General features: G+C 40.7%; 8 protein-coding genes and 1 non-coding gene across 17 annotated transcripts; 6 read left to right on the forward strand and 3 right to left on the reverse strand.

The window, feature by feature from the left end:
- Positions 1–323: 323 nt before the first annotated feature.
- Positions 324–5,567, forward strand: LOC108898709 (prostaglandin E2 receptor EP1 subtype). Its single transcript, XM_018698708.2, has 3 exons — positions 324–556; positions 1,804–2,708; positions 4,065–5,567. Exons 2-3 carry the CDS (start codon positions 1,851–1,853, stop codon positions 4,338–4,340), a joined length of 1,134 nt encoding a protein of 377 aa, XP_018554224.1. The 5' UTR covers positions 324–556; positions 1,804–1,850; the 3' UTR covers positions 4,341–5,567.
- Positions 5,568–6,515: 948 nt separating this feature from the next.
- Positions 6,516–20,581, forward strand: LOC108898675 (interleukin enhancer-binding factor 3 homolog). Its single transcript, XM_018698644.2, is given in 19 exon segments — positions 6,516–6,609; positions 8,043–8,125; positions 8,903–9,126; positions 9,257–9,431; positions 10,621–10,765; positions 12,182–12,273; positions 13,440–13,535; positions 13,879–13,990; positions 14,117–14,214; positions 14,293–14,404; positions 14,539–14,652; positions 15,398–15,603; positions 15,753–15,929; positions 16,024–16,287; positions 16,289–16,306; positions 16,888–17,014; positions 17,139–17,186; positions 18,719–19,138; positions 19,719–20,581. Coding segments are annotated over 18 exon segments (2,571 nt in total). The 5' UTR covers positions 6,516–6,609; positions 8,043–8,122; the 3' UTR covers positions 19,859–20,581.
- An 873-nt stretch (positions 20,582–21,454) lies between these two features.
- Positions 21,455–21,526, forward strand: trnap-ugg (transfer RNA proline (anticodon UGG)). Its single transcript has one exon. It is a non-coding gene; the product is annotated as a tRNA-Pro (tRNA).
- A 2,006-nt stretch (positions 21,527–23,532) lies between these two features.
- Positions 23,533–31,710, forward strand: farsa (phenylalanyl-tRNA synthetase subunit alpha). Its single transcript, XM_018698688.2, is given in 14 exon segments — positions 23,533–23,724; positions 23,955–24,092; positions 25,106–25,204; positions 25,300–25,418; positions 27,425–27,517; positions 28,313–28,441; positions 28,519–28,634; positions 28,733–28,817; positions 28,925–29,024; positions 29,425–29,593; positions 29,880–29,957; positions 30,366–30,480; positions 31,234–31,306; positions 31,308–31,710. Coding segments are annotated over 14 exon segments (1,494 nt in total). The 5' UTR covers positions 23,533–23,577; the 3' UTR covers positions 31,341–31,710.
- An 8,414-nt stretch (positions 31,711–40,124) lies between these two features.
- gcdhb (glutaryl-CoA dehydrogenase b) lies at positions 40,125–46,342 on the reverse strand. The gene is made up of 12 exons (XM_018698689.2): positions 46,248–46,342; positions 45,514–45,629; positions 44,517–44,549; positions 44,255–44,395; positions 44,040–44,102; positions 43,665–43,835; positions 43,338–43,467; positions 42,487–42,703; positions 42,149–42,252; positions 41,827–41,952; positions 41,252–41,412; positions 40,125–40,918 (listed from the first exon to the last, which is right to left on the reverse strand). Exons 2-12 carry the CDS (start codon positions 45,614–45,616, stop codon positions 40,845–40,847), a joined length of 1,323 nt encoding a protein of 440 aa, XP_018554205.1. The 5' UTR covers positions 45,617–45,629; positions 46,248–46,342; the 3' UTR covers positions 40,125–40,844.
- Positions 46,343–48,135: 1,793 nt separating this feature from the next.
- On the forward strand, positions 48,136–66,440 carry LOC108898681 (choline transporter-like protein 2). Of its 4 annotated transcripts, none has more exons than XM_018698657.2 (22): positions 48,136–48,324; positions 55,431–55,479; positions 55,578–55,651; positions 55,748–55,832; positions 56,287–56,371; positions 56,756–56,869; positions 57,005–57,065; positions 57,175–57,298; positions 57,457–57,540; positions 57,672–57,784; positions 58,584–58,715; positions 58,818–58,917; positions 59,157–59,249; positions 60,240–60,324; positions 60,486–60,748; positions 60,909–61,003; positions 61,366–61,469; positions 61,588–61,661; positions 61,764–61,834; positions 62,367–62,455; positions 62,596–62,680; positions 63,200–65,504. In XM_018698657.2, the coding sequence occupies exons 1-22, from the start codon at positions 48,297–48,299 to the stop codon at positions 63,376–63,378; spliced, it is 2,187 nt and encodes a 728-aa protein (XP_018554173.1). In that variant the 5' UTR covers positions 48,136–48,296; the 3' UTR covers positions 63,379–65,504. The 4 variants fall into 4 exon arrangements, with proteins under 4 accessions (XP_018554173.1, XP_018554175.1, XP_018554172.1 ...); XM_018698659.2 differs by lacking the exon at positions 63,200–65,504 and adding an exon at positions 65,532–66,440 and having other exon boundaries at positions 48,137–48,324; XM_018698656.2 differs by lacking the exon at positions 48,136–48,324 and adding an exon at positions 53,470–53,859.
- Positions 66,441–72,342: 5,902 nt separating this feature from the next.
- LOC108898698 (ral guanine nucleotide dissociation stimulator-like 1) lies at positions 72,343–85,789 on the forward strand. Of its 2 annotated transcripts, XM_018698692.2 has the most exons (18): positions 72,348–72,509; positions 72,624–72,746; positions 75,392–75,681; positions 76,140–76,184; positions 76,318–76,517; positions 76,658–76,815; positions 76,912–77,160; positions 77,336–77,439; positions 77,811–77,895; positions 79,480–79,551; positions 80,185–80,271; positions 80,815–80,847; positions 81,252–81,373; positions 82,014–82,103; positions 82,411–82,540; positions 83,104–83,418; positions 83,750–83,864; positions 83,975–85,789. In XM_018698692.2, the coding sequence occupies exons 2-18, from the start codon at positions 72,723–72,725 to the stop codon at positions 84,112–84,114; spliced, it is 2,259 nt and encodes a 752-aa protein (XP_018554208.1). In that variant the 5' UTR covers positions 72,348–72,509; positions 72,624–72,722; the 3' UTR covers positions 84,115–85,789. The 2 variants fall into 2 exon arrangements, with proteins under 2 accessions (XP_018554207.1, XP_018554208.1); XM_018698691.2 differs by having other exon boundaries at positions 72,343–72,746.
- Positions 85,790–108,339: 22,550 nt separating this feature from the next.
- nfil3-2 (nuclear factor, interleukin 3 regulated, member 2) lies at positions 108,340–120,043 on the reverse strand. 5 transcript variants are annotated; one of them, XM_018698668.2, is made up of 3 exons: positions 119,634–120,043; positions 112,861–112,952; positions 108,340–112,403 (listed from the first exon to the last, which is right to left on the reverse strand). In XM_018698668.2, the coding sequence occupies exon 3, from the start codon at positions 112,372–112,374 to the stop codon at positions 110,485–110,487; it is 1,890 nt and encodes a 629-aa protein (XP_018554184.1). In that variant the 5' UTR covers positions 112,375–112,403; positions 112,861–112,952; positions 119,634–120,043; the 3' UTR covers positions 108,340–110,484. The 5 variants fall into 5 exon arrangements, with proteins under 5 accessions (XP_018554184.1, XP_050929855.1, XP_050929856.1 ...); XM_051073898.1 differs by adding an exon at positions 119,387–119,547 and having other exon boundaries at positions 108,340–112,952; XM_051073899.1 differs by lacking the exon at positions 119,634–120,043 and adding an exon at positions 118,532–119,015.
- Positions 120,044–124,531: 4,488 nt separating this feature from the next.
- nfil3-6 (nuclear factor, interleukin 3 regulated, member 6) lies at positions 124,532–127,997 on the reverse strand. The gene is made up of 2 exons (XM_018698690.2): positions 127,712–127,997; positions 124,532–126,814 (listed from the first exon to the last, which is right to left on the reverse strand). The coding sequence occupies exon 2, from the start codon at positions 126,686–126,688 to the stop codon at positions 125,462–125,464; it is 1,227 nt and encodes a 408-aa protein (XP_018554206.1). The 5' UTR covers positions 126,689–126,814; positions 127,712–127,997; the 3' UTR covers positions 124,532–125,461.
- Between the last annotated feature and the right edge of the window lie 16,182 nt (positions 127,998–144,179).

Consider the following 144,179-nt stretch of genomic DNA (forward strand, 5'->3'; position numbering starts at 1 on the left):
ATCACTGCTCATAAAAGTGCATCTTGAAAGGAGGGTTTCCCTGCAGCCTCAGACCAGTCTACACGTTGATTTTAAACTCTGCAGGTTGTTGTTGTTACAGGCTTAATACTTAATCCCTACATCCCATAACTGTTTTGTAAGGTGGAGCTAGGCAGGAAGATTTTAAATATTCATATCCATCTTTAAGTGGCTCTTTCACTTTGCTCCAAGGGATTCTCAGCTGCCAGGAAGTCACTGGTTCTCACTGACTGAGACACCCAGAGGGAATGTGAGCACGGTGCAGCCCCAACGTATAAAAGCAGCGAGCTGCAGTCAGCGTAACAGAGGACATGCTTGTGCAATGTAACTGGGAGGCTGCTTGTTCTAAGAGAAGAGTTTCTGTACAGTCTGCGTTACCTAATGAGGAAGCAGTTCAGGTGAAGAAACCCGCTCACTTCGGAACAACAAATGAAGATATCAAGAACAACTTGGATTTATTTACTTTAAAGCTTCAGTTATGAGTAATTGTCATAATCAAAGCGATCCTGATCAGCTCCATGGATTTCTTATTCCAAAGGTAGGTTAAATATATTTTATCCAAAGGTAAATTTAAAGGACAAAAGGTGTGCCCTCAGGGTACTAATTTCAAATTCTAATCTTTTTCTTAATTTTATTTTTGGTCAGAACTGATCAGAAACATGTAACATTTTGGAGACTGTCCACTTTAAAGCATTAAAACACTGAACAGAAAAGGAAATGCTCCTTTAAACCGTACGTAGTCACAGATGTTTGGCTGACATCATTACACGTCTCATTATGTTTTATCATCATTATTTATTTATTGAGTTCTTATCAGGCTTTTAACCATATTGCGATACCAGGCAGGCATGCAGAATAACACTTACATGGCATGCAGCAAATAATAAACATCACTAACTATGCATGCAAGTTAAAATAGAGCTTAGAATATAACAAAAACAGTTAATAAAAATGTTGGGTTAAAGAAGACATACAAGGAACAGAAAAATGTTAAAAAGAGTTGCAATATATCACCACTTTTGAATATAATTCTGTACTCAGTTAGGTAATATATTAAGTAATATTTTTCACCCAAAATTATGCATACTCATGTTTAATCAGTCATTCTTGGCTCTCTGGTGTGTTTTGTGTGTCTCTCCAGTGATGATGATCAACAAGTCATGGTCAGACTCTTCTGATGAAACACATGTAGACTTACTGACCTTCTCTATGTACATAAATGCTCAATATATCCCCTGGCATGTATGACTTGTAGATCTACATCTACATCTGCAGTGATGGTGTCTTTACTGCTGCTGCTGCGGTAACATTTTTTAAAGGAATGCATGCAGCAGTGTTCAGTGTCAACAAAAACTGTCAGAACTTGTTCAGACTTCTCCTGTTGCCTTGTATGAAGAGAAAAACAAGGCTATTAAACTTCCGAGGGGAATGAGAACTAATTTGTTAATTTTTAAAGACAAGTCACTTTGTCTTGATGAGATTTGCTTGCCCATAGAGACAACAATAATAAAACACATTTTTTGATGATATCCCTCAGTGTAATATCAAATTAATATTTGAAAACCTGCTAAGGACTGTATGTTCATTATGGGGGGGTGTTACAGAAAGGGGTGGTATTAAAAAGTCTTTTGTGGCTGAAAAGTCACCTTGTACATTAGTTACAATGTCATCTAATCTTATTGGTATTTATTTTTAATTTGAATGTGGGATGGTGTGAAAATATTAAAGCTCGAATCCCTCAGTGCACATAGAGCTGCCACTCATCCAGTCTCTTTTCGCTCTCAGTATTTTCTCAGCCAGAGGAACCACATCAGACCCAGAGCTCAGCAGTGATGCTGGCGATGCAGCACTACAACTCCTCAGGTATTGTTGCCTCCTCTCCCCTGTCTAACCAGACCACCATGGGGCAGGAGCTGGAGGGCGTAGCACGTACTGACACCCCTATGCAGAACAACCCCACAGCTGCTGGCCTTACCATGACTCTGGGCATCCTGTTCAACGTAGTGGCCCTCATCATTCTGGCCAAGGCTTACAACCGCTTCCGTCGGCGGTCAAAGGCCACTTTTCTGCTCTTTGCGAGCTCCCTGGTGGCTACAGATCTGGTTGGACATGTTATCCCTGGAGCCCTTGTGCTGAGAAGATATTCTGCAGGCAATGGGTCCACATCCAGCTTTAAAGGTGATCCTGCGGATCCAGATGCCCCTTGTCTGTTTTTGGGAGGTTGCATGGTGTTCTTTGGACTTTGCCCACTTTTTCTGGGCTGTGCCATGGCTGCTGAGCGCTGTCTGGGCGTCACAAGGCCTTTGCTGCATGCACGTCTAGTGACCACAGCACGGACAAAGATGGCACTGACACTCATCTGGCTCCTGGCTTTATGTGTGGCCCTCCTGCCCTTCTTCAGCCTTGGTGCCTACACCTATCAGTACCCATGGACATGGTGTTTTATCAGGGTGATGGAGGACATTAAAGGGACAGATCTGGCCTTTGTGATGCTGTTCTCTGGACTGGCTTTGAGCTCTCTGGCCTCAGCCTTTGTATGTAACACCATCAGCGGGATCACACTAGTTAGAGCCCGGCTAAAGAAGAGGTCCTGCTCCCAGCGCCGCTCAGCCAGGTCTCATGATACGGAGATGGTGGTCCAGCTGGTCGGCATCATGGTCACTTCCTGTATCTGCTGGAGCCCTCTGCTGGTGAGTTTAGGAAAATAATTTAACAGACCGTTAACCACATTTAAAAGGGGCATATTTTAATCTCATTAAATGATTGATTTGGTAATCAATGTAAACCAGCGTCTCAATACACCATCATAAATATCATATTTATCATTAGGGACAAAATGGATTTATTACATTAAAATGCATGTCAGTGTAATTCCTAAAACTCTCTGTATGGCCCTTGAATGCAGCACTATGTTCTTCAAACAGGATACATTAGATTCATATTCTGGATTTATTTCTGTGAAATGTATTCTAACTCAAAACAGATGAAGTGATTTTCTGACTAGAGAGCTAAAGTATAACCATCATTTGACTGGCCAATACTATGGATTATTAGCGGCTGATTGACCGTTAAGAACAGCACTTTGCTAACATTTTACAGACATCATTTTACTTAAACATGAACCATAAACCAGTAAGGAATCTCACGCTCTGTTTCTGTAAACTAAGAAGTGGCTTTGCATTACATCAAGCTAAGAACCACAGGAAACAGGAAGTTTAAAATTTCACAATAACTAACTAACTAAATGCAGTGTCCATTACAATATTAACACTAACAAGATTTTATTGCCTTAATAGAAGTTTATTAACAGCAGCTGCCTAAAATGTACAACATTACAATAAACAATATTAAGGCTTAAAATACTTTTTTCCAGTTTCCGCTTGCCCTAAAGTGTCATTAATGTCGGAAAAAACAAATTATTCCACCCTGTCTGACAGTATCATGTTGTGTAACAGTATCCTGTAGCATGTGTTGGCTCTGTTTTGAAGCTATACACTGTTTATACGGGGTGAAATATTCAAACCCATGGGTACATCATTTTTATTCATGCACCATTCTGTCAAACTGAAATATTCTAATTGTTTTGTGCATCATTTTATACACATTTCCACAATTTTCTTGCTGACAGATTTAGCATTTCTGGAGACTTTAGGATCACCAACAGGATTTAAAAGAAAGTTCTGAGAGTTTGAGCAATATTTGGCTGCAGAGCATGAGTTTGTAATGACACATCTCAGATCAGTGAGGTTAAACAGTGGCTCTTAAAGTGTTCTGAAATAATGTAATAAATCTTTTTGCACACAAAGGAAACAAATAACATGTTAGTTGAAAAAAGAATAAATACAACACAATTTGTGTCCATTATCTGGTCACAATGTTGATCATGTTACACAGTATACCAGATTCTTCAGGGTGTGCGCTCTGAAAATATGTAATGCAATGAAGTATTAGCACAACCAAAACTCTGTTTGTTACAGAAAAAAATATTTTATATAAGATGAGACTAAAGTTGTGTGTGTATGTGTTTTTTTTCCCTCTTTTCTTAGGTCTTTGGACTGATGTCAGCCACACGGTCCTACAGTGGCTCCCTGGGCGATGACCTAAACACATACAGGGGACTGATGGTGACAGGTGTCAGGATGGCAACCTGTAACCAAATCCTGGATCCTTGGGTCTACATCCTGTTGCGTCGTGCCATCCTCAGGAAGATCTACCGCATCACTAAAAAGCAGGCCAGTTTCAAGGGAAGCACATTTCGCTCCGTCCGCTGGGATGTCAGCTCCTTTCAGAACTCAGAGAAAAACAGTGTTAATAAGATCTGAGGGACAATGAAAGGGCAAATGGCAGCCATCTCTTTTTAAGGGGTGCTCTGTCACTTGCCATCAGGATCAGTACTGAACCTGGCAGCTTTTCATCCTGATCTGAATTCAGTGTTAATAGGTTGAAAAGAGATTTCTTTCTTGGCAGGTGCTGGAGTGACCTCTGTATGTATGAAGTATTATGTGTTGGGATCCCAAGTGGTTAACATGTTGTTAAAAACAATATGTTCCAAATCTGAAATATTACTGACCAGCTGATGATAACCTGTTAGGTTGTTGTATTTATGAGCCAGTGTTATTCTACAAAGGGAAAAGCCCCAACTTATTATAAACTGCTAATAGTGTACATTAGAATGCAACATGGCCCATATACTGGACATGTTTGCATGGCTGTCTGCCCTCTATGAGAGCAGATGTAAACGTAAAGGTTTTTGTGCAGGAGTATGATGTATTACTTTTTGCTAAACTGAAGACTGCTCCTAGTCGTAAAGCAAACATCTCAACTCAGAAGCGTTTGTCTGTAAATGTACCATTTGTTTTGTTGTCTGTCACAATGTAAAAATCAGTGACTTGTGTAAATGCTCACATAAGAGAGCAAAAGAAAAGGCTGTGCTTTTACCTCAGCTTGAAGATGTGAAAAACACATGTAATGCTGTGACATGGATGTGAATGTGTATCTTTATTGTGTGTTTGTGATTGTGTCTATAGTATTTTCCCCAGAGTGCCTGGGGACTGAAGTTAAGCTATATGTTGCAAAAAGCTAATTGAATGTGACATTGTCAAGAGAGGGGGATGTAAGATTACATAATAAATGGTTATCTGTTTCTGCTTTATAATTGATGTCATATTTTTACAATTTTACAAGTAGTAAAATCAAAGTGGGGTTCAATTTTAGCAGTGAACAGATAGTCTAGGCTAAGCTAAACCAAGCTAACTGACCTCTGGCTGTAGCCTCCTATTTACCGTACAGATGTGAGAGTGGTATCAATCTTCATTGACCCCTAGGCAAGAAAGCAAATATAGATATTTCCCAAAATGTACAACCTTTACTTTGAAGGTTTCAACTCAGAAACTCTGTACAGTTCCTATCATCACATAAGCCCCTTAACCATCAGCTGACTGTGGAACGGAATAATTATGGCTGTGAAAATTTAGACCTGAGTCTAGGACAATGCCCAGATGTCTGGTCTGACTTTCCAGTTGTCACAGATAAAGACTTAAGAAATTTAATGATTTTGTGTCTTTTATTATGGACAGTCATCTCAGTTTTGAACAGATTTAGCAAGAGGTAAATCTCTTGCTCAGTTGGGTTATTACTATGTTCAGTGCTCTGTGTGTCAGTGTCATTCAGTGAAAGAGGAAAGAGGATTTGAGCATCATTTAATAAGTATGGTGATAAATCTTGCTTTGAGAATTAATGACAGCATGTATAAATTAAATAAAAATGGACTACTGACCTTTGTGGAGGTATGTTTTCCCATAGAAATAATTCTTGTTATGCAAGACCTGAACCAGTGGATGGAAATGATGACTGGGATTTACACACAGACATCAAACCATATAATTTATATGATTTGCTTATCATCAAGGAAATTGCCTAAGTATGCATGAACTGTGCTTTTTGTTCCAGCTGCTTTTATTGCTCAAGTGAAATACCACAATTTATGGAAACAAATCTCTCACAAGATTATTCTCATATGTAAATATAAGTTGAACTTCATCATGTAGATTGCAGCTAACACAAAACAAAGGACGTGACATGCTGTTATTTTCATGTTAACACATTATTATGCCATTATTTTCTGAATCACCATAAGATTGTGAGTCTTTCCTCTCTGTCAAGAACATGTACACAAGACACAATGTTCTCTGTTAGTGATTCTCTATGCAAGATTTCCAAAGCACCCAGAGCAAATGGTCACTCCACTGTGGTTAAAATGCTCAGTTGAAAATAATCTTGGGGATCCAAATGAATAACTAACACCGTAATATTCAACGCGTATTGGGAACACAATGCGATAGTTAAGAGTAATGATGGTGTGATTACTTGATAAGATCAGCATGCCGGCCAACTGTTGTGGATAGGCAATTCAATTCAACTAGCCACGCCCCTGGTTCAGTATCATATGCAATTGTAGCCAATAGGAAAACTGTCACGTGAAACTTGTGTCCAATGAGCATCATAGTTTTCAGGTCGTGGGCGTTACCTCTGCTGCTGCCGACAGCCGGGAGCTAGCGTGCAGCACCGTCTATTAATACCGAAAACACCACGGTGAGTAAGAAAAAAAATGTATATTGACAGTCCTCGGCATAAACGGAGTTAGGTATTGGGGGGTCACTGAACACCAAGAGTGCTAACGAAGCTTGATAGTGTCTTCTAGCATGTTTATGTATATGCGCTTCTTAAACGGATCCATTTGGCTTTGTTTGGCTAAGCTAACCTGCTAACTGTGGCTGAACATTCATTGGTGTCGGTCTCGTCTCGACCATTTTGGTGTCCGATATGCAACATACCAAATTCCAAATTTAAACTCGATTTTTTCCTGTCATGTATGCACTTATATGTGGCTCTACGGTTGTCAGAAATGATGAGCAGGTGGTGCTTTTTTCGTTTCGCAGTTTGGTAAGCATGTCGGCACGGCGCAGCTTTTGACGATGGGTGATCCGTTTTTGTGGGGGTTGTCAGCTAGCTGCCGTCGCCAGTCGGGTTCTGCACTGAATTAAAATGGCGTCTGTTTTTAAATTCCCCTGGTAGGGCTTTGGGTTCTGGGTCTCGAAGTTGTTAGGCTACTTCATAACTCACCCGCCCTCCGTAAATAAAAGTTGTGTGTCAGTTTAGGTTTAACAGGTGAACCATTAGCTTGTAGGTCTTTGATCTCAATAATAGGCCAAGCTGGCTTGGCCCAACTCTTCAGTAACTTGTTGACCTGGAACATAAACACAGGGATGTTGCTCATGTTTATCATCTTTAAAGTTAAACCTTATTTGCCTTGGCTGCAGCTGAGTCATCTTAGTTTGCAGCAGAACATCTGAGTTATGTGGGTGTGTCACGACAGATGAATGAGATGTCCTGCCTTTCGCCCTGATCACATCATTTCGTTTTAGTTGCATTGCAGCAGTCACACGTATATTTTTTTGCAACACAAATAAACACTCATTTATGAAGGTAATTGTACTGATCTCTATTTGGAAATCGTTCAGATTGTAGTGGCACTGCACTTGCTTGTCTCTTTAGCTAAATGTAGTTAAAAATAATATTTTAAGATCATTATTTTGCCTGCTAGCAATATGTCTGCACACATGAATTAGTTTGTGTGCTTAAAGCCTGATTTTTTTACAATAGACCACATTTCTGCCTGTTAAAGTAAGGCTGAGTTGTGTCCCCGAGGAATGTGTTTCTGTGCCAACAACCTTCTTCTGTTGCTACAGCTGGTCACCACTTTATTTCACTGAGAGATAAACAGACTGTCTTCATTGACTGAGAGGGAAGTGTTTTACCCTGCTCAGTGTTCATGGCTTCAGGAATGCTTATTGAACAGATTACACATCTACAGAAATTGTTTTAAATCAAATGTGTGTCATCAACCCATCCTGTGTGGAGATATCTTAATTTTCAGTTGGCTGCAGATTTCCCCAGAGTGACATTTCAATTTGACCTTACTATTCAGCTTTTTGAAAATGTATGTATGTTTATTCCTCATGTAGAGACGGACTGCAACATTGTCATCTGTTGCAGGGAAGACCTTTACACCGTCATTCACTGAATATAGAAGTCACCAGCAACAATGGTAATGATTACATTTGTCTCACTTTTATTCAAAGTTACACATTTCCATGTTATGTTTATTTGTGTGACAACAGGCAGACAGCCAAAGCACAGGGCACACTGGCCTTGTTGTGAAATATCACCTGTTAACAGGACAAATAAATGTGTCACATCTAATTTAAGACACAGAACCAGTGCCAGTGTTTTGTCATTCCAGTCTGCCCGAGGCTTTAGGAACACATGCTGTAGCTTCCACATCATTGCTCACCTCTAAATTGGCTTTGGCTGCCTGTACATACACTCGGCTTGTGTAATCACTGGCGTTAGAAGCTTGCCCTAGACATGAGGCCTAGTTATTCAGTGTTTTAATTAATCAAAGACAAAGAAGTGACATAGAAAATAGGTCTTTCAGTATTACAAAGTGGAACCTCTTTCATCTTGATAAATGCCTCATAAAGAAGTATTAATGAAGTCAGATGAATAGCTGTTTGGAATAAAAGCTGGACTACTATTCAAATCTAAAAAAATGGACTGAAGTTGAAAGTGCTGGCTTTGGGTTTAATTCTGTTCAGTTAAAGCAGTAATCCTGCTCTGTGAGGCAGACCTCTGTTGTATAATTAGCAATGATATGTTGCTTAATCTGCCAGGACAAGCACAGCACAGTGAGGGATTGATGCATCATCAAATATAGATGTCAGATTTTGCTTTGCACATCCCTTTATCATGCACTGCACATGCACAGCGGGAACCTCCCTCCCATTTCTCCTTTATTCATAATCTTGTTTCTTTTCCCCACCAGCCTCCCCCAATGCGCCACCGCTCCATGCGTGTTTTCATGAATGATGACCGCCATGTCATGGCCAAACACTCTGCCATCTACCCAACTCAGGAGGAACTGGAAAGTGTACAGAACATGGTGTCTTACACAGAGCGGGCCCTCAAGGCTGTCTCTGACTGGCTGGATAAGCAGGAGAAGGGAACTTCTAAGTCAGACTCTGAGAGCACAGACACTGATAAGGAAAGGTGAGGAGGGAGATGTCACTTCTCATGTTCAATTAGTAAAAAAATGGTCGGTCAGTAAAAAATAGTTGTCTCTTCTCTAACTATGTTTCCACTTTTTCGTACTTTCCCCTTCTACTTTTTTTTTTTAAAGTGAGCACAAAGATCAGGCCACCCGCTCTCTGCGTGGTGTAATGAGGGTGGGCCTGGTTGCCAAAGGGTTGTTACTGAAGGGGGACCTGGACCTGGAACTGGTGCTCCTATGTAAGGACAAGCCTACCATCAGTCTGCTGAAGAAAGTGTCTGAAAACCTTGTTACACAGCTCAAGGTGAGAATATAGCTCAGCTAAGTGTGCAAAATAATGTAATCACATTTTCATCTGAACCTGTCCAGTGCTGGATTCTCTAGGCTGATACCAGTTGGTATTTCAGAGTATAACAATATATTTGACGTTATCGATTTTGTTACATGGCCGCATTAGCTTTTTTCAAAGAAGATCCCTTATGATTAATTATTTAAGAACCATGATACTGATATGTGCTGAGCGAGACATTTTACAGATTAAATATAAATTAGTCCCTGTTCTCTAGGAAAATTATGTAATGGAAATATTCTCCCTAGTGTTTTGGAATTTGCTCTGTTCTATGAGCATACAAAACTTAGGAAGAAGGTAGAAGAGTGGCTCCTGCATGATTGTGTCCATTTACAAGACTCCATCAGGAAAAACAGGAAAATGTCCCGTGCGATTTTCTGTTCTGTATACCTTGGATTTTTGGCCTGGAATATGTAAAAAGGACCTTCACCATTCAAACCCTTTTGCTGTGTCACTTAAGCTCACCAACAGTGCAATGGATTCTTCTGTGACAAATGTATCTGTTCCCACTAGTCAAACTTTCTTAACCTTCTCATCCTGTCTTTTCCTAGAAAATTTGCCTACACATCTGTAGTGTTTTTTGCTGAGCAGTGTATCATGCTGTGTGATATTACTAGTAATTTTTGTGACAGTTCAGTCTCCCATCCATACAAATAGGAGGCCTTTATCAGATGATCTACGAGGATAACTGCTAGAATATGGATTCATCATATCTGCTATAAAAATGGGCCAGGCCATGCTGAGTCTTGTATGCAATTAATAACATTTTGAAGTCAGTTCTATATTTTACTGGAAGCCATACCTGTTTTCATACCTATCATAGCAGACTGCTTTCACAGTTAATCACTGGCTGCATGTATTGACATGAAAGAGGAATCTGCTGTTATAGTTCTGTACATAACCTTGCTAAACCACAGAATACTTTAATAATGGAACTAATGTAAATACATTTGTTAGACAAGAGATTTCTACTTGTACTGCACTGAAGATGGTTGCAGATTGTGATCATAACCATGCAGGATCATAAAGACTCATTAGAAAACACAGGTTTTTGCTAACAGTCTGAAACTCAACACAATACTGTGTACAACAGGTCAGCTGTAACTTGTCACTGTGTCTTGACAAACACTTTGCTCTTTCACAGCCAATAGAAGACAAGTATGTGGTGACCCAGCACATCCGTGAAGCCAGTATTGTCATCAAGAACACCAAGGAGCCCCCTCTCACCCTCACCATTCACTTGACATCCCCTTTGGTTCGTGAGGAGATGGAGAGGGCTGCCGCTGGAGGTAAGCTCTCATACCAGGGCCTCAGTGTTTTTTTTAGTGGCGCCCTGCCTCCAGTAGGGAGGCCAGGCAGGCAACCAGGCTAGACAGATATTGTTTATTGGGCCTTCAATGGAGCTAGGGGACAAGAAATGCACCGTCACATAATGAAACTGTGCTATGCTTATAGCTCTCTAGCCACTCTCGTAGTTCCATGTAATGTAATTGTACATTTTTGATGGCCCAATATACAGTATAGGGCAGGTAGTTTACTGACTGCTGAAGACATGGCTTTCTCTTCCCCTTAATGAACAAGGTCACCAACGAAATGAAGGCTTACTGAGAATTTAACCAAATACAAAAAAAGAGAGACCACTGTGTTTGCATGTGTTTTATCATTGATGATGAACGGTTTGCATTGCAGCAAAAATGAGTAGCAAAACATGTGGTGAAACTGTCCTTGGTTGTAAGACCCAGCAGTGGGCTATTGACTGTCTCTGATGTTCCTTAGCAGGGAAGGCCCAGGATTACAGATAACGACAAGGGACACTTGGATTCTGCATTTATGTCCAACTGCTCTCAAAACTGGGATCGGCCCCAGTTGTTAGGTAGTAAGAGACAGAGGCATTACGATATTATGTATGTAATTATTAAACTTAATTGTAGCTATACAAGAACACAGTATCTGATGTTCTGTTTGAGAGATCTCAGCAGTAGTGAGAATCTCAGTTTTAGCAGGTGTTGAACCTTGACCTTATCTGTAGTCCTGTGCTAACAGTGATGCCCAGTTTGGGTCTTTTTTTAAAGCCATCAGTTTTGCTGCAGTGTGGACCTGTTTTGATACCCACTTTTTGTGCATCTGATAACTTCTGCCTGTGGTTCCAATTCTGATTCTCTCTGTCAAGCCTTCTAGTTTGTCAATTTTTAGGGACGCTGGACCTTTGACCAACTGGCCGCTCTCTGTCTCGGAAGGGGCAAAGTGCAGTGTACCCAGTATAGGGGCAAAGGGGAGGGGCTCTACCTCCTGTTAGCGCCACAAAAGAAAAGCAGACCTTTTTAAGCACTGAAGCGTCCATTTGAGTTGAAGCAACCATGGAGAGACAACCTCCCATTTGATACAACAAATTATTTTTGAATAAATGCACAGTTTTTAATATTAGGGATTTTAAAAATGATTTTTATTTTTACTACGCCAAGTTATAACCCACTTCACAATACTGTCGTTCTTGTGGGTTTTAAGTTTAATAATTGTGTGCAGGCCGAGCAAAACCATATTAACTGGGAGGTTGAGAGCGTTTAATGGTTCTCCAGTGGAGGGGTCCCCCTCCCCTTCCCCCTCCTGCCTGTGGTTTGGGAAAGCTGCCTGTGTTCCCCCTGGCCGGCTGACAGAACTCCCCTTGGTCAAACTGTACCTTGTCTTCTTATTCCACCTGCCAATAGAAACGCTTTCAGTCAACGATCCCCCGGATGTTCTGGACAGGCAGAAATGCCTAACTGCCTTGGCATCTCTCCGCCACGCTAAGTGGTTCCAGGTTTGGATCTTGTCTTTATTTGTCTCTAAAACAGAAGTAGTTTTGAGTTTGGTTCTATGCTGTATGTTCTTTTGTCATTTATTTGGGCGTTCCATGTGTTTTTTCTTTATTTACTCTTTTGAAGTGTACTTCCTGTAGTAATACTTGATGATCTGGATGTTTGTTTCTTAGGAAACCTTTGTCATTACACTGTAGAGTTGCTTTGCTCACTTAACAGGTTCTACTGCAGTGCCATTTTAAAAGATGTTCATTGCTGCTTTTTAGTCCCTGAGTTCACTAGTCTCCCTCACAGTTGCTTAGCTCAATCAGTACAAAAATCTGGGACTAATATGCCATGTATCCAGGTGCAATATTTCTATAATGTCACCGTTGATGTGAGTGAGTTGTTGTTATTTTCACATTTATGCAAGCTACTTGTAGAGCACTTTTTGCTGCTCCATTTTGTAGTTTTGAAGAGAAAATGTTTTTGTAGTGAACCATGTCGATAATAACGCATCATAGTATCGTGGCCTGTGTCATCTTTGGCTTTCACACTATAACAATCAGTGCTCCATCTCTGCAGCTTGTTTTTGTAGAGTATGTGGCCTCAACCTTTCCTGCTCTCTGGCTGTTTCTGTCACTCTGTGTGCCACAAAGTCAACAGGAATATTGCACCTTGAGTCATAGTTTTTTTTTTTTATTTTTTTTTAACTGCCACTGACTTAACCATTACCCCTTCCAATGACAGCACACATCAGCACATCCTTTTTTGAATAGTTCACTTGGTTCTCACATTAAAGCTGGTGATAAGTGTGAGGCAGTTTTATTCACTCTTTTCCTCTTGATCTTAAGTGATATGCATGTTTTTCTCCCCACAAACAGAAATGTTTTATGTCTGATAACTACACCATCAATCGTGTTGGCAATTGACTTACAGCTATAAATGTACATGGTCATAAGTAGGGTCTTCCAACAAAGTGATCAAACATTATCCTAACATCCAATATCTCTGGGCATTTCCATAATGACAAAGCTAAGCTGTTATAGTCTGTGTGGCTTCATTTTTATTTATTTCCATTTACTTGGATGTTTATCTTGCTTTATGCCCTACATGATCTTCCTCCTTGACTAAGGATGCTTGTCCTCCTCGTGCCCCTCCCTCCCCCCTCCCCTGCTTGTGTCCCCAGGCCAGAGCCAATGGACTCCGCTCCTGTGTCATTGTCATCCGGATCCTTAGGGACCTGTGCTCTCGTGTCCCCACATGGGCACCACTTCGTGGTTGGGTGAGTGAAAGCCTCACTTGTACAGCCTCAACATAGCCACAGCCTCAAGTCAAGTCAAGTCTTCTTTAAGCTCTGCTAATTGTTGCTTCTGAGCACTGTTTTGTAGGTAGGAGGTAGTTTTCTTAAGATTGATTGGGGTGGCTAAAACTACAGTGCCCTCTTTACGCATTTCTTTGATAAACCTTTGTTTGCCTGGATACAAAAAAGCAGAGCACCACCATCACAGTTGTTAAATTGCAGAGATACTATCTAACGCAGTGACCTAGAATCTCTATGTGTTAGTAGCCGAGCTTAAAAATAGCATCCTTGAACAAAGAGTCTCCCTCTCTCCCCTGCTGTGCAGCCACTGGAGCTGATCTGTGAGAAAGCCATTGGTACAGGGAACCGGCCCATGGGGGCAGGAGAAGCTCTGCGGAGAGTTTTAGAGTGTCTGGCTTCAGGAATCCTTATGGCAGGTATGTCTGTGAAGTCTCTTCTTCAAAGTATATTTCATGTTCTTTTTTGTATTATTGCATTTTACACGCTCAGCTGTTTTCTGTGTTTTAAAGGAAATCCAAAACTGTCTTTTCCTTGTGTTGTAGATGGTCCTGGAATTTCCGATCCATGCGAGAAGGAGGCCACGGATGCTATTGGTCACTTGGACCACCAGCAGAGAGAAGACATTACAGCAAGTGCACAAGTGAGAAAGCTAAAATTGTGTGTGTGTGTTTACTATTTAAGTAAATGTGAAATTCATACTGTCTGTCTGTATCTTAAGCATGCCTTAAGGCTGTCAGCTTTTGGACAGCTTCACAAAGTGCTTGGAATGGATCCCCTTCCCTCTAAGATGCCTAAGAAACCACGGAGTGAGACTCCTATTGATTACACAGGTAAACAGGACTACCTCATCTGTGATATTTAAATAATCCACAACAGCCACACTAGAGCCTGATTATATTTTGCTATTTTTGGAGTAGGTGATTTATATATTCTTATGCTACAGTTTTGTGTGTCTGTGATTCAGTGCAAATCCCACCCAGTACGACATATGCCCCACCAATGAAAAGGCCCATTGAAGAAGAGGAGGGAACTGATGACAAGAGTCCCAATAAGAAGAAGAAAAAGCTACAGAAGAAATGTAAGTGCTCTTTGAGTTCTTGTTTGTTGTTACTTACTTAAAACACAACTGCAGTTATCAACCATTCACACGTCAAAATAAACTTTACAGTGGCCTTGTTAGTTCATCACCATTTCAATCAGTGGACAATTCAGCTAAAGTCAGTGGACAAAAACTAATCAACAACAAAAGTCACATCTCCCCTTTTTAGGACTTAGGTTTGTGCTATACGAATAAGGATTGTAAGTGGGCTCTAAAAACAGTAGTTTATTGTCTGTCTCTAGGATATCTGTGAAAACATGGCAGCCAAGGTCATCATGCCATTATGAACTGAGACTCTGGTCTAGGGAGGGCCCTTCAGCTCTGGAAGAGACATAGTCTTGAGATTACTTATACAGTGTGACTCATGTAAATGTGATGCATTGTTTAGGATTTGGTACCAAATAGGTGTTGTGTCCCATAAAGAATATCCTTAAATACGCCCTTCAAGGAGGACAGCCATCAGAATTGGGTGGCATTACACAATTGTACTGCTCATCACTCTAAGTTTCAATAAATGCTTCTGCTTGAAAAATGTGGGTCTACTGAAGCTTCTTCCATCAGCTCACTAGACTTCCATCACAAATTGATTAATGAATTGATTGAAAAAATAATTAATAGATGAATGATAATATGTAGCCCTTCAAAAATGTAATGTTGATTTCTTACTCTATGCCATGCTGTTGTTATGGGTCGTGTAATGCCTTCATTCTGTCCTTTCCTTCAGCTCCAGAGGAGAAGGCTGAGCCTCCTCAGGCAATGAATGCTCTGATGCGGCTCAATCAGCTGAAGCCAGGTCTGCAGTACAAACTGATATCCCAGACTGGTCCGGTTCATGTTCCGGTCTTCACAATGGCTGTAGAAGTGGATGGCAAGACCTTTGAGGCTTCTGGTCCATCCAAACGCACTGCCAAGCTGCATGTAGCTGTAAAGGTGAGCACAGTATTTGCTGGGGGACATTGATGATTAAATTAATATTAAGATTTAACATAGTCCGACACCTCTGTTCCCCCAATTATTTTGTTTTTTTAAAACATGTCCTTGTTATTTAAACAGCACTGAATCTGTGTGGACAATTTCAGGTCCTGCAGGATATGGGGCTGCCCACAGGCGTGGAACTAAAGACCGCTGAGCCGGTAAAATCAGAGGAGGCGGCAGTAGCTACCACTGTGGAAGAATTGAGGCCAGTAGTAACACCCATTGAAACGACCACAACTGCCACAGGAGCAGCCAGTGCAGAGACCACTGATGCTGTAGAGGTATAAAGCTGCTCACTTTGTGTCAGCAAGCAACTGTCTGGGTTTTTCCTGCACTGCTTAATGCCCTTATTTTACTGACCCCCTGTCCTCTCAGACTGCTCGCCAACAGGGACCAATCCTCACTAAACATGGCAAGAACCCTGTAATGGAGCTGAATGAGAAGCGCCGTGGCCTCAAATATGAGCTCATCTCAGAGACTGGTGGCAGCCATGACAAACGCTTTGTCATGGAGGTGGAGATTGACGGTCAGAAGTTCCAGGGGACTGGATCCAATAAGAAAGTGGCTAAGGCTTATGCTGCCCTGGCTGCTTTGGAGCGACTCTTCCCTGAAGGCTCTGTGGCTGAGGCTGCTAAAAAGAAAAAAGGGACCACCCATGGTAAGCACACAGTACAACACAGTAACGTCTCCTGTATAATGTGGGACAAATGCAACACTTAAGTGTGTGAAAGTTGCCATTGACTCAGCAGATGTTGAGGTAAAACAAATAAAATGTAATGTTTGGTTGGAATCAGTGCTAACATTAGCAAGCTAGGCAAACGTTTCATTTTTGTGTACAAACTTTCACAGTATATTTGGACAATACATTATTACAATACAAACTTAATGGCATATTGGGTCCTCCCAGGAAAAAAAACAGATGGCTTAAATTGCTTAAGTTACATAACCAGATCTGTGTGGGGAAAAAAACACCCTGTACCAACATTTATAGGCCGTACAGGTTAACCGTGTTAAGCTATGTTGGCCCTCACATGTCAACCACTGCTGTGGAAACACCTACGTAGAAACTTGAATCTTAGATCACTGTTTTCATCCTCTTGAAAGACAGAAAAATTACACAGCAGCTGCAGTTAGATTTCATTTACATTACTTTAACAAAAAGTGAGGAGGATTCAAATTTTGGTATTTGGTATTCAGTGTTGATACAAAACACAAATAAAATGTTTCTTTGCTCTTTAGCACAATCCAGGTTTTGGAATGATGGGAGCCGGAGGAGGAGATGCATCTACTCCCAGAGGCAGAGGCAGAGGAGGAAGAGGTCGTGGAAGGGGCAGGGGCTTCAATAATGGAGGAGGTTATGGCCAAGGTATAAACACACTTTGTTGCAGCAGACATATTGTATTGTATGTACTGGTAAAGAGTTAGTAAACAAGATTAAGATGATTGATATAGTGTCAGATCAGCTTATTAAATTTGCGTCCTCCTTCCAGGCGGCTTTGGAACATATGGTTATGGAAACAGTGCTAACTCCGGATATAGTGAGTATTCATTTCACCTTTTATAATCCTGGTTTGACTGGTTATATGCTCTCACTCTTGTGTCTGAGCCACTATGTCAGCATAGATGTTCTTGTGTCCTGTGGCAGGATGGTACATCTGCCCAGGACTCTGGGAAAAATGCTTTTACCATTTCTTATCTGTATTCAACAACGTAAACAGAGAATGTACAGCACACAAGACCATATAGTACTACTAAAAAATGTTGGGACCTTCCCAGTTCAATGATTTTACATTTCTCTGCTTTAAGCCACAGGATTGAATCTGTTTTTGACAAGCCCCCTCTTATGAAAACCCCTTTTCTTCCCTCTGGCAGCCTGTTCTTGAGGACTGACCTACCTGAGCGTGACAGGAGCAGAGAAATCTAAAAAACCCAACTACTCAGTTTTAATGCAATCTGACCAAATGAGTCATTCAACTGCCACTTTTATGGCAGAAAAAAATATACAAATCTAATTTTGATATTTTTTTCCCTTCTCTGCCCTGTCTCACTCTTTAGGTGACTTTGTCTCAGACTGCTATGGCTACCACGAGTTTGCGACATAGATCTTCCCCAGTCTTAGAAAATCAAAAACAGTCCTGTAGAGAGGATAAAAAAAAGGACAAAATACACACTAGTGTTCCAGCAACATCATGAACTCCCTTCACCACCAAGTCCGCAACCCTGGGAATAAAGTGACAACAACCTCTCCGCCCCATCTTGCCAATCCACTTGTCAATGTCCTGACACCTTGGGGAGACGATCTGCCACTGCATGCATGTAGCCATAAGTCACCTCCTGTTCTCTCAACCGTGGATGTACCCAAACACCTGGACCTCCCTAAACCGCAGGGCTGATTTATTGTAGATTGTCTCCATGTGTCAGACCTGAGACAGAGCTTTGTTTCTGGATCATGATTAAGTGAAAGCCTGTGGGAGCAGGACAGCATACTGCCTTTTGGATTATTGTCAAGACCGCAACAGCCTGGTCTCTAGCTCTGTCTCCATACTGTTTACTCAGATGAGAATACAGAAAAAATCTTAACATGAATTGTTTTTTATCTCATTCTAATGCCTTTCTGTCACTTCCCATTCATTAAGCTGATTTTGTATTTTCTGTCTTGCTTGTTTATGTAAAATCTGCTGTTTCTGTGTCATTTCAGCAACACTGTTTAGTCATAGCTACACTGAATGCATGATGGTCTTACTTTGGCAGTGTGCGGTAGTTGCAGTATCCCATCTGTAACAGCATTAGGCATTGATGAACTGAGGCTGTTGGCACTAGGTTTACACACAGACCAGATGAAATGGAAAATCTGATGTATGTTTGGGAAGGGAAGACTCGTTGCTTTAGATGATTTTATATGTTTTGTTTTTTTTAAATAAATGTCCATCCATTACTGTCTTACTCCAGGGTCTCAATTACTTAAATAAGTGTATGACAAGAATGTATTGTACAGCCAATATACAAGCAGTAGCTGACAAAATACATCATGTTATGACTATTCTAAGACTGTAATGCCGTTATTTCCCAGATTACTACAACAATGGTGGCACAAATGGAGGAGCGGGGGCATCAAGCAGCCCGCCAGGTGGCCCTCCTGCCAGCACAGCACCAGGATCAGCACAGGGCTCCTACGGTTCATACTACCAGAATGACGGAGCCTACACTGCCACTTCTGCCGCCAAAGCCCCCAAAAAGAAACCCCCCATGCACAAGGGAGGGAAGTCACCCTTTCCAGGTCCCCCAGGAGCAAACAGTGGATCTGCAGGGGGCTACCAGTCCAGCAGCCCCACGGGGCAGGGCTCTTATAACCAGTACGGACAGGGTTACGGGCAGGGAAAGAAGAGTTTCAACCAGACCCAGGGGGGAACAGGTGGATATTCGTACAGCACTGCCTACCCGAGCCAGGTGACTGGGGGTGCTGGAGGTAGCCAAGACTACAGTTATGAGGGTGAGTCAAAGGGATTTTTTTCCCCCCCAGATCAAAAAACATATTTGGTCTCTTTTTGACAAGAACTTACACCAGGCAACTTCTAATTGCTGCTACAATGTAATCCAACTGTCCGTGAATGTCCATGTCAAAGTACATCCACTAAAGTGCTTGTTTTTGCCATTGACAGGCTCAGGTTGTTATTGTATGCATCTGACAATGTTATGGATAGCCTTTGTACAGACATAGACCTTTTTTTATTTAAGAATAAGATCATTTTTGTTTAACTAGAACACCACTATATATCGCTGCCGACTTCATCAACAAACAGCAATATTACCTCGAAGAACATGTAGCTGCAGGCTACCACCTCAGTCTGTTGTCTAGTTTGTTAGTGTTATTGTGTCACTTTCAGTAGTGGAGAAGTATTCAGATCCGTTCATAAATAAAATTACCACACAGTAACACAGATACTCAATGGTAAAGGCACATACCACATAAACGTGCACCGAGTAGCTTTATGTGTTATTTTTATTCTAAGCTTATATTTTTTCCTTTTGGGAATTTCCTTCACTGTTGTTCTTTCATTCTTTCCTTGTAGGTTTCAACAACCAGTCCAATTACAACTCACAAGGAGGAGGAGGAGGAGGCAACCAGGGCTTTGGCAATAACCACTCTCAGTACCACAACCCAGTGGGCTATGGCAGAGGAGACGGCAGCATGAATTACCAGTACAGATAGACTGTATCACTCCGTCTGTGAATCATGGGCACCAAGCACCCTGCTGAAGCCTTCTCCAAAGAAAGTGATTGACAGCTTGCCTGTGCTCTCTGCCTTTTCCATGTTTGCTTCTTATGTGCTTTTCAGTTTTTGTGTAGCACATGTGGGCACAAAATGACATGTCTGGACTTAAAAGTGTCAGAGCTGAGTTGTGGCTGAATTTAGTGGTCTGTTTCAGTGGTCTGGTCAGTGCTTAGTCTTGTGTTTTTAGGTTATTTTTTTCATTTTATTTTATTTTTTTAAATCTGTGCTACCAGTCCTCATCCTCATCACTCAATATGAAGGCTGATGTTAAAAGTTACTCACTCACTAGCTCTGACTTGGTTTCATTTCTTATAAAGAGACGTGTGGACAGCTTTTTTTTCTCATGTGAAACTAGTAAAATCTTGTAGTTTGAAACTACAAAGGTTGTTGTATTTTTTGTAACAATTCAGAGACCCAAATAGCTTGGTCTTTTCTTCATGCGTGTAATTTTGGCTCTTTTTTTTTTTTTTTTTTTTTTGTAATTTACCTAACGTGATGTAGTTATTTTAATAAATTGTTTTTGAGATTACTGGAATATACAGTTACATTCAGATGTTAAATCCACATTTCTGCTCAATGTAGCTTTTTGATTGGGTGGGATTTGTTCTTGTTGGTGTATAACAAAGTGTGTTTGTATTAATAAATGATTTTTATTTTGAATAGAGGTCCTAATTAGAGTTTTGACTTAAAGTATCAAGTATTTGTACCACTGATTCCATTAATAAAAAGTGGGAAATCCATGGCCTCTCAATGAAAAATGTGACCTATAATGTGACCTATAATGGAGATAGATCTCCATTATAGGCTACATTGGCTATTAATAAGCCTAGTTATGCATGTAAAAGCACTGTCCTCCACTATACCATACACATCATAATACATTAACAAAATGGTTTTAGTTTTAATCTTTGTTCTGCTGCATAATTATTCTTCACTGGAAAATTTTCATTTAGTATATGTACCCCTAGTATTCAATTTCAGTATTATTTTCCTTAAATCCTTATGTTTCAAAATCTAGTCATTATTGTTTTAATTAATGTACGCCAATGCCTATCATTATCAAACAGATTTTAAAGGTGATGTGCTGGTCTGTGGGGCATGCCTGTCGTGCACAGTAAGACAAACATAAGACCACCAGAGGGTGCTGTTGAATTAGATGAAATTATGTAGAGCCCCAAGCTGCCATATCACCAGTCTCGAGTTCAATTGCAGGTCTCAGCAGCCAAGAAACACAGATGTGAGTAACCATATGTGCTGGCTCGGTCTGGGGGTCACACACAAGCTGAGAAATAGCTGTACAGTTAATTTCTATGGCAAGAGGAAAAAACAAAGCTTCAGCCTGTGAAATTCAACTTGTTCAAATCCTGCACCTGAATGTACATACAGGTGGAATATATGCAGGTGAAAGAAGTCGACGAACAGGAGAAAAAATATTAGCACTGGCACTGGCACTATGTTAAATCCAAATCTTTACATTGAGTTAAGTATTCAGTCATGATCAGAGAGATACGGATGTGAATAAGATCAACAACTGGCTCGTTGGTCTAGGGGTATGATTCTCGCTTTGGGTGCGAGAGGTCCCGGGTTCAAATCCCGGACGAGCCCATTTGCTCTTCAAAGACAAATGAAAAATATAAAGCTACAATTTATAAGTTTAAACTTATGTGTTTGCTCTGATGGTGTAAATAAACAGAAGGGAAATATGAGGAGGATAAAAACAAACCCAGGAAGTAGAGAAAAGAATATGATTAATCTGAAGATACGAAAGGATGCAAATGAAGCACTGAGAGTTTGTCCTATTGTACTTACCAGACTTCATGTAAATTTTTTTTAAAGCACATTTTCAAATTAGCTGCATGTAAGCAAAAAATGCAGACAGTAAATAACTGAAAAACAACAACAACTGTAATTATCAAGTGAATTTAACTGATGTGTTGCACAAAATCACAGGCTGCATATGTGGATGTCTCATCTGGATCATTAGAGGCCTGAACTCACACTTGCACCTTCCTGTCATCTACAGAAACATCTTACTGTACTGATATTTCCTATAAGTGCTCTAAGTAGCAGGTACTACTTTGACAGTCTCTGGACTGCCGAGCTGTCCAACTGTATAGATAGTATATAATATTAATAGAGCACATGAGTCACAGTAAACAAGCACAAAGTGTGTTGCATAAATGCATGTAGAACATGTGTGTTTGCAAGTGAAGTCTGAAGTGTGGTGTACAGCAGTGGATCCTTCTGTACTTTTTGTCAGACAGCAGCAGGGTCAACAGGCTGTGGATGGGGTGGGTATATCTTATATCTTAGTATCCTTCGGGCTAAGCGCAGGCACCTCACCTCACCTCTCTGCTACCTTTTCAAAATGATGCATTCTCTCTAGTCTACTGCATTACCATATATCATATCAGGAACTCTTTTACTGACTCAGTCCATGACACACCACAACCTACCCAGGTGGTATATGATTCTCTGGTAAGAGAGGATAAAGACAAGGCTTTTCATTCACCCAGTACTTTCTAGACTGTACAGTTCAGGAACCTGCAGTGGGACTGGGATCCTAGGGGCCTGCAAGACATGGTACTAGTGCTGTGGGAAGTGTAACATTTACTCCAACACAGCAGGAGTGGGCACAACTGAAAATACTCCCATTACAGAATGTGACAATAAAGTCCTGAATAAAATACCTTAAAGTCCTGAATAAAATACCTCAATATATTTATGATGCAACACAGCTGAAGGAGGAGCTTATTACATTTCATACATTGATCAACTACATCAAAACCACTGACAGGTGAAGTGAATAACACTGATTACCTTGTTACCATAGCGCCTGCCAGGGGGTGGAATATATTAGACAGCAAGTGAACAGTCACTTCTTGAGGCTGGTGTGTCGTAAGCAGGAAACATTGGCAAGTCTAAGGTAGTGAGTTCGACAAGGGCCATATTCAATGGCAAAAAGACTGGGTCAGAGCATCTCCAAAACGGCAGGTCTGTTGTGGTGTTCCGGGTGTTCAGTGGTCAGCACCAGCCAAAAGTGGTGTATGGAAGGACAACGGGTGAACCTTCTACAGGGTCCTGGGCGCCCAAGGCCTGATATGCATGGAGAGTGTGGTCCAATCTCACAGAAGAGCTACCGTAGCACAAATCCCTGGAAAATCTTACTACTGCCGGTCCACGGACACCCCACCTCACAACTCACAGGATTTAAAGGATCTGCTACAAACGCCTTGGTACCAGATACTACAGGACATCTTCAGAGGTCTTGTAAAGTGAGTAACAGGCAGGTGGTCTTATTTTTTATAATTTTCCCAGCATTTGAACTCCAAGAGAAATGAATAAAATTAATATCCTGTTTGACCTTTTCTGTGAATATTGTTTAAGTTTTCGCCCCTTGATTTGCGTTTATGAATATAAATTTAGCTAGGAGCAATTCAAAATATACACGTGAGAACCTTTTTTTTTAATGTCCTGTGATGCTAAAATAGTCTACTTATTTCCAAAACACCTGGGGCAGTACAGAAATAAATTGACAACTCTTACGATACTTACGGTAATCAATCCCAGCTTTTACGTTTCGCCACTTGAATAAATTCGGTATCTGGGAAAGCGACGTCACATCCGCTCTTTTCTTGGTTTCGCAGGGCTCCAGCATGGCGGACGCCGGTGTGGTGGAGACGCTTCTCCGGCGGATTGAGAAAGTGGACGATGGCGTGGACAGCCTGGAAGTGGCCAACAGCCTTGGGGTGGACCACCAGGTCATCGTCGGAGCCGTGAAGAGTCTGCAGTCCGTCGGCGACGTGAGTTTCCCGGGCTGAGTGGCAAACGGAAGTCCGACCGTCACCGTCAACATGTTTAATTTAGTGTGACTGATGCAATAAGGACGTCAAGTTTTAAAGAGTCGAGGGCTGTCAGTCAGACCGCCGATTTAATAAGCTCAGCATTGTGAGACCTACATTAAAATGCAGTATTGCCACATATGGAAGTGACACTCGGGTGAGGTGACAGTTGTTTGTTCCGTGCTGTGCAGGTAATCTCCGCTGAGCTGCGCTCCTCCAAACACTGGGAGCTGACGGAGGAGGGCATGGAGATAGCCGAGAACGGCAGCCATGAAGCCCGGGTCTTCAGCTCCATCCCGCTGGAGGGTCTGGCACAGAGTGAGCTCATGGTGAGTGCTACAGGTGGACGGGTCAGGTCGACCACAGTGGGAGTGACCTGTCACCTAGAGGACGAGAAACTGGTGTTAACATTGAGTCTAATATGGGTGCAGTGTGTAGGTTCAGGGAAAGGATAACAGCACTGAAAACAACACCCAAATATTCAACAGGCATCCACTGAAGCTTGAACACTTAAAACAAAAAAAATACTGAGGTAAAATGAGCCAAACAGTTTGAGGATGTGCTGGTGTGGCTGTGGTGACAGGAGGGCAAAGCTCCATGTCCAGAGAGGAGCCTGTCCAACATGTACATGATGGCAGTATGATCTAATCATTGCTGAGTCTGCTATTCATTGTAGCCCATTACTTGCAACAGAGCGATTAAGTCGTGATTGTTTCTGTGGCTTTCACTGTGCTTTAATAAGTGTTTAGCTGACAACTGTTTTCAGTTACTCCACTACAAGCTACTGATTCAGTCAGTGACAGTGGTGATTCAATAAAGTCAGTGCAGTCTGAAGATTCTGTTAAGATTTGTTTGTACTTGTACTGAACATCACTGCTGTGAGAGATTATGTTCAAGATAATCACTGTATTATACTTTTTTTTTTTTTTTTTTTTAAACTCACTTTGGTGTTTAGTATTTGGTGCTGATATAGAATTGGTGTTCCTAGTGTTGACAGTATACTTGAAATGGAAGCTGAGAACTCTAAGGAACAAGGCAAGAAGCTGCACAATCTTTTGGGGTTTCCTCAACTTTAAGGGACAGCTACTAACTGTCAGTTCAGTTGAATAAGCTGTTTTTACTGCAATCAGATTTCTGTATCAGGTTTATCAAACTTCAAAACTCAAGTTACTTAAATTTATGTTTAAGTAACAGAAGAGAATACAGTGGTCAATGTCCAGCTGCCCTTGATTCAACCCTTCTTGGATAACCATGACCTGGATGACTGTGAATCTCCACAGGCATTACTTGTAAGGTGTGTTTTCAGTTACATTGCTGAGCTTCTTCATTTGTTCTTTTATAGAAACTGTCCTTTGGGAAGATCGGTTTCAGCAAGGCCATGTCCAGCAAGTGGATCAGAGTGGACAAGACACATGAGGGCGGTCCGAGGATATTCAGAACAGTATGCATCTCTTTATAACAACCTACTATTGTGTCTGTTTGTGATCAGCAGTCTCTAAGTAAGTTGTGTATGTCGTGTTATGTTTTGGTCCTCAGGTGGAGAGCATAGAAGACCAGGTCAGAGAGAAGCTGCTTCTGGTACAGAAAGGCAACACCTCTCAGCTTGAAGAGAAAGAAAAGAATGAGCTTAAGAAGAGAAAACTGCTCTCTGAAGTGTAAGTCCACAGACCTATAGACATAAATGGTGAATGTGTACTGCCAGTAGGTGGCAGTAGAAGACTGGTGTGTGTGTGTGTGTGTGTGTTTGCCTTCCATAAATCAGCAGGAGGTTGGGATTATATTTGAAAGTGAGAGATTCAGTTCTTAACAGTTTCATTGATTTGTTTGGTTGGAACTGAGAGCTGATTATAACTGGTAACGAGCTTGCCACAAATATGGGATTGTGTCTTGGCTGCTGTGAATGCAATGACCGACCAACATTTCATCAAATGGTGGCAGATGGTTTAGATTGGAATCCTTCCATTTTGTAACACAGCCGTATATTCTACTCAGTTAATTGTTCAAATAGAGTAAGTAGAGCTCTAACTCGAGACCCTGTCAGGATGCAAAGTTAGTTTTGTGCAAGAATAATGGCTTTGTGAGGTACAGGGAAGATCTTTGGTACAGTTGGAGGTTCTCTTATGCGTTTCTGTCCCTGTTAAATACCTAGAGTGATCAGGGTGATATTAGTATCAGGGCATAGTGCAGAGCTGTTGTGACATAACACTAGGTCCATGACAACTAAAGCCTCTGTTTTTAGAAAAGATCAAAACATCAGATTTTCTTTAGATGTGAAACAGAACAAATCTGGATGCAGGTTTAAGTGTAAATGCACAGCCTATCACTGTGATAGGAAGATAGTTTTATTCTAAAAGCTGAGATGAGTTGATCAACAGAAAAATCACAGAAACTGTTCTGATAATCTATTGTCACTTTTCAAGCAAAAAATGATACATATCCTGTGATGATGCTTGTCTTTGTCATGATTATAACATTGATTAATCGCTAAATCAATAATTCTAATGAATTGATCATCTGTTAAAGTACACCTGTGTCAATATATTTATTATTATTATTATTATTATTAGTAGTAGTAGTATTTATTTATTAATTCTCAGCTCAACATCAAGCTAGTCAGGCTGGTCATCTTCATAGGCCAGGGTATGTTTAGTGTTGCATCTTACACTACCTGTATCTTCAAGGGACTAGTGCCCATGACTGTACACTACTGTAGAAGTCTGTTTCAAAATTTGTTTTGGGTCTGAGTGGTTGTGGATATCAGAGTCAGTGTACCCCTAGAAGCTAACAGCTCATGTTTAGATATTGTTCAGGCAGCAAACACAGAACTGATTGACAGGGTGGATAAATGGGAGAAATATTACCAGGCTAGTTCCCTCTGTATGTGATGTAGTGCTGTAAAACATTACACAGGAGGTCTGACTTGCTCAACCCAAGCTGTATAGTACAAGAAGTGGCTTTCAAGGTACAGAGTGGGAATGAAAGAGGTGCTGTTTTCCATGTTACAAGTCAGTGCACCATTAACATGATTTTGAAGCTGTTATTTTAAGATAAAGTTGTTACATAGTTTGCAGATTTATCAAATGATAGATAAAATGTAGGCAGAAGACTTTACTGTGTAGTTTTAAATCTGTCGTATTTATTATGGTGATATCGAGGTACTCAAAATAAATATTCTCTGGATTGATACCAATGTGCATATTCTTATAAAATCCTCTTAGTCAGAAAGTAATCTCTCATACAGATGTACCAAGCTGATAGAACTAAGCACTCATCTCCTTAGAGAGGATCTTATCAAATATTGACCACTGAGCATAAACATGCCTGTAGTGAGGTTTACTTAGTAACAAATGCATCACATGTTTTCTCAGTGTTTAAATCCTCTTCATGGATATACATTAAACAAATAGTGCAGACACATAATGCCTTCATTCACAGGTGGAGTTACATAAAGTGTTTGGAGCTCTAACACCGCTGCACCAACTATAATGCCATGCCTGATTAAGACAAATAGGGAGGCTGCAGCGAATGATGCTTTGCATCATCAGTTTAGACCTCTTTGTGTCACCAGAAAGACATGACCAATGAATAAAGCCTTACTCAAAGTGATCAGGTTTCAGTTTCTGCTGTGGTAGTTTGGATTAATTTTTATTTCTCTGTTCAGGACGGTGAAGACTTACTGGATCACTAAGGGAAACTCCTTCAGCACCACGATCACCAAACAGGAGACGGAGCTCACGCCTGAGATGATTGCTACGTGAGTCTACTTCACTTATTTAAATTAGTTTAAAATGGTTTTGGTCATCTCTGCTTACTATACACTGTCCTGTTTGCCCTCCTCTGTCAGTCAGTGATGGTGTGCAGGGTCTCAAACAGAGGACACAAGAGAAATCTCTGCCCATAAAAGGGGACAAGTCCAAAGATGAGGACTTTGTCCTAAAGGCAGGGCAGGACAAAATGATGGTGACCAAAAAGGCAATTAAAATCTAACAGAGGCAAACGCTGTGATTAGATTCATTTAGACCAGCATGTTGACAGATAGAAAGTTTAGTTGTGCAGGTTGTAAGTAAGTCCTGGAAAATGTTTTCAGAAATGATCATTTCAAGCTTCTTAATGGTCTTTTGGGGTCTCTGTGGGAGGCACTTTATCTGTGACTTATAAATAAGGATACATGAACAAATACTGGATGTGCTCATAACACAGCTTATACTGTTTTCCTGCTGAGGATGAGGCTTTAAAATGTGAGCAGAATGAAATAAGCTCTCCTCTCAGGTTTGCATGAAATCATATCATAGAGGGGATTTGGTTAATAGCAGTATCCAGATGTTGCCCAAAATTTCAAATTGATGGTGCTTTTACTTCTCTGTACTGATTGTGGACACCATAGATTTGATGGCTGTAGATTATATAAAACATTTCAGTGATGGTGTTTGGTGTTTTTTGTTTAAGAGAATTCTGTATTGTTACCTGAGTGTGGAAAAGAACAGTCCTTTCCTTCAGACTCTTCTCTCTGTAACAGCTCCTCTTTATTCTTCCTTGTGTTGCGTTGCAGTGGCAACTGGAAAGAAAAGAAATTTAAGCCCTACAACTTTGAGGCCATGGGTGTAGCTCCAGACTCTGGCCATCTGCACCCACTGATGAAGGTTCGAACACAGTTCAGGCAGATCTTCCTTGAGATGGGGTGAGTGGCTGTAAATAATGGCAAAGAAGCACACACATCCTTTTTTAAAAACACACTAATTTTCTGTATTTCTGTAGCTTCACTGAGATGCCGACCAACAACTTCATCGAAAGCTCTTTCTGGAACTTCGACTCCCTGTTCCAGCCTCAGCAGCACCCGGCCAGAGACCAGCACGACACCTTCTTCCTGTCTGGTAGGACTGAGGCTGTGTGTGTGTGTTGTCATGTTTCTCTCTGCAAGTCCAGTCTGGGTGATTTATGTTGATCATTTGCCATTAACATTATTTTTCAGACCCAGCTCTCGCCCATGAGTTCCCACAGGACTATCTGGAGAGAGTGAAGAAGGTTCACTCAGAGGGAGGCTTTGGTTCACAAGGGTGACACATCATCTTACGCTCACATAACAAATAACATTATAGTTGTCGATCACTGCATTTTACAACACATTCTGATGACAACCTGATCCAGTATCCTGTGGTTTCAGGTACAAATACGACTGGAAGATAGAAGAGGCTCAGAAGAACATCCTCCGTACTCACACTACGGCAGTCAGTGCACGCATGTTGTATAAACTTGCACAACAGGTGAGTGATACATACTTATCTAAATGTTGTTTAAAAGTTCTGGTGGTCTGTTAATTAAGGGCTCTTGCACTTGTGATATAAAAACTGGCAAATAAATCCACCACTGTCTTTTTGGACTCGACTATGGGATGAATTGGAGCATTGACTGTGAGCCAGGTCTCAGCGCTGTCTCACTAATGCTCTTTTGGCTGAAGGGGGACAAATCTCTGCAGCCAGGTTCCAAACTCTTGCAGAAAGCCTTCCTACAAGAGCCTGTGACTGTTAGAAAGAGTTTTGGATTGAGATGTTCAATAATCACACTGGTATAAAGTTGATGTTGGTGTATGCGGTCATTCACCATGAAACTCTTGTCCCTCTCTGTCTCATTACCCACATGACAAACCATTCACCCATCCACCAGGAAAAGTTCACCCCTGTGAAGTATTTCTCCATCGACCGGGTGTTCAGGAACGAGACCTTAGATGCCACCCATCTGGCAGAGTTCCACCAGATAGAGGGTGTGGTGGCTGACTATGGACTCACACTGGGAGACCTCATGGGCATCCTTCATCAGTTCTTCACCAAACTAGGTCAGGATATGTATTAGAACTAAAAACTTCAAGGTTCTTTTAGGGGTAGCTGTGCTTATGTATGGATACATAAAACATGCAAATACACAGAATGAATGAGCAGTCTTTTAACATTGCATTTATTTTGAATGGGCCGCTATGTATCCCTGCAGACTACTACCAAAAACATGAGCTGCAGACAGGGATAATCAAATTTTCTGAGCAGCAATTTGTCCATGTGACACATTTTGCTGATGGTCTTGTTTGTGGTGTTTTAAATTTATTTATTTTTTTTTCTCTCCATTAGGCATTACCAAACTCCGCTTCAAGCCTGCCTACAACCCATACACAGAGCCCAGCATGGAGGTGTTCAGCTATCATGAAGGTATAATACAACTCCTGTGTACTACCTTTGTCAATGTTGGTTTACTTGGCATCTCTTTCTGTCCACATATGCTAGTGTTTTTAATCACACTTAAGACCTGGATCTTACTTTTTGACATCATTATCAAGTCAAAGCTAGTGTTAGCCTTGAGTCATGGCTAGCTGTCGCTAAAGCGTTAGCTAAAACTAAAGTCACAGACTGGTTTTTCTAGAGGCTGTTGTCTATAACTGAGAAATATCCTTTCTGATTAACTGAATGATGACAATGTATGTTGGTTATTGCACATGATTAGACAGTAGCTGTATCCAGTTGTGATTGAAAAAAGCCTGTACTCTCTGCCTTTTTGTATGGCAGTTCTGTTTTGTGGTTTTGGTTGTTCCACTAACTCATTTCATCCCATACATACAGGACTAAAAAAGTGGGTGGAAGTGGGAAACTCAGGAGTCTTCAGACCAGAGATGCTGTTGCCCATGGGTCTTCCTGAGGATGTGTCCGTAATTGCCTGGGGACTGTCTCTGGAAAGGTGAACACACACTAAACTGAATGTGAATTTGTTGTGTACACAGGGAACACAAACTGTTCTCTGCAGCTTTATCAATGACCTGTATTTTATTTTCTGCCATGTCTTAAAGATAACATGGGCTTTGAAAATGGGAGCATGTCTGTATGTCTGAAAAAACTATACTAGATTTTCCGTTCCAGGATTAAAGATGTGTGATCCTGTCTGTGTATAGATGTCATCAGTTCCCTAGCTCACATCTGACCTACATTTCAGTTACAGTATTTAGGTTCATTGTCTGGAGAGGATTATTCTTGTGTATACATGATACATTTTAATGTATTTATTGCTTAATCATTAACTGCTCATTATTGCTGTCATTTGTAGTTAATGAAAACTAAAACCTATTAATTTGCCACAGTACACAACATTTACATTTCTTTTAAATATATATTCACCAGGCATCTTAGTTTTACTTGAATTTTAAAACTCCCATGTTCTGCTCAAAGGCATATTTCATCATGAGTCATTTGGTGGTTACAATACTTTGAGTTTTACTGAGGACAACTGTCACAGCTAATGACTATGGAGTGAGTGAGCTGGGAAAGGCTCTGTAATCCATGCTGAGTAATCCCCCGCCCCAGCTCTTCCACCTGACCCTCTGTTGTTTGTGCTCTGACCTGTCAGACCTGGAGTAGACAACACAAACACTTTGTTGTGGCTGCATTTTGTGCAACAAGAACTGTCGCTCACTTAGTCATTTCCTCTGTCCTGCAGGCCCACCATGATTAAATACGGCATCAACAACATCAGAGAACTGGTGGGACACAAAGTGAACCTACAGATGGTACTACGACAGCCCCATATGTCGACTGGACTCCTGAGCTTCACCTGACCTTTATTATTAATATTCATATTTTGGATGGACATACTTTATCTTTAAAATATAACACCATGTGTGTGACTTGAGAAAGCTCTCCACCAGTCTTTCTTAATCTAAGCTCAGACAGTAAAACCTGGTTTGAGCTATAGCAGACAGAAGACCTCAGTTTTCAACACTTAAAACAGCTCTCAAACAGTTCTTCAAAGGGCTCTAACATATAGGATCATCCTTTGTATGAACTTGATACTCTACTGCTATGCAAAACATCAGTGTGAGTCCACAGCTGGTTGCCACAGCTACAACCTAACTGTACAGGAAAAATACAACTTTTGGAATGTGACAAAATAAACAGATTTTTTTCCAAATACTAATACAGCCTGACTTGTGTTTCTTGTCATAAACACTATGTAGCATAATTTTAGGAGCCAATCACAACTGACATTGGTCGAGAAGTGGAGTACACCTTCAACAACTTGCCAGTGTAATGCGGGGCTAAAACTGACTTTTACTGTTTGTTTTGTTGTGAAAACTTTGAACCTGAACCTTGAACACTGCAAATCCCTCAGATCCTGTTCTGTCAATACAGATTATTTGACTTGACTTTTATATCCACTTGTGATGGAGGTGCGTTGCATCTGTGATGGAAAAAGAGGCCAAAGAAGTGTTTAGATGTGATTTAACAGTTTGGCTTTGTTGGTAATTCCAAAGATGTGGGATTACATTTGACTTTCAGTCTTAAACAACCTCATGTTGTGTGTGTGTGTGTGTGTGTGTGTGTAGACACTGCTTCATTGGTTGGTCAGACAGTGGATGTGGTATTTTGTGAAACTGCTTAATAATTTATGTATCCCAATATTTGGCACTGTATTAATATGTGAAAGCTGCTTTTAAAGAAAGTTCTGTGAATGTATGGATGCAAAAAGTTGCATTTTTATCCATCATGTAATCCTTTGTCTTCTATAACTACAACTTTTATTTACAGCAACCAAATATCTGCATGTCCTCAGATCACATGCTGAATACAGTTCATTTAGTACCAAATACAAGCACAGTGAGATTTCCTTCATTTCACTGTTCCAGACTGAAGTTCAAGGATAGGTCAGAGCTTGAATTAACTTACTAAGCTCTTGCTGCAAGAACTGATCATGTGACACTGGCTAGACAGGGGATGTAAATACAAATAATTGTTTCGTGATTAAGTCCAGCAGCAAAGGATCGACATTGTCCTTACAAACGTCTGAAAAGTGGCGAAGCAAGTGGACTACCAGTGTTCTGGATTTTGTAGCTCTGTATTTCAGATGTGTTCGAGGCCTATCAGGAGATTAAAAAATTGCATTCAAATTTCTTCTGAATTGATTAAAGGGATTTTGAAAGCGGCCACACCACTGCTGCAGAATGAGTCATTTTAAGTATTCTCCACCTTATTAAGTATAAGTTGACATCTAAGAATAGAAGCTGCCTGTGAACTGGTATTAAATGTGAAATTAGCTCATACTCTCAGCATGTCACATATACTTTTGTGCTATTTGCTGTGCTGATAGGCTTTGCATACCCAACAGGAGAATCCCTGAGTGTGTGTGACACCTGCGATAAAAGCTCCAGGATTAGGTTGTGTTGTGTACTTGTTGAATTGCTGGAACTCTGTTAAGTCTTCCTCTTAAGCTAATCCCTCAGTGTCTTGAAATAACATTTTACTAATGTATGTGAGACAGCCAGCTGGTTGGTTTACGGGCTGGAAGCAGCTTCGATGGTGTGACGCTTACAGATACTGCTCTCCTGTACCTATTTTTCAGAACTTAGAGTACATACTAAGAGCATGAACAGAGGTGTAACACAAGTACCGTCAGCTAAAAGAGATGTAAAGCTGATCTCTTGTCACTGGCTGGCTTTGCATCTAATCTCTTGTTGCACAGGTGGATTATATTGGTACAGATCGACAATCTTTCAGTCTGTACAACTGTCACTCACACTGAACATACAGTAGCTCCTCCAGCTCCACTCGTGCATTGCATTATAACCACTTGCTATGCTTTGTTTAGAAAAACCTTTATTTCATCCACAAAGAAACGAAACATTAGGTATGCTGTACTGTACACATGACACATGCAGTGTCCACTAAACTTCATGTCTAACAGCTTCTCGTTGAAGCTCAGGCACACAGAGACAATGCCCAGTGATCTCCTTCAGTAATCCTTTTTGTCCTTGGGATGCCCTTCTGAGGGTGTTTCCTGTGACTTTTCTATTCATATGACATGTGTGAGAGAGACAACAGTCTTGAGACACGTTGCATAATTCTGATAAATCATTTACAGTGTACGACAGAATACGGTGTAGTTATTGCAGCTGATTTCCCAGTGTTACTATATGTCTGCTAGCAAAGGACGGGAACATGAGATGAGGGTTTCTACACAATGCAAATATGACAGCGATCTCTTCACGGCCACATATCCCAAGTATTTATTCTCGTTGGCTGTATTTGTTTGATAACAAAGTCATCTCAGTATGTGCACTGGGACCAGAACACTTTGTTACCAGGCGTCAAGGCTGTTCATGATCATAGATCCTTGCTGAAATCAGACCTCCCTCGGGATGTTGGTCTCCCTGGTTGGCCCTGGGCTGCCGGAGAAAGCCAAAGAGCTGTGACTGGTCGGGCTGTGTGAGTGTGGGAAGAAAGAGGGGATGTAGGGAATGGCAGCCAGCAGCAGCGGGCTGGTCTGGGGGCTCTCTTCGGGGGGCAGGGAGATGACCACGTCATCCTGGTCCCACACGTGGAAGGCATTGTGGGCAAACGGATGTGGGGGAGGATGGCTAGCCATGCGGTGTGGGTCGTTGTCTTTGTCTATATCTTCATCACCAGGCGGACCCAACATGCAATCTAAAAAAAAGAGGCATAGGGTGATAGATTTAATACCACCAGTAACAAAAATATATGATGTGAGTGGCTGCTGAAGTGAACTACGCCTGCTACTACAAAGACAAAGCCCTAGATCAGTGATTCCCAAGCAGGAATACCCCAACAAGTACCTCTGCTAGTGCAGGAGAGTAGCCTGTGTGTAAGAATTGTGGAGAAGCTCAACCAATGAAAAAGATATGATAGATATCATTAGCTAAAAGTAAAGACTGAACTGTTCAAATAGTCAAATGTACTGGATAAATGGCAAAACAATAAAATGAATGGATGAACACATTTAAATAGCCAAAAGATATAGACGTTGTAAAAGTAATGGATCAATGGGACCATTAACAACCATAACATTTAATTTAAAATGAGTTCAAATGAGCACAGTTGGAACATGACTGAGGTGCTTGATGTGGTCTGACAGAGCTGTGGTGGTACATCAAAAAACAAAGACTGGTAATCATTTAAAAATGTAGTAACTGCATGCGATTAGACTTAATCTTGAACAGTGTATGACTATCCCTTGCCTTTGCATTATTATTATTAGACACCCAGATGTTCTATGTGTCTGTCTCATCCCTTCATGAGAAATTAGAATGATAATCCATACTGTACACTCCAAATGTGTATGTTAAATAATGGATTGACTCAAATAAAGATGTAACTGTATCATAAATGTAACATTTTCATAAAGTAATACCTGCTATGTCAATGGCCAGGTCCTTGATGAGATGTCCAACAATAGCATAGGCAACTCCAACCACTACCAGGGCAGCCATAAGCAGGTACAGCACTGCCTTTGGCAAAGGGATGAGATCCTTCACTGGGGGCTTGTATTGCTTGTACAGAGGGTCGTCTATTGACGTTGAATACGGGTAAGCTTGTACTTCATCAGTGGAGTTCAAACCGGTGAAATTATAGCCATTCATGTTGAGAGATTTATTATTCCAAATGAGAATGAATCCTTTGGGTTTTTTTCCTCTTCACTCAAAACCGGACCATTCTCCAAACAGCGAGTGATATTCCTTACGTGAAGCAGTCAGGCAAGAAAATCCGAGTTACCGTTATGGGAGAGCAGACAAATTCTGCAAAGAAAACAAGAAAAACATGTCAGAATAAAATAAAACGAATAGAAATAAGAACATTTTAATAACTTTGCTAATAACTTTCGACCTTATTCAGCAGCTCCAAATCCATCCAAATGTTAGGCTGAATGATTCCTGCTGGTGAAGTGAATCCCCCTGGTCTAGCAGCCGCAGGGTTGACGATCAGGTGCTTATATAAGGTGTTCACGAGCTGCTTCCTCCTGCTCTGTCCTTGGTGCTGAAGTGAGGCGCGCGCTCTGCCAGCAAGTTGTCAGCTGTCAAGTCTCAGGTCTCAGGACTCAGGTCCGCCCAGTGTGACCACTCGTCCCTCTGACTCTGCTGCTCTGCTCTCCTCCACATGCCTCCAACACGCTCCTGATCTACACAGGCTTACATGCCGCTGCCGCTGTGCCCTTAATTCCTTCAAGTTACCGAGAAGTCTCCTCGTAGGAAACCTAGCAACGCTTTTCCAATGCGTAAAGAGCTATTAGCACTGAGCCAAGTTCTTCAGAGTTTCCCTGATGTAAGGTGTGCGGAGGTGTGGGCGAGGGCAGACCTGGAACAAGAACATGCCAGGTTACATTATAATACAGCCTGTTACACCCACACCACAAACTACAGCTTGGCATCACCGCCTCGGGTGTAACACAATGAACTGAAATATTAAACTAATGGAATAACTCCCACATAGACCACTTTACCTGAGAATGAAGGTGAACCTGTAAGCAACACATACAGTGAACATCCACTCGTATACACATATTGTCTTAAAAGTGTGGGGTTTTGACCCTTAAGGTCTAACTCAATAGCAGCTGAAAATCTTGTGTTTGCTGTCCTCCAGTTGCTTAAAGGTGCTATGAAAGTTTTTGCTATTGCTACATAGCCAGCTTTAGCATCAACAGCTGTTCACCTACTTACTAAAAGCTTCAGCCATTGAGCCATTCAGATTGGACACTACAGTGACTCACTATCACTCACAAGTGGTATTATCAGATGGGACATAACTAGCTGGTTAGCATGCTAACCTCAGTAGAAGGCAACAATCAAGAATTAACATTTCTGTTGCTGTCCACTGGTGGAGACAGCTCTTGGTGAGTAAAGAAATGAAGTTTGATGTTAAACTCACAGTGTTTCTCCCAGAGTGGCAGGTAAACAGCTGTTAATGCTAATGTTGGCTACGTGGCGATAGCAAAAACTTACATACAGCACCTTTAAAGGTGCACTATGGTGCTTTATTGTTAACAAAAAGAAGTTATGTTTAGATTCCATGTTACTGACCAAAACACAATGTGTGTAACCCCAAATCTAGGCCCAAATCTAGGTTATATAGATATATCTATAACTCATTTAAAACCCTAAATTTGTTTATATGTAGCAGTCTAGCAGTTTTCTTCTTCCTTGCCTTTGTTAGTGTAATGTTACATTTGTTGTACATTATTGTCACCAGCTTACAGCTATCAGTAGAACAGTATGAAACCAACGGCAGGATGTGAATTGTGCGGTGACTCACTTTTAAAAACAACCTCCATAGTGTTACCAGTAGTCAGAAACTCCACAGGGTACCTTTAACCTTCCAGCTTGACGCAGTGATGTAGCAGTGTACTCCAGGGTGTGCCGAGTTCACCATGACATTACCACACCCAGCTGCCATGCAATAGACTTGAAATCTTCAACAAAAACTTTCTCCCACACCCCGACTAGTGGTCAGGGACCCATTGTTATAGGCAGTTCCTGCTGGTACAGCAGGGGCAGGGCAGGCATCACTGGACGCTGGAAAACATTTGTCAGGCCTGGGACCACCACTAAGGGCAGACCCACCAATTGTTTCATCACTAAAGCAGTGGTTAGATTCACTGGCTCACAGCCATCCCATTTAGTATATTCCACTTGACATGATCCAACTGGGATTCTACCTCCAAGTCCCCAAGCTGATTTAACCAAAATCTTTTGCATTGTGGAGGTGGTGAGCAAACATGCAGGTCTACAGTATCTGTTCATCTGAACTAAAAAGTCAGTTAGAATTGTCAGGAAATGACACCATTCTAGTTGAAAATGGTCTTGTAGCCTCTCTAACCTGCACATTTTGGGCCTGTAGCATCATTTGAGCTCTCATTTAAAATTGAAGATGCGCCTTTAACCTATCCCACAAAGGTTGCACCACAAATCCCAAATAAATCATAATCTTGTATTTTGGTGTAGTCAGAGGATCAGCATGTATGTCCCTGTTAAACACTTAAGAGTCCCATCATTTTGACAGCAATTCTAACTCACTGAGGTCATAATCCAGATGATTATTGTCACTGAAAAGCATCCTAATTATCTGAGTATTAGACTGCCTAATGTCTGGATGAGAGGACATGAGAGAGTGAGAGCAAATCCAGGAGACAGCAGCCCTCTTTCTTTCAACAGTTCATTTCATCTCATATCACAAGGGAACCATCACGCCAGCCTCCATCATCCCTGACAGAAAGGACACAGAACACACAGTCCATTTGGGTTGCAATTTGTCACAGTGAGTCACATCTACACATGCCCAAAAGATGAAACGCCATTGGTCAAAAAAATAAAAAATAATAAATGGAAAAGCAATTTTCTTATGTAAGCACCATGTAGAACACGCCTGGGCATCATGTAAGGCCAGGGATTTGCCGGTTCTTTAATTCCCTCCACTTCAAAGTGGCAGTGGCAGACATGCAATGAAGCTGGAGAGGATGGAGGTCTTTATCTGTCCAGCGGCACTGCCCACACCCACATCCCTCATGCCCTGATGGATTTAAAGAAAAAAAAAACAAAAAACCCAGAGATTATCTGTTCAGCCCCGAGAACATTTTGTGGGGTTCACTGCTCCTTAACTGTCCTGGACATGAAATGAGAGATGAAAGGGCAGAGTGTGTGTGGATACCTTCATAAGCACTCGTGTGTTTGTGTGTTAGTGCAAATGTGTCATACTTTTTAACTCCACCACATTCATTTGACAGATATGGTTACTGGTCTCTTTATAGATTTTACATTATAAACACATAGTGAGCTTATAAAATACAGCACCCAGTTAAATATTACCAGTGGTTTCCAGCCTTCTGAGGTTGTGACCTATTGCATAAAAGCAGCGTTGGGGTCTCTTGTCATGACGTCTGTGAGTTCCACTAAGGAACGGACTTTCCCTCGAAACGTCTTAGATGGCTACATCTGAATAACTGTCTAAGATTCATTATTTCACAGAAAAGCAAAGATTAATATGACGTGTAAAAAATGAAAACTTTTATGTAGCAGAAGTTTGTTTTTTCCTTGTTCATATCCCACTGAAATCACTATACCTAACTGTCTTAACTATATATTAACTAGCATCACAAGCTATACATTGATCAATATCAATCTAATATTAGAATATGTATGTAGTAATTTATCAGTTAAGACATTTAACTGCAGAACTTTCTTTACTTTTCCTTTTGATGCTATAAGTATGTTTTGCTGATAATACTTCTGTATTTTTACTTAAGTAAAATAAAAAAATAAATAAAAAAGAGTACCTACTCCATCACTGTTTGTTTAATATTTCCCACACTCTAAGTTACAATTGAGCTCTGGGGCACTTCAGTTTCCTTCTGAATATCTAAAGTCAATGGATTTCTTCACAGCACTGCCCACAGTATATTAAGATATTCAGGCTTCACTTGTATACTGTAGTAAGAGAGAATAAGATGCTGAGATCCCTCATAGTATCTGAGCTTCTGCTTAACTCAGTGCTTTTGCAGATGACCCTGTCACCACTGTTTCTGATTGACTCATTGTAATACAACATCAGTCTCACACAGGTTTGACTCTGCGACAGTCACTAAAAATGACATAGGATAATGCACTTCTTCTGACAAACCACAGTGAAAGATGCTGATTGAAACTAACTTTAAACTTACAAAATTCCCTTTAGTTTAGAGTTTATTTTGCTATTTAGCACTGAAGCTGTGGTGCTTCCCTGTGTTGTACTGCTGCTCTCTGGATCCCCCTAAAAGGCAGGACGTTATGAACCTGAGTTTTTCAAGGGAGGACAATTTGACATTTGTGACCTCTGATGGCAGCCCTGAGCATCACAGTGCAAATAGTAACATCAAGTAAGTCAGCATCCTCATACATTCCAGATTAGCATGTGTTGTAGTAGGATGATTTCAACAGTCTCCCCATGTATCTACAGTGTATTCCACAGGTTTCTTCCAGATCCTTTTTCTAATTTGTATCTGCATAAAAATGACTCAACTGGGAGAGGCAGCTCACAATTTTTCTTCTCAACAAGAATTATCGTGTCAAATATTCCACATAATGTGCTTCTTGGACTTAACAGAGTGACAATGTAAATAGTCTAATTACTATGCACTAAAATCTCATCTTTTCACTCCTGGTTTGACTGTTGGTCTGCAAAATATCTAAAATCTCGTTCACAATGTGCATATTTCTGCCACGTAATTGTTGTTGTCTCATACAACAAAATGCCTCACCAACAATATGCTGCTATTTTTAGCAACTAAAGCTCAACTCTCATCTTCTCAGTTGAACTTGTGATAATGGAATGAGTTAATATAAATATCAGAGGTCAAACTGCAGTAGAAGGATTTACAGTGAAATCCTCACCCAACCACAACACAGCAGCTCACAAAGAGACGCATTTTGATGAGAGAGAAGAAATGTTGACTGAGGTTACAGGGGTGGTGTTTAGCAGGAATCAGGAATCAGGATTTTTTTTCACTGAGGATGAAATAACAGCTGGCAAGAAAGGTGTGGACTTGCACTTCACTCGCCTGCGGACTCTTGAAACATTTAAATAACTTTTATTTATTCAAAGCTCTAATCAACATCTTCGACCTCTGGCAAACCATGCAAAGTTACAACATCTTAGTGTTAGTAGTAAAGTAGTAGTAGTAAAGTGCTACGAGTAATCACCATGGTGTACCTAATGATAAAAGCTGTAAGATGCATGAATTATACAGTGACAACATTTGTATAATTGGGTCAGATTTAAAACAGAAAAGCTTCACAAGCAATTCCAAATCAGTGGTGGGAATTTATGCTTTGTTGCTGTAGAATTACAGTATTAACTTTGCATACATCAGTAACCATCAGCAAACCTGGATCTTGACCTCATTCAAATTACTCATACTTTGCTACAGTGAATGGTAATGACAGTCTATACAATTTTTTAAAACTTTTTCTGTACAACTGTGAACAGGGAGCTGAAAAAGAAACCACACTGTTGTGACTGCGAGTAGAAAAATAGCCCTCTTTAAGTTCGAAAATCGACTTGAATTAATTACACTTCACAACAGTTCACAAGTTTGGTGACAAGCTTGACTTGTTCTTTCTCTCAAAATAATCACTCAATATATATTCTACAAACCTGAAAGAACACAAACATTGCCTTTATACAGATGACACTTCATCCAAACTATCTGGAAACTGCTTGTGCCTTATTACAGAGTTGACATGTGAGTTGCATTTCTGACAGAGTCTGGCTGTGTCTGCTGAGACGTCCCATCTATTTGTCCACAGTGAAGGACTGCAGTCCTGTGATGGCTCTGCCCAGGATCAGAGCGTGAATATCATGAGTACCTGGCAGAGGAGACAACAGGTATCAAACAGGGTGAACAGTGAAATACAGGGCTATTGGTAGGGATTAATATATTCCCCCATAAAACTATTCAGAAACTAAGTAATTACTAAAAGTAATTTAGCTAAAATAAGTTACATAATCTGCTGAACCTGAATCGAACTTCACAATGCACTCACACTGGTATCATTCCACCTAATATGCACTGTATTCATGCAAGTCTCATCTGCAACTAAGCCAATTTTAAACCCAGTTCTCTGTTCTCAAACATGCAGGACAGGACAGGTTTACTGCTCCTGCTCCCTCCCCCTCCCCCTCCTCCCCCTCCTCCTTACCTTCGTATGTGTTGACAGCCTCCAGGTTCATGACATGGCGGATGATGTGGTATTCGTCTGAGATGCCATTTCCTCCCAGCATGTCTCTGGCCTGCCTGGCAATGTCCAGGGCTTTACCACAGCTGTTCCTCTTGAGCATGGATATCATCTCAGGGGCCGCTCTGTTAAGGAAACATATAAATGGTTCTGAACTGGAAGAGTACAGGGCTTTCTGTATATGTGATGTGGTAGACTAAAGGCTGATGGACTTCATACTTTACAGTAGAGGTGACCATACGGATAAGTTCTCAAGATAAACCCACTAACATGTCAGATTGTTCGGATCTCTAATGTCACATCCCAGTCACAAATTATGACACTACTTCTGTCAGGCTCAGCCCAATCATGTGACTACAAATCGATTTTTTAAGTTTCACATTGTACAGTTTGAGGACACTGCTGAGAACCATCTAAGGGAAACCTTTTCCCTTCTCAACATGACAGAAAGAGGTCAGAGAGACCATGTGATTTGATGGATGGGCCCCAATACCATGTCACATCCCATCTAATACGCTTCAGTTAGAAGGTAAAGTTACTTTTTCTCATTGATGAGTCTTCCTAGCTGCACACACGACTGCAGGCCAATGGTTATCTCTGTCAGCATGTCGGCCATTTTCTTCTGCATCAGCTGATTCCTCGCCAGTGGCACGCCAAACTGGATTCTGGTTCAGAGAACAACAACAACGCTGGGTTATCCTCATGTTTAAAACAAAAAAGGATTCTGCATTTTGTTGAACAAATATAATTCAGTAAATTGAACTGTGGTATACTGCAACAAGTAAATATCTTAACTTATTGAGTTGTTCGAACTTAATTAGTGGAGCTCAGGACGTTTGTGCAAAAAGTGTGAAATCTGACCTGTCGAGTGTGTACTGACGAGCTGCGTGGAAACAGAATTCTGCAGCACCCAAAGCACCCCACGCAATGCCATAACGGGCATTGTTCAAGCAGCCAAAAGGACCCTGAAAGCAACAAAAGGAGTGTGATGAGCAGTTACTCCTGTGTGTAGTATACAATTTTAAGTATACCATTTTATTCCACATTATGCTACAAACACATCTGAAACTATTATATACTATAAGTTGGTGACTCACCAACTTCAGTATATTATAAACAGAACAAAGATATACAGTGACTGAGTATCGACCATAAACACATTACTACATCAATAACATATATTGCTTCACTCCGCTCACCCCGAGGCCGGAGACTTTAGGCAGCAGATTCTCCTCGGGAACCTCAACCTCGTCCATGAGGATCATACCAGTGGCAGAGGCTCTCAGGGAGAACTTTCCCTCGATCTTAGGTGTAGAGAGGCCCTTCATGCCACGCTCCAAGATGAAGCCACGGACCTTCCCGTCATCACATTTGGCCCATACCACAGCAATGTCCGCCACTGGGGAGTTGGTGATCCTAAAGGTGGAAGTAAAGGAAATGTCAGGGAGACAGTAATTTTTTCTACAAGTGTGGAACATTGACACTGTGATGTGTCAATGTGTTGGATTTACATTTGTCAGTGGAACATTGAACAGACCAGTTTTTACCAGCTACAGAAAACATACTCTAACCTGTTTGAATATTTCTTGCGATACAAAAGGTTAAAAAGTAATTAAGATTTAAAATTGATCAAAAATAGAATGAGTCGGTCCTGAAATCATCAAGCGAGACGCTTGTAAACCTTGATATGTGTTTTACCCAGTACTTTAACTGTGAAGAGCGCCACCATGTGGACAACTAATGACACATCAAGACCTGGGATTGTCCAACAGAAATATTACACAAAATTCTTAAAAAATATATCAGCTCTAAAATACAATTGTTGGTTGGTTGTTGTGCACCATGTAGTTTTCAGATCATTTATTCTTTGTGACCAGATACAGTCAGAACAATTGGGTTGTAAATAAATCTGACTAAAGTGTTTCTGTTATGTCTCTTATGTCAGTGAAATTTGAATTCCTCATCAGTTCCCCCTCTAATGAGATGCTATTTACTGAGAGATTTTCCCAAAAAGCTTCTCTATTTTTCACATATACAGCACACTACTCACCAGGTCTTTGAGCCGGTGAGACTATAGGTGCGACTGGACGGATTGTATTTGGCTCTGGTCTCCATGCTGCTGGGGTCACTGCCATGGTTAGGCTCCGTCAAGCCAAAGCAGCCCAGGATCTCTCCGCGAGCTGGGAGTGACGGATAGACAGAGGAGGTGATTACAAGGCATCAACAACTCAACCAAGAGCTCAGTCACTTTGCAGAACAGAATTTAAAAACTCATTACTATAAATCATTTCAGTTTTTACTCATCTGTCATTGACTGATAAACTGACTGACAATAAACTGTTGACAGATAAATGTTGTTGCTGTTTTCTCATCTTACCCAGCTTGGGGAGGTACTTCTCTTTCTGCTCCTCTGTGCCATAGGCGTAAATGGGATGCATGACCAGTGACGACTGCACACTCATGACTGAGCGATAGCCGCTGTCCACTCTCTCCACTTCTCTCGCAATCAAACCATAGGCCACATAGCTTGTCCCAGCACAGCCATAACCTTTATATCAAATGCAGGGAGAGGAGTTACAAGTCTCTCAAAAACAAACAACTAATACAGGTACAGTGTGCAGATGACTAAAGTCCACAAGGCATTTATGTGAGAGAAATTTGGCAGTTGTAAAATAAAAGTATGGTGAAACTTTATAACGTTACAACAAAATGACACAATAAGCACACTGTGTTTCATCAGAATGATATGTACCTTTGATGGTTGGGCCCAGGACACCCATCTCTCCCATCTCTGACACAATTTCCCTGTGGAATACTGAAAGACTATGACAATGATTGTTGCGCTCATTACGGATCAGACCTCATTAAGAGACATTGTCATTTGGATAAATACTCATAGACATGTAAATTGTACATTATGTGTGAATAAATAAATGAATTAATTTGAACTAATGCAAAGTTTTTTACCTTCATCTCTGTTTGCCATCAGGATGCGAGGCATAAGTTTCTCTTGGCAGTAGGTCCGAAAGGAGTCCCTGATCATGATCTCCTCCTCCGTCAGCTGGCCCTCCAGGTCCAGAGCATCACGCCAGTTGAACTGAACCTTAGCTGTCAGACATTTAGAAGAGGAACAATTCAAAAATCTTAAAACCATAGTTTGAAATATGCTCTGGAAAGAGTTTCAATTTCAAAAATGTTATCTAGGATTAACAATTTTATCAACACCTACGTGCTTTGGACTTCTGCTCAGTCTTCTCTGCATCTGTGAAAATACAAACCAGAAAAATGATAAATATCATGCAGCAAGTGTAAGGATTTAATTTGTGACTGAGGGAAATACAAATAATATTTTACAGAGTTACAGCATTTTTTTCATCTAAGGTACATTTAGGTGAAAAGGTCAGAGAGCAAACCAAAAGCAATTAATCCACCTGGTTCATTTCATCATCACTATTTATATTTGTAGACATCAGTTCCCAGTCCCTACACAATTTGGTTTTATGTTTGGTTTGTGGAATACAGTGGTCTGATATGTATTCAATACAGCATAATGGTACATTTAATAGTACAAGGTGTTCCCAGGGAGGTGGAGAAGAGGAAAGATCACCCTGACCTGCAGATTCTTAAAGGTCTGAGGAAAGAAAATGTGTTATCTTTCTAGGTTGGCTAGGGAGAGAGCAGAGACAGGCACACCATTGTACTACTGTGCAGATGGGAACTTTGTTGACAAGGATGAGCAGCTCAGATAATTAAGTGTTTTCCTAGAAACTGCTGTAGTTATGTTTCAGCAATATTTTGGAGTTAGACCAATCAGACAACCCTGTGTGTAACTGCTGACCAATCAGTAATTCTGTTTCCACTTAGGAGGAACATGGATTGAGAGGATTAAAAGAACATATCAGAGAAGAGTTTTGTTCCACAGACCCTTTGCATGGCAGATTTGTACACTCTGTTACTGAATGAATAAATATGTTGAGTAATGCTGTATTAAATTTCTTGTGCTCTTTTGTCCTTGGCTGTTTCCTGCTGACATACTTCAACAGAAAACAGCTGTTACATCTGTGCATTACTATGAGTCATTATATCGAAGACTCACCAAAACTAATGCTACTAACTGCAGCTCAATGCTCCAGAGATGAAACGGATGGAAAGATTGCACTGTGGGTGGTGGGCCATCCCTTTATACCATGTTACCTCTCTGGCTGACATGGTGTCCTTGTACTTACCCCATCTGGCAGGTGCTGCAGTTCCCTGTGTTCTGGAGGCTGAGATGATGGCACATCTCCGTGGGTTGACCAGGAGACGGCACACAGCGCTTCTCAATGCCATGATGGATATTAGTCTATAAAATAAAGAAACTATAATTGACTAAACTGGTGACTTACAATTCATAACACAGTTAGTCGTGTAGTAGCTTGCAGTGGAAGTCGTGGCAATAACGTTCACACCTCTCTCTCTAAACTGGAAAGAAGATCAAGAGTTGATCTGATCCTCTGCATTAATCTTGAATCAGTGTCTGGATGCATGATTAACATACGTTATTACACATACTACTGAACTTTGTGTGAATGTAGAGCTTAAGAATAAGAAAATGTTAGCTGTCAGAAATACCGGCATAGTGCTGTTAACTGCTATTAAGTCGGTGTCATTCTCACCAGCCTTTGCTATACTCTTCACTGGAATATATAATGAACAACCTGTCACAATAAACGGATCTTAGTCCACACAGCCAACCGGGTTTGGTATGTTGCCAAGCTCAGCAACCTCAGCTAACCAGTGTGGCGTTAAGTAACTTTACTGTAGCTGCAAGCTAACAACGCTAGCTCACGATAGTTAGCTAGTAATTTGGATGTTAGCGACATAATTTCCGAATGACTATAATAGCAATGTGCTCTGTGAACTCTCTGTGGTGACCGTATGAATTGAAAACCATAGCGGCAGTTGTATAAGGAGCTCTTACCTGTGTAATGTGGGACAACAACCCTTGTCCTTATTTCCTTTTTATGCCTCTCAGGTTGCAGCGACACTCCACGTCAAAACACAACCTGACGTCATCACGTAAAGCACTCCAAGCTGAAGGTGCCATATTGAGTGTGGCATCATCATTGAACCCATTTCCCAAGATGAAATGATCGTCAACTCCTCTTGTTCAAAATGAATGATTTTTTCTATATGTAGACAGTGCATATCAAATCTGAGACTAAGACATAAATATATGAATTAACTCGTTGTTTGTGGCCATTCGTCATCACTAAAGATGGCTGCCATTTGAGGATACTTCAGCCACTGCACAGGGCCCTGATTGGCTCACTGGCAGGGGAGTGAATATTGGAGGAGTTTGAGTTCCCAGAATAAAAATACTACAGTTCCAAGGAAGGGTCTGAATAGCTGCTAACTTCCCATAAGGTCATCACCTTCAACCCAGATAGTAAACATAATGATTTCATATCTTAGCAGTCTATTGAACCAGACCAGACCAATTCAGATACAGCTACAGTACAAATTTCACACTTTAGGTCAGAGTCAAATATTCTCTATGACAACAAAATACATTTTATTTTACTACATTTAGTACAAGTTATCAGTTACATTGCAGATATGATTCAGCATATGGCCAGCTCAAACAACATAATACATTCCTCTACAGCAGTATGCTAAATAGCTCAAATTGGCTCCAGCTATACCAGCTGCTGACATGTCCAAAAGGCACTCCAGTGATTAGTGATATAGTATTGCACTTCTATAAGGTTTATGGATGTGGTAGACTTTAAAATGTATCAAAAAAAAAAAAAAAAAAAAAATCAAAGCTGAGGAGGCTGCAATACCTGACTTTGAGTCTGGGTCAAGATTTAAAAACATTAGATCCAACATTTCCAATAATGTAGCTAAATAGCATTTTTTCTTTCATTAGATCCTCTTTGTTTGTAAAGTGCCCACATCTTTCAGACTCTCAGCCCCAAGTCTGTAACACAGGCTTTCTGCTAAAAAAACAACAAACAAAAAACAAAAACATACAGTGTGCATGCTGATACAAGCCCTATGACATCATCAGGGTTATTTATTTTTCAGAGTTTAGAAAACTTCCTCCAGAGCTGTAGAAAACATTCTACAGCTGGATTTACAGACTGAATATCACTCTTTGTGAGTAACCTGAACTACAAGTATAATTTTGGAGCAATGCCCCTTAATGCATTCACCCAGTTCATGCACTACAATGCTATAAAATTATGTGAAAAGCACAATTCTGTAGAGTGAATGGTCATTTTAAAACATTGTGTACATCTATCTTATAATACTTGTATTTTTAGCTGATATAGTTATGAAGGCAGGGATTTTACTGGTAATGCAGCATTTTTAAATAGTGGTATTTCTACTTTTATTTGAGTAAAAGTAGATATTATACCTCCTCTGCAGCCTACTTGCAGCTGTCGTGACTCTCAGAGTGCAGAGTCAGACCAGGCAATGTTTGGCCTGTAAGTTGAATTATGAATGAAGAGATTGCTTTTATAATTAATGTTGTCTTGCATTTCATCAGGCCAATAAAAGATATGCTATATCATTGCATGGCTGCACTCTTGGCTGTTGAAGCCTGCGAATGAGTAATGATGGACAAACACAAGTGATCTAGATTTTTATGTTTAATTTATTATCGAGATTATCTGGATTTGCTTCACTGTCGTTGTGGACAGTTATAAAGCCCCCATAGCGCATTGTATCAGTTAACGGTACTAAAATGAACCCAGCCTCCAGGAATATACAAACTCCCGCCTTCACTCAATGATTGGTTTAGCACCCTGTCACTCACGGCATCCTGCGTTTTAAGTGGCCCACTTTCTCCTCTAAGGAATCCCCCTTTAAATGTTAGCTGGACAGTCAAGATTTTGGAGGGGACTTTTACGAAGTGTTCAAATAGACAGAAGCTGAATACGATAACCCCTGTCAAAGCTGAAAATATGCTGTAGGTCGTCGTCTGTGAGCAGCTTTGGTCCAGAAGAAACACTCGGTAATCATGGAACTGGAGGAGAAACCGAAATATGGTAATTATTTAAAGCCCAAAACGGGCATGCTTCACTTTATTTGTCCCGGGATATAGCCAGTTACTACTCAGCGGCGATAAGTTAACGTCAAGACGATGTCGTTACTGTCACTGATAGCACAAACAGTTCCGATATGTGTCGTTAATGACTTCCCTTTTTTTGTTTGTAGCTTTTCATTATATTGTGTTAGCTGGCAATAGTGAAGCACTTCCCCTCTTACCTGTACTTATACTATAAATACTGAGTTTACTTCTTCGCCCTCAGCTACAGTGAATGAATATGAAGTTAATTTTTTGGTCATGTTTGGAAAATTCAGGGTGTATGTAAGTTACAGTAAGCTGGAGGTACACACTGCCTCGTATATTGTCAGGGTGTACAATGTCCCAATTTGTCTGCTGCTTGTCCAGTTGCTGCCACATTCCTCAGAGTGGTATGGAAGGCAGCGGGAGCTTAGCTGACGCCCAGCTATGTATAGATCTTAGCTTATTAGAAAATACCTCAAACATGTGAAGAGGGTCTTCACTTGTTAACCAGGTGCCATTAATCTCTCTTGTTAGTGTCATATTAGAAATAGTATGGTTAGTTTCACACATAGTCTACATTTTGTTTAGTCTCACTATACTGTATTGTTCAAAACAGTATCTCCTTAGTTGCTTTGATTCTCTGTAGTTGTAATTATATGCCCTCCTCACTCCCAAGACCTCTTATAAATGTGTTTTTATGGTGACACACCCTGCTGTATCCTGGCTGAGATATGCTGCTCTTTCCCAGGCAGGTTTTTTTTTTTTTTTTTTTACATAGAAAGCACATTTCATCAAGGCAAATTAAGCAATAAATGATTCATAGACACGACAAAGCATGGTCACTCCTTAAAGGCCTTGTTTTGGGTCAGTGACCTCATCTTATGCATGCAATTGTAAATTAAATGGATATTTTCATATAACTCTGCACCAGGATGTTGAGCAGATTTAGCTTTTGCAGGATGAAATGCGAAACAATACCACTCCACCACAGTGTTTTCCTCCTCTTCCCTGCACACACCCTTTTTCACTTTGCCTGTCACATGATGGCTAATTGACTAACATTACCAACCCTTCCGGAAAGGCAGTACCAAACTGTGTGTTTGCTTGTTTGCAACAACCAGAATACTCACAGTTTTTCCAAGGATTCAGACAGTTTGACACAGAGAAAGATGGCAAACAGTGAGAAACAGAGGAGCGAGATAATTGCATTTAGACCCATGGGACAGGATGGTGGTGACTTGGCTGCAAATGCACTTAAGAAATCACAGTGGTGTGAGGTAAGAGACTCTGGAAACATCTAATATTTCCCAGTGCATCTCGAGACTCGAGGCAAGCCAGCTCTAAAAGGGAGACAAGGACAGAAATCCTTAACATGCCACAGGGAGAGCGTTTCAGAGTAAAGTGTAGGATCGGCCACAGTCTCGCATGTTGGAGTAATTTCAGGCTGAGATATATGAAGAAACCTCAATGACAGGATCTGAAGCAGCCATGCAGCCATGCCCTGGTGGAGATTAGGTGTAATTATGAGCCATATTTAGGAGACAGGGTGGTTTGAAACCTGATCCTGAGCCTCTCTGACTGTTCTTTCATGTTTGTTAAAGCTTATTTAAGCTACATTTGCAGATTGACTTTTGGCCTGTGCTGTCTGTTTTCAGTTCAGTTACTGCACTGTACAGTTTTTCCTCCCTCTTACTAACAAACAGTCAAAAACATCTCTGTCATTACAGCCACCCGTTTCCACTTAGATGTGTTTGATCATACAACTCAAGCAAGGTCATGTGACTGCTAACTGTCTAGCAGTTCTGCCAACTTGCCAACAGTCTGAAATACAAAGGCATGTTCAGAGCTGTGTGAGACTGATTGGTTATTAAGGTCAGGGAAAATGAGTTTGGGCAGGGCAAGAGATAGAAATGCAGAGTAATTTGGATGTGGAAGGAGGACCACCACTGAGATCTATCCTCTGTATTTATCAGCTGTGTTTAGTTTTGCTTTCCAGTCAGGAGCTAGGTTTGTTGATCTTGTCTGAACTCACTGAGTTTCTCTCTGTTAACTTGAAAACAGCACATTATTTTGGAATTTAACTGATACTATTATTTTCCTCAAATGTTCCTTGAAATATCTCCTGGAACATTTTTGTTATCATTGATTTATATCTGTGGTCAGAGATCATATACAGAATATTTAATCTAGAAAATTTCATTGAGTTTGCTTCCTGTTTGCTACCCATCTTGCTAATTCTGTCTAAATTATGTAGCTGACGTTTTAAATTAGATCTTGGTTTCACTTTGTTTTATCTGTGTCTGAGGTACAGAAATAAACCGGCTGTAAGAGCAGAGATAAGGATGATGTTATGAGTCTGTCAGAAGTGGAAGCAGAAGTTTCACTATTGTGATATATATTCCTGCTGTTGTGTGAAAAATTGTGTGTCTAAAATGTAAAGAGGAAAATAAAAGCTGTGCTTGACTGCCAAATATTATGAAATTTTAGATTTTGCACACAAATTTCCCAGCTGATCCAGAGTTTAACTGTGGATGTTGACTGTAACTCTGGTCTGTTTTTCATAGATTTGATTTAAGCACTGTTTCTTTTGAAACACTCTAAATAGATCTGAACTTGGCCTTTAACACTCCCCAGCCTCTTACTGTAATGAAAGACATGAGGCAGACAGGCAGGGAGGCAGCAGCGGTAACCTTTAGATCATTTTAAAGTGGCTATGATATCACAGTCCCTCTAGATATATTTTATTTTTCAGGAACTGCAAGAAAAACATTTCAGTCATGCTTTTTCATAACATGATGCATTTCTGAGTTTACCAGTGACCTTTGAAAGGATGTCAGAAACCCAAATAGCCAGAAAAAAATCTCCTCCCACAAAAAGCTATCAATCCCTCTGTGGGAAAAAATGATGTGAAAGGTTTTTATAGTACATAACAGTAACAGCTGGTTAGCAGAAACAACCAAGCCAGTCAAAGTGCTTCGCACTCTGGCCAGTTTATGAAGACAGAAATGTGGTGTGAAACTTTGAATACCCAGTTCTATTGCCATCATGTGTCTAACAGGGGCATGACAGAAAAAGTGGCCTGGGAGCTACTGGGCTAGAAGCTAAACATTTGTGCTATTAGATCTTACAATAGTCCTTTTTCACAACAGACATTTTGACTTGTCACCAGATGGAAAACAAATAGTCTCTAGAGTGTTCTGTGAAAGACCACATTTCTTTTTATTTTTAGATTACAGATGGGAAGGGCGGTGATAAGAAAATAAAGCAAGGAAACTCAGGAATGTCAGGACACTAGAGACAATGTCTATAGTAAATAAAATATTATAAATACTGTACCTGTGAGTAATGCAGGACATGAAGTTGGGTTTCTGTTTCACTTTTGACTTTGTTTCTCTGCAAACAGAAAGTTTCAACACAACATTAAATATGATAATACTTACTGTCAATGTTCCCTCTAAGCTGCACACCTGTGCAATCGCGCACTGCTCCTGCTTTCTCTGCGCACAGCAAAACTATGTAGCGCATAAAATCACAGTGTGTGACAGTGTGCATGTCTGAATGTTGCCCACAGTGGTCCAAGGAATTCTCAGGGAGTTTGTGTGTATGCTCAGACACATGAAACATTAGGGGGAACATTGCTTACTGGTATCATTTGGCTGTTTACATGTTTCCATTTCTCCCTCTAACAGTTTTTTTAATTACATTTTAAATAACACAATAAATAAATGCTTTAATACTGGACTTACAATCAAAACACACAAAAGCACTATATGAATGCAGATTGTTTGTAATGGGTTCCCACATAAACTCTCATTAGAAAAATAGTGCGGCATTTCATAATGAAATCAAAGCTCTTACACATGTAGCAAATGTCATTTGTTTTCTTATTGATTTAAGTGACTGCTCAGTGGTTGTCTGGTGGCACAGTAGTGGTTTACTTGAATTATATTAGATCCCATGGAGAGCTTTCAACAGATTAAAACTGTTGCTCACTGACACCAAAGGAAAGAAATGACTAATGACTCATTTAGCCTGCTTAAAAACCAGAGCTGTGGGTTTTACTTCACCTTTAGTCACTCACCTCAACTGTCCCCCATGTCAGACGAGCTGTTCATCCAGCCCAGGAAAACCAAAATAAAGGTTTGGGATCAGTTTCACATGACTATTAAAGCTGTTGCATCAGTGAAAAAGGACAATAGATGGAAGTAAGAAGTATTGTTGTTGTGATGTGTTGGCGGTTGTGTGTCATGTCACTGTCATCTAACAAATCACATTCACCAGAAACTACTGGCCTACTGTTTCACTGTGTCACTTGGTGAAAAGGCTCCTAGTTTAGGAAATCACAACAGAACCAGGGCTCTTAATGGGAATCCGTGTGCGCAGTAACATTGGCTATGAAGCAAGAGTAAAATGAATGGAAATGTTCAGTCATTCCAGCTGAATTTTCTGTTTCTGTCAGCATCTGTTAAAACCATTTTGGCATTTAGCTCCTCTGTGGACTCTTTGTTGAAACTATGAATTCACTGAACATGCTCTGATTGCCTTTGGCTGTTGAACGGAGAGCAATGGAAAAATGGAAGCCAGAAAGATTTTTGTTTCATCTTTCAGCCTCAGCGCAATACTTCCGATGTCCCCACAAGATGGGAGAAAACACTTTGAGAGGAGGAGATTTCAGTAGATCCTATTTGAGCTGCTCCACAAAGCAGTTTCTTTGCAATTATTCATCATCACAAATGACTGATTTTGTAGCTTAATATTGTGGGATTTCACTTCATGCAGGTCAAGTCAAGTCAAATTTTATTTATATAGCGTCAATTCACAACAGAAGTTATCTCGAAGGCACTGTACATATAGAGCAGGTCTAGACCGTACTCTTTATCTTATAAAAAAACAAAAAAAACAGGTGATGGTATTTGCAGACAAAAATATTCTGCACACCTGAATCTAATCACTCCTCCCTGGCGGCAGCTACACAGAACACCACTGGAGGCAGAATTCCTCCTTGTTTTCTCCAAACACATGTTTTTGATAATGTCTACACAACTTTTCCTCTCTGTATACAGCAGCAGTCCCCACCCTCTCTTTCCAACGGACGCGCCTCTTTTCTTTCACCCCCAGCCTTCCCCGTAGATGAGTTGACTTGCCTGTTCAGATGGCTGTTTTGAGACAGACACAAAGTGGGAGAGGAGACAGAGAGAGGTCTTTTGGAAGTGGGAGGGGGCAGACGGGGATGCACAGGTGGAGCACAGATTGAAAATAGGCAGTGGGGTGAGGTGGAGCGTTTGCTGACTGCCCGGGCTCACAGCTATTCAGGGACAGGTTGGACTGGTTTCGCCTCCACAATACCTGTATCTCTGCTGTGCTCAGTCCTTTATACCAGCACAGAAGGAGGAAGAGGTGAACCAGATAAAGAGGCTGTGGAAAGAGTGAAAGGGTTCTCTGTATATTTCAACATTTGACCCAGAAAGGAATTTCAAGATGCCTAGGGACGAAGAATTTTATGGAAAGCACGGTAATTGCTCTTTTTTGCTTTAGTTTAATGTTTATCTGTGTCTTGAGGTGTGGAAATAGTTTTGAGTGAAACTGGAGTGGCAGTATCAGACTGTCAGTGCTGTAGGAAGAGAATGGGTGTGTGTGTGTGTGTGTGTTTGTTTGTGTGGAACCTGCTATTGCTGGCAGCCTTTGCTTTGATTATACAGGTGTGTGAGTGCAGGGACCTCTTTTATCAGTGTTTTCCTTGTTCAAATGTTACCACGCCATGTGTAGATAATCTTATCAAGCAAGCCTTTTCTCATAAAACTGAATACATTCTTCATTAAGCCTGGTTGCTACAGCCACACTGAAGTTAACGCGACCTTGTTTTACTTTGTTTATTCTGATTCTGATTAGCTTATTCTGAGGAAGCTGTTAACCGGACGTTTGTGTGGTATCGTGTGTTAAATGCTTACTGCAGCACTATCTCCCTGAGCACATACATATTTAATATGCAAAGACGCCACAGAGAATATCATGCTGCTGTCTAGACTCTAAGGTGTCACGATCCAATGCTACATGGCACACACGTGCACATATACATGCTGCAGTAGTGGTGTGAGAACTGATGTTAATGACTTGTGAGATTTATAGCTTGTGCAGCCCTCTTGTCAAGGCTGTATATTGGATATTTAGAATATGAACACACACTATTTTTGTGTTAAAATGTTGGATATGTAGCCTGCTACTGGGTTTTTCTTTGTTTGCTCTGTAACTATAATGTGGCATGTTGCTTTTAGAGCTGCAAGATTAATTTGCTTAGATAACAAACAGTCCTGCCTCTGACATACTGGCCTCAGGTAACCTGCTGCAAAGTGAACTGTGTGCCTGAGCCTGCAATAATGATCAGGACTCACAAAGGTTCACGTAATAGATCAGATACTCCTGGTTTTTCAGAAGCTCACATTGATATTAAGGTATGTCAGTCCAGTACCACCTTGTAGCTATGCAGCCAATAGATATGTTTGAATTATTAAATGACTGTTTTTGTTGGATCAACTTAATGGATTTGGAAGAAATCTTATTTGTACAACTGAAATAATTTTACAGACAAACAGAAATGACAACAGCTTATTTACAGTGACATGCAGTGGTTTTGACTTGAAATTCAAGTTTTACTTCTCAAAAAGTGTGCACAACTTAACATTTCTTGGTTTAGGCATAAATCAGCATCAACATTATTGTGAAATTATTGGATTGTCAAATTAAAATGTACTGCAATGAATGATTTACACCACCTCTAGTGGCTGTGGAAGTAATGCTGGCTTCGTGTTTCAAATGGGTTTTCTCTTGGTTAGTCACCAGGGAGGAATTTGTCAGGTTGCCAGGCGTTGTGTGCCTGGAGGGAAAAGTCATCTGACAGAAGAATGGGAGGAAAAGGGGGGCGTACCGTATCTTAACCTTATAGCAACCCTTCCTTTAAAAAAATAAAAAAAAAAATAAAATAAAATGAGTGTGGGCTCAAGGTGTATCTCTCGCCAACCCATGTTTTTTGTAATCACAATGCTGAGTGCTCACAGAGTTGTAAATGCATTTCTTTCTTTAATGTAGGCGAGCCAAGGAAGTATGACCCAGCTTTCAAGGGCCCGATCCAGAACAGGTGAGATAGAGATGTGATTTTAACCCTGCCTTTCACACCACATAAATGACTACAAAAACTTTCTTTCAACCCTTCAAACTTTGCTCTCTTCATTCTAGGAGCTGCACAGACATCGTGTGCTGCATCCTCTTCATTATTGCCATACTGGGTTATATTGCAGTGGGAATACTCGGTAAGGAAACACCACTGCAGCTTGGTTCATCTTTAAGAAAAACAAGAACAAACAGCAACTATCTGTGACCTTTACCCTTTGTTTTTGTGCTCGCAGCCTGGTCCCAGGGTGACCCCAGAAAGGTGATCTATCCCACAGACAGTCGAGGCCAGTTCTGTGGGCAGGCTGGCACCCCACTCGAGTGAGTTGTTTTCCAAGTATAGATGTAATCATTCTTGATGCTCTGCTGGACATTTCCTTCTTACTTTACAACTGCAACTACTATCTTACCTTCATCAGGGTACATACAAAGACACAAAGTATACACAATTATATTAAGATGAAAGATTGTATTTGATCATGAATATTCAGAAATTATTGTTGTAAAACTGTATTTTTTGTCTTTATGCTAATTTATTTTTCTCTTAACTTTTCTATCAACTAAGAGTTATGGCATTTTTTGTTGATAATGTTGTACCTAATGTACTTGATATCTACATTGATTTATCAGTCACCTGACCGGACTGGACTGTATATAAAGAAACCAGAAACACCACACACACTGCCTGGTGAATGTGAGGTAGCCAAATACACTGATAAAAACATGGTGCACTGTAGAATAATATGTCCTGTTTGTTTGTTGTTTGTTTTAACAGGAACAAGCGTCTGTTGTTCTACTTCAACATCATGAAATGTGCCAGCCCCATGGTGCTGCTGGAGTTCCAGTGCCCAACCACACAGGTGTGAACTTCACTCTTCTCTCATCATGTACTCTTTTCTGGAGGTGCAAAACTATTACTGTGTCCCACCTCAATTCCATATACTAACTGTATAGAGTGTGTGTGTGTATGTGTGTGTGTGTGTGTGTATATATATATATATATATATATATAAAATCAAGTGTTTTTGTTTTAATCCTGACTGGAATACACTATGTTCCCAAAACCTGGATAGAATTAGTAGTAATATATAGTATGGAATTGGGACACAGCTATTTCCTTTCTTTTCTTCTAACATAACTGTTGATGTTGGCATTCATTCTCTGTGCCTAAAATCAGAGGCACTGAATTCTTTTCCTGAACCTGATGTAACTTTATCCTGCTGTAAATGTTGCTTCCTGTTTAGATGTGTGTGGAAAAGTGCCCCGAAAAGTTCATGACATTAGTCAAAGCCTACGCCAACAAAAAAGACTTTGACTACTACAAGAACTTCTGTGAGGAAGGCGTGACAAATACAATGGTGAGAATAAAGCCATGTTGTTGAGACAGTGAATTTAAGCCTTCTGGGATGCTTCATTCCAGTGTCACTGTGCATTACCTCAATTATTTTGATTGTCCAAAGCTTTTCACACACCTTGGATATACTGTGTTTCAGGGTGTAGCACAAATCCTTGCGTTAGGTCTCTGTCCTGCCATGCTGACCCCCAGCAAGCCCTGTGAGTTAGATCATCCAAAAAACACATTATTGATACATTATATATTACATTTTTACAGAATCAACTGATCTATTTTTTTTAAGATGTTGGTTCTTCTACTGTCCTCCAGTCACACGCAGGTGTTTCCCAGCTTTGGGCCTGAAAGGAGGGATGATAACTGTGGGAAACAACTCTAAGTTTGATGATGGAATGGGAAACATGAGAGATGCCAAGGATCTTGTGGATGGAGTGAAGTGAGTATATTGGAGGTGTTGTGACCCGAATACCTTGAATGTCACTGTTTGAAATAAGCTTTGGCGTGTCCCAACCTGCCTCATTAGTTTGTACAAATGCTGCTTAAGAGGAATTCCACTGTGGCTAAACAGATAAACACCCAGGAATCTCTCCACAGGAATGCCACTGTGGTTATCGAGGCTCGTCAGGTGGTCATGAAAATCTTTGAGGATTACACGCAGTCCTGGTACTGGATTCTCCTGTAAGACACTAAATCTGCTTCTTGTTCACTTTGATCCAGTTTGTCTGTGCAGAATGAGCATCAGCTTGTTTCACTGCTCTCTCTCACACTCTGTGCTTACCTCCCCCTCTCATGCCCTGTACTCTCTACAGAGGGCTGGTTATTGCTATGCTCACCAGCCTGCTCTTCATCATCCTCCTGCGCTTCCTGGCAGGGATCATGGTCTGGATCATGATTGCCTTGGTGATAATAGTCATAGGATATGGTAAGAACAAAAGCACCCAAGACTTGATCATCAAGGGCTCAAAGGGCCCGTTCTAGAAAGCAGGTTTAACAAGCATTGAACTCTGAGATAGAAGTCTTTGTTACCAGAAAAGGTCATCACAGTTAGTTCAATCAAATCTTACTATGTCTACTCTGATGTTGTGCCCCAGTATAGACTACTACACTACATACTAATTCTGTACTATACTACTGTATGCTGTATGCTAATCCATCCACATAGCTTAGGGGTTAAGATGCCAGTCATAAACTGCAAAGTCACTGTTTTGAATCCCTCACTTTATGTTATCTTTCACTGCTGATTTCATTCATCTATTCTAGCTGCCAAAACAGTTTGTAGAGTTTAGATTTGAGCCACAAAACGACAGTAGAATATTTTTCCATTTGTTCATTTTTGTTTGCTGAGACAGTCCTGGAGCTTTTTTTTTTTTTTTTTTTTACTTTCAGTCACAATTCATTTACATTTTTTTTTCCAGTTGTGAGCAGCTCATCCATATCTAGTTAGCTCCTTTTCTGGAATGAAAAATTCAGATTTTCCCTCAACTCATAGTTTTTACTTAACCTGCTTTCTGAGATAGATGCCTGTATTCTTTCCTACACAGAAGCTACACCCTTGATGTTTGCTGCCCAGTTTACATTTTTGAAAAGTTCTGTTTTTTTACTTGTCCATAGATTTTTTTTTTATTACTACGTTTGTTGTTGCGCATTGATTGAGTTGCTTACCATTGCCATTTTAAAAATACAGTGTTTTCTGTTGTGATGTTTTTGTTGTTGCTGGTCAGGTATCTTCCACTGCTACATGGAGTATGCTGCCTTGAAGGGAGAGCCAGGAGCTAATGTGACCCTACAGGAACTGGGCTTCCAGACAGACTTCTCAGTCTACCTGCAGATTAGACAGACCTGGCTGGCCTTCAGTCAGTACACAGCACATAGACTACATGTTTATAGACTGTAAAATGATGCTATAAAATGAGGACACCCGCATGAGCTCTCCCTCTGCCACCCTTCTCCTTTAGTGATTATCCTGGCCATTGTGGAGGTCATCATCATCCTACTGCTCATCTTCCTCAGGAAAAGGATTCTCATTGCCATCGCTCTCATCAAAGAAGCCAGCAGGTCAGACTTCACATTAGAGCTGCAGTTTTAGACAAACAGATCAATAAAAGTTAAGATGCTGAATTGTTCTGACTCTCAAATCATTTTAGTGTGACTCCCAGTAATGGATTAAAGTGTCAGACTAATGGCACAGGCACAGATGAAGTAATCGAAATATTACTCAAAAGGAAGTTGGGTTGTTTTTCTCTTTTTGGCTTGGATGTGTGTAACCACCAGCGATGCTGTTTTTGTGTTTACAGAGCCATCGGGCACGTGATGTGTTCCCTTTTCTACCCACTGTTCACCTTCCTGCTCCTGGCCATAGTCATCGCCTACTGGGCAGTAACTGCTGTGTATCCTTTCATGTTACAGTCAGTGTTATTGTTTAAGGTTGTTGTCTGTAGCAGCTAGAACTCTGATATGAGACATTTTGTGATACAATAATAATAGAAATAACTGGCATCTCTGAGTAATTTAAAAATTTACAAAATGACCATCCAGTTTATTTTGAAGTCAGGATCGATCAGTAGAGGGTGACACAGTAAATCTAGGAGAGTTAGACTGAATCGAACTGTCCATCCTCTGGACGTGTGGACTTGAATTTTCAGACTAAAGACTTTTTTCCAAATGGTTTTAAATGGTACAGTACAAACATTGGCAGTTTATGCAGGATATGTGCAGTCTACAGCTTTACATAGTTGCTAAAATCTGCTAGTGACATAAACCCAGAGGGCTTGATGGTCTGATATGCAGGAAGATGAAAACCAAACTTTGCATAACTCTGCTTGTCAAATCCAAGTTATTATGCCTGTCCATATTCTGTATATGTAATATGAAACCTCACTACATCAATAGACTCATAGGCCAAAAATGAAACGTGCAGATGTCTGCAAAAATAAAAATGGCACATTATTATTGTTCATATTACTCCATTCCTTTTACATCATCACATCTGCACTGCTATGAAGAGTACCATAAACTTCCATGCAATGTCTGGTGAAGTTTGCAACCCAAGACTCTCTGGAAGTTAACTGAAGCCCTGTGAGGAAGTCCAGGCATTTGGAGTCAGCCTAAGTTTTGCAGTTGGCTGCTCCTAGATGTAAATGTGTGTAGCTGTACAAAGCAGAAATTAGCTTTAAAAGCATATGTAGAGAACTACTTCAGCTCGGGTGGTAGCGCAGGTCGGCCATTAATGTTAAGGTTTGAACACGTGAAAACAAGACACTCAGCCCCAGATTGCTCTCCCTACAAAATGTTATGTGTTATGTTAAGTAATGGGATGATTGTTCAAAGTTGTTGTAATCAAAGTTCTGATGATTATAATCCTTGACAGAAGTGATCAGTTTCTTGTCTACCTCCAATGAGCCCATCTACAAAGTTTTCAATGAGACAGCATGTGAGCACTCGAGGAAAATTTGTGAGCCAACTGTAAGTTTTCTCATTTCTCAACAGTTAATGGAACAGACCGGCAGCTTTTTTTAATCTTACTGATTCATCTCTTAAATATATGTTTACACCATCATATTAAGTCTTCTGGATTTCCAAAGAGTGTCAACCAATCTCTTCATATAATCTGTATCTGTGCTCAGAACTACACCACCAGTCCTATGAAAGCGCAGTGTCCTGACTCCCAGTGCCTTTTTGCCTTCTACGGAGGAGAGACTGTTTACCACAAATACCTGATCGGTCTGCAGTTCTACAACGTCTTCCTCTTCTTCTGGTGTGCCAACTTTGTCATTGCTCTGGGACAGATGACCCTGGCCGGGGCCTTTGCCTCGTACTACTGGGCCTTTGTCAAGCCAGATGACATGCCTGCCTTCCCTGTCTTTTCTTCCCTAGGGAGATCTCTCAGGTGTGTGTGTGTGTGTGGAGGAAGTTCTGGTACATTTCACATCTGACATTTGTTTATTTTGTACATTGTCTCTGTTGTGATTGTCTTGTGATTTTGTTTTTTGTTTTTATTTACACCAAAAGAAACTGTGTTTCACAGTAGGTCCTCTGCTGTGTTTCAGGTATCATACAGGAAGCCTGGCATTTGGCTCCCTCATTCTCTCCATCATTCAGATCATCAGGGTTCTGCTGGAGTATCTAGACCACAAGCTGAAAGGTTTGTTACTTCTGTGGATACCAATACTCCATAGTTTGTGTAATGTACAGACCAGAATAAAGCAGTAACCTTTGATCAAGCTGGTGTGTAGTGCACATAGATGTGGTTAACTATTGTTTGGACATTTCAAACAGTGGTGATAAAGATCAGTGATAGAAAAGAAGTTTGTTAGTTTGATAGCACAGTATTTCCCTCTGGTTATTTATTTATTGAAGTTCAAAAATAGCAAAGGTGAGACATAAATTTGTATTCAAGTAACTAACAAATAACAAACAATGCATCTGTTTTTGGGATAACCTGGGAAACCTGTCTCCACTGGTTGTTAATGTTCACTAATCTGTCAATCATGGAATCATTCACAGGAGCCCAAAATAAGTTTGCAAAGTTCCTGTTGTGCTGTCTGAAGTGCTGCTTCTGGTGTCTGGAGAAATGCATCAAGTTCCTAAACAGAAATGCCTACATTATGGTTGGTGCTTTATTTGTTTCTTTCACTATACTTAGCCCTGGCATTGTTGAAATTGAGGTGCACTGTATTGTTTATATTGTGGAGGCATTTGAAGCTAATGAGTGCATTTGGCCTCTAGGTGGCGATGTATGGCAAAAACTTTTGCACGTCAGCCAGAGATGCCTTCTTCCTCCTCATGAGGAACATGATCAGGTAGAGTGTAAATATTGTAATATTTTTGTGTATAATTAAAAAGAAAAAAAAGAAAAGTGGTTTATTAATGCAAAGGCTAAGTGATTCTTTTTAATCTCCAAGGGTGGCTGTCTTGGATAAAGTGACTGATTTCCTCCTGTTTTTGGGGAAACTGCTCATTGTTGGGCTTGTGGGTAAGTCTGTGCATATTTAAGACTAGAACATGATTGAAGACTTAAAAACACATAATGTATCACAGTATTTATCCCATAATCTGTACAGATTATCATAATGAATTTATTCAAAGTCAATCAGTGTGCAGCATAGAGGCTTTGTACAATCTACAGTTAGAAATACCACTGAGTCAGCCTTTTCAGACTTAATGTTCTTTGTAAGTCTACAAGCAGTGTGTCATAAATACAATGGCACTACATAGATCTCCATAAACCTATAATGTACATACAGTATAATGTATCACGTTATTCATAACTTACAGTATGAGATTGCATACAGATTGATTTTTAAATACAGTTGTACTGGGCATCCCCAGAATGATATGTAACTCAGACTTCATAAACTATGTGTCATCATAGTGGGCTTATGTACATTTAGATGTAGTAAAATGGATGTCTATGGGGACTTACTCATACAGTATAACAGATCATAGCAGCTGTCTACCAAGAATTACACACTGAGTTTGAGTTTTCTTTGGTTTTGCTTTCACAGGCGTCTTTGCCTTCTTTTTCTTCTCTGGAAGAGTGAAGGCCTTTGAGAATACAGCGCCCAATCTCCACTACTACTGGGTACCCATCCTGGTGAGTCTGATGGCCCTTTCGTTTCCGGGAAAAATATTGTCATATGACCAAAAACAGAACAGAATTGGTGTATAATTCTGTTTTCCCTGCTATATGTCCTTTTTTGAGTGAATTGTACATGTGGTTCCTGTCCTCCTCAGACTGTGGTGATTGGCTCCTACCTCATCGCCCATGGATTCTTCAGTGTGTACGCCATGTGTGTGGACACTCTGTTCCTCTGTTTCTGTAAGTAGCACCTCCTCAGCTTTTTTGACATCCGTATAACATACTTGTCTGCACAAATGTCAGATGGAATATACACATAAGAAATATCCGTTGCTGACAAGCTGCATTGAAGAACGGACTTTGCCAAAGATCAATGAAAAATGCGAAGTTTAAGCTACCGAATCTGAACTTTTCTCACTTCATGAATTCGTACTTTGCTTTTGGTGTTGGGCTGTCACTAATTCTGAATTGCATGAATATGGTGTGCCAAAATTTCACCACCATTTCAAAATAACAGTCTGTGGCTTAACCTGGAAATTGCTGCTGCTTGGTGTTAAACTGTAACTTTTAAAATCTGAAATGCTTGTGGGTGCCTTTGCTTGCTTGCTATTTGACTTTCTTTCTCTTTTTGTCTCTCTCTTCCTTTTCTCACTTCCCACAATTCACCACCCCCTCCCCTTTTCCCTTCCTACTGGCCCTTTTTATTCTAATTTTCTGTTCCATCCATTAACACATGCAAATACACATGCACACAATAAGGTGAAGACCTGGAGCGCAATGACGGTTCAGCCGCAAGGCCTTATTACATGTCGTCAACTCTTCATGAGATTCTGTGGAAGAACAAGGCTGAGGATCCGTCTTCGTCTGCTGCTCAGCAACAAGACAGTGAAGACATCCAGTTGAAACAACAGCAGACTAAAGATGAGGATGAATCTTAGAGAGGAGGAGTTTTTTTAGGAAAGACACTCAAGATTTTTCACTGAATTACAGGCACAACAAAATCCCACACTTTTTTAACCACTATAGGTCAATACTGTCTTAAATTACATTAGTTAGGAGCTGGTACTTTGTTGTTGCCTACTGGGAAATTCTCTTTTGCACTTAACCCACTTAGATTGTGGTGCAACTATATAACACAATGCCTTAAAGTGGCAGGGTTCAGTGTTTTTTTTTTTTTTTTCTGCACTCAAGAAAGCGGTTACAATCCTCTGAGTTACAGACTGAATCAAAGACTGAGTCCTTTATTCACAGCTGATCGGTGCATAATGTTTCCTTTAACTTAACTGTCCTTTAATGCAAGGAAACATGGGAGATGAAACGTTTTCTTAATTGACCATTCACTAAGTCCCTCCTCCAGACAGTGATTGTCCAATCATAGCAACCATAACTAGTTGCTACAGGCCTATCAAGTTTTTGGTTTCTACACATGTTGAGGCACTGTGGATGTAGTGGCAGCGAAACTGGGCCTGTGGAGAATTTGGACTGTGATGTCTTCTGTGTGAGCTGTGCAAAATTAAAAACATAAGAGCAAAAGTTTAAGGAACAATGTATTTATCTGCTCTAACGAGATGCAATCATTAGCAGTGCTCCCTGCAGTAGTAACCTAGAGTTACTTCCAAAGCCAAGGAATAATTATAATATAATGATATTGCCACCAGTGAAGCATAAATGTAACATATGTTGTATGTTGCGTGTTTGGCTTAGCAGCCAAATAAGGATATGTTCAAATGAAGTAAGTCTAATCCATAAACAGCATATTTAAGGTTCTTTTACAGAGTTTTCATTTTTAAAATAAGACAGGTGGAAATATTGGAAAAAAAGAGGCAAATTTTTAACTGACTATATCGTTAGCTTGATCGGTTAGCTAGTTACAGCTAACAACATTTTATTGCGACTTGTCATTTCAGCTGGAAAAATCAATGGTGGCCGTAGAGATGAGATGTTGTGTTTGTCTACCTCTGTCTGAAGTGATGGACCTATTGTTTCAAAAATAATAAGTATTTTTAGTGATGAATCTGCTTCCCTCGTCACTGTTAACTGCTTCTGTGCTGTGCTGGAGTGTGAAGCTTGTAGCTAAGGAGGCCTGGGGCTTAGTGAATGGTCAGTTGAACATGAAGCATGTTGGAATGAGTGGTTTAAATAGTGCACAGGAACATTACATACGCATAATTTGCTGCATGATTAATATGATGAAATGGTGGTCTCTTGTTGGAAGTGATGATATTTACTTAGAGTAGAAACTTTCTCTTATTAAGAGCCAGGTCTTTCTTTACCTTTTACATGACGTGGTGCTTGGAATGTCTGTAGTTGGTTTATGGCAGTCAGAGCTGCTTCACTGAGTATCTTGATGTGAATGGCTTGATCTGAGGTAAACTGACATTTCTACAATAGTTTTTTGCATTTGAATAGTTCCTCCCACTGCCACTGACCAGTTGAAACTTGAAGCCATTCATGTGCCTAATTTACAGTATTAATGTTGGTCTGTTTGCACCTGTGACTTCAGATTTTAAGGGTATCTACTTGTTTACAGTTCATGCAATCAGAGCCACATGATCATCAGTGCTACTTCTTAAGTATGCTGTGCTGTCAATGCACTTTAATTTCTGTTCAAAGCCATAACAGATTTGTATCTGTATGAATGAATACTGGTGATTTCCTTGAAGCTAGTTGTTTTGTAGTCTTTTATGTTGATGTTTTTACTGTAAAACAATGTAGATTTGCATTCAGTGCCCCTTGACAAAAGAATGTGTGCAGCTGGTTAAATAAACAGTATTTGAAGCAACAAGTCTTTGCTGCGTAAAACAACAGTATTTAAACTAAAATAGATGTTGAAATGTTGTTGGTGATTGAGCTATTGATGACAGCATCATGCCTTTTTTTCTACAGAACTGGAAACAAGCCAAATTAATTATGTCTCTCTTCAAATATATTGGTATTGAGTATTAACTGTGAAAGTTGAAAGTACTCGGCTCTATTTAGGCTGTAGAATGTCTCTGCTGTACGCAAAAAAGAAAAAACTGTGCCTCAGAGTTTGAAATAAAAACTTCCGCTTTAATGAGTTTAATGCAATTTTTATCTAATGTCATTCCAGTGGAGGATCTTGAGAGGAATGATGGCAGTCCAGAGAGGCCTTACTTGATGCCCGAGAGCCTCCGCAAAATCCTAAATAAGAAGAATAAGACCCAGCCGGCTGAGTAGAGACCGTCCCCTTAACAGTGTAAGCCTTAGTGAGGTGAGACTGGAGGATAAAACTGTGGTTTGATTCAGTGGGAACACGTCCAAACAACAAGAACCTGATGCCATCAGTCACCAGGAGCCTGCAGGTGACAATCAGCAGTGTCATCCATTGTATTTTGTTTCTACCAAATGTATCATAACTCCTCAGTTTAACATGTTCCATCAGAATCTAGAAAGGGGTTCACATTCCCACATCTCAGTTTCTTATGAATGAGGTTTGTTATAATGTCAGGTTTTCACTTGAGAACTTTGTGGATTTAAGTTTTTAGAGCTTTTTTTTTTTTTTTTTTTTTTGAACCCTTAACATCCAAAAACATTTTTTTTTTTTAGTATGTTGTAAATTTTTTAAATCATATTTTAAGCATGTTTGTATTTTTAAGTGTTACATGAAGGTACATATACATGTAAGGTAAGCATAGAAGTAATCTATAAAAGTTGTTTAAAATGTGCTTTAATCACATCTTATTTTGTAATGTGTAATCATATGCAATATTTGAATAAATAATTAACCTTATTCTTACCAAAGCCACTACACTGCCAGGTATATTGTAATCATGTCCTTTTCTACATTCATAGACACTCGCATTAAGTATCTGATGCTGTGTTGCAACTTTTATCAGCAGCCATTTGGAGAGATATAGAAGTAGAAACAAAAGCAAAATGTATCTTGTAATTGATTGATTGAGGTTTATACTTTTGTGCTTATATCATGTTTGTGGAGTTGAATTGAGATTGTTTTTGAAATAAAACATAGTTTTGTATATATTTGTGTGAAGTTGTTTCTCTATTAATCTGCTCTGTCATTTCCTCACTCTCAGAGCTGTTCCCCAAGCACTGATGTTACTCTGTGCACCATAACATTTGCTGCTTAGGCTCATCCACATCCTCCACTGCTTCAGCCTGGTGATTGGTTGATCCATGGCGACACTGATGTGTATGAGTTTAGTCTTTCAGGTGCTGCTGCTGATTTTACTGCTGCATCAATAAACATCCCAAGCCCTCTCTACTATTACTACTAATTTGTCCTGCAATACTGACTCTCACAAAGCCCTGTAAGTTTGACAACTCTACTCATTTGGCAAATACGAAAACTGATAATAGCTGTGGGAAACTCTTGTTTGGTCCAAACCTGCCACATTGCAAAGAGGCTCTCTGAGAAACTTTAAATTTCCTTGCCAATCCTCAATTGTGTGGTCCAACAGGTAGATACACTGCAGGTTCATATTCTGGATAGCATACTTGATATTATCAATATTAATTTTGACTCTATGTTCATTAAAAAAACATATAATTTCAATGGAAATGTTATCTGAAATATGATAAATGTAATGGAAAATACTGATATATGTCTGACCATCCAAAGAGGACTGACAAAACAGTTGTCAACAATGTGATTAAAATTTATTTTCATGGCCTTATGGCCTGACCTGTACTTTTAGAGCAAAAGAGCATGCAATAGAGTGACAGAGCATTTACAAATGCACTGCACTAGAGTACAAGGCAAGGTTGGTTTATAGTAGAGTACAGTATATATTTATTTCTTTTACAAATCTTTACAGATTTCAATTTGTAACCTTTTTCCACAATTGAATGACAAGATTTCAAATAAAAAGCGACTGCCCTGATGCCAGCACTACTTTACAGCTTTATGATGTTTATATTGAGTCAAAAATTCAAAACCAAAATACTATGTTTTCATGACAATTAAAAATATTTTAGTTCTGCAAAGTCTCTATACAGTCTCTCCATATAACCTGTATCTGTGGTCAGAACTACACAGGTGAGAGCATTTCTGATGAGTCAACTTTTTTCGTTAATTCCAAAGGTACAGTGTATTCCATTCCAGTTTGTAACATACACCCTGCATACACAGGGACACACCTTTACCTTAACATACCTGTGACTCACTGTCCAACAATGGCCAACCATAATTTTCTTCCTACTGTTCTACTTGTCACCATGAGATGGAGTGCTAGTGCATAGATTAAAATAGGTCAGTTAATACAGCAGAAGCGACTCCTCTCTCTCTCTCTCTATGTACAGTAAGTATCACTTGACTTTTGCAGGAAAGTTCCACTACGCTTAGATTATAATCAGAGTCATATCAGCATCTCATCAAAAAGCAGTACGTCACTCATGATGGTTTGAGGTGTAGTGTCACTTTGACTCTGTGCCAACAAAGTCTGCCATATCAGAGGCTCTGGGTGACTTGGTGGCAACAGATTGATTAAATAAATCCAGAGAGCAGTGGTGTTCTGTGCAAGCTGCCATTCAGAAACATACAAAGAAATGCACCATGTAAGTAATTTTATAGGTTTTCCAGCATCTTGGGATTTATGTTACAGTGATATAATAGTTATAAAAACAGTATATAACATGGTGGACACTGCATTAGTTCCACCATTTGTGGCTCCCCTCTCTTTAGGAGAGCAGCAGCATACAACAGTACAGTGACATACTGTACATACCTCAACATACCTGTAACCCCAGTGAACATTTGCCACCAGAATAAGATTAGCATGAGCTGACATTTATGAACTGATGTCCACAAAAGGACTGCATGATTAATGTGCAGTCCTTGTGTTTTGTGGTCTGGAACAGTCTGTTTGTGGTTTTCATAGCAGTTTCAAAAGGAATGGGTTGATGTTTGCCTTTTAATCACATTATATCACCTCAAAAGGTTTATTCATTATAGACAGTTTTTGACCTTCACACAGTTGCCATGCTTGGGCCTGCAGCACAACCCATTAGCATCATCACTGTTCCCAGGGAATATGATTCCATTTAAGTGTGTTTGCAGTCAAACAGTGAGCGACAATTCAGGAGTGGAGTAACAAAAGATGCTGTTTTCTTTGCAGTTTTGCGTCAGAGGTCCTGAGTGGTTAATGAGGTTTGTCCCATGAGGGGATTCTTTCATTCCACTCTCCACGGACAACACCTGAACAGCCTGAGTGGTTGAGTCACCAGCCAGGGGTGGTGGAGTTCTCAAGAGTGACTGGTAAGCACTTGATATGTGCCATTGTGGCCCTGGCAGCTGTAAGAAATGTGATACAGCCCTTTGGTAATACCTCAGTATGTTTCCATTTGAAGCATTTTTGTGCTAAATAAAAGTTGGTAAGGGAGGTAAAGAGGTCTGAGTCATCTTCTTAACACTTTGCTTTTGTCTGGACAAGTTTACATTTGGAGAGAGGCAGCCCTCAACCCACCACATCTGCTGGCCTATGTTTTAGCTTGTATTATATGTCGACACTGTAAAGAGAATGGAAATGATTGTGAATTCAAAGATGTACCAAAGGCTGATGCTTTAAGGATGTTTCTGTTATTTTGATCCAGGTTCTTGTACTGTACACAAGCTAACAAGCTAACATGCAGTAAGATATGTTATTCTGGACTTAGGAAGATCACTGAGGATACTGATCTGTGTACCGATCTGTGTAAGTCCATTATTCAGTATCTTTTTAGCTCTGTTTTTGGTCTCTTCGGATACATAACATCTTACAATTTAGAGCAAATCCAAGCCTGGTGAAGTGATGACCATACTGTCAGTTACATAGTTTTATGTTTATGCTTTGCTATAATGCCAGCCCCTGTCATGTAGCTCATGAATACTAAGAGTTTTAAAAGCTACTTGTATGTTATGCTGTGTTGATAAAGAACCGTCTGTCTGCATTCCTTACCACTGCTGTTGTGCGTCAGTCTTCTTCTGAAGTCTTTGAATTCCTGCATCCACAGACCAAATGCCTGATACCATGAAATGTGTGAGATTTCTGTATTTCCTTCTGATGAGGGAAGGGACTCACTGGCCAACACTTCTTTGTCCATTGCCAATATATAATATCAGATACTGTTACACCATTACCCAATATTGTGTGATTGTGCCCAATTGTGCCCAATCACTGTGAGCATCAAAAGAGGAGATTGTAATCCCTGACAGGCAGAACGCAGACATGAAAATATTCAGTGGTCTGCTGCTCAAGAGCCTAACACAATTTGAAGAGCTCTCTAAGAATGACATTCAGAGGTGGGACTAAGTGTGCTCAACAGTCATATACCTACACGTGCAGTGTGTCGCCTGTTTTTTCATCATGCTAGTGACATGAAGTCAGCCCACCACTTCGGTCCAAAGTATCTCGGTAACTATTTGATGGATGGCCCTAAAGTTTGCTACAGACAATCATGTTCCCCTAAAAATCAATTGCAGTAACTTGAGCCCTTAACTTTTACTCCTGCACCATCAACACGTCAAAATTTCAGTTTGCCCAGTAGTTTGGTTTATGACCAAATACCTGCAAAACTACTGACTTTCCCATCAGCCTCAGCTGTACTTTGTATTTAATGCTAATTAGTAAATAATACCATGGTAGCATGTTGATCTAAGATGGTGAACATGGTAAACATTACACCTGTTAAACATCAACATGTTAGCACACTGACATTAACATGTTCCTTGAGGCACACAGAAGTACAGAGCTGTAAGTATGGCTAGTATGTTCATGATTTCACAGTTGTTCTCCAGCTCAAGTGAAAAGTGTTCAAATGTCCAGGAAAAACTGGACTGTCAGTTCTTTAAATACAAAAGCTTCTTAAAAACTAGAATCAGAATGTGTAGAGTCTGTTCTAACCTTCAGAAATGCCCTTCAATTGAACTTGTATAATATAATAAAGGAGCTAACATGTTAGTAGGAGACGTAAGCGGTACTCATACTGTTTGGTGTCACATTTGTGTTTACAGCCTGTGCTAAAATATGATCATCACTATCAACAATGAAAGGCACACTGGGGAAGAACCACACCTAAAGGCGTCAGAGGCTTCAAAGCACTGGTGTAAGTGTCCTGGATGGAAAATAAACCTGTGCCAAGATTTTAGACAAGGAGGACGAAGAGGAAACATGGACGTCACTTGTGTCAGTTAGATTTAAATATGATCCTTATGGTGTATGATGCACGAATATTTAATTCATCACTTGTCACCCAAGGCCACTTGGTGTTAGTTGTACAAGAGGTTATTTTCTTCCATTCCTACAAAGTTTATATCTTTACTAAATCGGAGCATGTGATGTTTTTGTTGTCTGTTTCATTTGGAAGGGAAGAGGAGGAAGAGGAGGATTATACATCAGCTGGGAGGATGACGCAGAACAAAATGCCACACACAGGAAAGGAAGCAATCCTTCATAGAACAGCTGAGTATGTTCTAACTTTCTTGGAAAAACAAACTATGTGTTGGTCAGATTCTGATTTTGCTGTCTGAAACATAAACTCTTCTCTCTCTCTCTCTCTCTCTCTCACACACACACACACACACACACACACACACACACACACACACACACACATAGCCCTACTCACTCACTGGGGACATGGGTCAGGATCTCAGTAATTTCTGACTGATAGTTTGGAGAGTAAAAACAAAATGGCAAATAAGAATCAATAAGTATTCCTCAGTATTCTGTGCCATTAAAATGCATACTAATAATCAGTTTATACTGAATTCAAATCAGATGGATGTAATCTAATTCAGAAATATATAATACATTACATTGTAGGATACAAAATACATTGTAGGACACTCTAAATGTATAATTCATGTATTATGAAATAATCTCATTATGATCTTCAAGGTTAAAACACTAAACAGGCTTGTTTTTAATATAAAAAATGTTTTTACTAAAATGGAAATATCAGTAATGTGATTTATTTATGCATCTTACCTTCCTCTGGAACACATGAGTAAGAGATAGAAATCTGCAGTTCCCATGATCTCACATATGAACCGCTGTCATCTTATCAGTGTTAGAGATCAGTATAGGGGAAGCTCATGTGATCCTTACAACATTTTTGACATTTTGGACTTTCAACAATTTCTCTGTGCTTGTGTTTTTGTATTTAAAGAAACCTTGAAACCAACCTGTCAGAAAACAGGAGAGAACATTTGGACTTTAAGCTGAAGCCTTCACTTAAAACAGCTTTTAAAAAAAATGTTTACTGGCTAAGCTAACTGCTGGCTGTAGCTTTGTACCATACAGATGTGGGCGAATAAACTCTCTGCAAGAAAGCATTCCCCAAAGAGTGAATTGTTTCTTTAAAAATGTAAGACATGGGTCACACACAATTTACTTGAATGCATCATCAACCAGTAATGTAAAAAACAATAAAGCAAGTCTGAGCGAATCCCACCTGACACAGATTTGAGTGGATTATTGCAAAAATGGATTGCAACATACAAAGAAGTATGTAAAAGATGTGCAATCAGAATTCATGTCATCATGAAGCAGTTTGATGTGATTGTGAGATCATGGAGAACTGCTCTATTGGAAAAAGCTTGGAAGAAGAAGCCAACTAATCTACAGTGTAGGCCTTATTCTCTAAAAAGTGGGGTTTGCACAACTATATATAAAAATTAAAGATTCTTTATTAGTTTGAAGTGTAAAATACACACACAAACAACGAGATGATGAAATTAAGCCTCCAAGGGCCAAACTTCAGAAATTCATAACTAAAAGAGTGTTCAGAGGAGAGCAGGAGGATTTTCTATGGTCCCATGAATTTCATCGAAGTGCTTTTCTTTCGAGAAAATCCATTACATGACACCCACCCCAGACACACACCTCCTCTCACTCCTCAACGCCTCAGCTGAAAGTCGCCTCCCACTATAAAGCAGAGTGAGTTTCAGCCAGTCAGTCCACTGTCAGTGAGGGCAGCTCGCGGCGGGTTTCGGTGGAGTCACAGCACCTTACAGCTCAGAGAGGAGACAAGTCAGAACAGCTCAGCTCCCGTCTGTGTTCGCTTTCACACAAACCGCCGCACGGGAACAGCTCATCACATTTGTATGCAGGTATAAAATGTAGCGAGTACTCTGCGGTGAAATTCGTCTGTCTAATTGTAATACAGGCGCGTTAATGTAGTTCCGAACGAGAGAATTAAAAACAAGATTTTTTATTATACCAAGATGCAGCCTTAGTTCGTCTTCTCGCGAGGTGGAAGTTGAATTTCAGTCCAACAGTTCCTGTCGAGATGGAGAGCAGCAGTCCTTAGCCGAGCAGACGAGATGGGGAAATGGGAGTTAACAATGGTGAGTCTGATATGATCCAAGATCTATAACTGCACCTGGGTTTGCTGTGTCATTTATTTCCACACAGACAAACATGGTGATTCTCTCTGTAATGTAACCGCTGCAAAGAAATGGTGATTTTACTCTAACATGTGAAAAGTTTTATTTGGTTGACTCCTGTATTTCACTGTGCACATATAAATGTCCTTTAATCATCCGTAAACTAAATCTGTCCCACAGCAAATCTATGGAAGTCTGCAGTCCACATACTGTTTGAATTGAAGCTGTAAAAAGTCTAGCACCAGTTTGTGCCTCTCATGTATTACCATTACATTCAAGTCACAGAGCTAAGCGTCTTATTTTCTGGAAAATGAATACCAGGCCATCTGTGAAGAACGCAAAGGGTCAATACCATGCTGGTCTGAAGGTTTCAGGATCCTTTACCCCGCTGTGGCACACAAAGCTCAAGCAAGACATTGATGTGCTTTTTTGTATGAAAATATCAATATTATACCAATATCACTGATAATGAAAGTTTAAATTGTACAGAAAATGAGAGACACCACTTGAGAGAGGGGTTAAAGTTTGTTTGTTTGGACTGCAGACATTAGAAGAGCCCTCCAGGGTTCTGGAAGTTCCTTCACAACAAAAGGTAAAAGTTGTTAAATGTCCTTTTTCACAGATGGATTAGATTTATTTGTCAGAAATGGATGCTGTCATGTTAATACACAAGAGCCACAAGCTGATGAAGCAAAACTTCAAGACTATGACTTTGTTTATTTTCCTTTGTTTGAGTTATTGTCATTGAGGACAGATGAGCCCTGAGCATTTCAGTCATATTTAATGCTGCCTCTGTGGCTAGTAGACAATCCAATAACAACAAATTTTTTCTGATCTACATTTTGCTGTCAGTAGTGCTCAGTACCACAGTACATTGCTGATACAGAGTGGGACACAAGCCACAGTTTCCCATCTGTGTAGCTGACAAACAATTCTAGTTTCTATGAGGGACAATGGGGTTTGTGTGATACTGGGTAACTCTTGCAGACACAGACGTGAACCATACAACATACATGAATAAATTTAAATAACCATTTACATAAGAGGGTGCAACTCATCTCATGTGGATAATTGAGTGTCGTGAGCACCCACAGTTCCTTTCATCTCCTCTGTAGTATGCAGTCAGTAATGCTTGCTGTGTGCCCATATTGTCCAGGCATGATTTTGATACATAACTACCTTCAAAAAACATATTTTTAAGATACAGGAGCATATACAAAACGACACACTTTATCTTCCATGCTGAATAGAGCTTGGAGGAAGATATTAAATATCTACTTGTTTTCGTTTCAGGGGAATTCTATCGATTTGTGAATCATTTGCATATAAACCAGATGGATTAAACATCAGTCATGCAAGAGCTGTTACTGATGCCTGGGGTTATTATGTAACACGTTAGGCAGTTTGAGGGCAATTGAAGGGCAATTGAAGTTTAGCTATTCACCACGAGGAGTTCTACTCAACCAGTGAAAGCAGTTGTATAATGTTTCCAGTTGGTCGAGATGCATGGGCTTGGAGAAAAAAATTATTCGCCAACTGGAGTGTGGAGTTTGAAAGATGAGGGCTTTTATCAGGCAAGGGAAGTGCAGTAAGATATCAAATCACAGGAGAGTTCCTCTAATGGAGGGTAAAAGGCTTGAATTCTGTAGATGAAACAAGCGATGATATTAATTCATTTCTCATTAAAATACAGGCCACATATTGCTTAGTGGTTCTTTTCGACCACCCTTGTTCAATTGTGTGACACAGCTGCAGTGTCATTATGCTACTATGATAATCTTGAAACTGAAGAAGGTGCTCAGTATTCACATTTGATAAACCCTTGCATCAAGTGCTATTGAGCTTTCTGGAGGAGCTATAGCTAAAACACTGATTGATAGCTCTCACTGAGATCAAACAAGGTCTGACCGCCTGTCTGAATATGTAATGGAACCAGTATGTTTGAATAAAATCCTGGCACTTGATGCTGAGCTAGCCTACAGTCCTCCAAGGCTCTTTTCATTGGTTACTGGGGGATGAGTGATGGTGAAGGAAACTGGAACCTCCCTGACATTTTGCATTTGTTCTGGTATTTTGCTTTGATGCACTAACCTTTTGATAATCCGTATTTGTCCATAAACATTCACATGTACTTATAAAATTCTTGGAAGTTTCAGCTTATTGTGTTGCAGGGAAATTGTGAAAATCAAAACTGAGCACAGGCTAAAACCAGCATGTGAAATGGATGAACATCTGATAATTATTATTATTAGACACTAACCTGTTTGTGCAGTTAATGTAGGCCTGAAATGATGGTTATGAGTATAAGCAAACGTTACGTAGTTTTTTTGTTCATGTGGGATCAGTGTTCACACAGTGTTGTCACTGTGTGTTGTGTGTGTGTGTGGGTTCAGTAGGCAGTTTATGGAGGTCCATGGAGGCTTGCTGCTATTTTTACCTCCAAATGGCTCCACCATTGACCAGTAACACAACTAGATTTGTGTATCTGACCTGTACTTATATATTTTCAAGCCACACATATTTACAAATGCACTGGATGGCAGCCGCTCTCCCAGTGTGTGTTGATATAAAACTCAAGCATTATTTTCCATCTCTACCATCACCAGAACCCAGTGCAGGAGTGGGGCGAGGAGTTTGAGGACGGCGCAGTTTATGGGGTCACTCTGCGCCGGGAGCCTGTCCCTTCTGCCCAGAACACCAGTGAGACAAATCCATGCTGCGCCTTTGTCCAGTACCGTACCTGCAAGGTGCGGCGTCTGAAGGCCGCTACCCTGGACCTGCTGGTGAATCATCTCCTTGACCCCAGCTGTCAGGAGCAGGATTATGGCAGGATCTTCCTCTCCACATACAGAACATTCACCAGTACCACAAAGCTTATAGAGCTGCTCTTCCAGAGGTACTTTTATTGTAGCATTGTATGTCTGGTTTTGTATGTTTTTTTTTTTCCTAAAGGAATAGTTTGTCATTTTGGAAAATACATCTATATATCCAAAATCCAAAATGATTCTGGGAAAACAACTGGGCTGTTGTACATGCGAAAGTCACCATGTTGTGTCATGGTCTTTTTGTACATTATTTCCCTGACAAAGCAAGCCTCTCCTACCAGCTTTGATGTAATAATAAGTACCTAGCAGGTGCTCATTATTGAGAGGGTTTCAACAACAACAATTGTGCAGAGAGTGGTTTTAGGCTGTGGCTTGCATGACTTAAAGTCAGGGTTGGAATAGCTGCAGGGCAGGGACAAATAATAATTACAAAGAGTACACAAAAATAGTCTGAAGGGTACCGCCAAGTGCAATGTGTTTTTTGTTCTGTCTGTTCTGAATGTTTCTGACCATGTTTTCATTCTTACAGAGACAGTGCTGCCTCAGATCTGGACAACAGTGAATGCTACAGGAGGTAGGTAGAATTGTATATGAACTTTAGGTAACAATTTTTTTTTTGGAAAAAGTTCAGTTTCTGCTGTACCACTCTGGTTTAAAGTGTTGTTCAAATAGTTAAAATGTAATGACTCTGTCCACTGCCTCCCCAGCCCTCTGCTGACCTTTATCCAGACATGGTTGGATGAGTACAGTGAGGACTTCAGGGATCCTCCCCAGCACCTGGCACTCAGGCTGCTGTTGGACCACCTGAGGATCAGCTCTGCAGTGTACGACAATATGCGTAGCCAACCCAACTTCTGCTCGCTGGCTGGGCAAGCTGAGGCGCTGCTTCAGAGGTTCCAGAAAGAAGGTAATCCTTCAGCTCATAACATGACCAAAAGTGATAAGGCACATGTCCATGTGCCATACCTTCATCATAGCTGCTATCAATATGAAAATCCTCCTGCAAAAAACCATGCTCACATTTTCCTGTTCTGTGTGTTTCTGCAGAAGCTGAGATAAATGCCAGAACTACCCTGGCAGATCTAGAACAAGAGGAGGAGGGATCTGGTGATGAGGATTCAGGATGTGAAAACTCTGTGGATCAAGGTGGTATCATGGATTTCTCCACTGCGGCCATTGCTGAACAGCTCACCCGAATGGATTCTGTACGTGAGAGGTTATATTTAAAGTTCCACATTCATACATACACTGGTTTTACATTGATGGTGAAAGGCTGATGATTGGTTGTCATGGTGTTTCAGGCTCTGTTTGTCAAAGTGGTGCCTTACCAGTGTCTGGGCTGTGTGTGGTCTCAAAGAGACAAGAAGGAAAACATGTCTCCCACCATCCGAGCCACTATTGCGCAGTTCAATGCCATCACCAACCAGGTCATCGTGTCCCTGCTCTGCCAGCCTGCAGACCCCACCTCCAGTCCCACTTCTTCCCGCCAGCCTCCCACTACTCCAGCGCAAAGGGCCCGCATCATAGAGAAGTGGATCAGAGTAGCACAGGTCAGTCAAAAAGCCACAGTGTCTGAATATGAGGCTGACCTCAGGTTTCAGTCAGATCCAAGACTTTAGCCTTTTTAAGGAGAGCAACGATCAACAACAATTATCAAAACAGGGTTACCGGAATATTTGATTTGAAATTAAGTAAATGTATTGAATGCCAAATGTTTCTTTGCAGGACTGTCGTTGGTTGAAGAACTTCTCCTCTCTAAAGGCGATCCTGTCAGCCCTGCATTCGAATGCAGTTTACAGGCTGAGAAAGACCTGGGCTGCTGTTAGCAGGTATGGTTACGTTTTAGTCATTTCTAAGGTCACAGTTTTTGACTATCCCTATGGCTGCATTTATATTGTGTTCTATATAATTGTTCTTTAATGAGGGCATTAAACCTCATCCAGTGCAATTCAGTGTCACTGACAGAGCAAGTCAGCAAATGTCTCGCTTTTGTGTGACCCATATTCTGTGTCAGGTCATGAACATTGTAGTGAGCCATTACAATGTCAAGGACAGGTGAAGCATAACAAGAAGTGAAATGTATTTGTGTTAAATTTTAACACCAGTTATTGTGAATAGTAGTTAATCATTAAAGTATCTGAGATTGGATTAAATACTGAATCTGTATATTTACTACAAATGGTTTCTGTTCTTTTTGCAGAGATAGCATGACCACGTTTGATAACCTCTGTGAGACCTTCCCTGATGAGAACTGTGTTCTAACCAACAGAGAGCTCCTGGGGGAGGTGAGAGGAAAACTGCTTGTTGACCTGTACTGTCTTCACTGTTTAAAATAGTTATTTGTATTACACATCTGAAAATTTAACATTTATGTTATTTATTTAGAATTTTCATCATCACCTCTTAAACTTGCAAATGTCTATCTGATATACATTACTAAGTTAGCCAAGCTATTAAGTCATAGCAACAGTTCATTCACAACTGTAGTAATGTTAACTAGCAAGCTAATGTTAGTTAGCGATACAGTACAATAATTTCACATTTATAGCAGACACTCTTTAACATAATTGTGGAGTCCCTCTGTAAATTATGCTGTTTAGCTACGAAGCTACTTAACTACTTGGTTATGGCAACAGTTCATACACAGCAGTAATCTTGTTTAGCAAGTTACTGTCCGCAGGTATAAACACCTAGTAATAGGTGGAGGTGGAGATGCCAATCATAGTTGAGATAAATATTTAATTACTGTGTACACATGATAAAAGTGACTGGAAAGATTCCTATAAATTTCCACATGAAATGCTAAGGTTCATGTTTGACACATCCATGCATGTAAAAGTTAATGTTTACCGATGCAAGTAAGTCAAGCCACTGCTTCTGCTACATTCTTTCATTACCAGCAAAGTCCTTCACTGATCTGACCTGAAGACTAATTCAATTACTAAGTACAACCAGCATTGGGGATTTAGCATGGGGCTTTAAGTTGAATATATATACTGGGTCTTAATGTCCAAACTTACTTGACCATAGAAAGAACAGAGGATGAACTGCAGAGACCATAGTACAAAGAATGTTAAAAAACATGTTTGGAAATGATTGTCTTCCTGTACCTTGCATTTTCTCTTTTTAATTATTGAAAAGATGATTTTTTTCAGTTAATATTTACAGTGTGTTAATGGAAAACTAGAGGCCTCAGAGCACATTGTGTTCCTTGTTTTCTTTTATGTAGTCTCCTTTAGGCGAGTGCGTCAGAGGTGTCTTGTGTCTAGTTACAGTGAAAGGACTCTAAAGTCAATAGTTCATCAGTACTTCCTGTACACAACAACCAAACAACTTACACAACAATTTGTTGCTTCGCAAAAAAAGTTCAAAGAGATTCTTCACTAGGAAATAATTTTAATCTTGTGTCCTCCTCCTCTTCACTTTTCATCTCAGTTGTATTCAGGCACTGCCTCTTATGAAGGAAGCGATTATCTATGTAAACAAATCAGTCATACATATACTTAAGCTTATTTGCTATTTCCTAAGACCGATATTACATACAAAGACTTAAGAGGCTTGGATGTGGCCTCCCTCTCTGTCACAGGATAACTATTGAATTGTTCCAAGTTAATGTGTAATAAAACCTTTTCTTGTTTTGAAGAATTTGCTTCAAAAGTCACTTTACAGTTTGCTCACATGCTTCATCCAAAGCCACCTTGTACATGCTTATGTGTATGTGCATGACTGACGACAGACGTGCACACATGCATGCAGATGTAAGAAATTAATTGGGTCAGGTTTTTTTAATCACTTATTTCTGATAATGGGCCAATGTATGTGCCTATAACCTCCAACTGAATATAGCTCTGTCTGACCCTCTTTGACAGGATGGAGGCCAAGCGTCTGTGGATAACATTTCTCCAAAGATATCCAAGCGGTGTCCGATCCCCAGACAGATGGTAAGCCAAACCTCCAGATGAGAAAAGCGTTGATGTTTTGAAGACATGACATGAAGCTCAATGCTATATATCATTGGAGTCCAGTTCAACCGAAACACCAAGCAGCAAACTTTTCCTGCCACATTAAACATGCTATTTTACAGTATTGATGTTGCAAAATGTGATCCTTTTTATCAAGTGCTATTATCTTGGAGTTGTTTTACCTGAGGCAGGGTTTAGTTTCAGCTTTTTAAAACGACACATCCCTGTCATACAACTCTAAAAGCCACAAGAGAGCAGATTTCCCTTAGTGTGGGTGGAGTATCTCTGGCATGGCAAAGACCCAAACCTATCTTTAGCCTTGCTCTGTGTTGAACAAGTTTCAAATGGCCTCAGAACACCAGGATTATAGGACAGTAATAATAGACTAGACTGGGGTCTCTTATGAGTCATATGCACATTCTCCTGGGCTGTAACATGAACCCACAGTGCTGCTAACTGGGACTTGCCCTGAGTGAATGTTGTCCAATCTCAACCCATTTAGTACAGTTAAAAAAGAAGCTAATGCTAATGACTGGATTGGAAAGACACAAATGAATAGATACAGTGATGCTGTAAGCCTAATGTGCAGTGTGCATACATGTTTCTTTACAGAGCACCTCCAGTGGAGTGGTTCCTTACCTGGGTACTTATCTGACTGTCCTCACCATGCTTGACACTGCTCTGCCAGACACTGTGGAGGTACGCAATGTAGCCTGAGTAACAGCTCATAATATTTGGCTTTGAAAAATGGTTTAATGTTTGGCTGTCTGGCAGGCTGCTTAATGTAGACACATATAAATACTCAGCCTTTTGAAATAATCCTCATAGAAACACAGAATCTATAAACAAAATGTGGTCACAACGTACAGGAATGAAATGTATTTCTTATATTGAGATCAATATAATCAACTAAATTACAATTTAATACAAATTTAACACACTTAACTATGTCATTTAAAGGAAGCTTTATCTCACTAAATTACATGAATTCCATATAATTCTATATTCCATATTAATAGTTTTTTTTTATCTGTTACAGTCTCATTTAGTTATGAGGAATAAAAAAATTAAAAAATGACAAAGATGTAAGGTCATCAAGTATTTTTTAATTAGGTAATATACTATATTGCAAACTGTGAAATAGTGGATGTTAGATTAAAGTGTATTTGTGTTCATTTTTTGATTCAATTAATCATTGATCAGTGCAATAAATAAATGCTGTTCAATATGCTCTTTTGACAGGGTGGGCTCATAAATCTTGAGAAGAGGAGGAGGGTAAGTTCCACTTTGTGTCATCTTTTATGTATTTCCCCTTGTTCTTTTTTTTCACAGTAGTCAAAAACACAGTACACAGGTGTCCGCATAGCATTCTGTCAGCCCTGCATACTTGTGTTGTTGGTATGTGCAGTGTATTTGCATTGTTAAAGTAAACAGAGCAGGTTGGACATTTTCTGACACTAGCTACACACAAGCTATAAATCCTTGGTTGTGCTTTTAAATATTTATAGGTATCTTCAAGGAACGCTTTATTGCAGCCTTGTAACCAGTCAAAGTATCATTTTGTATCACCTTGTATCACCTGTTGCTCCAGACAGTTTATGCAACCAAGCAGATGACAGGAAGCAGGACACCTTGCAGTCTCTCTCACTCTGTTTATCGACATTTCTCTCCCTCTGCAGGAGTTTGAAGTTCTGTCACAGATCCGTACGCTGCAGGCGTCCTGTTCCCAGTACAACCTGCCCCATCACTCCAGAATTGCTGCCTGGCTACAGAGATACACGCTGCTCACTGACCAGGAGAGGTGAGATGAAAAAAGTGTTTCTGTTTCCCAGGAGAGGAAAGCCCAATAAAAATTACTTAGTTACATAATCTGGTATTTACATAGTCAAAATGCCCCGTCCCACTAATATGTGGCATCTGGTCAATTAATCAGTTCTTGTTATCAGTTGAGGCCTGGGTGTAATGCTGTCACAAATGGAACTTGTCATAAAGAAACCACTGGTTTGACATTTATAATGCAAAACTTTATGACATATTCATGTGACTAAACTCTGGTTGTGATGCAGCTTATGGTGTGAGCAGTTCATAAAGTCTTTGCTGAATGTTTTAAACACCAGATGCTGGGCAGTAACCAGTAACCAGGTAGCTCTTCACTTTTAAGTTAAAAAAATCTGTTTAATATTGACCCACTTTTTGTTGGGTGAAATAAAATGTACACAAAAGCATCACACTAAATTTGAAGAAAAAAAATGGAAAAATGAGTAGCTAGATACTGTTGACCAGTTTATACTAACATAGCAATTGCTGTTGCAAAAAGAAAAGTGTGTCTTATTTCTTTTAGCACATCTATAGTGACAAATCAGTAACGCGTGCAACATCTGATGCATGAAAATCTGCCCCTGTGGATTTTCATTGTTCTTATATGTCATGTTGTGTTATAGCTATGAACTGTCGAGACAGCTGGAGCCTCCAGTGGACCTGTGTTCACCAACTCTGTGGAGCCACCGCACACTCACAAAGAAACTCTCCAGGTGACTATCATCCTCTGGTCTGATTTGAATATTCAAACAAACACAGAACAGTACATTTTACTATACACACAGAGCTGCACACAACACTTTAACACTGAGGGCACTGTTGGTAGAAGTAGTATTTGCTGCCCCACACTTGCTACATTGCCACAACAGGAAAGGAATGAAATGTTCGGAGTACAATTTGTTGTATGCAGCGATCCACATTAAAGGAAAATAAATTCTGTGATAATACAGAAATATATAACATAGAATGAGTTTTGTCTGTCTTCTTTGATACAAGGTTAAGTTAAATCTCTGTCCTCAGTCTCCTGACAGCGAGTGATGGATCTAAAAAACTTCCTGCTGACCAGATCAGTGTTTCCTCTTCTGGATCCAGTGGATCTGAGATGGAGGATCTCTCCTCCCCAAACTCAGCCTGTTCCATCAGACTGCAGGTAAATAGCTGTTTGTGTGTGTGTGTGTGTTTATATCCATTTATCTGCCTCACTGGCTCATAGCCTTGTTTTCTGTCCATCCTTTGTCCTTTATGGTGCTAACAGTGGTGTCTTTGTTGAAAGCTTTTGTCATGCTGTGCCTTCATCCAGCGGGTCTCTGTGTTCAGCACAACATCTACTATTTACACTTGACAAACAATCGTCGTGTTTTAAGTAGCCACACAAACCCTGAAGCATTTCTAATGAGAAGTAAAATACACTGAATGGCTTTCAAAAGTAGGAAACTTACATAATCTCCCCTCACAAAAGATCCTCTTTAAAGGCTTATCAAAACTAGCTTGAGCTCTCAACAAGTGGAATTTCAATTGAGCAGGTCCTTAGTTGAACTGGAGCAGGCTTTGTTTAATGGTGCTCAGTTCTCACTGCTGCACTGTGACTCAATAGCTGAGTTGTTCCCTGTAGAAAAATCAATTTCAATAACACTACAAATGCTATAACCATATTCCCTGTGGCACTGATCAATATTCTTTCTTGTCTCTATCTCCCTGTCATCTTCTCCACAGTCCTTTCACAGCTCGTGCAACAATGTGTCTGAGGCCTTCTCCTCCTTGTCCTCCTCTTCCTCATCCTCCCCCTGCTCCTCTGCGGCCTCGTCCCCAGACTCCCCCACTCCCTCTGTCTCGTCCTCTGACTGCCAAGCGGACATGTGCTCCCCGTCCTCGTCGTGCAGCGGTGCTCGGCCAAAGGCCTCCCACCACAAACGCTCCGTGTCCATGACCTCGCTGCCCGTGTATAACCGTCAGGTGGATGACTCCTGCATAGTCAGGGTGAGCGTAGACCTGGCCCAGAGCAACGGCAACATGTACAAAAGCATCCTGGTGAGTTTATCCATACTGATTTCAAAATATATGGTGTTATTTTTCATATGGGTTAGGGTTAGATATTAATAGATATTTAGAAAATATTGTACATTTGGATGAATGTAAATGTAAGGTAAAAGAATGATTTACTAAATTGTATATGTGTTAAGGTTAAGTGTTCTACTTAATTACACATTTGAGGTACTTGGAGTGTTTCCATTTCCATCTGCACCACAAAATTTCCGAGAGAAATATTGTATTTATTAAAATTATACATGACCTTATACAAATGTAGTGTATCATTATAGATTCAACTAACACAGCACTTCTTTTTCCTTGTCTTTCATAGTTAACCAGCCAGGACAAAACTGCTCAGGTGATTAAGAGGGCACTGGAAAAACATCACCTTGAGCACATGAACTGGCAGGAGTTCACCCTGACACAGGTCATCTCCCCGGAAAGAGGTCAGAACACAGTGACTTGGAAAATATGCAGTTATGAAAAGAATCCCTGAAATAGTGCTGACAACAGAAAACAGCCCTTTTAATGCTTGCTCTTGTTTTTCTGTTTTCAGAATTGCTCATACCGGACAAAGCAAATGTCTTCTATGCTATGTCCACGACGGCAAACTTTGACTTTGTTTTGCGGCAGTTCCCCAAAGGCCAGAGGAAACCACTGAGGGCCACATGCAGCCTCGGACGATACACAAAGTAGCACCTCTATTCGACAAATTCTCCACCTGGAATACAAGTGGTCAGGTGAAAATGTGACTGACAAGATGATGCAAAAGCACTTTACGAAGAAGAAAGCAGCAGAAACTGATGAAGCTTGAATAACACACGGATGGGACATGCTTTTATCTCCTAATGGAATAAACTGGGTAGGAGTCCTACGATTAAACCAAAGGAAAAAGGGTTAAAAAAAAAAAAAATGAACCCATTCCTTAACTTTTTCCCAGCAATGTGTTGGCAATAGATTTTCTCTCTGGGTCTGCAGCCAGATGTCACCTTCAGTAATTCTATGAGTATGAAGACGGACACAGAAACACGTGCCAATATCAGCGACCTACTTATACATGAACATTGAAAAATGACCGGCCATTTCCCAACACAACTGGGTGCCATTAATAACCTGTGTGTTAGAAAGGGAATGGAGGTCAGGTGCTGTGTGAAGGGAGCACAGCCAGTAATGAACTCCTGGGGCCCCGCAGCAGGTTGTCAGCTGCTTGAGATGAGATAGCTCAGTGTGCTAATGCATTGCTGTGCCTGTGCCATCTGAGGAGTGGGCGGGGACGTTCTCACCAGGGATCGCTGTGTTCCCTGAGAGTTTCAGCCCGGCTCCTCTGGTGTTGCTGTGATACTTATCATGTGTGGCCTGCAGCCTCGACAGGAAAGATGGCATTCCTGAACTGTGGTAACCATGGCAGCAGCAGATACTTAGATAGACGGGGGATGTAAATGGCTACTATATCTAGATGAGACAACAATAAGGGAGAATTGTTGTGTGTGCTTTTAGTGTTTGGTGCTAAGTAAGTTTGATTTTTAGGGTAATGTTTTGTATTAGTTTTCACTTTGGTTCCACTGTTGTTCACTTTAAATGCACCTTTATTTGATTGACACATTGTGATGACTCACTAGGTGGCTTTAACTTGTCCTCTGACTGGTTGGAAAATACTTTTAAAATGTATATTTTTTGCAACATGTTTAATTAGTGTGGTTATAATTTTAGAGATGTTTCATTTTCTGATGAATACAGAGAATATTTAAAATATTATTATTATTTTTTACTTAATTGTATTTAAGTTTGGTTCAGACTTGTGATGCCTGGATATAACTGGTGTTTAAATGGCTTGACTTAAAGCCTAATGAAGAGTTTAGATGTGATCATTTCACTGACATCAATTGACGTCAATGCTGCTAACATGGTGGATAATGATTATTGATGATAAATTCTTAAAGCTCTAGGGAGACTTTGCAAAGAGGAAGAGTTACATAATGAACAGAGACACTTTGTGAAATTACAAAAAGTTTTATCACTCAAGTCCTCTGGGAGTCAAGAGCCTTACTTCAGGGTGTACACAACTGTTGAGGACAGAAACCGGCGTCTCATTGACCTCCCTGACCCACATTCTCTACCATAAACAATAAACAGTGAAGGCTTTTCTGAAAGCTTACTTCTTCTGACACTGTGCACTATACCCTCTCTTAGCACCTTGAATAGATAGCATTTTTTTGGCTTATAAAAAACTGCTTTATGTTCACCTTTTAACAGAATGAAGATAATGTCACAGATATAAAACAAAAAGGAATAAACTGTTTTAAAAAAATCCAAGATTTCTGCATTTCCACCCTGTATTGACAACTTTCTAATAAACCGCTATTAAGCCTAATGTATCCATGAAGAAAGTATTTCCTTCATGAATTAAGATGTTTATGTTTCAAAGCTTAAAAAGTTTAAATACATGTCAGTCAATGTTATGTTTTTATTCTCCTTCCCCCTTTTACAATAAGTCATTGTCATGTGTACAGTGTTTAAGTTTAGTCATATACAGGCTTAAGATTTTTTCCTTCAAAATACAAGCCAACATAAAATGTAACAGAACTGAAAATAAGTGTTTTGGAAAATGTATTTGGTGCACTACTAGAGTAAGTATGTTCTTGTCTTTATTGAACACTACTATACTACTATACAATATTGTGAGCAATATGGAAAATGATGTGAATTCATTATACACTAAATGTAGGTTCTATGAATAAAATAAAAAAGTACAAAGAAATAACAATAAAAATAACATAAATTTATAATTGAAATACAGAGTGCAGGGTTTAAATACAGAAAGTTCAGAGTTTATATACAGATGTATTAATACATTAAAAAAAGGTATGTTTTTTATGACCCTCCTCAGCGTTTCTTTTAACAGCTGACCTAATGGCTTGTATTTGAAATTTGAATCTTATTTTATTATTGAACAACAGCTGTAAATAATTTTTGCTTTGAATTTCAACAAAAGTATTAATATAAAAAAAGATGATCCGATACCTCAGTAAATTCATACGAATGGGGATTAAAACCAACATTTTAACCTTATTGTCATATAGGGAATCAACTAAACCTTCCCTCAGGCCACATTTAAATAAGAAAAAAGTGATGAGTCTAATTTGAGAGTTAATTGCCTTACTAAACTTACTTACACTTGCACTTCCCAAGGATAACTCCAGGAAGTTCTTTTTCTTTCTTCCACTGATTTTTTTTTCCAGCAGCTTTATCAGGCAAGTCAACATATAGATAACATTTTGAAGACAAATAAGAAATAAGGCATAAACATTAAATTAAAAGAGAAAGGTAAGTTAAGGAATATTTAGAGTGTTTGGAGTACAATCTATATAATGCATCATTTAAAATTTAAAAACAATAAACATAGGTTTTGGTTTTTGTTAATTTACGTTAATGATGCAGTGTTCGGCAAGGATAAAAATTATATTTAATTGGATATACATATATATTTTAGGATTGTGTCTTGTTTTCCTGCCTTAATATGACGTCACTGACCTCTACAGGAAGTCGTGTGTGGTACATCACAACTTTGTTGCTGTTGGTCGTTTTCTTTTACGGTTTAAAACAGCTAAAACTGCAACAAAACCTGTTATTTTGCCATATTAAATTTTCCCTCATCGAATAAATGTTGCTGCAGTGTGTTGTCCTGGCCAGAAACGACCACGTCCTCGAGTCAACACGGAAGAGAAGACTACGTAGCCTACCAAAGGTAAGACAATCAAAGTCCACTCAACAAGCTAACCTGAGTTATAAGGAAGGGGCACCGACAGAAATTGTTCGCCTGCTGTTTACAAAACTCACCACAGTAAAAGTCGAATAAATGTTGCCACTGGAGGGCGCCACAGAGCTGTATGTTCATCCACTGGTGAGCTCATGTAAGAGTAGACTGTAAGGACATCGAGGCGCCACTAGGGTGCAGTAGCAACATGTCAGCAGTAACAGAGTCTGAACACATTTGGTGTGTTTGGCAGTGAGGTGCTGTTGTGGCTTTTAACAGTGCAGAGTATTTTGTGTGTAGATGTTTTGATAGTGAACGTTGAACATAGCGTTGTTACATAACTTGAAACCCTGGTGTCATCATTTGCTCCACCTCCTCATTCCATTAAACCTGATTGTTAAGTTGGCTTTGAATGGAAGTGATTTTATAACCCAGTCTCTTTGAAACAGAAAACATAATAATATCCACATGCAGCTGCTCAGTGGCTCAACTGATCAGAGGATCAGAGCAGTAGAGGATTTCTGTCAGGACAGACCTAAAAAGAGTCTGTCCTCTGTTGAGTGCTGCTGGCCCATCTACCCACTCAGTGCACTTGGCTGCAGTAGACGCACACTCAGCAGAGGGGTACGGGTTTGGATTCATTAGACGAGGACTTGCCTCGTATGTGAGTTGCAGGGGATGCATAGGTCAGCAGTTCTGGAGGAGAAACAGGACACTACCCCTCATCTTATACTCTCTCATGTATTATGTATACATGTGATGTCCGGCCGTGAGCTTGGCTGTGTGCGTGAGCTGCATGTTGCCACGGAAGTACACATTGTATCAATGCCACCCTTAGCCCCTGCCAGATCCAAAAAGCTATTTATCTGCCTTTAGAGTAGTGCTCGTCAGGCTGGAGGAGACATTCAAGGTCTTATCTGGATTTGTCCAGGAAATCGGTATAGAAGGTCTCTAATGAGGATTGATGAGACATGGAGTGTAGTTGTCAATAAAATCGATGGTCTTCACCTCTGTTGACCCAAGTGTGTTTGAGGAAGTCAGGGATGTTTCAGCTTATGGCTGCTTGTCAGGTGTGTAACTTGGTGGTGAAGTCAGAAGTCATTAGCACACAGTCTCAGGCCTGTGGAGCATTTTGTTTTCCACCTAAATGTAAGATTAGGAGCTTCATATGGCCATGTAATGCTCACATCAGTTTGCCTATTCTTGATCTAAAGCCTCAGTGTGTTGTAAAAGGCTTCTGCATTGCTTGCACAAGGCATGATGACATCAGATCCTGTGTATTGGGTAAGAAGGAAGTGTAGCATATGTGCATGGCAAATTTATTAGAGCTCATGAACCTCAGTTTTTACTTGTGTCAGGATGATGTTCAACATATAAAAGCAGAAGAACTGGTCTCATCTTTTGAAAACATCCCTGTTATTGTGTTTTGGTTGTTTTGTAACCAGAAATTGGAGGCACATGTGAGAATGTGGAACCTATGAAAATGTTTGGCAAGACTTTCCTCTGATCTCTGCTGACGACAGACAGCTGCCCCCTGCCTCACCTTCATGACTCTCCCCCTGTGGAGGAGAAAGGCATTCGGCTGTTTTTACAGCTCAGAGCCAGAGCAACAGAAGCATGTACCAGCAGCTTGTGTGTGTGTGTGATATTATTGGACGGGAGCTGAGGCCACATAGTTACTGCCAGTGTTTTCACCATTTACATAGATGATACACATGTGGCAGTGGCTGTAAAAGCTGTAACAAAGTCAGCTCAAAGCCCTGTGTGAATGTGCCGGCTCTGTACACTGATAAACACAACCTGGTTTCCCATTCTCAGAAGAGGAAGTGGTGGTGGTGGTGGGGGGGGGGGGTGTTGAGGAGAGCCCACATACTGACCCTATCACACACACACACACACACACACAGAAAAAAAATTCACACGGACACACTTTATAAATACACTGACTCACTATGAGAGACATTGTGTCTGTTTGTACTGATGCACCTCTCAATATTCTTGGCAGGGTTCAGATTGGTCGTTCCATATGTGCACATGCTTATATGCATATGCATGAGGGGCTAAATATGACTCAAGCACTTCAAATGCAGACATTTATGCGACTGCACGCACATTTAAACTCACATACAGATGTTGTGCTCCCACGTGAGTTATTCATGGCTCTCCACCCTCACCTCTGAAATGAGTGTGGGATGTTGATCAGGATTTTTAACCTTTTGCTCGCAGCGACTTGTGCTCAAACAAAGAAACAGACACAATTTCACACACACTTGTGGAGCTGGTACAGTTATATTGCTTTATTTTGAGAACATTTTAATAATATCATTTGTAAATTTACCTCACTATAAATATGATTCTCATACTTCTCTAAACCATGATCATTTTAGCTTCAAGCTATTGAATTTTTGTATTGGTGGGAAGCAGTGAAAGCTCTCTGCAAAGCACCAGCTGCATGTGTGCAAATTAAGATTGCTACATGTTGTTATGGGGATGATGTAGTTCTAGCAGAGACTTACCTGATCTTCAGAGGAGGTCATATATTGTACATTTTTGGTGTAGCACATGGCAACTGAAGACAAAGATAAAATTCAAATCATGCACTCATAGTGGGTTTGTGTGTCTTACTGATTCAGTTCTCTTCTGAGAGTTACAAATATTGAGCTTTAAATTTAGATGATCATCTTACCTTTAAAACAGCAGAGTCCCATCAGACTTGGTCGTTAGGGCTCTGGGAGCTATTCTAAATAAGGTTAAGCTTTATAAGGATCTTGGTTACAATACTTACAATCTTAGGCCTGTTCAGTTTTGGATCATACCATAGGATTCTGGGTTTGTCGTAGACAGGCAAAAAGTGATAAAGTGCCTGGTAAGAAGAAATATTAAGCAAACCAAATCTGAGAACATATTGTTTAAGCACACTTACATCCTGATCAATATGTCAAATCTGGCATCCTAAGCTTTGCTGTGGTAACTGGATGCTTCCATTCAGTCTCGGAGGACAGGAATGAAAATGAAGCCAGTGAAATGTAATTTATATTCTGTTCCCTCTTTTGTTATGATCTGTGAGTTCAGTTTTTCTTGAAAATGTCTGCTGGACCGGGCACCTTTAGGTGTATGACACTAGTGTATTCATCCATTCATAGACTACATACCACAGTATATTGCTGCTCTTGGGTAAAACCCACATTGGTCATTTTTGAGTTAGTGTGAAGACATATGGGCAAAAGAAGCTGGAGTCAATGAGATCCTGTCCTGTGGCGTGCCAGAGGAGTTCAGCTCAGGAGACTCTGTGGCGACCTGTTTGACTTCTCTTTGAGATACGTCTCTCATTTTGGCCAATCAGGAGAGACGCTTCCTACCATTATTTCCTCATTCAGTTAGAGGAGCACTTAATGTCTTTCCCTTACTTTCCTGGTTTGTGGTATTGTGTTGTAAAGTGTTTTGCAAGTGTTTTGTTGTGTGTATTGTGTGCTTGTCTATTTTTAGAAAGTAGGTATAGCTGCAGACTTCACCTTCATTCTTGTGTGTTCAAATGTATTTGTGTGTATGTGAATGGAGATGCGCAGCGTGTTAGCCTCCTCCAGTGTGAGTCATACGGTGACGTAAACAGCTTCAGTCACTCACACGCCTGGCCCAAGCACATGGCTCTCAGACAACACACTCCCTGCCTTCACGTGCTGTCCTTCCCCCTTCCTCTCCCACTCTTTCTTTGAGCCTTGCCTTTTTTTTCCATTTTACCAAGAACCCACCCATTTCCTCAACTCTGCCTGTTGCTTCATGGACAATGGCAACCATTATTTTTCCCTGATTTAAGTAGATGTCGATAACCTAGTTTCTCTTGGAAAAACAAGCTGAACAAGTGAGGGAGAATTTTTCTCTTTTAGATTTCACATAATTCATCTGCCCCTTTTTTAATCCTATTTTTCATTCATGCAGTTCTATTTTTTGCTGCTTTCAGTCCAGATGAAGTATAGTTTACCCTGTTGCGGGGGAATTTTTCATCGCTTCTGTTCCAACTCATGCTCAAGCAATGTAAACATGTCCCAACTGCTCATGCTGTAGCTGCTATTAATATGCAGCTGTCTTTACAGGAGTTGCTTAAGAGATGATGAAAGAGAGAGAGAAAAAAACATTCCCACGAATCCAAGTGGGTTTTTGGAAGCAGGAGGACTTCTTAGAAAGTGGGTGAGTGAGAATGGAAGTGGAGGTCAAATCAAATTTGGGGGGTCTCTCTCCCAGCTCACATACATGTCATTAGTAACTATTTTCTCAGTGTAAAATGCTAAATGTTCAACAGCTTACTGAGTTCCCAGGCTGTAACAAAGACTTCTCTGGTTTTGCTTTTCTAGTGTGTATTTGCTCATGGCTGAGGCTGAAGGTCACTGCAGTGGAGTGTTTGAACTAACAGCTGTATATGTTAACTGTCATCACCAGCATTATGAGAGGGTCTGAAAAACCTGGTGTTACAGGTTCAGTGACCCACATACTCTGAGTGAAATCCCAGCTTAACCCGTGTTTCTCACTTGCAGAAGCCCTGTAGAAATGCAGCCTATGGTCTGGTCTCTTCTCTGTCTGTCTCTCTTCAGACATGTCAGTCAAAGCAAGACACAACACTTCAACACACCATAACTTCGGGCCACAACATGAAACCCAGACAAAAGTTATTTTTTAAAATTATGGTTTAGTCATTGTAGGCTCTGTGATTCATTTTTATTTGTGGTAATACACTTTGGGATTCATCACATCCTCTGCTCGCATCACACCACCAATAAATGTGTTGAATGTAATCTACTCACACATTATGTTGCTTTGGCAGCAAACTTGGTGTGCTAACAATAATGGAGCTTATGGTGGCACACTTGAACACAGCATGCAAGCAGTGAAACAGCAAACACAAACAACAGCTGACAGTGTAAATCCCCCTCCTTCCAATTTACTGCCATACCCACCTGCTAACCCGACCACCCCATTCCATGCCTGTGGCACTGGGTGTTTGTAAGTGTGTGTGTTTGTATGTGTGTGTGTGTGTGTTGTGTATGTCTATGTCTGCCTGTGTGGGGCTGCTTTACATAACCGCCCGCCTTGGCCCCAGTAAAGGTGTTACTGTAACACGTTGCGTGCTGACTGCATGTGAGCAACCACTCACATGGGGCCTGCTGTTTGCCCTCCTCTCTCCCCCCTCCAGGTGTTTGGATTAGAAGAGGAAGGATTGAGTGGTGGGGAGGAGCAGGGAGGCCCTTACTGTAAACTGACTCCCTACTCTTACGGCCCACTTCTGCCTCTTTACTTCCTTCTTTCCCCCAGTCTCAAGGCACTCTGACTTTTATGTGCACTTGTTGCTAGATTCTGGTGATTTTATTTCTCCTGCTATCTGTTATCTGGTGCTTTTTTGCCTTTTTGCTTTCAGTGAGCCCTTGTGCAATCTTAGCCCGAGCAGTTAATTCCAAACATGTGGTAACATCTGTTCACTTGAAACCTGAACACTCCTCTAATCTTTGATGCAAATGGTTCAGATTTCCTAAGATTTTTATTTTATTTTATTTTATTTTTTTTTAGTTTGTAGTGAAAAATGTATGTGGCCACTGTGTTTTTTTTCTGTTTGGTAATAATGCAGTTGGTAATAAATGTTGGTGATCCATTAATAAATGCTAATGAAATTTTTAAAAGCTGGATTTTGGTCAAGGCAAGTGTCCAATTAACCAAAGGCACTCTTCATGACCTGGCAGCTCAGAAGCTGTTCATAATGGTTTATAACTGATAAGAAAAGCTTTAGTAAATGATTTTTCAACCATTTATCAACTAAGTAGTTTAGCTTATAAAGTAATTAGTTAAAAGAAAAATTCTCAAATCTATTGCTTTATTGTGGTCTTCCCAGCCTAATTAATCACTACTATAGTGTTCAAAGCATCCTTTCAAAGCAAATAAGTGATAATTCCTATATTAACAATAGATCACATTATGTCTTTCATGTGAAAGGGATTGTTGATAGTGACAAACCCATAGTCTGCAGTTCTTCTCAGCTTTACTGAGCTGTAGCATATTCAGCTCGTTGTTTTGGTTTTCTGGCCCACAATTCACTGTTATGACTTCATCATGTTTTTGGCTGCAACAGGAAAAATCTCTACACATACAGACATAGCTACTAGCTGGTGAACACAGTTTAGCATTTAGCAACATAAGAGCCAGATATTTCCGTCTGGAGTTGGTTGAGTTGAAAAACAGTGCTAAAGAGTCTGAATATTAGATTAATCAGGTGGACGGAAATATGACTCCAAATGAATGATAATTCTGCTCAGAATCTGCAGAATGTATAAATTAGTACATGCTGATGTTAAAAAGTCTTAAAAGGTGATCATTTGTAATTTTGTGCTCTGTTTACAGCTTGTAAGTAGTAATGAAATCTGAAGGGCAGTTTTTTTTTTATTGGTTTCTAAGTTACAAGATAATAATAAACCCATTTAAACCAGAGAACTTCCTCATTGCATTTTTGTGGCTTAATCAGAGAAGTTGCAATTAGTCACTTCCTGTATTTTTGTTTGTCAGCAGTCAGCACACTCCTGAAGGGTTGTTTATGACGTTTTAAAAAGCCCCCCCACCCTCTCTTTTGTTGTTGTCTCACAGTTCAGTTTGTCCTTTGACACTATACAAGAAACAGGAAGTGCTCCTTTTGTTAGCTGGTTGTTCACACTAATTCAGTAGGTAGGTAGGTGTATAGGTATAACCTTACTAGCCCAACTCAGTGTGCTGTAGACCACACATTGTGTGTGTTTGTGCACGTTTGCGTACATCATATGCACACTTGTTGTGGATGTTTGTGTGCATTGCGTACAGCTATGTGTATGGTTGTGCGACTTTATGGGGGCAAACAGGAGGACAGGAACACGAGTCCCTGCTGCTCTCCTTACGGTCACTTGAACCAAGACGGCTCTAGACAGATGGATGGGCCTGTTGACACTAATCCACTGTATGAGGTAATGGAGTTAGCCTGTGTTTGTGCACTCCTTCCCTGCCACTCCTGACTTACTGACTGACCTACTTAACCAACAACTCACGTGGCACCAAAGCAAGCACACACAGATTTGGTGTTTCTTTCCCAGAAGCTTAGAGGACCGTAAGATGCAGTGTGTGTGTGTGTGTGTGTGTGTGTGTGTGTGTGTGCGTGTGCTAGTTACAGCACCAATCATGCTGTTAGTATACATGTTTGTTGGTTTGTTGAGATAAGAACCTGAACTGATCATAATAAACTCTAGGTGTGTGTGTGTGTGTGTGTGTGTGTGGTGTGTGTGTGTGTGTGTGTGTGTGTACTTTCTGTTTGTGTTTGTGTGGATGTGCCTGTGCATGTGTGAGCGAGTGTGGGTGGATGAGTGGGTGAGTTCATACAGTGATTCATTTGTTCATAATTAACAAAACTCAGAGCAGGAGTGAAAATTTACAGATAAAAATGATTTATACATTTATTGTAAACCATAGGATATTGTTATAATAAAACACTAAAATTACCTAATGTCACATACTGACATGAGTATAGTTTAGTGATGATTATTCTGATAGTTTGTCTGTAAATCCCACCTCAGGATTGTAATACCACATTGGTGTCAATAGACTGTGTTCTGTTTGTTTTAATTCAAGATAGTGTTAGTGTTGTGTGGTGGTTATAGGTTCCTCATAAACAATGTTGGTGAAATGAAACTGACAGTAAAGTAGTCTAATTTGTTTTTAAACAAGGATTGCATCAGAGAAATGTAGCAAGGTCATTCTAACAAGTGGCAGTAAGTAAATAGGTCTCATAAAGGTTGGGTGTGTGAGCTACTTGGCGGTTGGCTGTGCACCAACTGACTCTATCAACGACGGAACTGTTTGACCTACATGGACACGTGCATTGCATTGGTTGTTTCGTCTTTCGACAGTCAATAAATATGTAGATTATTAATTACGGTTGGGGGGTAATGGCTGATAATAGATATATGGCTGCCGAGTGGTGAGACTTTTCTGGAAGGACTTTGATACTAACAAGAACAGGAGTTACACCTACACCATTTAGCAGCTCTGTGAGGCTGTACTTAGGCAACACTGCTGGTGGTGCCTGATGAAAGTGAGGGCATCACCAAAGTAGGAATCATCCTTTGGGAACCACCTTGAGATGTGGTTTGGCTTATTTGAACAAATTCTGATTATGATGTGTTTTTACTTATTCAGATAGGATATTCAGATTCAGATCACATGTTAATGTCACATGCTAATGTTAGGGCCTGGTAGGGATTATAAAGGTATAACATAACATAAAATTGTTTCCAAACTGAGCAAAACTCATTCATCAAAAGGCTTTGTACCCACATTACTGCTTTATTATTATTTTTTAGCCTTACAAAACAATGACTTGTGTGTGCACCAACATCCCACGTGTTACAAAGACAACACATATAACAAGTGGTCATTGGCACAGATATATGCAAGACTACGGTGATTCACTTGCCATGCAGACAGAAGAGGAAGAAATCAACCAGAACAGGTGGGCTTTATTTTTCTCTGATTTTTTCTGTTTATGACTTTTCCAGATTGTATTCTAGCAGTGGAGAAAATGGAGCTCTGATACATGTCTTTTGCTTTGGTAACAGTTGTTATTTGCTTAATAATATGACATTTCCCCTATCTTTGATGTACTGAAAACAAAATAAATTACCAAACAAGATATTAAGAGATACTTGGTTATCACAAGAAATCCTGGCACACTCATTATTACTGTCATTTTGTTTCTCTAACAAAGCAGCTATGCTTCAAGGTCTTAAGAGCATGTATCTTAATAGCATATATCTTTTTTCTTTAGGTTTTTGGCTAAAAGCACATGGATTTAAAATGTACAGAACCAAATACACAAAGTACACATATCATATGAAATAGAGATATTCATATCAACTTTAGTTGTTAGAAATTGATGTAAAAAAACACTGACATGAGATACTGTCGTAGCTCAACACAACAGTGTACTTAGTCTAAATGGATCTGTGAAACAGTGAAGTGAAGATGATTCCTTCCTGCTCTGCTGTTGACCCTGATGGCTGCCGTTACAGCTCTACTGAGTAAGCTGACTGCTCTTAGAAGTGTCATTAATGTACCCTAGCCATTATTCCAATTAATTCCCCTTTAATTTCCTCTGTGAGTTTCCTCAATGGATACCTCATTCATCTTCACTGATTCACATGCTGATGCTCCTCAAATGTGCTGCTGTCTGTGAAGGAAGCCAGTTGAGGGGGGGGGGGGAAGAAGAGGAGCATGTGATTTAGAGCGATGGTGAGCTACAGAGACATGGACTGAGATACAAGGCCTGTCATTGTCTGAGAGCTAGTGTCTGGCTGGCACAATAAACCAGATCCACATGGAGGCCTATGAGGAATCCAGGCTCATGGCCCAGTCCTTTGTCTGTGGCAAGCAGCCATAGCCACTGTGGGGAGGGATAGCACACCCTGAGACATGTTGGTCAACAGGACACTCTCTCTGCACCTGCATCCATTATGTCTTCATATGAATTGTACTATACTTAAAGACAGAAGCCAAAACCATCTAAACGTTGTTTATCTTCTAAAACCTTACAAATGTATTTATAACTGATATTTTTATTTTTAGTTTTAAGGATCAGTTTTCTTTTACCAAATGTCTTCATTATATCCTTACACACGGTTGCCATGAGGCTATGCAGATGGCAAGGGACCTGTTTGCAGGTTGGTCAGTATGTTGGTCTGAATGAATATGGTGATCCCCTGACTTTTCCTCTAGAGTCCCTAGTGGGTTGACATTTGTGGTTTTGAGCAAAATATTTTGAAAACTATCCAGTGGATCACCATGAAATTTGGTATACACATTCATGCCCCCCCACAGGATGGACTGTAATGAACTGTGGTAATCTGTAAACTTCATCTTAGCTAGCATCAGGTTCAATAATTTGACTTATGACTAAATACCTGCAGAACTTTCCATGCTGTGTATCGATACCGTAGATTGTATTATTGAGACCCTACCCACACCCAGTTTATTTATTTCTATTTTTGTCTAATTGTACTCTTTTTTTGTGAATACTGAATAGTATTGTCAATTTAGGCTTCTATGTATATAATGTTGAAATTAAAAATTAGAAAAGAAAAACAGAGAGAGACACGTCCTGTTATTTGCATTGCTGAGACAAAACCCTGTCAATAAACCTACACACTAGTAACCAGGATGAAAATACTAACTTGATTTGTGTAGCTTGGACTGCTGAATCCTTGTATTAGCTTTGACTGAACTTTTGAACCTGGGCCTACTTTTCCACGTTTTTAGGTGTAAATGATTGATAAGGAGAAAAATCTTTGGAATCAGTGCAATATTGGGCAAGAATGCAGCTGCTACAATGTAATCCATTTGTCCACATCAAAGTAGGTCCATGTAAATGCTTGTTTTTGTCACTGACAGGCTGGGGTTGTTATTATAAATACCTCCTTTTTGTTTAACCTGGTTAAATATCGCTAAATATTATCAGACTCCACTCACAAAAACAGTAATTTTACCTTGTGACAGGAGCTGGTGCCTCTGTTGGTTAGTTTATTTTTGAGACTCGCAATGGTGAAAAAGTATTCAGATCATTTACACGAATAAAAGAAAAATAAACTAACCAAAATGTGAGTAAGTGTATTTCCCTAATTGTCTACTACTGTTCTACATTAGACTCTGAACCTGTCCTGCAACCCAACCCTCCAATGTGGCTGACCAATCACAGTATCTGCTCATAAGTCTTACATAATTTCAATACAAGGGTGCAGGCCAGGAAAACCATGATCTCCAGATAGAAGTTACTTCATTGCAACAGTCTCCACCCTGTCTGCTGACAATAATACATTCCTCCAAAACTAAAACATTTTGTGTGTGAACTGTGTTAATATTGCATATGATTGTGTATGTTTTGTTTTTCTTTTGGGAAAGAATCTGGCCAGTGTGTCACTTTGTGGGGCTTTGGGCTTGTGTGTTGGTTGTCCAGTATAGCTTTGACCTCTGACCCTGTTAGGAAATGACCTAGTCTTTTTTTCTTTTGTCTGCCACCCGATCCCAGAAATAATCTTACACAAGGCTCTCTGGAATGTCTGTCCATGAACCTCTCAGGTCTCACTCACCTGAGGCCTGTTTGCTGCTTTGTGACAAACTGGATCCGAACTGGTTGAGGAACTAGGTTCACTAGGCTTTGTGTATGGGAAGAAGCATCAGTTACACTGTGACACACTCTGGAGCTGTGGGTGCATGATTGACAACAACGTGACAGAAGGAAAGAGACAACGTGAGCGTAAGATGTATGTCAACAGGGCTGCGATATGCGTGTATGTGTGTCACTGGATGGTGGTCACAGTGTTATCGATGCATGATAATTGCTTCAGCAGTCTGCCTGTTTGCTTAGGAAGAAACTTAACCACTGTACAACCTGTGACACACAATGCAACTTGAATTATTGTTTGTGTGTGTGTCTCATGTCTCTTTTCAATGCAAAGGCCACTGTGGATTAGGTAGCACTATTCTGTGCAGTCAGTCTATTACAAAAGGTTCTTTATGTCCCATGTTGCGTAACAAGCCACTGAATGCAGTTTAGCTTCTATGCTTTCAGATCATATTTTGGTTATCTCACTGAGAGACCCTTCTTGGAGGTTTATCTCCTCTCCCCTCTGGCCATATCTCCTTTCCTCTGTAAACTGTGGTGATGCTGACGCTCTGCTGCTGTTTGCAACACTTGTGTCACTGCTCCCAGTATGTGATTCATGCCTGTTTTACTGCTGCACTGGTTAGGTTTCATGTTACAACTGGAGGATGTGCGTTTTAAATCTGTCTGGGATGATGCAATGCCTTATTATCACCTTGTCTGGAATTGATAGATGTAGGCAACTATGTAAAATCTTGTCATCTTAAAATAATTAAATGTTTCAGGAAAAATGGTTAAATCAGGGATACTTTATCAGCATCAGACTGCATCTACATTTACATACTCTTCCATTCTCCTCAAATTCTGGGAGACATATTTATTTTAAAGTCTATCAATGTCTTAAAGAGAATGACTCATCAGTGTGACCTCAGTGACTTACTCCCCCCCTGTAATATTTTCATACTGCACAGCTGTGGATGCATAACCTATGATTTAACTTCCCTGTTATGTTGAATCGTCTTCTCAGTCATCCAGCTTATAATGGCTTCAGTTCTATCTGCCAGTGGTATGACAGAGAGAAACTGTACTTCCCTCAGTATGTGACACACTGCCCTCAACAGCAGATTCATAACGGAGGGCTGTTGTCACCCACCCACACCCGCTGCTTCAGCTGCTGCTGGGGGCCCCCTAAAGTGAGTCAATGCTCACATTCCTGTCTGAGGGGAAAATAAAAATCACCCAATCATCATCCCCTCCCTCTCCATTTTTCTGACTCCATCCCACTCCTGTCCCAGATATCAAATACCACCTTTGTTTTTAGCTCCTTAAAAGGTGGCCTTGTGTCTGCCCCAAAGACAAACAGTCATGGCACTGTATTAACTCTGGGGAATACTAACTGAACCTGCTGATAGATAATGGCCGCTCCTAAGAGAGGTCACCACAGAGACATGACATTCCGGCAGTCAGCCGTTGAGGCAGAATCAAAGCCAGCTGAGACACGTGACTACAGTTTAGTCTGTTGGTTTGCTAATACTGGCTGCTGTATATGGTCAGGTTTCTTGGAGCAGAGAGGAGATTTCCTCAGAAGTCTGAGAGGAAAAAATCGGGGGGTGGGAGGGTTGAGGGTCGCCAAGAGACAGAGCCATGTAAGGAGGAGGCCAAATCAAAATTTTTAGCATGCCCTCCTTTGCTGGAGCTTCTCTTTGCCCCTGATCAACCACACCCACTGCACCTCCTTACCCGTCTGTTACCCTACGGCCTCATCTGTTTTGCTATTGAGCGTGGGTTCACTCGAGGCTCTCCTGCTTGAAAACTTATTTGGTGGAAGGGTGAGAGCAAGGCTGGGCCATGTTGAAGAAAGTAGGGAGGGGCTGACCTACATTTTGCCCGCTGCTTCCAGTGCGCAGGCTTTGGCACTTTGTGGATATTCACAAAGGTCTGATTGACTAATACCTATTTTTGGTTCAAATTATGGCTGTCAGGCATCAGAGGATCTAAGATGACACCATATGGTAGCTTGTGAAAGCATGTTACCATGTAACAGTTCTCAGTGAAGATGTAAATGACAGCATATGTTCACCTTTAACTGTCTTTTTTTCAGTTAGTAACAACTGAGAGGCAGAATTCACTAGAGATGTCAGAGACGACTGAGACGACTGCAGACTTCTACATCACCTCCTACATGTCAGATTTGTTTTGCGATTCAGATTGGTCTGGTGCCCATTGACAGCTGTTTTTCACCCCAGTGGAGAGATGCTCCTCCAACAAGAAATCAGACAACATGAACATAGTGGCAGGCTGAATGAATGAAATGAAACAAAATAGTGAATTCAGCCAGTCAGTGTGATTATCAAGCTAGCTCCATTTAGGGAAGGTTAGTAGGCTGGGAGGCCAGTGAGAGATCAAGATCTGGTTGCTGCACCAGTGACTCATGTAGAAAAGATTGTGATTAGGGAGTGGTTGGTGAAGCTCCTTGCTTACAGGTGAACAGAGGGAGACAATAGCTGCATGTGTATCTGACATTATAGCCCATCCTACAGTAGTTTGCTCGGTGACATTAAGAAATTTAAATAAGGGATATCCGGTGGCCTCATGCTTAAGGCACATACCACCTAACTGCAACGTCCACAGGTCCGTTCCTGGTCAGGGGACTTTTGTTGAATGTCATACCCCTTCTCTCTGCCCTTGTTTCTCGTCTCTATCTAGTGTATAAACTGTCAAATAAAGGGAAAAAGCATAAAAAATATTGTCAGTGTTATTCTGTTCATCACTCCCCACTCTCTGCTGTGCTTAGCCTGATGTTTCCTTGTAGGGAGTGATGGAGTCATAGGCTAGATGAAAAATATCAATGCTCTACGTACACAATAATCCATTCCATGTAAGCTGACTCACTGTCATCAAAAAATGTGTGCTAGTGTAACATGATTTAAATGTTGTTACTTTTATAGATACTAGTTTTATAGATACCAGTGTTGGTGATATAGATAATATAGATATAGATAATATTGTTAGATAAACTCCTTGTATTCCAGATAGGTTCAAAACAGGTACATGCTGGCTGAAACCAAAACAACAATGTTTTAAGAAAAAATGTGAAGTGACCCTTTAATAACACAGTATATTATCCATGGCTATGTTGCCACAACAAGCAAATGTGACTTAATGTTTTTATTCTAAACACAAACTTCCAGTTCAGACACAGACAACTTAATATCTAGAACATTTTATTTAAAGTCACACAATAATATGCTGAGTTATTTTATGAATCCAGTACAAATGACAGCCAAATCATCTGATTTAGCTTTTATCATGTTTTTTCTTTTCTTTTCTTTTTTCCTCCTGGCCCTTAGTCATCCTCAAGAGAAACTGTCATCCAGCTTTCACAGCAAAGAATCTTTTAACATTTGCTCTCTAATCAGCTATGTGTGGACTGTGAACTATCTTACAAGTAATAGTATAATATACAAGTGTGGGCCATGTGTGTAAGGTTGTTTGCTTTGGTTTGTGTTACTCCTTCCAGGAAAGATGCCTGTTTGCAATGTTCTCAAATATACATAATTTATAAACAGTCAAGACAGCATGTTCAGATTTTATCTGTGTTACTAAATGTTTTGCTCTTTGTTTCCTTGTTCCTGACACTCCCATTGCCTGCGCACATACACACCAACACCTGTGATAGTGACTTTCCACAAGGTCACTGAGGTTGGAGCCCTTCCAAAGTCAACAGTAAACATAACACATGGCCAACTGCCATTTCCGTGGGGTTGAGTGAAGAGAAAAAAATGTTTTGGGGGACAATTTGGCCTCAGAAAGTCTACAAATAGCTGTTGAAACTTAAGGTTTTGATTTTAAGGTTTACTTATAGACAGTCGCAGGAATATCTGTTGAAAAGGTTAAGAATGTCTGTTTTTTCTGTCTCTTGTTGCTCCTCTGGCTGAAGCACATCACATGTGACTGCTGACCTAATTTTTAGCCATGGATGGGGAATTGAAAACAAAAACAGAGGCAAGGCAAGTGAGGGTAATTTGCCGTGAATGAACCCTCCCCTTACTTGTATGCACACACATGCGCACACACGTACACATGTACATACACCCACCTCCCACACACACACACACACACACACACACACACACAGATAGACAGAGCACCGTCAGGGGCCCCCTGACTGAGCCCTCTAAAATCAAAACAAACATTCCACACTCACTCTGCCTGGATCCCACAGTAACACAGGCAGCCGTATGTTACTCAACTATAACTACAGGCAGCAGGTTGCCTAGTATTGTGTAATACCTTCCCCAGTCCTTCCCAACCTACACCACAACACTGATGGCTTGAGATATGCCCTCTGTGAATGCATTGTTTGCTGCCAAACCTTTAGTTTCATAGTAGACAAAACACTTAACAACTAAAAATATCACAACTCAGATTGTAGAATTTAAACATAATCAGAGTGTTCTGTTTTCCAAAAGTGTCATGTGTTAAAGGAAAGGCTTTGCACTGCTCTCATTTGATAACACACATTTTATCTGTTTGCACGTAGCTCCATGTGCTTCCGTGGTATTTTAATACTTATTACACATTACCAGTAAAAGGTTCATTATGGTGTGTGCCATAAACCCTTTGATAGCCATCAAGTCAATATTTAGATGAGATTAGACAGTTTCATTTATGACTCTTGTTGCCTTATATGTTCACTCTCTTCTAGCAGCAGCACACTGCAGCTCAGGCCTGATGTTAACAATGACATTGCTCTCTTTAACAGAATTTTGCAACAATAGTATTAAGGCTTATCGTCACACTATGTAAACAGAATTCTCTTCGGTTACTTAATTGCTCTTTGTGCGTTATGGCAAACCATTACACTGTGATGCTGTAAAAAGATAATAAAAGGCTTGAAAACATCCGCTCAGATTTAACTGGAATTGGAGAAGATCCTTGCATGTAAACTTACAATCAATCACCAAATAATTTTAAAATAAATACAAGATCAAACTGTTGATGGAGAACAACTCGGTTTTTATCTTTGTCATTACTAGATGCCAGACTAGTTGATATTAGGCAGCATCAGCTCTTGGTGTTATTGCAGTTGTGTAATCTTGGTGAAACAATGTTGCTCCACCACTGGCAACCAACATGTTTTTCATGCTTTGATTTATTATTTTGTGATAGCTGCTTTAGTGATGTAATTGTATTATAAGTAATTTACTTTTAGCAGACGCCTTTCAAAACATTTCATATGCCATGAACTCTTGGCTGAATTACTTTGTCCCTTGTCTCCTTGCTGTATAAGTCCAGGCACTTCCACCTGAGAGAGAGACTCGTTGGGTGTTGGCACCTGGTGTTGCAGTGAGTGTGTGGACGGCTCTGGCTGGCTTGGGTGGAGCTGCAGTCAGTGGTGTACAGCGAAGCTATGATGAATGCACAAACAACAGAATTTGTGGTATTTGTGTCACCCCCACCTCTTACATGACTTCTGTGAGTGAACCCACTGTTTTGGCAGGGAGGTGCAGGTGGGGCTGCTGTTAGTGTGTTTGTTTGGGTGGGGCTACAGTGGGGTGGTTTGCTGGGCAGATTTTCTTTTCTTTTTTTTCTCTGGCTGCAGTTAGTCGATGGCCTTGTGGTCCTACAGGAAGGAAGCCCACAGGGCGAATGACACAGCCGACTCTTTGTTTTTTACACCCTGCAATGTTTTCCCACTCCCTCTCTTTGCCCTCTGGGCCTCCATCATTCATTCTCTGTCTCCTCCCTGACTCCACCTCAGACTGTTAAACTATAGTTGCTGCAGAATCATGGTCATACACCTGTCTTTCTCTATCTCCCTCTCTGTCTCTCCCTATGGACTTTTTTCTCTGACACTCTAATATGAGCTGGCAGAACCTGGCATTGCAGATAAAACCCTCGCCCCGGTCGGTTGCTGCATGCCAGTCAGCTGCAGGTTCACTGCTGTATTTGCATTCTGCTTTGCTGAGGGGGAGGACTGCTAGTGGGGATCCTGCTGCACTGCAGGTGAAGGTGGTGAGAAGTAGTTCATTAGTTGTAGGATATCAGGCCTGGAGAGGAAATGGGTCATATGAATATAGTGATAAATGGATCAGTGGTTGGGATTAACTTACTTGTTAGATGAGTCAAGTGTTGCTCTTTTGTTTTCTCTGGCTACTCCCATTTCTTTTTACAAGATGTTACACACACTCTCTCACCTTCAGAAATGTTCTGCGTTGAAACACGTTGAAAATAATCTGTCAACTTGTTAAGCAGCAGTAAATGTACAAAAAACATTGGTATTTTCATATGGCACGCCTGTACCACTTACACCCCTATTTAAGTCACACTTTAAAGATGCATTTGAGGCTGCAAGGCAACAAGGTCTTTTGAGTGTTAGCATGCATGACCCAGAGAGTTTGATGAAGACAGTGTAGGGGAGGAGGGGGGCTACAGTGAGCCCAAAGCTATATTGGGGCCAGGCCACTCCCTGTCCCAGCTCTATTCACTCTGCCAGCCGCTTCAATCCAGTTTGAATGTGGCTGAGCAACTGCTCAGAGCATTTCATATGTCATCCACCTCATTTCCACTATTACTCCTTGATAAAACAAAAGATAGTATCATCTTTACCATCATAGTTTATCCCAACCTAAACTGCAACTTAAACTTAAATTGATGCATTTTTAGCTTTTGGTTTTACCTCTTTATTTTACACTGCATTTGTGTCTTTCTCTCTCTCCTCACTTCTACACACCTAATCTTGTTTCAGAGTGCACTTTCCTCATATCTTTACCTCTTTACTGTCGCCGCCTCTGATCAGACAACCCTGTAACCTCCTCATAACATGGATGAGGTGTGCACTGAGCCTCAAGCTATTATACAGTTATGTAAGCAGAAAATGTCTTTGATCTTGACTTTTTCATTTTACTGCTTTTTTTTTGACTAGTTTCAAATACAGGAATGCCTTTCCAGGCACACTAAGAAAAAAAACATTGTTATGTTTTGGCCATTTAATAATGACAGTGTTTGATTGGCCACACTGTAAGTTTAGCTGACACTGTAATAAGAGCTTACAGTGACAGATATTGCAGTAGCTGGAAATTGTGCCTTCAGGTTTGACGGTGGACAAGTAGGTCAGGTCAACTGCAGTGTGGTGAAACTCTGTGCATCATCACTTCATACACTTCACATGTGTTCTCTGTATGTTTGCATGAGAACACGCAGCATGTTGTATGCACAGGTGTGTTTGCTTATAAATATATATATATATGGAATATAGTGCACTGGTCTGCTGTCTGTTTGCTCCCTATTTGCATATAGTTCAGGTCATTATAGACCTGCTGCAGTATGTAATGACATACATGGCAAATGGAGTTTTGTGGTTAGGGTTGTATTTTACAGTACGCAGGCAGGGGAATTCTTCAGTGGTGTTACCTGAATCTGACCTAGCTTCGCAGGCATCCTGGAACCTGCCCCAGAAATGTGTTAGAAGCTTCTAGTGTGTCATTTTGGAAACAAACCAGATCTCTGCAGTCCTGGGGTCCCCCCTGCTCCCTTCTAGTCTGCTCTCTCATCCTTCTCTCACTCCCCACCACCCCTCCACCCCTAACTCCCCCCTCCCACCCTCTTTCCTGCTCCACTAACCCTTTTCCCCAAGCTGTGAAGGGGAACCAGGTAACACGAGAGTCCTGTTTCTGCTCTGTTTGCCAAGAGCATCTCTGCTGCCAGAGACAAACAAGAGTGACACGGATGGAGCCATAACCTTCATCGATCCATCCATCAGCTCTCTCCCTCTCTCTCTCTCTTTCCCCCTCTCTCCCTCTCTCCCTCTCTTTAGTTCTCCTTTTCCTCTCCTCTCCCTTCCCGTGCATGCACACTGACCTACTTTCCCTCTGACCTGTTTATGCAAGCTCCGGTGCAGCAGCCGTTCAAGTCAAATCAGGAAAATGGGGGACGCAGCAAAATACTGCTGGAGCTTTGCTATTCCTTGCAGGAAGTGTCACCTTGGACTGATCCCATGTGTGTTAAGTAAGGTGGCTGTTATGAGGAATTCCATGTGTAATGAACAACTCCCCAAAAGCCAAAATCCTATGGGAATAGCAGCCTGCTTTTTTTTTTTTTTTGGTCGTGTGTGTGTGTGTGTGTGTGTCTGAGGGAATGTGCATTGGTATGTGTCTGTGTGCATGCATGTATTTGCTTGTGTGTGTGTATGTGTCTGTGTATGTGTGTGTGTGACTGAGAGTATTGTGAAGGGCATTGATGCGTCAGCCTCAAAGAGGTGCTTTGTTTGCAGGCTTAGATCAAGTTAGAGCACTGGGTTAACTTCCCTCCCCTCCCATATCCTCCACCCCTCCTTCCCCCTTCGCTGCTCCTCCCTTTGCCCTTTATGTTGTTATGAACATGACCCCATTTTGGTTTATTATAGGCGGGGAGATGATAAGGAAAAAAAAATATTTAAGAGACATCACATGTGCTTGATGGATAATCAGTTGTGTAATAAAACAATTACAATCTTACATTACATTGCATTGCTTTCATTCTGACATGCACATGTATTGTAATTCATTTCTACATCTTGCATTTAAAGGAATAATTAAGATGACAAGATATTAATTGATTATTGAATACTGACTTCCATTATCTATCTATCTATCTATCTATCTATCTATCTATCTATCTATCTATCAATTATAGATATACAAGCATATACAAGCTGTATTCTCTTCCTAAACCATGGTACCATATTGCCTGTGAGTCTGGACTTGGATTTGATAACAGCAGCCTTTTCTTTGTTAATACAAAGAATGTGATGGGACTTGGCCAGGAGGTTGGCAGGACAGTTGAGCTGGCAGCAGCAGTCAGGGGCTCAGACTGGCTCTGCCCCGGCTTTGTCCTGCACATCACACAGCGCTGACGCTCACAGTTCAGATACATGCTGTTTAGTCCGGTCTGCGTTGCTCCTCTGCTATAAATATTCTGGATTTCAGTGGGGCACACCTGTTCAAGCTGTTACAACAAAAGTGATCCTTTGGCTTTGTAGGCCAGTGTGTCTCTGCTGAATGAGGTCATGTTCAAGTAGAGTATTTTAGAATCTCAGAGCTTTTTACTCATTTTCAGCCTGACTCCTTTTTATATCCACTCAAGGTCATATGGAGTGTGTCAGAAATAACAAGACATCAAAGAGATTTGAATATGAGTCTCAAATGCAGAGACTGTAATTAGAAGAGTACACCTAAGTGAGGGTTTCTGCCTAATGTGAATGCAACGTTTTGTGGCATTTTCATGCATAAAGCTTGTGTCTGTTAACAGAAGTAGGCCAGTGTTACATCAGACAAGCTTGCCAGGGAGTTTGCTGGCCCCACCGGGCAAAGTGTGTCAGTGTGTCACTGCGAAGCTTGTCTCCTTGCAGATTAGCCTCCGATGCCAAAAAGAGTGAGTTGCCCTTGGGGAATAGTAAGCTCTGTACAAGGCTATCTCTACACAATGGAAACAGGGTGTGCTTGTCAAGCTTCGCCTTCATTTAAATCTCAAGTTTGTGAGTAAAGTCAGAGAGGTCTAGAGCTAAAAAAAACAGACAGCATGTCTTTATATAACAGAATAAAGAAACTTTTAAAATGTCCTCAAGGAATAAAAGACCAAGGATGGTTATAATGCTGTATTGCCCTAATTTATTCTGTTTGGTTGCTGATGGTGATTCACTCTCTTATGTCAATCAGTGAGTAATGTATTACCTAACTGGTGATTCTGGCATAAGGTTTATAGATCATCATCATCACAGTTGATAAGATGACGAGTCAGGCTTGCCAGCTTGTATGTGCTGCCTACAGGCTGATTGCTGTGTTGACAGTCACTGCTGCTTAAAACTTAAAAGAGTCTTAGACAGATCGAAATGGCTGCTCAGTTCAACGTCAGTCCTGCTTTATGGGCTATAAAAGTTGGTTGATAATTCAGTAATAAGTGTGTGTGCATGTGTGTAACTTTAATTGTGCTGAAGCATACAAACAGTGGTAAAAGAAAAGAGAAAAACAGGCTCTTTTCATGATATGTTGATAGGTCAACATTCTTTTTATTTTGTTTTTCGATCTTGAAATGCTCCCATCTTCCACAATGAACATTAGTGTCTTTACATACATATTCATGTCAAAAGGAAGCGATGGTAATGACCAACCAGACCAACCACCACCCATCTCTAAACACCGCACTATCTTTGCCTGTTTCTTTTTTTTTGTCCTCTTGTCTTTTTCATAAAACCATCAGCAAAACCACAAACATTACTGATTAATACACACTGAAAAGAGGGAGAGGGGGAGGAGGAATGAGGCAAATACATGTCATCACAGTCAAATAGGAGAAAAGACACAGTATAGAGGAAAACAGAACAACACCTTGACAAAAAAGAGGATATAAAACCAATGAAATAAACATTACAGTGTTGTTCAAGGGTGGGGGAACTTTACATTTATACACAAGCACCAAAAAGCCAAACATGGTACATAGACTTTTTAAAACTAAGATCCAGTGCAGGCAATTCATCACTGCCCAGTAGCAGAAATACCATCAGACAGGGATGAATAACCCCTGAAATGAATAATGGAGGCACATGGGAAACAAGGGAAGTCCTTCTCTTCATTAATTTAAGTGCAGATACTTCATATGTTGGGGAATTTTAACAGTGGCTCTGATTGAAGGGTTAGAAAAAATTGGTATTGCATTAGCTTTTATTTCACAATAACTCAATTATCTGGAATCCAATATGAGCCTTAAGGGCCATGCTTGGTCACACTACAAAACCTCATTTCCTCTCAGTAAATGTACAGTAACTATGTAGGGTTCTCTTGCAAGGTCTCTACACAGGAGGAACTTCAAAACTCAGTGCACTGTAGTGTGTTTACATGAATGTGACTTAATTCCTCCTGCTTTTGCCCCCAAGCATCCCATGCCCACATTACAGTTCAAACTCAAGGCTGCAGTATGTATCTAAAATGGTCTGTACACATTCTTTGTCTATGTTCCCGTGGGCTTTTCTACAGTGATGGGCGCGTGAAGAGGGAAATAAATACACTGGGCCAGTAAATGGTAACAACAACAAGATATGGTTGATAAAGCTCAAATAAACTAAAGGCTTATAGCCTGCAGCTGGTGAATTCCACCGAATATTTAAAGGCTGGTTAAAGGTTAAGAAATCCAAACATTTTAATGAGGCTTTCGCCTCAGGAAACAACATGTTCTCCATTCAGTGCTGTTGGCGCTCCAAACTGGACGGCCATTTCTGTGTAAACGGCATTAACAAATAATTAATGCTAAAGCTTAACAATCAAGAGAGAGGCATTTTAATTTGAATGGGTCCTGTAGCAACAGTAGACAATGTGGCTGTACAGTGATTGTGATTCATATTAGGATGGTCACTTTCAAAATCCTCTTTTACCATTGTAGGTTTGTCGCATTTTTGTTGAATTTGTATTCAAATTTCTTTGTAAAATATATATTTATAATAGATACATATATTCATATATCACAGTAATATACAAACCAAGTGCTTAAAAAATAAAGGTGATGGCGATCTTTTGTGAAATAATGGAGATGGTTGGGGAGAGCATGGGTTGGTAGAGGTAGGGTCTGGGAAGAGGTATGGAACTTAATATTTGTAGTGTTGGTGGTGTTGGTGCTTCTTTGGTCGAGGGAATGTTCCCAGTATACGTTTGCATTTGATTTTAGTTAAGGCAGATAGCCATACATGTGTATGTTTGTCTACAGTCAGATACGTACCAAATTTCTAGTACTGATAAAGCTCAAAACTTTTTGTTTTCCCACAATCTTGTTTGTAAATGATCAAAATATGTTTTTGCTGATGTTCTCTGTTGAATATTGTTGGATGACAAAAGTAGAAAAGCAGGCAGTTCCATTCCTCCTCTCATCGCATAAACAAAAGTGCTTTGTAAGTATGGAGAGGATGTAAGAAATGACAAATCTGTACAATATTTACAAATATAATACAGCCCTACAAGATGTCCAGCCTTTTTGGTGACGTTAGGGGTAGGAGAATATAAAAGCCCAGCTTCTTGTCCCAAGGGCTCAAGGAGGGGATCTGACTATAGGGCAAAGGCATGATGGCAGGGTGATTCTTAGGGGAATTGTGTCTTTTGTCTAAGTTGCGACAAATTCCAAAACTGAATGTCACCTAATCTCGCCTCTTGTTTCGTCGTCCACCTATGTCCTTTTTCCCGTTCTCCTTCCTGGCACCTTGCCCCGAGGCGGCCTGCTTACAGGCTGCACCCGGGCTCTCTCGCTTAATGTTCTGTGGTGGAGTGAGGGAGAAGTAGGGATGCTGGGGCAGGGGAGGCGGCGTGGCAGAGGGAGGCGTGGTCGGGGACTCCTGGCCGGAACAGTTGCCTCCGCTGCTCCCGGTGCTCATGGCCCGGTGTTTGAGTCTGAGTTTGTGGGGCAACGCTGTGCCCTTCACCTCCCCCTGGGAATCCCGGCCCTGGGCCTGAGAGCAGCCCTGGGAGGACGGCAGAGGTGAGGCAGGCTGGTGGAGGCTGGTAAGATGTTGGTTGTGGTAGCTGCCCACGTCTGAGCAGGACGAGGAGGGGGACTCATCATCATCTGTGGAGGCCTCTTTGTCAGAGCTGCGAGGATCTCCATCACTGGATGAGGTGTCCTTACCAGAGGAGCTTGATTGGCCTTGGTAGTAAGCCTCGCTCCTGGGCCCGCCCTCATAGGTAAGCACAGGTGGCTCCTCATCTTGGGCACTGAGGTATGAATGATGAGGCTGGAGATGGTGGTACAGGTGGGAGTGGTTGACCCCCTCCACTTGTTTGTGGAGGAGCTCTGCAGACGAATCACTCTCCTGCTGGTGCTGCTGCTGCTCCTGCTGCAGGTGCTGCTGGGTAAGTTGGCAAACTCTGTACACCTGTCTCTCTCCAGCCTCATTACGGCTGTCTGAGAGCTCATATGGAGGGGAGTCTAATGTCTTCCTCTCAAGCTGTTTTGTCACCTCAGCCAGTGTCTCTGTGGAGCTCTCTGTAATTGACTGGGGCAGTTGACTGACGCACGTCTGGCTGCTGCCACCGCTCTGCTTCTGAGCTGCCAGCAGATCAATGTCCTGTTGCCTTGTCAGGGTGTCCACAGGATAGGAGGCACTGCTGGAGCCGTACAGAATGACGCTCCTCTGGGCAGCAGGTGGGTGAGGGGCAGGCTGGCTAACAGTGTTGACAGCGGTAACAGACTCCTGATGGGGTTGCTGTTGTTGGTGAAGGTGCTGTTGCTGCTGCTGCTGTTGGCTGTGATATGCAGCCTCCAGCTCCTGAGAGTGCTGCTGGATCTGGTGGTGCGTGGGTACAGAGGCCAGACCGCGGTGGATGTTAAACATGATCTGGGTTGTGGTGCCACTGGCAATGTCCATCTCCAGCCTGTCACCTTCCTGTTTGATCTCAAAGGGGATTGGTTCGGGGCTGTCCCTGGAGGAGCCGTCGGACATGTCAGAGAGGGAACCACGTGGGGAGTATTTCACCAGCTGCCTGTGGCCCTCGCTGCGTCCTGACTGCTCTGTTTCCGAGGAGTCAGAGTTCATCATCACCTGAGAACTGCTTGAGTAACCGCTGGAGTAGTACTGAGCAGAGGAGGACGAGGACGAGCCTCCATTTCCCGTGTTGCTGCCTCCACTAATCTGCTGGCTCTTTTCAATATATGAAGCAGTGCTTATAAGGCCAAAGCGCAGCTTCAGCTGGAGCAGCTCCGTCTTGAGCCTCACATTCTCATCATTCAGTGCAATGACACGGTTCTCCAAGACCATATCATTGAGCCGTCGCTTCTCACGAGAGCGCTTGGCAGCCTCGTTGTTCTTGCGACGTTTCTCCCAGTAGGAGGCGTCCTTCTTTTCATCAGAGATGAACTCACGCTTTCGCCTGCAGGTCATATTGGGTTTGGGTTTGATGAGGCGCCCCAGGCGAGCTGGAGTCCCTTGGATAGAGGGAATAGGCTCTTCATAACTGCTAAAGGTCTCAAGGCAGTTTAGATTATTCCCTGAGTTCTTATTTAATGTTTTGAGAGCTGAAGTCAGATTTTCCATTCTTGTCTTGTGGCAGCCAGTTTGAAATGCTGCTTGGGCGACAAAGGAAAAGACCAGGTTAGAGGTCAAAGGGGGGAGGGAGTGGTGATGAAACACCTTTGAAAGTTTTCTCAAAAAATTCTTGATCTATTTATTGCAGGTTTAGTCTAGTTATGACGGGAGGGGAGTCAAGTGTCCAAATTAGCCAGAAAGATAAAGAGCAGCTGGAGATCAGCATTAGCAACCCACATTTATCCACTTGAAGGGTTTTTTAGTTCAGTGTCCAGACTCTTCAAAGTGTCACAGAGCCTAAGTGGATCAGATCAGTCATTAAAAAGCACAAAATTCCTTAAAGTTGAGCGAATGAGGCAAGTTTCTTTTTTCCCCTCTTCCTGTTCTGCGTTTGATTGTTAAAGGTTTAGCATAAGAGCGGCACACTGAGCTAAGCTGGCGGAGAAGTGTCCTAGATCTCCACACAAACAGCAGGATGTAGGTCGGCCTGTCTACCTCAGCGTGTCAGTCTCTTGGGGAGCCTCGCTCTTGCTCTCCCTCCCTCTGCCTGTCTCTCTTCTCACTGCAGTTGACTGCAAGATGAAAGGCTGCAGAGATAAAAACAGAAAGAAAGGACACATTAATTTACGTGGACTGCTTGTGCTCCATTATGCATTTTCATATCAGACTTTCTTAGTAACTCATTTTTTTCCTAATGCTGTTTTTCTCTTAGCATGGATAGTGATCAAAGACACATTTCTACATCTGTATAGCTTCCCTCTGCTGTTTTGGCATGTCTAGCTTTTAGTGACTGTGTCGCCCCTGGCAACCAATGAATGGTGGCTAGACCTCACTGTCTGACCTTTTGCCCCCACTATTGATCTGCTCTGTCTGCAGCCTATGACCCCTGACCCTTAGCCTGGCATGTAGATGTTGACTTTTGTGATGTAATGTGGGCAATGAGTTCATTGCAAGGCTGATGATCCTCTTTAATCTTGTCAACCAGTACTCAACAATGTGTCCGTGTGAGGTTTTAAAACATATTTAAAAGTCTGAGATCCAGTTTTTGAGGCGATGTGAAGTGATGGAAAATTAATAGACTGGTAATTAGTAATGGCATATGTGCATATAGAATTGACAATAAAGCTGACTTTGACTATATGTCACTACTGAGGCAAAGTGCACACATTAAATAAAAATTATAACACCACATAAATTGCATTACATTGTTACATGCATAGAGCACAAAACTAGACTGTAAATGGATTAGTTCCTTTGGTTTGGCTGATGAGTATTTGGACTGGACAGAGTAAAGAATGAGTCAGATGCAGGGTTGGTGGGGTTCCCTGAATCGGTTTTAGAACATTTCACAAAAAAACCACCATGAGGGGACAGCCCTCCGCTTTCCCGATGAGAAACCCCAACTACAAATGCTACTTAAACACTGCTACCCCCCACCCCCCCACCCCCATGCGTTCATCCGCAGAGGAATGTGGCAGCATTCTTTGCCAAAATAACTCAATGCCAAATCAATGATGCAGAGCGAGCAGATAAGGCAGACAAAGGCAGCAGCCAGGTCAAGGATAAAGAGACTGAGACTGGAGCGAGAGATTTGGAGGTGTGGAGGCAGCTGGGAGGTGGGGCAATGATAAATATAGGTCAAGGGCCCCTGGAAAGAAAGGAGGTGGGAGGCGGGACATGGGCAGGAATAACACGGCCTGTAAACATTTCGGTAAAACACAAGGGTGGTCAGACAATCTCATAACTATGGAGATGAGAGCTCAAAGCAGCACGGAGCCCTGTATAATGAGCTGAACAGGTGTGCTTCTAGACAAAACCAGCGAGATGTTGCTTTTGCTCACATTTGTGACTGTGAGTGGAATGTCTCAACAATTACTGGACGGATTGTTATAAATCTGGTATCAAATAACTGCAAAAATAATGACATTTCTCATTAGCCTCAGTTTAACTTTGTGTTTAGCAAATACTAGCATCTACGTAAGCTAACATGTTAAACGTAGATGGTGAACATGACATGACTGCTAAACATCAGCATGTAGGTGTAGTCATTGTCAGTGTGTTAGCATGGATGGTACTACTGTGCCTTGTACAGCCTCATGGAGCTGCTAGTATAGCTGTACACTTTTTGTCTTTTTTAATATAAAAACCAATAAAAGTCTGGAATGAGGTATATGTAATATTACAATAAGATATCTACTTAAAAAGTGACACAGACTTACAGAATAAATATCTTTTTTCAGACATTACAGGAAATTTAATTCAGCATAAATCTCCCTCTCAGTAATATCACAAGATAGAGTCTTCCTGGAAAAATAATTAGATCACATGTAGTTGTTGTGCTTTTATGTGATGTGAACTTTAACAAATGACAACAACAAACAAATGACCCTTTGAGCACTTTGATTACCATGACCCTACACGGTCAGATTGGCTTAAGTATTTGTCATACATATGGTGAAAAGTAGTGACAGAAGTATTCCCTCGCACATGTACTGGATATGCATATTTAAATGTATTCATGATGGTAAAGAAACAGTAGATCCCATCCATTTAACTAGCACCAGTGAATGTGTGTTACTCAACATCTGCACTCCTTGGTTATACTGCATAAGCAGAATTACACTGTCTGAATCTGTAATCTCATAATCTGGAAAGGTGTTGACACTGGTTCTGCTCTGCTCTTATCCAGATCTGACACCATTATGTAATTACAGGCGTATCCTCACAATTAATGCGGTTTTCAGGCCAGATTCTGATAAAAGACAGAATTTTCGCAGCTTTGCAATGCACACAGAGGCAGAATAAATAGGCAGGACCATCCGTTTTTAATTTCTCTTTCATTTCTCTCCAAAGAATCAAGTCTTAATTTAAGAATCCACATCACCATGTATGTTTAGAAACAAAGATGTCGCTGTCTGGATTTTTTCCTCTGCTTGGCTGAAAGGTTTAAGGTTATCCCCGTGAGCCTTTGACATGTGGCTGTTGGGCACGAGAGGGAAAGAATGAGAGGAGAGACTTTTTTCTCAGCATGTCCCACTGACCCAGAAACTGGGGACCGACCGCACTCTGTAAACACAAGTCTAGCTGCCTCCACTGTACGGCTCACTGGAATATAGGTCAGCCGAGCCGTGAAGAGGTGAAGCAGCACGAGAAAAGGGAGGGAGAGATCGGAAAAAAAGACAAAAAAAGAGACGGGAGGACAAAAAAGAAGGAGGCGTGGAAAATTAGAGCATTGTCTAAATATAGATGTAGGTGAGAGCAAGTGGAGCGGAGACAAAGAAATGGAGGAAATCAATGAGGGAGAGTTAAAACAAAGAACGAGATGGAGATGAGATTATACTGTAGCTGGGTAGGGGGGGAAGCCAGTGGCAATTGCAACAATGTTGGTATTGCATCAATAGAAGGAATGTGTCACCCATAGCAACAAAAAAGGGGGAAACAGAAGGGGCAGCCAATCATATCAGACTTTCTCTCCCTTGCTCTGAACCGAAGGCTTGACATGGGCAAAAGCAGATGGTGAGAAAACAACGTTCTGTAACAAAAGCAGGGTGATTGACGTCAGCGAGTGCGTATATTGCATATCTCTCCTACAGTCAGGATGAACCAGACACATGAATGAACTCTTGTGTTTAATTAACTTACAGCGGTGGCTCCAGCTTTTTCCTGTGTGTTTCTCTGTTGCACCCCTCAGTGTTCAGCCATGTGAATGAACGTGACTCAAACCGATCTACAAGGTGTTACAGCTCAGGCTGTAACCCATTTCATTCACCCTCTTTTGTCTTCAGAAATTTACATTTCTGGAGATGCTTGAAGCCACACCAACTAACACACACAGAGGCAAATAAATCACTGCTGATAAAATGCAGCCATTTTACTTTGCATGCATGAATTGCATTTTCTGGGTCAAATATACAAATACATCCCACTGAAGCTAGCCAACCTGCAGTGTGTTAAGGCTCCACTCCTCCGTGCACGTTTTCTTGACCTAGATTACTCTTTCCAATTTATCATATATTCTTCACGTGTCATCACCAGGTCTCTGTGGCACTTGTGGAATGAAAGCAACGTAAAAGAATCCAAGTTGCACTCGCTCACACAACCACAGGCCCCACACCGCAGGAGTCTAAATGTGGCAGTGAGCTTTGGAAACAGTGGACTGAGTTCAAACCCCAGCACGTGTTTCTGTGGAGCATTTCAGGAAATGGGAGCAGGTCTAAAATAAAAGGAGAGGGGGGCACATGCTTCAGAGAAGAGGGGGTATGATGAAACTGTTGCTCCCCCCTTCCTGGGAAGAATGCAATATGTGGCACGTGGTGCAGGGTTGGGGGTCATGGGTGGGGTCTGCTTGAATTCCAAGTGTAGGGACTGACTTTATCTTCCCAAGAAAAAGAGGTAAAAGGAGGGGGGCTAAAGAATCAGGCAGCATGCCAGCAAGGCGGAGTCCTATCCAAGCTAGATCCTTGTTCCACGAACACACAGCCGTATCACCCCTCTCTCTCTCTGGAGAAGGGAAAAAAGCAGAGTGACTCAGTCCATGTGTTGCACCAGTCACATGTGCTCCCTTGGCCTACTAAATGCTGTAATTCGCCTCTCTGCTGGCTCCAAACCACAGCGCAATAACAAAGCACGGCCCTCATCTTTTATCATCTTACATGTGCCAGGAAACCCCGAGAAAGTCAAGAGGCCACAAAGTGGGACAGGATGGAAACCGCTCCATGCTTCTGACCATGAACTCCCCTCCCAGGTTTTTATTTAGTAAAGCTGGACATAGACAAGGCTTTAATCAGACCTAAATAACCACACAGCAGTTGCCCTAGCAGTTCAGAGCAGTGATGCAATATGCTTGAAATTACTTTAAAGGGTTTGTTTGTTTACCCCCCCCCCCCGGCCTCCAGAAAATGTATAAGTTTTGATTGGTGAAATATTCATTTCGGTTGCTCAGAGCTTTTATTGCTGTGTGTATCTTTTTCTGCATGCCTGCCTCAGTCCTTTGTTATGGCGGGGCGAGGATTTATTTTGGTGGGGTTTTGATTCTGCCTTTATAGTCAGCGGCGGTTGTGCGCCTCATCCCCCCCTCCCACAGGGCTAATGTGACCTACATTCATAGTTGGCATAGAGACCCAGTGTGTACGCCAACCAATTGGCAGCGGCCGCTCCGCAGCAAAGCGCAGCGCTGCATAGCCACAGACTATGGGTTTCCGCCGATTGCATAATCTACCCCGTTCTTTAATCCATTTTAATTATTTAATTCATTTATTATGCAACCTTCATAACCTCTTCACTGATTCCTACATTGTGTATACAGATGCGGCATGCACAACTAATAACGCGTAAAATGCTCACAGCCATGCTGCACTCACAGAGGAGGGACACACTGTCCTGACACTTTGACAACATAATCTGAATTTATTCTTAAATCTAGAAATTAACTCACTTGTTCACACTGCTATCATGTGTGAATTATATAAATAAAATGTAAAATTGTTATTGCGTGTGATGCCTTAAGGCATGCCATTACTGGAGAGGAAAGCTTCAGCGGGGGTGGGGGTGGGGGGCGACCATGCCCACGTGCAGCGTATAAACCACAAAGCCGGCATTTGAAATAAAGCCAGGATGAGTTTTCTATTCCAAAAATGCAAAATATCACATACAATTAATAAAGTTCCCCTGTGTATTTATCATCTATGTGCCTACAAGTTGAGATAACATTTAGCACCATTACTGAAGCAGTGCTGGACCGCAGCCAGGCGGAGTTGTTATAGCTGCTCAAGTTCAATTAAAGGCCATAATGTATTGTTTCATTCCGCCTCTAGAAAGGTAGAAAACAAAGCGATAAAACAATCACTTATCATTCACGAAGCAACACATAGTGAGAAACATGTTACCCCGCATGCCTCCTTTGTTGCTCTGTCTGACAAATCGTCTTCATGCATATTTAATCGGATCCTCAGTCATCCGAGGCGACTGCATGAATCCCAACTGTGCCATGAAATTCACCCACTGTCTCAAAAAAATAGCCGCATCCCAGCAAACAATTTACACGTTTTCACCTGCTATGATATCAGAATGTTTACTTCTATTGTAGCTGTGAACAGATTTGATCGGGAATCTACACGGTAACACATCTGACCCACATTTGATCCAGATGTTCTGATCCACACCTCACCTCGCAGCGGCTGGCCCTCACTAGAGCCCGCGAACTTCACCATTCTTCATCCTTTCTATTTTTGGCTTCCAGCGGTGCGAGCCGAGGTTGTAAACAAAAGAAGAAGTAAAACTGAGAGTCCACATGTATCCGGGACGGACGATCATTCCTGTCGGTGTGCTCTGATTTGTGTTGTGCTCCTTCAGACTGCCAGTCTACTAAAGGGTTAACCCGAAGGGCTGCACAGCCGCGTTAACCTTTACAAAGAGCTGCTACACGTGACACAGAGAAGTGTGTCCTCGGAGCCTGCATGAGATTTTTCCAGTTGTCTGCATGGACTAGCCTACTAACCCAAAAGAAGCCGAGTATAAATAAGTCGCTGTTCAGTGTCTCTGCAACATAGATACATATGAACCTGACACTGAACATTAGGCTCCTAACATGGAACAATTCCTTTATGTAATAATAACAATCCTAATAGTAATCATAACATGAAAACACAATGATAATAATTATACTACTAATAATGGCAGCATACATACCTACACACTTAATTTATTTTGAGTAACATTTGTCTGTGCCACGCGTGTTACGAAAGCAGGTGTGTTACCAAACCGAGGCTGGGATAAACAAACCAAACTGGTTTCTAAAAGCACAACAACACTCCGTGGATAAAATGATTGGGGCATGCACCATAACACGACAGCGCGTACGTGTTGACCCAGCCTCATTACAACTGTGGCACCGCTCCAAAAATATCCTCATTTCCACCGCACCTTTTTTTCTGAAGGAATCCCATAACCTCTGGCTAACCCCCCCCCCACTCCCACTCCCACCAACACCCCACGATCTTCTTTTACTCACACACTCACTTACACAAACGCACGCAGAGACCCTCACGTAGCTCCACCGGTCGATAGAGGGTGATAACAGCCTCGCCTTGACATTGAGAAAACGCACCCAGGCACCAAAACAAATACTCATGGAGTAAGAGCGACGACCAACTCCTCACCAAAACGCAACAACAAATCAGGGATCTGTGGGAGAAACCGTGTCTTAAATCCTACACCGGATAGGCTATGATGTAATGATGCAGTTGTTGATAATAAAAACGCAAACTTACCTTATTATTATTATTATTATTATTTAAAAAGACTGAATCCACAGGGGGCACACACAGTCCTGTTCCTGTCCAATAGTCCGCTTTGCGCATCGGCCGCCGGTCTGCTGTCCTCTCGCTCTCTTTCACATACACACACACACTTTCAAAACACCAACTCTCCGATTAGTGCAGGTATATGCGAGAGTGTGAACACAGTGCCGCTTGTTTTCAGTACGCTCCTCGTGTCATGTTTGCTCCAATTCCTCTCTCTCTAGCTCTCTTTCTCTCTCTCTCTCTCTCAGTCTCTATTTCCTTCTCCCTCTCTCTCTCTCCTTCTCTCTCAGAGTCTCTAAATGTATGTTAGTAGGTCAGTTGTTGCATAACAGGACGCTTTGGGTGCCTAGTCACGTTTTTTGTTTCTCTCTCGGCTCTGCCCCCTCCCTCTCTCCTCGCCTTCAAATCCTGTTGCAGGAGAGGAGATGCAGGGGGAGCGCAGGGGAGGAGAAAGACCTGACGGGGGAGGGACTAGGCTCCAAGCCAGATTCAGTCAGATGAAGGCCTGTGATACTCATAATAAGGTTACTACATTATAAAAAGCAGCATGCGGTGAACACATCCATACAAACAAGCCACAAAGAAAGAAATGTAAAAAGCCTCAGCCACAGCCAGTGTTATGTGAAAAGCAGTTTCTTCTCCTCTGTGCAGGTTATCCTAAAGTTAGCAGTCTTCATCTAAAACTAGTCCATGTGGCTCTCTGTGTACAAGTGAGCCATTTCCTGTTTGTTTCATCTGTTATTTGATTGATTAAGTTGCTAGAATAGTTTGACATCTTGGGAAACTCTTACTTGCTTTCTTGCCAATAGTTAGATTAGAAGATTTACACCACTCTTATGTCTTAAGTAAATATTAGGCTGTGCCGCAAGCAGCCAGGTAGCTTAGCTGAGGCATAGACTAGAAACAGTTTGCCTGGAACTGTCCAAAGGTAACAAAAGCTGATTACTTAACACATTTTATCTCGTGTTTATTTTGTACCAAAAGGTTTGGAAACAAAATGTTGTGGTTTTATTTGAATTTTACAACTTTATATGGTATAAGCAAATGTGCAAAATAGCCTGTAGCTATAACTGTCAGATAAATTAAGTGGAGTGAAAAGTGCAATATTTCCCACAGAGATGCAGTAGAGAAGAAGTACAAAGCAGCATAGAGTAGTGATACTCTGATACCTTATGTACTGCAAATTTATGCTATAAGTATAGTTCTTGGTTAAATGTACTTAGTTATGTTACACTACTGGATGTGCAGTTAATATGGATTCACCTAGTTGACATAAATCAAACCAACCCAAAACAATGCAGCAGTAAAACTTGATATCATGCCTCCATCAATTTCAGATCACATTAGAATTTTGACTGGCTCCACACCCTGTAAGTACTCATCTACGTGTGTGTGTGTGTGTGTGTGTGTGTGTGTGTGCGCGAATAGTAGGGTTTTATCCTATCTTATCACCCCCTGCCCCATGGCTCTTAACCTCTACACTAATGGACAAACTTAGTGTTTCTGTATTATCAGTCTAGGAGAAGGCTCAATGTGTATTGTGTATTCACTGCTGACCAGATATTGTGACACTGACGCTCTAGAGCTTGAACACAAGTGGAAAATTGTGGTTTAATAGTTACAGAAGCTTGCCTGGCACTCATAGTGCCTGCTATTGTATTGTGGGAATAAGCAGAAGCCGCTTCTGTCACACAGTGTTGAATAAGCTTGTTAAACTAGCTCCTCTGGACAGAAAGCAACCATATTGTCTAACTGAGGTGCATGTTTTGATTCATCTTGATCACAAGCAGGAATGTGTGTCAGTCATGCTGGCAGGAAGGGATTCAGACAAAGAGCAGGGGAGTTAAACTACTTTGTTAATGTCACTCCTCTGGTTTAAACACAATCCTTTGGGTAATTGAAGCGCATGGTTTTGCATGAGCTCCAACAGTTGAGTGGTTATCTATCACTCTGGCATGCAGGGGACTGTATCAGAGAGAGACTCACCCTAGGAGGGTGTAGCAGATGTATTTGGATGAAACCTATCTGCTTAGAGGTTAATTATGTTTTCAAGCTGCTTGTACACATCAGTTTGGACAGTCACTGAAAGAACTACATGTGTCAGATAGCCATTTTCCTGCATCCTGCTCCAGGCACAGCAGTGCACATTGTCAGTGCCAGTAAATATACAGTACAACACATCACCCAACAGTTTAAACTGAGAAAACTTACCTGACTTTTGCTGCTGATGTATTTGTTATCTTCTTTTATCTTCAAGGCTAGTCTATCTTTTGCATGGCAATGAAAAAGGGTGCGTGGAAATGTGAGTGTGTGTTCAGAAAACTTGTGCCCTTGGTTTTTCACAATTGTCCTTTCCCATAAAGATGTAACCATGTTCCACGTTTCAGCGTATTACACTAACACCGGTACTTGTGTTGCATATAATTGCATTAATTGCAACAATTATTCTGTATAATTGGATTGTTTTGTATCCTTGAGGGATGCTGAGGACTTTTCGCCTCTGGTAATACCTATGAGTCCTACCACCTACAATAGTTATTTGTGCTTATGTTTGTCCATGCTCTAGTTTGTTGAACACACATCATAATTGTCTATCTCAAGTATTCTAAGTGGTGTTTTTTAGTTGTATTCTGTGTATTGTTCTTTTATACACATCAGTCCAGATTTGTGCATTTGCTAAAGCCATCTTTTTTTGTTATTTTTTGCCTTAAATGCCCTTCATTCAGAATGCACTTCACAACTACATCCTGTGACACCACATTATCCGAGGATCACCTCAAATGTGGAACCTCAAATTTGAACTAAATATGGATCACCATTCCTTTACACCTCTTTGTTTCCTTCTTTAGCTGGAGGAGACAAACAGCACTGAAGGAGCAGAGGCATTGGCCGTGAACTTGGATCCCCCTCCCCCCATAAAAACACACACACACACACACACCACACACACACACACACATACTTACACTCCCTCTCTGTCTCTGCATCACTCCCTCTCTTTTTGCGCCCCATCCTTATCCCCACCCTACCCAACATTTTCCCCCCTTCCAGCTATGTCTGCAAGCGTTCCCATGGCAACTGTCGCACTGCCTGCCTAGCAACAGGCTTTATCCTTTCACTGGAAAAAAAAGGGGGGTGAAGGGGGGTGGGGGTGGGGTGGGTTGGGGTTGCGGTTTTTTATGGGTGCATGGATGTGGATGAGGACGGCAGTGTAAGAGCAGCATGTTGCAGTAGCTTCATTAAATCAGGCTTCCTTCCTCTCTCCGCTCTACACCTGCAGCGTGTGCCTCGCCTCTATCTTATTACCTTTCCATTTCACTACAGACTTCTCTGATTTACTTAGGTTATTCACACTGGCAAAATGTTTATAATCTGTTTTGAGGAGAATTTTAGGCAAAATCAGTGTTTATATTTTGGAATTTTAAAGGGTTACAAAGAGGTCATGTAATTACAGCATGCATCTGTTTCTGTCACAGCTTCCTAGCTAGAATGAATTCTTTGTATGCATAAACAGATGAGTGCATAATCTCTGTCGTAATAAAATGATGGTGACACATGCCAGACTGAATAAACTACTGGAGAATTTCTCATAACAAAATAATGACCTGAAATAATTACATCTTTATTGCACTGAATATTTATTTTCCCTAAATTCAATTGACCTTTTCATACCTGAGCTTTAGCCTCCACATGTTTCTCCCAAATACACCCACATATGAAGATGAAAAATATGTGTGCACAGTTGCTGAATTTAAACATCACTCATCTCCATGCCAACTAACTTGTTAACCCACAGGAACAATAAAAATTGTGGTGATCCATAGCATGATTTATGTCTGTGGTAGGCGGTGAAACACAGACTTTAGGGCTCCAAAGCCATGCTGATATCATTGTCTTTGCTGCCCCCTGCTGACAACAAAGTAGCATGCATTTTTTTCAAACTCAGACAGCGCTAATAGATTTTAGCTGATTCAAAATCATATTGAAATTCTGGTACTATGACACTATATGCGTACTGACACATAGTAACACTGCAAAATAACCATAAGAATCTTTATTTAGACTGGAATGTAACTATATTGCCCTGTCAAGTTTATTCCTCCCAGTCTCCTTTGAGTATGGATTCCCCTCCAACTGTTGTAATTAAGGCTCTCGTGTTTTGAAGGTCTCTAATAGAACTGTTGAGTAATAGCAGACGCACCCACTGTCTCAGGCTCTGTCTCTGTCTGTCTGGTTGTCAGACTGTCTAGCCTCCTGCAGGGACTGTGGGAGAGAAACCTGCCAAGTGCATAACTCCACTTCTCACTGCCTGCATTTGTCAGCACTTGTCAGTCAAACCTTACCCACCCCTTGTTCTCTATCACTCATTCTCTGATTCTCTAACATATTATCTGTTGTCAGGGAAATCATATCTAGGCTATGTAACATTTTGTGTATTCAGTTTAGTTTGATTGCTGGATGCTATTTGCAGTGATGTATGCTTGGCATTGTTCTGCTGGTGACACTCCAGGGATTTAATATTACTCTTTCAAAAAGTTTAGAGACATATTGCCAATTTAATGTTCAGCTTGATGCTGAAATATCCTGACTTTTGAACCTTAGTAGGGATCAGTCTAAAAACACTACAATTCCCATAATGCAACTCAGTAGCAGCAGTCATTAGCCCCTCCTGCCTCCAAAATGCTAAGAACTTTCCAACTCCACAATTCAAGTAAAAATTTTACATTTCAAGCCCAGGCTGAGCTTTCTTTCAAACTTGAAAAGCTTGTACTTGTCATTATGGGTAAACCAGACGTCATGTGTAAAAATGGTGGAGTGCCCCTTTAAGATTTTCCTCCAGTAATGATCAACTCACCACCATGATGCAGAATCTGTCAAATGTATTTATTTTTAATATGAAAACATACAGAGAGACAGCAGACGTTTAATTCATGTCATCACCTCAGTACAGATAAAACATGTTCAAACTGGGCATGAACAGAGACTGACAGGGGATGTGAAACAATACATGTTACAGCGTGTTTCCTAACAGGAGCTCCTGAAATAAAAATCAAACACTCTTTTGACATGACATTATACAGTTCACACATAACAAGCGACAATAAACAAGCCTCACAAACCTTTCTTTCATCCTGCTAGACCTGGGAGGTTTTGACAGCTAATAATTCCATTTCTGTGTATATTTACTGTCTGTCTCTGCTTGTGTTTACAGGTTTTTAGCAGACCTGTCTCGGCAGTAGGAACCCTGTTCAGTAAGTCATACCGCTATAATTACAAAACAGCAAACACTTCCTCCATTGTGGTGTGTTAACAACCCACTGGCTGATTTCCAGTTGTATTAAATGCAGCTTCTGAACCACCAGAACCTGTTGTCTCAAAAGGGAGTGAGGCCGTTTTAGTTAAGCTTGCATGTTAATGATGTGATGTAAACAGTTTTCTGTTGTGTGTTTTTAGTTATCACAGTGTATGGAGTTGAAAATCTATTATACACTTAACACTGTTACAGTTAAGACTCCCTGTCTGAGCAACATTGATTGGAGCTGAGATTAAGTTGTTATTAGACAGCAGATTATGAGATGAATGTTTACAGACATTTATTACAATATAGTACAATACATGAAATAAAAACAACACACTGTTAGGCTTGAAAGTTGAATTTCATCAGTCTTTGTGAATATCTGCGTGGTCCAGCACTCCTGGTTTCATGCTGAATTTCAATGGGCTCACTTACAGTAAAATTCTGTCCTTAAAAGTCTAGACGTTGGCAACCACTGACTGACTCACAGCATTCGCCCTCAGTTGACTTTGGCCATGAGTTGTTCTGTGAAAAGCTTCTTCAGCTGAGCCACCTCTTCACTGAGAGAGTTGAGCTGAGACTTCAGGTGAGTGTTCTCATGCTGATACTGGACCTCACTTTGTCCTTGTGTGGGAGGAGGCTGGAGGCTGTAGCTGGCAGCTGAGGTGCTGTATTGAGGGGACAGTCTCCCCCTTCTGCCCTCCTCCCCCTCCAGCTGCTGGAGCCAGGGGCCAGCACAGTGCCCTGCTCCTGTTTCACCTCCACTCAGTCCTTTGACGGTCTCTCTCGGACCTTCCCGTCCCACTGCAGATAACGTGGGGCTGCGTCTGGCACTGCTGTTGTCACCCGCGGCATCTGGCCCCTCGCCACTTCCCGGCGTCTTGAAGCGCAGCTTGTGAGGCAGGTTTTTCATCGCCTCAGCTTGGTCCAGCTTCCCTCCGACGAGTCCTGCAGTGTGGTGGACATCAGCAGGAGAGTGGTGGAGGTCATAGCCCAGCTCCTCTGCCCTGTGTGGTGATAATTTCCCATGATCGCTCAGCCGGTCTTCAAAGAAGATCGGGCTGCCCACGCTGGACCCACCTGGTGTAGAGAATCCAGAATCCTCTGACATGTTACCAACATCCCTGGACCCCCGGGTGCTCAGCTGGCCTGTGTGGTTGCTGGGATGTGAGGCTGAGGAACTGGGGAGGCCTCCTTCTCCACTGTGGAGATAATAGTGAGGAGTCAAGGTTTGAGCATTGTGCTGAGGAGCTGAAGTCAGAGGCAAGATAGGGGCATTGGAGGGGTCTTTGACCAGGCCGAAGCGGAACTTCAGAGCCAGGAGCTCTGCCCTGAGACGAGCGTTTTCCTCCAGCAGAGCGAGGACACGACTTTCCAGGACCATATCATTCACCCGCCGCTTTTCTCGCGAGCGCTTCGCCGCCTCGTTGTTCTTCCTCCTCTTGTCCCAGTAGCCCTCATCCTTTTTGTCATGGGGGATGAACTCTCGCTTGCGTCGGATGCTGGAGGTGGGACTCTCTTTGCGTTTAATGGCAGAGGTGCGACCTAGGAGGGAGCGGGCCAACAGGCTGCTGGAGGTCAAGATGGACACAGCTTCATCTGTAAAAGACAGAGGCCCTGCTCCCCCTCCACCTGCGCCTGGAGTCACTGTTGCATGTGACTCCAGCGCCTGGAGCACAGCTACGTCCTGCTGCCCCCTCATCTGCTGGGCCTCCTCCTCAAACATCACGCCTGTTAGGGGGCCGAATGAGCTGTTCGTCACTGCTGAGAGTGGAGAGGACCGCTGTGTGGTGCTGAGTGTTCGCTAGACTTTCAGGGTCTCCGGGAGGAAAGGATGCAGAAATAGTGCCACCTAGTGATCAAAGCAGTGGAGAGAAAGGAAAAGAGGGATTTAGTGGTTACGCAAGAGCCATTACATCACAATATTATGTAACCCCATTACATCTCTCCAATAAAACGAGAGCGACTTGTACCTTAACCTTGCAAGACCCATTATACCATTAATATGGGACAATGTGTGTTGTAAATAGAAACCTAATCAACCATACAAGTCTTTCGGCATTACTTTTGAGCACACAGCAGCCTTTTTAAACAAACGAAGAAATACATCTCTGTTACGATGTGGCATTAACATTTTAAGATTAACCTACATTTGAATTTAGTTTAAGACCTTAACAAAAACACATTTATGAGTTCATCTTTTGGAGCGTTTCTCGTTTTGCAGTTTAGTAATTCGTGGTCGGTTTCCGGTCTGACTGTTTTACTTGCCTCCTCAGCACTGACCCACATGTCTGACAGGGACATGCTGATCTCCGGGGCTGACCTGACTTCACTCCGCATCACTGCCATTTGAGACTTTCAGACAATTGAGTGTTACTTTTCCGAAAAAGTTACAACTTCTGTCTTTGCCTCGCATACTTTATTTACATCAAAGAAAACAGAAAAATTGTGTAATTTGTAAACATGCCGGATGAGCCTTAACATGAGCAAACAAATTGTTGGAGTAAGAACGTAACACAATGCCGACACTTATTCATACATCATGTTGAAGTTACAACGGAACATCGATCTAAAAAGCTGTTAAAGGAATTGTAGTGATTTTAAAAGTGAAATATGATGTTAAATTTGGGCATTTAAGTTATACGATAATGTGATGTACTGTTACTTTACTCAACACAATAATACGTAACATCATCTATAATTTAAAAAATATATAATAAAAGGGAAACTCCATGAAACAGAATGTTACCTCTGAAGAATGATCAGTTTTCTCCGCCGGTGCGCATGACTCGTCCTTCTTTCTTAACGTCTTTCTGTCGGGTTAAGGAAGAAGCGCTTTCCTCTGTCTCCCTCTCTGGTTTAATGCTGCGGATCCACTCAGCCCTGTTACTTAATATTATCATCGGTGTGGCGCACCTCCACTCTGCTCCACTTGGAATGCCGCAGCTCCTATTTGTAACGTTGAGTTCAGCTCGGGACGGTCCCTATCCTCACTTGAACCAGCGGGGCCCTGTTTGTGTGTGTGTTTCTGACGCCGCCTCCCTCTGTAACCCCCCCACCCCCTCCCTCCTCTATCCAAAGGATCGGCTCTCACATAACATAGCTGTTCAGGCATCATCATCATCACCACCACCACCATCATCGTCATCTGACCTCCCTCGCCCCGCCCCCTCTGACAGGATAATCTTCCCATAACAATTAGGTAATGTTGCGCCTCTGTTTCTCTCCCGGGCTTAGAAAGAGGCCGTTACTGTGAGTCAGTCGTGCAAGAAAAGCAGATATACATTATTTTTAGTGCGCGGAGCTGTGATTATAGTGCTTTATATTCTTAACCCTGATGTTTGTGTTATATAAGCCAGAATCACAAAACATACATTTACAGCATGAAACTCCACATCTTTGGACCTTTGACTTGATTTGATTAACAGTTCTAAAGACACCCATAACATTTTTCTATGACTTTCCTAATTTTATGAGCACTGTTTATGAGGATGATTTTGTGGGACATTTTCAGAAGTCTGCTACAGAAAATGACATGTTTCTTCAGTTACCTCTGGTTGGGGTCTCACAAAACATGAGGGTAACATAACAGGGTGTTAGACCTCTGACCCCAGACTTAGGTTACTTTATTACCTTGTAGAATAACACACTGTACAGTTCTTTGTTTGTGAATGACTTTTTGGCAAACAAAATGAATATACCTTTCTTTGTGCATAACTTATATAACATGCAAAATATTCCAACAAACATTAGTAAATCCTTTGTCAACAAAACACAAGGTTAATGTACAAATTGCAAACCATGGGATGTAAAAATAACAAAAACACCACTGCTTCATGAAGTGAATGCTTAACACTATCCAATCCTTATGGCTCCAAGATCTGAGGGGCCTTAAAGCCCCAAGGTTCACTGCATGCTCAGTTGTGTTTGGTAATTTGACTGACAGCAATTTTGCACCAAGTGCAACATGAACTAAAGGGAGTCCTACAGTGTTAGCTAAGTTTGTGAGCCTGTAGTCTTGTAGTCGGACCTTGTGTTAAATTTGAATGATATGAGCTTTGTTATTTTAGTTTACATTGTCCTCATATGATGCACATTCCTAATAGAGTAGTATTTAATCAAGTTACCACAAATGAAATATGCCAGCATATGAGTACTTGTTGAACAGAACTTAATGGGAACAGAGGGCAGTGGGTGGGGGAGACAGGAGGAACTGAAAGGCAAGTTTTTGCCACAGAGCTATCTAACAGGTTAATCTGGGTAATGTATGTCACAAGAAGGTTTCAGGAAATTTTGAGGAAATTGAAGTTTGAAAGTGTCTCATTCAAACACTGCCTCCTTTCCTGGAACCTTCCTAAGAATGCACGGTGATTCAGCTCCTTTCTAGGAAATAATTAGGAAATTGCAGGACCTGTAAATAGAGCTTTTCAAGGCAACATACAGCAATTCAATGAGGCCAGACAGTTGCTGTCTGAAGAGCTGCTGCAGAACTTTCACACTCTGCAAAATTATATAATGTGTCACACTTTGATAAATCACATACATATATATTTCACAGCACATAACAGTGCACGATGAATAGTAATTCACAACACTAATTGAACACAAACTGTTCAGATTTTGTCTGTTGGGTTAGACAGCCCTTCCATGGCTACAGACATCAGCAGTCTTTATCAAGTAGTATCCTGTGCATTACACAACATCTGATTCATCATTACCCCAATGTGTAACTGGTCCTCTGCAGTGTCTTTAAACTAAGAAGATAACACCAGACTCTGTGTGTGAGTCTGTGTTTCTATTTGTATTTGTAGCCTGCAGATACCAATGATACAGTATAGTGGGCAGCAGACAACACCTTTTGTGTGCTAATGATAAGTGCAGCATGGGGCCTTTGGCCAGACTTCTCAACTGACCTCTGTTTTTACAGTGAACACATGTGCTTTTGTGTGCCCACAGGAGACAATGAACTGTATGCACTGTATCATATCACATATGTAAACCCCGTGAACAAACATGTTCAGGTTGACAGTGAGATACACTCTGAGCCCCTTGCCCCTTACTGTTTGGCCACCTTTGGTTTCTGATAGAGGCAGAGGCCAGTGCCTGTACAGTCACAGTGCAGCAGCTGCTCTAAACAAGACTTTGCCAATGTGGAATTTTAATTCTTTTTCAGATATTATATGAGTATTCTATATATATATATATATATATATCCTTTTTGAAAATTCCACTTTTCCCCACTATGTGCTCAAAAAATGAGAATTTAACAGTGCCATGTGAATCTGGCTAGTGCCATTTTCTCGGCACAGTAGACTGACACTTATCTGATTCTGAGGGGCCTCCTAGTTGAAGACTAACAGCAGAATGCATATGACAGCAGCTTAGCAATGTCACTAAGTGCAGTGGGGGACAGACATTAACACCAGGCTGCATCACGTTCTCCATTTACTGCTTGTATAGTATATCCTCTGCCACCACAACATCACGCTATGCATGAAAGCTGCTTACACTACATGAAATTATGTGTCATTCAAGCTTTATAAACTTCCCAGCTCAATAAAATGGATCGCTGGCACAAACAGTAAACAAACTGTGTGCAGATAGTTGTATTTAATGGAGCAGGCCAATCTGCCAGGCCAGGCTGCTGCCTTCAGGCACACTTTCGAAGAATTGATTGGGGAAATTACATTAGTAGAGAGTTGGCTCTGTAAGTCACTGCCACCTGTGGATCGTCAAAGTGCCAGGAGGTCCCTTTGCATAAAAAGACAATGAAACTGGCTCTGTCTGCTAAATATTTCAAATAACTAAAATTACACTCCTGCATTACATCCAGATGTGAAAGATTTATTATTGACATATTAGGCTCTGTGGTAGCCACTTTTCATTTAAAATCATAAGTTACTTCGCTGTAACTGAGTCATGAGAGTCACTGGAAGAACTGAAATGTAAGTATTTTAGTATTTCTGGTGCTGGGTTATGCACATTTAATACAAGAGCATTTTCACAAAATCACAATGTCCGTTTGATTTATGCAACGGGAAGTGAATTACAACATACATCTGGTTACCAGTTCAGCTGTTGAAATATGTTTATGTAACACATCTTACTTGAAAAAGTGGTTTTGCCTTAGGCTTCTCTGGAAATGAACCAAAAAAAGCATTTCAAAGAGAATCTTAGTACTGCAAAATATCAGTTTCTAACCTGTATCGACACTTGTCTCTAAGATGAAGCAAAAAAGCATCACTAAATGACTTCTGCCTGATGATTAGTAAGATGTTCACTAAGGAGATGAGACATAAACCAGATAAAGTAGATTCTGTAGTTAGATTTGTAGAGAGCCTGTGTACACTTATATTATTATTGCATTGACAGTTTTGTTTTTCTTCCATTTCCTCAAAGTATTACCCAATGCAAGTATCAGCATGTCAGTGAGGACTATGTTGCAGTCATCTGACTTAGTTGGAAAACAACATAAAGAGAGGAGGAACCACGAGTTCAACAAGTTCGAGCTGAATTCTTTACATTCTAGCAGAGGCTCTTATGGAACGGCTCACCTTGTAGCTTTGACCTGCAGGGAAAAAAGGGCAGATAACCCCGTAAACAGAGCATGCAGTCTCTGCTGAAAAACATCTCACGTCACAGGCTAAATATTTACAGGGCTTTTAGTCACACTGAAAGCCACAAACCTGTAAATAGAAAATTAGACACAAAATAAGAGACAGTGTTTAAAGGGTAATAGTTAAAAGATGATGATGATGAAAGATGACAAATAAAAGTTAAGAGTCAAATTCAGCTTGTAGTGAAACACTCGACAAAGTGTGTGTGTAACATACAAGCAGTAAAGTTTATTCCATTTGTAAGACAGTTGCAGCTTGGGCTGGTTTTCCATGGTTAGTCTTAAAACAGAAGTGCACTGAGGAATGAATTTTGGTGGCTGATAATATCTGATGTTAGGTTTCCTCTAAAGGCTATGTAGGTAAATGGAATATAGATAGTGTTTCCTGTGGCTGTAGTGTATACAGTACATGCCCAAATAATATTTTTGTGTAGCATACAGTGATGAGAGGTAAACCTTTCACTACGAATGAATAGCACTAATAGACTGGAATTAACTAGTGGCTATCTGCGTGTTTCTATAAAGTACAAAAAGCTTGACATTAAGTGTTTCTCTTAGTTTATTCATGTGACACTCTTCATCCAACATGTCAAAGTAGTGTGCTTGGGGCTGTAGTAAAAGGGATACTCTGTCTTTCTATGGCTGTCAGACTGCTTTTCCTTTTTTCTTTTAAGTCTGCTGGAAACATTAAAAGTCAGCCGGAGACAGGGTTTTTAATCAGACCATAAAGCTAATCTTAGTGTGATTAGCTAGCTAGCAGCTGATAAAATCTGCCAGGAACAGTTGTTATCTCAGAAAGTCAGTGTTGCTTTTATACCTCTCTCTGAAGTTAACGACTCATCATTTTAAAATTAATTAAATTAAATTTAAATTATAGCAAATTTTAAAAGGTGAAATGGTCATTTCAAATGGCTGCTACAGTAATTAGTTACATATGCAACGTGAGAACGGAATAACAGCTCATGGTAAAGGAGAGTTTTTATTGTCACTGCACAGCAGATCAGCTGAACATGCACAAATGTAAAATTTCTTTGCAGCTAAGCATACAATTCAACACATGTATGCTAATAAAGTTTGTAGAACTAAATGAATTTTATCATATAATATAGAGCTAAGGGGATTCATTGATTGAGTTGAATTGATTGGTCATTTGATAGAAAATTGATCTGCAACAATTTCAACAGTCATGAGTCATCCTCATGTCTCATGTTCCAGCTTCTCAAATGTAAAGATTTGCTGTCTTTGACTCTGTGATAGTGAACAGAATATCTTTTAGTTTCACTGTTGGTCTGAAGTAACTCAGACTCTGAAAATTGTGGTGGGCACATTTCATTCTTTTTTTTTTTTTTTTCCTAAACTCAGCAGTTAATCAGTTAATTGAGAAAATAATTGCCAGGCTAATCAATATTAAAAATAAACCTTAGGTGCAATTTACTTTACTACATTGTCAGTTTTTCCAGTCTGTCCATTCAAGATTATATGACAGCCTCAGAGCTTTAGCTGTATTTTTCCTATAATTAGTATCACATTACATTGCTCTTTCCAGGAAATGTCTCAGGTAATTATTTGGAAATTACAGCACATGTACATTATATCCCTGTGCTATATTAGCAGTAGTAGTCGTCTGGTTTAATAGCAATAAATGGATGAATAGTAGAGGTTATAAAACCACTAGTTTCCCAGAGGAGGGCTCTACCAGTCTGGCAGTACACATAAATGTTTCTAACATGAACATTTTAAAAATGCTTTCAGAATGATATTTCACAGCCCCAGACAGGATCATTTTTGCATCCTGGCTTTCTTCATAATTCATCAGCTCCGGGGTGGATTATATCTGCAGCAGCAGTGGGCAGCAGGATGGATATAAATATCTGTGCCCTGTTCTTGCCAAGTAGGTGGCACAGACAAGACTCACAGCAAGACTGTTTACACCAGCTGACCAACTTTACAAAAACAGCCACTGGGAGTCAGACAGATGAGCTGGGAGGTGTTAGCCAAAGTTGACGGGTACAGGCATGTTACGTAAAGTTCCCTGCAGGAGGCGGTGGGGACAAGCTTAAAATACACTCTGAACCAGACCACAGGGGAAGTCCAGAGAGGAGAACAGCGATGGGAGGAGGCCATCACTTCGCTGACACGGTTAGCTGCTGCCGGAAGAAGGTCACTTAGATGGTCACCGATCACCTTCAGCTGAGTGTCATCTGTCAGAACAGCTGATCCTTTCTCCAGCTGCTGCATCTCATTTTGTTTCTACACACATACTTTATAGATTTGTCTTCTATTTCCACCCTGCTCTGTGCTGCCTTTGCAGTGTCCCGAGGTCCCCCTTTATGCCACCGAGCTTTAACTGCGGTATGATGTTGTCATAAAAGAAACTTTTGTTCATGTTTGCTTCATTATGACTTAGAAGAAATCCCTCTGCAATGACACATTTAGCTGCGGAAGTGTGCTGCATCAGTGCAGTATCATCAAGCTACTACCAGCTTGGCCTCATTTCACCTGCCATATAATGTTATCTAATGTGATAACACCCAGTCCTAGTCAACCAGTATTATGGAAGATAAGAGGAGCTGTCGCCTACACTGTCAGTTATATTGGATATTAACAAATGCAAATGCAGTTTCATGATTAACACATCTTTCTCTGACCTCTGTACATGTTTACCACATCAAATTAAGTCCAGCTTCACTGTTTACCCACCCTCTTCTTCTCTATTTTCTTGGCTCTGCTCCATCTCTTTCTATAATTACACAAACACAGTATCTGTTGCATTATATACGCGCACTACTCTTGCAAAATATTTTGTTCTTGTAAATGAAAATGCCTGTAGCATGGCCCTTGAAAAAGTAGTTTTATTAAGTATTAAGTAGTTTTTTTTAAATATAAGATTTCTTCCTGGGGGATATAGGAGAAGATTGATACCACTCTTGTGTTTGTATATGAAATGTGAAGTTACAACCACCAGCTAGTTAGTTTAGCCTAGCATAAAGCCTGGAAACAGAGGGAGACAACTAGTCTGACTAGTCCAAAGATAACAAATTCCACAAATTGCACTGTGGCCCTGTAAACCATGTCTGTGTGGTAAATATGAAGGTATTGCACCAGCAGCCATTTTGCTTAGCTAATATAACTACCAGAATCAGGGGAAACAGGGAACAGCTAGCCTGGCAATGTCCCAAGGTAACAAAACCATGTGTCATCTTTTACACTTCATTTTTTTGTACAGTTTAAACAAACAAGATATAATTTGTGAGACAGCAGTATCTTTATGTACAGCTAAGAGACTCAAAATAGGCTTATTCTATTTTGCCAATATCTGCTCTATGTGTGACCACATTTATATGTAGAAAAAGGTGTAAAAACAATTCCACATGCAACCAAATTTAGCTGTCTTGGTAATTATTTTTAGGTTTAGCTGGTGACTAAGAAAAATGCAGTTAAAAAGAGAACTATGCTCATGTTATGAATCACCACTCCCCTGAGACATGTATGCAGAAACACATTTATGTAACACCTTGTCTATACCACAGAAACGCAGCCTCTATCCAAGGCTCATACACATGAGAGATGTATTGCGGTATCTATAAATAGGTTATGACTCAGTTTGTTTGACTTGGGGGGCTGTTTCATAACAAGCAGTGCATGTGCGTGTGTCTCTGTGCATATGGGTATATGTTTATTGATAATTTGTTGTCAATGCATATATGTTCCTTTACCAAATGTTTCAGTCATCCCTCAGCTTACTGCATCAGTCATGACCTCAGTCTCACTTCAGGTTTCATCAGACAGGTGATGTTTTTTTTTTTTCTAATCTGGGAAACCACAAGCAAGTAACCTCTCCAACACAGTGTCAACAACGACCCTGCTGTCTGCTCTGTCATCAGACAGAAATTTCAGCATCATTTGAGCACTGGCCTCCAACACACATTAGAAGAAAAACATTTGGAAAGGCACTCAGACTGATTGTGAAGCAGAAGCCAAGAGCCTCAGACCCGCTTCCCTCCTCACGCTTCTATTCTTGGGCTCTGAAATACGTCACACTGTTTCCAAAGCAACCACTTTTGATCGTTTGGGGAGGAAGGTGGAGTGGGGGGTGGGGGGTGGCTTATGAAATGCTCATAAAACAAATTACATATATTAGAGGGGACGTGTCTCTGGAGAATGTGGAAGGATTAATCAAGATAACAGGAAAATCTGCCCAACATGTACCTAACTGTAGAAACAGAAACATTTTTTAAAGATATCTTTTTCAAATTGTAATCAAACAGATATAAAGTTAGAGGATGGTTTCAGTAACCACATGTCCTCTCAGATCTGTCATAATAACTGACACCAGGACAGGGCTGAGCTATATCCTGGAGTGGTCTAGAGGAGGAGGAGATAGACTCATAGTGATGAGTGATGTTTTTTCCTATTTACCCAGAATTCAGAGCAATCACAGCACTGTTCAGTCTTATGCTCTCTCTGTTGTCTTTCTTCTTCCAGTCAGTATTAATAGGCAGATAAAGGAGAAGAATTTTATTTGCAAATCACTTAAAGTTAAGTTAAAGTTCTGTGTTTCTTTCAAATACAGAATGATGTATTTAATGCTACATTAAAACAAGGTACTGTAGGGCAGTGATTGAGATTGGAGGGTATGGACTGAATCAAATATTTAATTATGTAAAAAAAAGCAAGACCCTTCTTAGTAGTCTTGTAAATATTTTTCCCTCCTCCTCAGTATGTCAAAATAACATGACAAAAACATTCAGGTCACCCTTTATTTTTGAATTAAGAGCTGCTAAGTAAACTGCTGCAATATTTTTCACCAGGCATGCACACCACTTAATAAAAGTATGTGTGAATTAGAGTTAATTATTATAGCCCAATATGTATGAGATCAGCTGTCTTACTGTTGGTCACATAGGTTACATGATGATTTTTTTCCAGACAGCCTACAAAGAGCACATGGTCAAATATCAAAACAAAAGGCATCTTTGTGATATAACTATTCGAACCTTTAATTTTTTTTTTTTACAGTAAATCACCAAAGGTTAGAAAGAATCTGCAATGAGAAAAGGCCTCCACTTTCTTTGACCATGTCATAAAGTCCCAGAGTGCAACCAACGCAACACAAGCAAGGTTATGAAAGTGTGATTTGAGCTGAGGTTTGGAGAGTCTTATTGGCACCATCAACCACTTAAGATAACTCTGTGTGCAGGACTCATCTCAGAAGCTGCTGTTTTATGTGCGTAAATACAATATATATCTTATTCAGGCACTGATCACATCACCATCATAATGTGGCTGAAAGTTAACAAGAATGTGAGCTTCATTTAATCACAAAAACAAATACAGATCCCAGTGTGAGGTGGAGTTTAGGTGTCAGACGTACATAGCATATTTGATGTGTCAGGTGGGCAGGTGGCTCAGATAGAAGTGGGTTGGGGCAATTAAACTATTCAATTTTGGAACAAAGGGTGTATGCAGGGGGAGTACATGGACATAGCTGGTTATGTAAAGCAGGCTGTGCGGTTGCATAATCTGTTCATAATCAGAGGGTAGTACTGATATAGATGGCCCAGTTTCCACCTTGTTCGCTCCAGCATGACAGTGGCACAGTGTCCTGAGCGCTCAGGTTCACCCGAGGCAGCCTTGGCACAGGGTTTGATATTGTTGAACTTGAGCCAACACAACAGTGCTTAATAGCTATTTCCTACGAAGAGACAAATAATGCTGCGTGTTTCATGTTACTGCATGAATATGAGCAGATGCTGAAGTTGTTTCTTGTGTGAGTCAAATTGTTGTTGTTTGTTCGATAATCTCTCTGTTCTGCTGAGGCCCTTTGACATGACACCACAAAGTACAAACAGCGTAGTACAACTCTTCTAAGCCATGTCACACAGATTATTTTATAAGTAGAAAAATCAACATTAGAACCAATGTCCTTATATCTCTTTACTGCCCAGGCTTGTGTGTATAATCCTGCTTCGTGCCACCTACAAATCACATGGGATATTTATGTTTTCCTTTTGTTTTTCTTTGTTTTTGTTTCAGTTCCACAATATGAGTACCAATATTTTATACACTACACCTTGAGCCAAAAGCTTTAGATAGTAGGGATGTAAACAAATACAGATACATTATACAGACATAATGAGCCGATGATGCAACAACTAACTTTTTGCAGCCACACACCCACCCACCCTCACTCTCTACAATAATATCCTGACCTCCAATGTCAAGGATAAGTGTCCTTTTTTTTTTTTTCAAAATCAGCAAAAAGAGGTGCGTCTTCTTTATTATCAACAGTAACCCATGCAATTGATGTCTGTACAGTATGAACAGTAACTGCTAGTAGAAGTACCATGATGCAGGTCTGCCAAATTTAAACAAGTAGGCTATCAGCTATTAAAAACTAAGGTGAAAATAGGTTTAACGGTGATATTTAGACATTCAGAGAGCTTCATCTTCAATAACCTTTCATTAGCTTTCCCTCTGATTTGCTGGGAGTGAAAGTTAGGGACTGTCTCAAAAGTGCATGCAAAATTTCCAAGAAAATGTTTCAGAATTTTGAAAACAAAAAGGAGAAAGGGAGAGAAAATGAGAAATGCAAGATCAGACTTATATGATGTTCTAACATAACCCTATGTGCAGAATGTAAATTTAACAGAGCCACTGATTTTAGTCCAAACTCCAGGCATCCATAGCATCCAGGACTGGCTTCTTCACACTGTGGAAATACTACTCAGAGGATGTGTTAGATGTGGACAGGGCTTTTAATTTGTAATATAGATAGTTACGAAACAAATGCTGTTAGAAAAAAAGCATCTATTGAGTAAGAATGCTCACTCATTCTGATGAAACTCTTGCATAATTCTTATTGTGTGAATACAAAGTTGAACATCACAATTAGAGGAGAAGAGAGGCACCATTTGTAGCACCTACTGCACCTTGAACATTAACACAGAATTAGATTTGGATTTGAGACTAAGTGGCTCTACCTTCTTATTACGTCCTGTTCATAAAAGTCCTCCAGCTCTTTCAGTTGCTACATCAAGCTGCTACAGTCATAAAAGAAGAAGCTAAATTTATTATGAGGCAAGCCTCATCCTTTCATAACATGAAGTGGATCTTACTGCATGAGCCTCATGCTCTATGACCAACTAAGGCCATGTTTCCTCAAATCCCTTTTGCACCAAGCTTACATAAATAAAGGATCTCCTTTTCAAATCCACACTGAAAACATTACCAAAGCAGAACATGGGTGATGGAGAAATCTGTAAAGCAGGTAGTTAATGAGGAATTAATCATGACCCTAGAGGAAGAGGGACTAATATCTAGATAATGACATACTGTTACAGCTAAGGACATTACCATTGAAAACATGTCTAAAAATACTGTATGTCTGACATGAGAGTGGCATTTATGCTTATGATATGGTTAGGTTAGTCCTAGAAACTGAGGGTAAAACCCTTCACTATAAGGAACACAGTGTACTTACAGAGTGTACTTTTCCTGACCTGGATTTTTTTTATTCTTCAGGAAATCTCAGTCTAATCCTAATACAAGAATCATGCTGGATGCATTTTCTAATATTTATGTAACTTGTTATATGCACTTATGCATAATACGAAATCCTATTTAACAAGAAATCTTTTTATTTATTTTTGACTTCCACGACAAAGACTTTACTAATTGGTTATATTGGTTTAATTCTATTTCTTAAATTTGTGTATCTAACCACCATTCTGTTGACAAAGCTTCTAGTTAAGTATTTTTGTTACACGTCTAATTCTCACCACAGCCCCCATCACACTGAAAGAGAGAGAGAGCAGTAATTGTTGTTCCCATGGTAGGCTTCCTTTTTGGGTTTAACATTCACCGAAGGATGTGATCTTCTTCTTTTATGTAATGTAGACTGCATCCTAATCCCAGCAGTGTTCCAAACAGTGGATTGAGAGGATTTTCTTAAGAGTCAAGCGAGAATACTGTCATTCCTTTAAATCCTGAAATAGAAAAGGAGGCAGTTCAGCAGCAGCCGCTGGAGAGGCAAACCATGCAAAAAGAGCTTTGAACAGTTGGCTGAAAGAGCTTAACCCAGAGTGAACTGCTCCCCTGATGCTCAAAGCCAACTGCCCAGGCCAGCAGCCAAGAGATGGAAAAGAAATGTTAAAGATTAGAATCTTGTTCGGTAAAAGGATTTGTCCCAGGGTGATGGCTGAAGTCACTGCGACCTCAGCCCACCCTCCTCAACCACTGACCTGGAAACTCGGACGAAAAACAACTCCACATTTTCCTTCACTACTATGTAAATAATGTGGTTTCAGACTGTTACAAGCTATAACACAGGCAGCTTTTTGACTTCAACTGTAGCAGTGAAAAAGATGTTTGGCCCATATCTTTCTTACACTCTACCACTCTTATTACAAAAGCAGGAGTGTAAAGTATCTGATTACATGTAATAATTATCTGCATAACTGAGTACTTTCTAAAATCATCAATTATAGTTCATCTAAGTAGATTTTGGTTTAAATAGCAGCTACTTTTGGAGAGGCATGAATTATAGAGTAGCCTGTGGTTATACAGTTCTAACCCAGTCAGGAGGATATTCCACCCCAGTTTGCTTTGAAGCTTTTTTTTCCTCTTTCTTTTAAGAGAGAGAGAGAGAGAGAGAGAGAGAGAGAGAGTGAGAGTGAGTGTGTGTGTTCATATATGATAAAATAATAGTTTACAAAATCCTCATTGTAACTATTTCACCTCAACTATTTCACAACTACTGCTCAGATTAATCATCAAAAAGAGATTAACTGTCCAAATAAGTAACCTTACCTTTGCTAAGGTTGCTAAAGTGATGTTACACCTTATTAGTCCCAGTGCAGTGCTTACTGTTTAAAACAAGAGTTCAGCATTTTGGGTATGAACTGTTAATTTGTGAGCTTTGGAGGTGCTGGTAGGCCGATTCTTTTTTCTTCAGACAGAGCCAATTCCCAGTCTTTGTGCTTAGCTAACCTAATTGGCTGCTAGTTCCAGCTCCATATTTGGCAAGAAAGTGAATGAGCGTATCTGTCACCATGACAAACTATTCCTTCAAGTGAAGCTTTCTGTACATATAATCACACTGGGGTATTTTTCTGTTCTCAATCTAAACAACATGTGTACATTAAATATGGTTGCATCCCACTCTCCTGAAGTGGGAGACAAGGCTGGAAAGAGTTCACTATTGCTATTGTAAAAAGTTGTTTTGTATAGGTTATGATGTAATTTTAAATAATTTACACTTGACCCTTTTGTCATTTGACAAGATTGCAAGCCAGACAGGTTGATGATATGGTTTGCCTGGAGTAAAATTTCACTCAAAAGTGATTTAGAGTAAGGTTTTTCGTTGTACATTTTCTCATTTATTTTGTCATTATTTATTGGTTTACTGGAGCAGTGGTTAGCACTGTTGCCTCGCAGCAAGAGGGTTCGCTCGGGGCTTTTCTGTGTGAAGGTTGCATGATCTCTCCCTGTGTCTGTTCTCTCCGGGTACTCCGGCTTCCTCCCACAGTCCAAAGACATGCAGGTTAAGTGGCTGACTCTAAATTGTGAATGTGAATGTATCACAAATCGTTGTTTGTCTCTATATGTTAACCTTCCAATAGACTGGTCTCTCACCCAGTGTCAGCTGGGATTGGCTCCAGCCCCCCTTTCCTACAACCCTTAAGGATAGGCGGTATAGATATTGGATGGATATTGGTGTACTGTTGCATGTTCATATCATTGTTGTAACTTACACCAACGACTTCATAAATTTACTGATCACTGTACTGTAATGAACTATTGGATATGACACCATCAGATGTAGGATGTTTTAAACTCTTTCACCATTACACTGCATACCTTTTGTGAAAGTGACATAATGTAATAATGTATAAATATACAATTCAAGTGCAGTAAGAAATGGGAAAATTTTATAAATCCCTAGAGAAAAATATCTCTGTAGAAAAAATTGTGCCTCCCAGAAAGTAAGGGATGGCAACGGTTTAACCCAGAAGCACTGACCCCAGAAAACTCAAGGCAAAGGGACAAAGACTGACATCTCATTGTGCATGACTGCTTTATATTATTGTTGACTGTTGTAATGTGGGATCATGGAATTAGACAATTGAGTTTTCATTGTGCCAAAAGAAAGAGCGCAAGAGGAGTGGAGGAGGAGGGTGAAAACGAATAGAAGGGTTTGTTGAGGACAATAGCTCAACTTAGCAAGGCAATCTGAGGTCTGTTTATTCTGTCCTTACCTCATGCTCCTGCTGCCCAATGTTTATTCATTCATTCACATCAGTAACTGAAGAAGAAGCATAGACAAGTTAAACAGCCAGAGCATGTTCCTCTGTGGAATGAGAAAATATGATGAAATATGTACACTTTATGTAAACACACACTGGGGAGTGTATTTCTTTACATAATGTAACTCATCTGTTCTATGAACTCAAGCACCCCTTAATCAACAACACCCGACATGTACCAAATGTGTTTTTTAATTTAGACTGGATTATGCCACGCACTGTTAATTACATAAACACGGATTAGATATTCTTACAATTCTTTTTTCATAAATTTGATGTGTCAGTGTTCAAGTTGTTTGGTCTAGTTGGGATTTGTACTGGATATACTTGGGAGCAGCAGACAAACAAACATTTATTTTTCTATTACTTTTAGTTTTTTTTTTTTTCTAATTTCAGCTATTTACCTATTCTAACAATTTATAAAACAGTTTATCTATTAATTCAGCTATTTTAATCTTTTAGATGTTACTTTTAGCTACTTTAACCATTTATCCATGAATTTGATCTAAAATTAACTGTTTCATTTGTCCATTAGATACTTCAGCTGTTAATCCTATACCTTACGCTATGCATTTTAACCATTCATCTATCCAGCCATTATATATACCACTTATCCTTAAGGGTCATGAGAGGGCTGGAGCCAATCCCAGCTGACATTGGGTGAGAGCTGGTTTACGCCCTGGACAGATGGCCAGTCTATCACAGAACAGCATTTTAACCATTATTCCACTTTACCTTTAGCCTCGATATTTCAGCCTTTTTTCCAATACTTCAGCCTGTTTCAAGAGTTTAGCCATAATGTTTAACTAACTGTATTTCAACCATATATACATTACCTTAGCTAACTACTTCAGCTACTTCTCAATTAGCTATTTAAACCCTTTATCCATTACCTTTATCTGCTCATCCATAGGCTAACAATTTCAGCAGATTATCCATCACTTTTAGATGTTTCAACCATGTATCCATCACTTCAAGCTAACTACTTCAACCACCTGTCCAGTAGCTAATTTAAGCCTTTAAAACATAGCATCCCACCTGTGGGATGCTTGAGGCTGGGTATAATTCCAACAAAAGGATTTGATTATGGGGTTAAACCATTTATCCTATACTTAAGGCAAACAATTTTAACCATTTATCCGTTACTTTTGGCTAACTATTACTTCTACCATTTATCTATTATGATAGCTATCAATCCAATATCTTTAATCCATTCTACCTTCATACATTACTTTTAGCTATTACACAAAGCAGCTGACTCAATATGCAGATTTAAAACAAACAAATTTCTCACCAAACAACTAATTTCTCCCCCTGGTTGGGAATCATCGCTGTAACTGTCCTTATATCAAAGCTACATGTCTTAACCTTCCACTGACTGTGACTTGAGCTCTGTATGGATTGTGTGGAAAGGTTTAATTTGGAGCTAAGTGAGAGTTCCTTGATAATGGATCCTGATGATGGGAAGTCATGAGGGTGGAAAGAATGAGTCATCCATCATCTGTCCACTGCGTTAGGTTGCTGCTGCTGCTGGTGCAGAACCGAGTCAAGCCCCATCTCACAGTGCTTAAGGAGTGATGATGTCAGAGCTGTCACTGTTGTACTCTCTCATCAGCGCCCACTCACAAAGCTCTTGGTATGTGTGCACTCAGGGCAGGGTGGAATACAATAATAGCGCTGAGTAGTTCGTACTGTCTTTATTTAACCCCCCTGCCTCTGTATTGTGAGGCCTGTTAGCCCTATTTTAACATTTCTTCCTCAACTGTCAATGTTTTTATAGCTGTTCTCTGCCTGGAAGCTCGCAAATTACCACTGCTGAAAGTTGGACTGAATGAAGCAATGAAAATTAACTTGGGGTTTCCAAGAAATGTGGGAATGTTACATATCCTTGAATATCTGTCCTAAACCGATTTGTTCCTCCTCACATCTTCTTTCTAATACTCAGCAAAAGTTTTTTCCACTCCTGCTCTGCCTCCGCATGTTTCTCAGAGAGAACGTCCTTACACTGGTGATTCAAATGCACTTTGAAAAGATATTCATCTCATTGACGTGTTGTCCATGTTTTCATGGGAGCAAAATTTGCTTTTTTTTTTTTTAGAACAACACAGCCGTAATGCGCTCTCTACATGACACCCCTCATGAATGACTCAGTGTGTTAGCCAAACATCTGAAGAAATGACCACCCACGGTATTGCAGAAAATGACGCAGAAGTGCTCTTAAGCAACTTTTTTTTCATCTTAGTGTACATGGAATTGATAGAGCATGTACATGGTGGCTGTAGTTCTGTGAAGTA

Source organism: Lates calcarifer, linkage group LG11 (assembly GCF_001640805.2).
Source record: "Lates calcarifer isolate ASB-BC8 linkage group LG11, TLL_Latcal_v3, whole genome shotgun sequence".
Taxonomy (NCBI): Eukaryota; Metazoa; Chordata; class Actinopteri; family Centropomidae; genus Lates; species Lates calcarifer.

Coding starts and splice junctions, on each gene's coding strand:
- gcdhb (XM_018698689.2), bottom strand. CDS start 45,616: ATGGCATTGAGAAGCGCTGTGTGCCGTCTCCTGGTCAACCCACGGAGA. Junction 41,413..41,826: donor AGACTCATCAATGAGAAAAA/GTAACTTTACCT, acceptor TTTCCTTAACAG/AGCGGCCCCTGAGATGATAT. Junction 40,919..41,251: donor GGCTGTCAACACATACGAAG/GTAAGGAGGAGG, acceptor CTCCTCTGCCAG/GTACTCATGATATTCACGCT.
- LOC108898681 (XM_018698656.2), top strand. CDS start 53,826: ATGCCTAGGGACGAAGAATTTTATGGAAAGCACG. Junction 58,918..59,156: donor CTCATCAAAGAAGCCAGCAG/GTCAGACTTCAC, acceptor TTGTGTTTACAG/AGCCATCGGGCACGTGATGT. Junction 61,470..61,587: donor ACAGAAATGCCTACATTATG/GTTGGTGCTTTA, acceptor TTTGGCCTCTAG/GTGGCGATGTATGGCAAAAA.
- nfil3-6 (XM_018698690.2), bottom strand. CDS start 126,688: ATGTTTGAGGAGGAGGCCCAGCAGATGAGGGGGCAGCAGGACGTAGCT.
- LOC108898698 (XM_018698691.2), top strand. CDS start 72,723: ATGGGGAAATGGGAGTTAACAATG. Junction 72,747..75,391: donor GGAAATGGGAGTTAACAATG/GTGAGTCTGATA, acceptor TACCATCACCAG/AACCCAGTGCAGGAGTGGGG. Junction 80,848..81,251: donor ATCTTGAGAAGAGGAGGAGG/GTAAGTTCCACT, acceptor CTCCCTCTGCAG/GAGTTTGAAGTTCTGTCACA.
- LOC108898709 (XM_018698708.2), top strand. CDS start 1,851: ATGCTGGCGATGCAGCACTACAACTCCTCAGGTATTGTTGCCTCCTCT. Junction 2,709..4,064: donor TCTGCTGGAGCCCTCTGCTG/GTGAGTTTAGGA, acceptor CTCTTTTCTTAG/GTCTTTGGACTGATGTCAGC.
- nfil3-2 (XM_018698668.2), bottom strand. CDS start 112,374: ATGGAAAATCTGACTTCAGCTCTCAAAACATTAAATAAGAACTCAGGG.